The 133906-nt window shown below is 47.1% G+C and overlaps 4 protein-coding genes across 4 annotated transcripts; 2 read left to right on the plus strand and 2 right to left on the minus strand.

The window, feature by feature from the left end:
* The first annotated feature begins 33146 nt into the window (after positions 1-33146).
* LOC136631600 (gonadotropin-releasing hormone II receptor-like) lies at positions 33147-57662 on the plus strand. The gene is made up of 4 exons (XM_066605885.1): positions 33147-33271; positions 49823-50763; positions 50884-51088; positions 56812-57662. Exons 2-4 carry the CDS (start codon positions 50188-50190, stop codon positions 57294-57296), a joined length of 1266 nt encoding a protein of 421 aa, XP_066461982.1. The 5' UTR covers positions 33147-33271; positions 49823-50187; the 3' UTR covers positions 57297-57662.
* Positions 57663-64120: 6458 nt separating this feature from the next.
* RBM8A (RNA binding motif protein 8A) lies at positions 64121-70977 on the minus strand. The gene is made up of 6 exons (XM_066608757.1): positions 70822-70977; positions 70651-70710; positions 68719-68796; positions 67246-67382; positions 66610-66746; positions 64121-64527 (listed from the first exon to the last, which is right to left on the minus strand). The coding sequence occupies exons 1-6, from the start codon at positions 70886-70888 to the stop codon at positions 64482-64484; spliced, it is 525 nt and encodes a 174-aa protein (XP_066464854.1). The 5' UTR covers positions 70889-70977; the 3' UTR covers positions 64121-64481.
* An 827-nt stretch (positions 70978-71804) lies between these two features.
* On the minus strand, positions 71805-82397 carry LIX1L (limb and CNS expressed 1 like). The gene is made up of 6 exons (XM_066608758.1): positions 82093-82397; positions 79497-79660; positions 76711-76851; positions 75916-76011; positions 74276-74353; positions 71805-74195 (listed from the first exon to the last, which is right to left on the minus strand). Exons 1-6 carry the CDS (start codon positions 82331-82333, stop codon positions 73953-73955), a joined length of 963 nt encoding a protein of 320 aa, XP_066464855.1. The 5' UTR covers positions 82334-82397; the 3' UTR covers positions 71805-73952.
* Positions 82398-83069: 672 nt separating this feature from the next.
* PEX11B (peroxisomal biogenesis factor 11 beta) lies at positions 83070-92375 on the plus strand. Its single transcript, XM_066608759.1, has 4 exons — positions 83070-83220; positions 85904-86019; positions 86090-86291; positions 91748-92375. The coding sequence occupies exons 1-4, from the start codon at positions 83165-83167 to the stop codon at positions 92097-92099; spliced, it is 726 nt and encodes a 241-aa protein (XP_066464856.1). The 5' UTR covers positions 83070-83164; the 3' UTR covers positions 92100-92375.
* The last annotated feature ends 41531 nt before the right edge of the window (positions 92376-133906 follow it).

Below are 133906 nucleotides of genomic sequence, written 5' to 3' on the forward strand. Positions count from 1 at the left end.
GCAGCGTGGCTTTAGATTTGTGTGACCGTTCATGAGCTTCTATGCCCAGGATGATAGCATATATCAACAGGCCGTGAAAACGCCGGACGATGTACCCTCGTGGGAATAAAGCCTTACTTTGTATTTTATTAACTGACAAAAATACAAAGTAACGGCTCCCACACACTTGCGATTGCGTTTTTTTGTTAACGCAATTGTCAATCGGACTTTCTAATGTTAAAAATGCAACGCAATGCACCAAAAACGCAGTTGCGTTTTTTTTACAATAGAAAGTCCCATTGACAATCGCATTAACAAAAAACGCAATCGCAAGTGTGAAAAATTCTTACTGCGCAGCATTTTATCTTCACCTGTCTAAAACTTTTGCACAGTACTAGAGAGAGAGAGAGAGAGAACACAGAGAGAGAGAGAACACACAGAGAGAGAGAGAACACAGAGAGAGAGAGAACACAGAGAGAGAGAGAGAACACAGAGAGAGAGAGAGAACACAGAGAGAGAGAGAGAACACAGAGAGAGAATGAACACAGAGAGAGAATGAACACAGAGAGAGAATGAACACAGAGAGAGAGAACACAGAAGTGGTACTGTCTGGTGTGCGTATGTGTATATAGTAGTTTGCGGCCGCTTTCTCTCTCTCTCTCTTGGGGGTTATAGAGTAATTTTCCGGTAATTTCATCCCGCTGCAGTCTGCTCTTTCCTTTCTTCAAGGACATGAGAATTTCTAGATCCATTTACAGTTTCTTGAAGGAAATATTCTCAGGGGGAGATATAAATAGTTACTTTGTATCACAGCGGGGAGAAGGCTTATCAGGTAACACAGACACCAGCGTTACCACGTCATGGTACTGCGAGGAATTCACACACGCGATAGTCAGTGAGACTCACTTAGGATGTTAGGATTCTTCACGATTACTTTCCATTTTGATTCAGCTGTTACACGTCTATACCGTGTTCACCTGAAAATAAGACCCTATCTTATATTAATTCTTGCCCCAAAAGAGGCACAGAGTTTTGTTTTTGGGGGGATGTCTTATTATAATTACCTAGCAGGCATGGTCCGGGTTTCTCCTGCTGGTCTGCAGTGTTCTGGCTGCATTGATTGGTTCTCGAGCTCCGTGGCTCAGCCAATCACAGCCATCGCATTGGTTCATCAAGCGCTGCATTGGCTCTGCCAAAGCGCTCGAGAACCAAACGGAGCCATTGCTTCCTGGAGGCGAGGTTTACGAACCCCATTACCAGGAAGCGATCTTCTGTCGGCGGCAGAGAACTGCAAGCAAGTATGCCGGAACTCCAGAAACCAGTGGGAAGGACCTGGACGAGCCTGCTTGGTAGTGTATTGCTTTATTTCTTTTTTTATGTAGTGTAGCTAGGGCTTATCTTCAGGGTAAGGCTTATATTTCAAGCACCCCCAAAAATCAGCATAGGTCTTATTTTCAGGGGAAAGGGGTATCTGTTCTAGGAAAAGCTGGGTGATAACCAATATGGCTGCAATTCCAGCTCATTCTGTATCTCTGCATAATACCGCTGCTGGGAAGTACATGGCTGACCATAGAAGTTATCAGCTGGCAAAGCAAATACAGATGAGGAACAGCACTTTTTGGAGCAATGCTCTTTAACCCCTTCCTAATCCAGGGTTGAAATGTACATCCAGGGGGGAAACAGTTCCCGCAAATTGATGGCATGGGCTTAGAAGCTGAGCCCACGCCATCTGCAGCAGGAACCAGCTGCGACTAATGGCTGGCCTCACACTGCAACAGCAGGTATCAGTGAAAACACCGATCCCTGCTATTAACCCCTTACATAACACAATCAATGTTGATTCCACCATTCAAAGGGTTCACAGAGAGAGTGTACTCCATCTGTGATATGATCAGCCCTCCACCATGTAATCGCAGAGGACTGATGGGTTGCCATGGCAACCGGATGCCAGATAAATTTTGCAATTCTTATTGTGTGCTGTTCATGGGGTTGGGCAGGGTAAGATGGTGATACCCCAGTAGGGTGCTACCCGCGAAGTCAGGTAGCAGAAGATGTTGCTTTGTCTTGACTCCAGTCCGTATATGGGTAGGGACCCATTATGTACAAAAATAATAATTACCAAAAGTGGTGAAATAAATATAATGGGGGGTAGAAACTTTATTTCCTTGAACTATGTAGTGTGGTACCTCAGTGCATGTGTTAAGTTAGTGGAAAGGGACTCCAAGAGTCAGGTTGCAAAGTAAACCAAAAACAGCCTTATACCTCTAGAGCAGATGAGAGTTCAGGCTTAAGTACTTTCAACAGTTCACATAAGATGACTTGGTGGTAAACAGTTACATTTGCAGGCAATAATCACTTCTGCATTTTCCTCGGAGACATGGTACAAGAAAACACATTTGTACCCTCTGCTGTTCCTTCCAGCTTTTCTCCCTGACTGTGCCTATGACTGGCTGACTTAATTTCCTTTCCTTTCCTTAGTTTCTCCTTTCTCCCTCTGATTCTCTCTTAACAGTCTTTGCTCTAAAGTCCTCACACTTTTGATGTTATTTCCTTCCCACCACACTGGCTGCTGGCAATGACTTGCAGATGTTACATGTGCTGCTGGGATCTGTAGTACTAAGTTTCCTAGCAGCGCAGCTCCTCAAGAGGTGAGGGTTAATCGAGCTGCTAGGTGTGGTATTCTCTAGCAGCTAATCCCCTTTAGTCTGCAGCACATATAAATCCAGCTCCTGTCAGTCTGAAGCTGGTCTTCTACTGTTTGGATGTATCTGTTTTGTTCCCACTCAGACCTGTGTTTGCAAGTAGGTCTGTTGTGTCTCTCTGCTTCCCCAAAGATGGTTTGGACACCTGTAGTCCTAGTCTGCAGCACATGCAGCTCCCCTTTTCTCTTCCCCTGACAGGTTCAGCCTCCAAATATCTTATGTCTCGCTCTGTGTGTCAGTTGGCGGATCCCTGACACAGTTTCCTATGTCAGCACGGTGCTGACTGTCTATCCCCCCTGGTATGAGGACACATAGACTTGCTGTGAGTTTCATCTGTGTGCATGGGAGTTCTGGGTGGAGTCTGTGTGGTTTGCACTATATGTTGTAGTGTGCTATGAGTCCGTGCCGGTAGAGTCCGTGCTGGTAGTTCTGTCCTGTCCTGTTGCATCTTGCTGTGTGCCCTGTGTTCTGGTCCAGTCCTGTTACAGCTTGCAGTGTGACCTGTGTTCTGGTCCTGTCCTGTTGCAGCTTGCTGTGTGACCTGTGTCCGGTGCCGCTGGACTCTTGGTTAGTGTAGGGACTAGTGGTATAGCCAGGAGCTGTGAAGTGGCCTGCTAGCTTCCACGTTTTGATCAAAATGTCAACTAATACCTGGTATTTATATATAGCTTATCATCTGTTACTAGTGGTTGCATTTTGCCTGCTGTGTGCTGTATTTTCTGGCTCTATGTGTCCTGTTCTGTCCCTGTCATGTGGCATGTGTATGTGTCCTGTTCTGGTGCATGGTTCGCAGGACCTAGTTCCGAAGACCGCTGGGCCGCCCTTTATCAGGGCGATGTCCCCGCTCAGGTAGAGCCATGTCATCCTCCCTTGTAGCACAGGGTAAGTCGTCTGAAACCTGTGTCAGTCTCCCTCCTTGGTCACGATTGTGTGGGCCCCGTGCTTAGTTTGCCCACACGATTATAACAGCAGAAGCTTTCTCCTTTTCCCCGGTCTCAGGATGTGCTGGTCTACACTCCTGGACTAGACTGATTTAGCTCTGCCCACTACTCTCTTTTATACTGTCACTCTAACCCAGCCTATAAAGGGAATCTACCTATCACAGGCTCCCTTTCCTTCTGAGCCTGGCTAACCACTCCCCTGGCTGTTGCTAGGTGACCTGTACTAATCATGGTCTGGAGAACATTGCCAGTAAATAACACTCAGGCATGGGACACATCATTATAACAGCAAAACACCAACTTCATAATGCATGACAATAAACATGAATAAAACCTTTGTATAACCACAAAAGTGCAATAATACCCAAATCTGGGGTACTACACATGTACGGCCTTTGTTACCCACCGTCACCTCTGTTTGTAGTGGTGTCATGAATGTAGTGTCAGCGATGAATCCAGGTTTAGTTTGGGCGCTGACATCGGCCGTGTTCATGTCTGGAGACCTCTGGGTGAGCGCCTAAATCCTGGCTTTGCTGTGGAGCAGCACACTGCCCCCTGCTGGTGTAATGGTCTGGGGGGGTTATCGCATATGACAGTCAGTCACCCCTGCAGCCACATGTGTTCCTCTCATGGCGTCTTCCAAGAAACAGCAGGATAATGCTTGGCCGCACATACAAAGGAGGTCATAGGAGCCCCAACAACATTGTCACACTCCCATGGCTGCCCGGTCACCAGATTTATCACCAATAGAACATATATGGGATCATCTAGAACACCAACTTCCACAGCCTACAAGTGTGCACGATCTAGAGTCTCAGTTACAGCAAATGTGGAGCGATATGCCGTAGGTTACCATACAGAACCCATATGCCTCCATGCCCCCCGTACCACATCTTGTATCCAAGCTAGAGGCGGTACAACAGGGTACTAGAGCCTCCATGCTCCCCATATCACATCTTGTATCCAAGCTAGAGGTGGTCTAATAGGGTACTAGAGCCTCTATACCCACCCGTATTACATTGTCAGGAATCAAACCAGGGATCTACTGCTTTCCAGTTAGTGGCTTTCACTACTGGACAGTATCCTTGCATTACTATCAGCCTTTCTCCATGATCCCGGTTATTTAGTTCCTGCTCCTGGTCCTGACCCCGATTCTGTCCCTGGTTAGGCTCATTATAAAAGCCTGACCCTGTCACTGCACCATTACTCTGCTTCACATCACTGTTTGATCAAGCTCCATGTTGCCTGCTCCTCCGCTTTTTCTGCAAGACCTCCTGATACTTACTTCTGGCTTTCTCTGACTACGCTACCTGCCTCATCCATTTGTGCTGCAAACCGAGACCTCCCATTTCTGACTTCTGGCTCATCCTTGACTACTCTCCAGACCTGCGAACATTATACTTGAGGCTGCAGCCTCGTGCCCGAAACCGCTACACACATCTTATATCCAAACTAGAGGCAGTCCAACAAGGTACTAGAGACTCCATGCCCACCCATATCACATCTTGTATCCAAGCTAGAGGCGGTACAACAGGGTACTAGAGCCTCCATGCTCCCCATATCACATCTTGTATCCAAGCTAGAGGTGGTCTAATAGGGTACTAGAGCCTCTATACCCACCCGTATTACATTGTCAGGAATCAAACCAGGGATCTACTGCTTTCCAGTTAGTGGCTTTCACTACTGGACAGTATCCTTGCATTACTATCAGCCTTTCTCCATGATCCCGGTTATTTAGTTCCTGCTCCTGGTCCTGACCCCGATTCTGTCCCTGGTTAGGCTCATTATAAAAGCCTGACCCTGTCACTGCACCATTACTCTGCTTCACATCACTGTTTGATCAAGCTCCATGTTGCCTGCTCCTCCGCTTTTTCTGCAAGACCTCCTGATACTTACTTCTGGCTTTCTCTGACTACGCTACCTGCCTCATCCATTTGTGCTGCAAACCGAGACCTCCCATTTCTGACTTCTGGCTCATCCTTGACTACTCTCCAGACCTGCGAACATTATACTTGAGGCTGCAGCCTCGTGCCCGAAACCGCTACACACATCTTATATCCAAACTAGAGGCAGTCCAACAAGGTACTAGAGACTCCATGCCCACCCATATCACATCTTGTATCTAAGCTAGAGGCGGTACAACAGGATACTAGAGTCTCTATATATTCGCCTATATCATATCATGTAGTCAAGCTAGAGGTAGCACAACAGGGTACTAGAACCTCCATGGCTACCTATATCACATCTCGTCTCCAAGCTAAAGGCGGCCCTTCAGGGTACTAGTGCCTCCATGCCTGCCTGTATCACATCTTGTATCCAAGATAGAGGCAGCCCAACAGGGTACTAAAGCCTAGATGCCTGCTCATATCACAATTTGTATCTAAGCTAGAAGTGGCCCAACAGGGTACTAGAGTCTCCATGCCCACCTGTATCACATCTAGTATCCAAGCTGGAGGTGGTACAACAGGGTACTAGAGCCTCCATGCATGCCCATATTGCATCTTGTATCTAAGCTAGAGGTGGCCCAACAGGGTAATAAAGCTTCCATGGCCACCCGTATCACTGCTTAGATATAAAATGCGATATGGGTGGATTGGCTCATTTCAAGAAATTTGAAGGAAGTACAGTGCCTGATCGGTTTTACGAACTTCTACAGAAGATTTATCAATGACTCCCTCACAAAGAAAACACATGCGTTTTCCTGGTCCCCGGAGGCACAAGTTGCTTTGGAGAAACTTAGACCCTGTTTATTTCAGCACCAGTACTGATCAACCGAAGACCAGAATTGCCTTTTGTTGTTGAGGTGGACGCCTCCGACTCCACAGTGGGAGCTATTGTGTCACAATGAGTTGGAGATAAGATGCAACTACATCTGTGTGCATTTTTGTCCTACACCTTATCTTCCACAGAAAAAAACTATGATGTCGGGACCAAGGAATTTCTGGCCATCAAGGTAGCTTTCACCGAATAGAGTCACCTCTTGGAAGGAGCCCATCATCCAGTAATGGTTCTTACTGACCATAAAAGGTTAGAATTTCTCTGTACTGCCAAGAGGTTATCTGTGAGGCAAGGACGATGGGCCCTGTTCTTCTCCAGGTTTAATTTCATTGTGTCTTACCGTGCCGGTTCCAGGAACAGCAAGGCATATGCATTGTCCAGGATATTTTCAGAGCCTGAAGAGAGGTCAAATACAGACTACACCCATTCTGTCCCCCCTAAAATATTTTGGGTATCTTGTACTCTGAAGACCTTCTAACAAAGCTTAAGGGAGGATACAAAAATAACTCCTTCCCGAGTTGTCCTTCTGAGGATATGAAGCTTTCTTTCAAAGATGGACTTTGGAGGCAAGAACACCAACTATATGTCCCGAGGCTGTCGACATGGAAGTCCTTAAACAGGTCCACGATTCCAAGCCTGCCGACCACCTTGGGGTCACAAAGACTTTAGAACTCTTGCTTCATTCCTTCTGGTGGCCCAATTGCAGCACTGATTCAAAGAGATATTTCACCTCTGCAAAGTATGCGCCCAGAACAAGACACCACAAGCTAGCCCTCTTGGTCTCCTACAACCTCTTCCAGTCCCATCCAGGCCATGGGGATCTATATTGATGGACTTTATAGTGGACCTGCTTCCCTCAAAAGGAATGATTGGAAGGAATGAAAGGAAGATGATAGATAAGATTCTCACTGCCAAGCACTGCTGCATAGTTGGTGATCTAGGAAATTTCCTGACTACATGGACTTTCTGATGATATCTTCTCAGACAGAGGAGTTCAGTTCACCTCGAAATTCTGGAGACACTTCTGCATGGCCCTGGGAACTACTATGAGTCTATCCTCTGCCTTTCATCCTCAGTCCAACTGCCAGACCAAACGAACTAACCAGACTCTGGAGACGTATCTCCACTGCTTCATTTCCCATCTTCAGGACGACTGGGTGGATTATTTACCAACAGCAGAGTTCACGTATAACAATGTCCAACATAGTACTACTGCCCAGAGCCCTTTCTATACCAACTATAGGACACACTCATTTTCATTCCTGGACTTCCTGCCAACACTCTTGTCCCAACGATCAACCACAGATTGGCAGCATTGGCAGATAGTCAAAAGGAGTTTAAGGAGGCCTTGCGTGAACCTCAGGAGGCCTACAAAGAACTGTCAGACCGACATCGTCAAGAGGCTCCTCCTTTCCAGAGTGGAGAGAAGGCATGAGTATCCACCAAAAATTTGGAGACCCTTGTATCTCCTTCCAAACTCGGGAAAAGGTTTATTGAACCTTTTCCAATTTCAGCGAGGGTCAGCCAGGCGGCTTTTTGCTTGAAGCTTCTGGGCAGCCTAAAGATCCACTCAATTTTCCATGTGACCCTACTGATGCCATTCCAGGAGAATACCTTCCCGGGGAGACATCAACCACCTCCCGCTCCTCTGAAAATTCAGGCATATGAGGAGTATGTTGTTAAAAAGATCTTGGACTCCCAAAGATACCGGGGAAACTGCAGTACCTGATGCAGTGGCAGGGATATAGAAGAAAACATACATGCTCCAAGGCTCTCAAGGGAATTTCACAAAAGGTATCCTAGTAAACCAGGCTTTGGGATGTCCAGAGGCCATCCTCAAAGGAGGGACCCACTGTCAGGAATCAAGCTGGAGACCTCCTGCTCTCCAGTCAGTGGCCCTCACTACTGAGCCATCCAGTTTGTGGACAATACCCTTGCTGGATTCAAATATGGCGTCACTAATGTGTTGTAAGCCTGCATGGTGCACTACACGTACCATGTGGTCTGACACCTGGTATCTATTTTTTTGTGTAGGAATAAGCACTAAACAGCCACCCCTCAGTATAAGGAGGGCTTGTGAGTGGCTGTCACATCAGTGTCATCACATTTGTTATCTGCTCCTCTATTTTGCATTCTGGCTGTCTGCATAGTTATTAAAGCGCCACCTTGTTACAGTCCTGGGTATAAATAGATGATGGGAGAAATCTCTGTACTGATACCTGATATATTTATACTCTAGCTAATATACGCGACTTTGTCAAAGTTAATGTACAGGTGTTTACGTGTACATTAACTTGTTTGCATGGAACATTTTATGAAGTTGTGGTTACTTCAAAGGATGTATACACAAAGAGGAGCGAGAGATCTCTGTACTGACCCCTGATATATCTATACATAGTTATTATAGCGACCCTTTGTTACAGTCCTGGATATAATAGATGATGGGAGAGATATCTGTAGTGACCACTGAAATAGTTATTAGAGTGCCACCTTGTTACAGGCCTGGGTATAAATAGATGATGGGAGAGATCTCTGTACTGACACCTGATATATTTATACACAGGCTAATATGCCCAGCTTTGCCCAAGGTAATTTGGTACAGGTGTTTACTAGAGATGAGCGAACACCAAAATGTTCGGGTGTTCGTTATTCGGAACGAACTTCCCGCGATGCTCGAGGGTTCGTTTCGAACAACGAACCCCATTGAAGTCAATGGGCGACCAGAGCATTTTTGTATTTCGCCGATGCTCGCTAAGGTTTTCATGTGTGAAAATCTGCGCAATTCAAGAAAGTGATGGGAACGACACAGCAACGGATAGGGCAGGCGAGGGGCTACATGTTGGGCTGCATCCTAAGTTCACAGGTCCCACTATTAAGCCACAATACCGGCAAGAGTGGCCCCCCCCCCCTCCCAACAACTTTTACTTCTGAAAAGCCCTCATTAGCATGGCATACCTTTGCTAAGCACCACACTACCTCCAACAAAGCACAATCACTGCCTGCATGACACTCCACTGACACTTCTCCTGGGTTACATGCTGCCCAACCGCACCCCCTCCCCCCCACAGCGCACACCACACCAAAGTGTCCCTGGGCAGCCTTCAGCTGCCCTCATGCCACACCACGCTCATGTCTATTTAGAATTGCGTCTGCCATGACGAGGGACCGCAGGCACACACTGCAGAGGTTGGCACGGCTAGGCAGCGACCCTCTTTAAAAGTGGCGGAGCGATAGCCCACAATGCTGTACAGAAGCAATGAGAAATAGAATCCTGTGCCACCGCCATCAGGAGCTGCACACGTGGGCATAGCAATGGGGAACCTATGTGCCACACACTATTCATTCTGTCAAGGTCTCTGCATGCCCCAGTCAGACCGGGCTTTTTAATTCATAGACACAGGCAGGTACAACTCCCTATTGTGAAGTCCCTGTCGACCCACAGCATGGGTGGCTCCCTGGAACCCACCGGCGGTACACAGAAATATCCCATTGCATTGCCCAACACAGCTGAGGTAGTAATGTCGTGCTTAATGCAGGTGGGCTTCGGCCCACACTGCATGCCCCAGTCTGACTGGGGTTCTTTATAAGTGTACAGATGTAGTAAAAACTCCGTGTGCACCTACAGCATGGGTGGGTGCCAGGAAGCCACCGGCGGTACATAGAAATATCCCATTGCATTGCCCAACACAGCTGAGGTAGTAATGTTGTGCTTAACCCTTTCCAATCCAATTTGTATATGGTTTTCCTAGGGGGCTTACTCTTTTTCTGCCGTTATACAACGGCGCTATATGCTGGCTAAAGCCAGTACTGCATGAGCTGACACGTAGGATAGGCTCCGACAGCAGAGAGGCTGGCAATATACAGTAAGAGAACCCCGACGGACGTCTACCAACAACGGAGCTGTACAGCCTTAAACCCTAATGTCTTCACAGGTCACACAGTGGACTGGAAAGGGTTAATGCAGGTGGGTTTAGGCCCACACTGCATGCCCCAGTCAGACTGGGGTTCTTTAGAAGTGGAAACAGATGCATTTATAATTCCCTGTGGACCCACAGCATGGGTGGGTGCCAGGAAGCCACCGGCGGTACATAGAAATATCCCATTGCATTGCCCAACACAGCTGAGGTAGTAATGTCGTGCATAATGCAGGTGGGCTTCGGCCCACACTGCATGCCCCAGTCAGACTGGGGTTCTTTACAAGTGGACACATGTAGGTTAAACTCCCTGTGGACCCACTGCCTGGGTGGGTGCCAGGAAGCCACCGGCGGTACATAGAAATATCCCATTGCATTGCCCAACACAGCTGAGGTAGTAATGTCGTGCGTAATACAGGTGGGCTTCGGCCCACACTGCATGCCCCAGTCAGACTGGGGTTCTTTAGAAGTGGACACATGTATTAAAAACTCAGTGTGCACCTACAGCATGGGTGGCTCCCTGGAACCCACCGGCGGTACATAAAAATATCCCATTGCATTGCCCAACACAGCTGAGGTAACGTCAGCTGTAATGCAGGTGGGCTAAAAATTAATTTGATTACACTGTAGGCGAGGGCCCACAAAAATTGCTGTATCAACAGTACTAATGTACATCCCAAAAATTGGCCATGGCCAGCCAAGAGGGCAGGTGAAACCCATTAACCGCTTTGGTTAATGTGGCTTAAGTGGTAACTAGGCCTGGAGGCAGCCCAGTGTAACGAAAAATTGGTTCAAGTTAAAGTTCCAACGCTTTTAAGCGCATTGAAACTTATAAAAATTGTTCAGAAAAATTATTTGAGTGAGCCTTGTGGCCCTAAGAAAAATTGCCCGTTCAGCGTGATTACGTGAGGTTTCAGGAGGAGGAGCAGGAGGAGGAGGAGGAGGAATATTAGACACAGATTGATGAAGCAGAAATGTCCCCGTTTTGGATGGTGAGAGAGAACGTAGCTTCCATCCGCGGGTGCAGCCTACGTATTGCTTACGTATCGCTGCTGTCCGCTGGTGGAGAACAGAAGTCTGGGGAAATCCAGCCTTTGTTCATCTTGATGAGTGTTAGCCTGTCGGCACTGTCGGTTGACAAGCGGCTACGCTTATCTGTGATGATTCCCCCAGCCGCACTAAACACCCTCTCCGACAAGACGCTAGCCGCAGGACAAGCAAGCACCTCCAGGGCATACAGCGCTAGTTTAGGCCACGTGTCCAGCTTCGACACCCAGTAGTTGTAGGGGGCAGAGGCGTCACCAAGGATGGTCGTGCGATCCGCTACGTACTCCCTCACCATCCTTTTACAGTGCTCCCGCCGACTCAGCCGTGACTGGGGAGCGGTGACACAGTCTTGGTGGGGAGCCATAAAGCTGGCCAGGCCCTTAAAGACTGTTGCACTGCCTGGGATGTACATGCTGCTCGATCTACGCACATCCCCTGCTACCTTGCCCTCGGTACTGCGCCTTCTGCCACTAGCGCTGTCGGCTGGGAATTTTACCATCAGCTTGTCCGCAAGGGTCCTGTGGTATAGCAACACTCTCGAACCCCTTTCCTCTTCGGGAATCAGAGTGGGCAGGTTCTCCTTATACCGTGGATCGAGCAGTGTGTACACCCAGTAATCCGTCGTGGCCAGAATGCGTGCAACGCGAGGGTCACGAGAAAGGCATCCTAACATGAAGTCAGCCATGTGTGCCAGGGTACCTGTACGCAACACATGGCTGTCTTCACTAGGAAGATCACTTTCAGGATCCTCCTCCTCCTCCTCCTCCTCCTCAGGCCATACACGCTGAAAGGATGACAGGCAATCAGCCGGTGTACCGTCAGCAGCGGCCCAAGCTGTCTCTTCCCCCTCCTCCTCATCCTCCTCATGCTCCTCCTCCTCCTCCTGTACGCGCTGAGAAATAGACAGGAGGGTGCCCTGACTATCCAGCGGCATACTGTCTTCCCCCGCCCCCGTTTCCGAGCGCAAAGCAGCTGCCTTTATGGTTTGCAGGGAATTTCTCAAGATGCATAGCAGAGGAATGGTGACGCTAATGATTGTAGCATCGCCGCTCACCACCTGGGTAGACTCCTCAAAATTACCAAGGACATGGCAGATGTCTGCCAACCAGGCCCACTCTTCTGAAAGGAATTGAGGAGGCTGACTCCCACTGCGTCGCCCATGTTGGAGTTGGTATTTGACTATAGCTCTACGTTGTTCATAGAGCCTGGCCAACATGTGGAGCGTAGAGTTCCACCGTGTGGGCACGTCGCACAGCAGTCGGTGCACTGGCAGCTTAAAGTGATGTTGCAGGGTGGCAGCGTCCGTGTGGGACTTGCGAAAATGTGCGCAGAGCCGGCGCGCCTTTACGAGCAGGTCTGACAAGCGTGGGTAGCTTTTCAGAAAGCGCTGAACCACCAAATTAAAGACGTGGGCCAGGCATGGCACGTGCGTGAGGCTGCCGAGCTGCAGAGCCGCCACCAGGTTACGGCCGTTGTCACACACGACCATGCCCGGTTGGAGGCTCAGCGGCGCAAGCCAGCGGTCGGTCTGCTGTGTCAGACCCTGCAGCAGTTCGTGGGCCGTGTGCCTCTTATCGCCTAAGCTGAGTAGTTTCAGCACGGCCTGCTGACGCTTGCCCACCGCTGTGCTGCCACACTGCGCGACACCGACTGCTGGCGACATGCTGCTGCTAACACATCTTGATTGCGAGACAGAGGAGGAGGAGGAGGAGGAGGAGGAGGGTGCTTTAGTGGAGGAAGCATACACCTCCGCAGATACCACCACAGAGCTGGGGCCCGCAATTCTGGGGGTGGGTAGGACGTGAGCGGTCCCGGGCTCTGACTCTGTCCCAGCCTCCACTAAATTCACCCAATGTGCCGTCAGGGAGATGTAGTGGCCCTGCCCGCCTGTGCTTGTCCACGTGTCCGTAGTTAAGTGGACCGTGGCAGTAACCGCATTGGTGAGGGCGCGTACAATGTTGCGGGAGACGTGGTCGTGCAGGGCTGGGACGGCACATCGGGAAAAGTAGTGGCGACTGGGAACTGAGTAGCGCGGGGCCGCCGCCTCCATGATACTTTTGAAGGACTCCGTTTCCACAACCCTATACGGCAGCATCTCAAGGCTGATGAATTTTGCTATGCGGACGGTTAACGTTTGAGCGTGCGGGTGCGTGGCGGCGTACTTGCGCTTGCGCTCCAACAGTTGCGCAAGCGACGGCTGGACGGTGCGCTGAGCTACACTGCTGGATGGGGCCGAAGACAGCGGAGGTGAGGGTGTGGGTGCAGGCCAGGAGACGGTAGTGCCTGTGTCCTGAGAGGGGGGTTGCATCTCAGTGGCAGGTTGGGGCACAGGGGGAGAGGCAGGGGTGCAAACCGGAGGCGCTGAACGGCCTTCGTCCCACCTTGCGGGGTGCTTGGCCATCATATGTCTGCGCATGGTGGTGGTGGTGAGGCTGTTGGTGTTGGCTCCCCGGCTGAGCTTTGCGCGACAAAGGTTGCACACCACTGTTCGTCGGTCGTCAGGCGTCTCTGTGAAAAACTGCCAGACCTTAGAGCACCTCGGCCTCTGCAGGGTGGCATGGCGCGAGGGGGCCCTTTGGGAAACAGTTGGTGGATTATTCGGTCTGGCCCTGCCTCTACCCCTGGCCACCGCACTGCCTCTTGCAACCTGCCCTGCTGATGCCCTTGACTCCCCCTCTGAAGACCTGTCCTCCTGAGTAAGCGTTGCACACCAGGTGGGGTCAGTCACCTCATCGTCCTGCTGCTCTTCCTCCGAATCCTCTGTGCGCTGCTCTCTCGGACTTACTGCCCTTACTACTACCTCACTGCAAGACAACTGTGTCTGATCGTCATCGTCCTCCTCACCCACAGAAAGTTGTTGAGACAGTTGGCGGAAGTCCCCAGCCTCTTCCCCCGGACCCCGGGAACTTTCGAATGGTTGGGCATCAGTGACGATAAACTCCTCTGGTGGGAGAGGAACCGCTGCTGCCCAATCTAAGCAGGGGCCCGAGAACAGTTCCTGGGAGTGCTCCCGCTCCTGAGCAGGTGTTATTGTAGTGGAGTGAGGAGGCTGGGAGGAAGGAGGAGCAGCAGACAGAGGATTCGGATTGGCAGCAGTGGACGGCGCAGAACTGCGGGTAGACGATAGGTTGCTCGAAGCACTTTCTGCCATCCAGGACAGGACCTGCTCACACTGCTCATTTTCTAATAACCGTCTCCCACGTGGACCCATTAATTGGGCGATGAATGTGGGGACGCCAGAAACGTGCCTCTCTCCTAATCGCGCAGCAGTCGGCTGCGACACACCTGGATCAGGAGCTTGGCCTGTGCCCACACCCTGACTTGGCCCTCCGCGTCCTCGGCCGCGTCCACGTCCTCTAGGCCTACCCCTACCCCTCAGCATGCTGTATTACCAGTGATTTGATTTCACAGGCAGGAAATAAATTGGCGCAAGACTGCAGGCCAAATATAATTTTTTCCCTTTTTTGAAAACGAAAGGCCCCACTGCCTCTAGTGAATGAATAATCTAAGTTTAATAACTGTGCTGTGTCCCTGCTAATGTGTCACAGAACGTGAGGGTAGCAGAGTTATTAACTGTGGCAGAGCAGGTATTTTTTTTCCCAATTAAGGAAAGCAAATGGCGAAGCCAGGAGTAAAACGTAGCTGGGTGCGTATGATTTTTAAAGGTGTCACACGCAGCCGACACGTGTCCACCGCCCTTAGGACGGACAGAGGCCGGACAAATAGAATTATTTTCACTTGTTTTACAAGCAAAAGGCAGCACTGCGTATATTCAATGAATAATAACTGTGTTGTGGCCCTGCCTATACAATTCTTTCCCTGCAGTATCAATGGAGGGTGCAATGCTCTGCAGAAGCGATTTTGAGAAGCAAAAAAAAATGCAGCACAGCTAACAGCAGCCTGGACAGTACTGCACACGGATAAATATGGCCCTAGAAAGGACCGTTGAGGTTCTTGAAGGCTACACTCACTCCTAACACTCTCCCTGCCTATGCAGCACTTCTGTCCCTAATGCCAGGTGCAACGGTCTGCAGAGGCGATTTTGAGAAAAAAAAAATTGCCACTGCTAACAGCAGCCAACACACAGCTATCAGTGGCCCTAATAAGGACCTTTGGGGGGTCTTGAAGCCTACACTAACTACCAATTCTTTCCCTACAGCAGCTCCGGTACAAACAGCACTGTCCCTCATCTAACTCACACGGCATCTGAGGCGAACCGCGGGAGGGGCCGACTTTTATGTTCGGGTGACACCTGATCTTCCCAGCCACTCACAGCAGGGGGGTGGTATAGGGCTTGAACGTCACAGGGGGAAGTTGTAATGCCTTCCCTGTCTTTCAATTGGCCAGAAAAGCGCGCTAACGTCTCAGGGAAGGAAGTGAAAATAACCAGAACACCGCATGGTGTTCGTTACGAATAACGAACATCCCGAACACCCTAATATTCGCACGAATATCAAGCTCGGAAGAACACGTTCGCTCATCTCTAGTGTTTACGTGTTGTTTGCATGGAAACTTTTATGAAGTTGTGGTTACTTCAGAGGAACTGAGGAATAAAATATGTATACACATAGAGGAGCATTAGATTCTCCTCAGACTGCATGTACTGATGTCCCTCTGCAGAATGTGCCACCCCTCCCACTCTCCTCACTTTTTACCTTTAAATGTAACACCCCATTTAATTCAGATTTAACCACAGACTGGAGGTTGCAGCCCCTTCTTAGCCTTAAAGGCATGCTCCATCCCTGCAGTCCATGGCCGCTTCCTTATGTACTTTACAGCCTATCAGTACATTCTCCTCAGTATATACACATGGAGGTGAGGTAGATTCTCCTCAGCATATGCACACAAAGGTCAGCTATATTCTCCTCAGTATATACACATAGAGGTGAGGTAGATTCTCCTCCGTAAAAACACACAGACGTCAGTTAGATTCTCTTCAATATATACACATAGAAGAGCATTAGAGTCTCCTCAGTATAAACACATAGAGGTGAGGTATATTCTCCTCAGTATACAAATAATTTCCCTAGGCTATATGGTTTCTGAGAAAATAACTATGTCATGTATCGTGGTTTTTCAGTTTTTTCTTGCTTAGAATTGAATATTGAAGTTGCAACCCCTTTACTTTTCCTATTAGGATGTAAAGAATTTTAAGTTTGTATGACACCAGGAAGTTATATAACATAGGGGTGCACTTACTTTTGCACTTAGCATTGAATAATCAAGTTGTGACCCTTTTACTTTTCCTATTTAGGATCTAAAAAATGGTCTTGCCAAATTTCACGTTTATTTGACATCGGGAAGTTAGAGCATTAGATTAGGTATATTACATAGGGGTGCACTTACTTTTGCATTTAGCATTTAATAATCAAGTTGTGAGCCCTTTATTTTTCCTACTTAGGACCTAAAGAATGGCTGTGCCAAATTTCACGTTTGTACGACAGCAGGAAGGTTAGAGAATTAGTGCAGAGTCAGTGAGTGAGTGAGTGAATGAGTCAGTCAGCGAGGGCTTTCACCTTTATATATAGATAGATAGTCGCCTGCCCTCTTGTATCAGTATATCAGTAAGCATATGGCTGCGCTCTGTGATATATATATATGTATATATATATATACACACACACACACACACATACTACTTCTAGGAGAGGGGTTGGTTCTTACAATATAGTATATATACACGAAAATGGCAACAATAAAACTAAAGCTGTCTATGCACAAACCAAGCCCTCATACAGCCATGTCGATGGAAAACTAAAGGTTATGGCTTTTGAAAAGCAGAGATGAAACTCCTCCAAAAATCGTAACAACCTTATGGCTAAAATAGCCCAGTCACTAAGGGGCTAACTCTATGAAGCAGCTGATTTCACAGAATAATAGCACTCTGGATAGTAATTTACGTGATAGTTTTCAGATTGTGTATTGGGCTGTACGTGCGCCGCTGTGCACCGTCACCCTGCGGCTGATCATCAATGATATGATCTTTAAGATAACAATAGACCTGATTCACCATTACCGGGCACTGCAGCACTTTAATCGCTAGATTTGTACCTCCTGAATGCGATAATTTAGCTTTCACAGAGAAACGCGGTGCCCACAATACACTGAATCATAGTCTACAGGAAGGCTATGGGGTGTTATTCCAGGACAACACTGAGCAGAGGCGGCTGATGGGACTGAGAAACAGATTGTAAATGGTTCTAATGTGACTGCTGGAGAATCAATAGAGACGAGTGGTGGACAATTAATGTCACTTGTCAGAACGTAACATGGATTTACTGATGTGTAATGTATAGAGATGAGCGAACGTACTCGGATAAGCACTACTCGTCCGAGTAATGTGCCTTATCCGAGTACCGCTGTACTCGTCTTGAAAGATTTGGGACGCGCTGCGGAGCGGGGAGCTGCAGGGGAGAGCGGGGAGGAATGGAGGGGAGATCTTTCTCTCCTTCTCTCCCGCCCGCTCTGCCCCGCTCCCCGCTGCGACTCACCTGTCAGCAGCGGAGCGCCCCGAATCTTTAAAGACGAGTACAGCGGTACTCGGATAAGGCACATTACTCGGACGAGTAGTGCTTATCCGAGTACGTTCGCTCATCTCTAGTAATGTAACATACATAGTAACATAGTATGTAATGCCAAAAAAAGACCCATGTCCAAATTCCTTCCTGACTCCAATCTGGCAATCTTCTTGTACTCTTAGAGAGCTCCCCATCACCAATAGCAGCTTGTTATCCCCATTGGCAGTTTGTTATCTTCATTTGCATTTAAATAAGCCTCTAGGAGTTGTATGCAGAGAACAGCAGGTGGTCTGTTATCTGCATACAGCCCCTTTGTTCTACCAGGGGACTGCAAGCTGAATACAATGTCATCAGCGCTCTCGTGGAGAACACAGTATGCGGTCCCTGCTATGAGCTCTCTGGCTAAATGATGAATTTTAGGCTCACCTAAAAATCATCATTTGGTTGAAAAGTAAACAATGATAGCACTTACACGCAGTCATTATTGCTGAAAAGACATAGTTTGAGCGAATTTTGAGAGATAATAATTGCGTAGGACGCTTGAGTGGCGATTTGTCTATTTTAATCTTTTTAAGATGGCTTTGCACTTCTTCCTGGGTTAGACTGGTGACATTTAGTAAAGAGTAGAGATGAGCGAGCACCAAAATGCTCGGGTGCTCGTTACTCGGGACGAACTTTTCGCGATGCTCGAGGGTTCGTTTCGAGTAACGAACCCCATTGAAGTCAATGGGCGACCAGAACATTTTTGTATTTCGCCGATGCTCGCTAAGGTTTCCTTGTGTGAAAATCTGGGCAATTCAAGAAAGTGATGGGAACGACACAGCAACGGATAGGGCAGGCGAGGGGCTACATGTTGGGCTGCATCTCAAGTTCACAGGTCCCACTATTAAGCCACAATAGCGGCAAGAGTGGGGCCCCCCCCTCCCAAAAACTTTTACTTCTGAAAAGGCCTCATTAGCAATGGATACCTTAGCTAAGCACCACACTACCTCCAACAAAGCACAATCAATGCCTGCATGACACTCCGCTGCCACTTCTCCTGGGTTACATGCTGCCCAACCGCCCCCCCTCCCCCCCACAGCGCACACCAAACTGTCCCTGCGCAGCCTTCAGCTGCCGTAATGCCTCACCACCCTCATGTCTATTTAGAAGTGCGTCTGCCATGAGGAGGAACCGCAGGCACACACTGCAGAGGTTGGCACGGCTAGGCAGCGACCCTGTTTAAAAGTGGCGGGGCGATAGCCCACAATGCTGTACAGAAGCAATGAGAAATAGAATCCTGTGCCACCGCCATCAGGAGCTGCACACGTGGGCATAGCAATGGGGAACCTATGTGTCACACACTATTCATTCTGTCAAGGTGTCTCTGCATGCCCCAGTCAGACTGGTAATATGTACCTTAACAGTAACCGCGTTGGTGGTAATGTGGTGGTGACTGCGGACCTAGTAGCGCGGTTTTATTTTGTTGGTTTTCGGAATGTGGCCAGGATTAAGTGGGCCGTGGCGGGGGGATGGTGGGGGGTCTCTCTTGTAGTGTCGGTAAAGGTGAAATTCTTGGACTGCCACCAGACGAACCAATGCAAAGGCATTTGCCAAGAATGTTTGTTTTCCCTGTTGGAGGAGGAGGGGGATGTTTTTGAGGCACTACGTGTCCTCTACACGTGTCCGTGGTTATATGCACCTTTACAGTAACCGCGTTGGTGGGAAATGGCCTCGCCGCCATCATGTCTTTGGGAAGCCTCTGTTTCCACACCCCAGAGACATACCATTAGCAGCGGTATAGGCAGAGCCCAGAATTCGTAACATTTCAGCCGTAGCATTAGGACAGGCCCCACTAACATATCACTAGCAGCATTATAGCGGGAGCGCAGTCTTCGTTCCATGTCAGCAATAGTAGCACTCAAGACAGGCCCCACTAACATATCGCTAGCAGCATTATAGCGGGAGCGCAGTCTTCGTTCCATGTCAGCAATAGTAGCACTCAAGACAGGCCCCACTAACATATCACTAGCAGCATTATAGCGGGACCGCAGTCTTCGTTCCATGTCAGCAATAGTAGCACTCAAGACAGGCCCCACTAACATATCACTAGCAGCATTATAGCGGGAGCGCAGTCTTCGTTCCATGTCAGCAATAGTAGCACTCAAGACAGGCCCCAGTAACAATTCCGAAGCAGCAGTATAGTGGGAGCGCAGTCTTCGTTCCATTTCAGTAGCTGCAGTATAGCCAAGGCCCAAGTTACATTTATGTAGCTAAAGTGTAGGCCAACCCCACACACCTTTCTGTACCATGAGTGCAGGTGAAGAACATACAAATTGCTATGATTACACTGTAGGCGAGGGCCCCAAAAAATTGGTGTACCAACAGTACTAATGTACCTCAGTAAAAATTGGCCATGCCCAACCAAGATGGCAGGTGAAACCCATTAATCGCTTTGGTTAATGTGGCTTAAGTGGTAACTAGGCCTGGAGACAGCCCAGTTTAACGAAAAATTGGTTCAAGTTAAAGTTTCAACGCTTTTAAGAGCATTGAAACATATAAAAATTGTTTCGAAAAATTAGATGAGTGAGCCTTGTGGCCCTAAGAAAAATTGCCCGTTCAGCGTGATTACCTGAGGTTTCAGGAGGAGGAGCAGGAGGAGGAGGAGGAATATTAGACACAGATTGATGAAGCAGAAATGTCCCCGTTTTGGATGGTGAGAGAGAACGATGCTTCCATCCGCGGGTGCAGCCTACGTATTGCTTAGGTATCGCTGCTGTCCGCTGGTGGAGAAGAGAAGTCTGGGGAAATCCAGGCTTTGTTCATCTTGATGAGTGTTAGCCTGTCGGCACTGTCGGTTGACAGGCGGGTACGCTTATCTGTGATGATTCCCCCAGCCGCACTAAACACCCTCTCCGACAAGACGCTAGCCGCAGGACAAGCAAGCACCTCCAGGGCATACAGCGCTAGTTCAGGCCACGTGTCCAGCTTCGACACCCAGTAGTTGTAGGGGGCAGAGGCGTCACCGAGGACGGTCGTGCGATCGGCTACGTACTCCCTCACCATCCTTTTACAGTGCTCCCGCCGACTCAGCCTTGACTGGGGAGCGGTGACACAGTCTTGGTGGGGAGCCATAAAGCTGTCCAGGCCCTTAAAGACTGTTGCACTGTCTGGGCTGTACATGCTGCTCGATCTACGCACCTCCCCTGCTACCTGGCCCTCGGAACTGCGCCTTCTGCCACTAGCGCTGTCGGATGGGTATTTTACCATCAGCTTGTCCGCCAGGGTCCTGTGGTATAGCAACACTCTCGAACCCCTTTCCTCTTCGGGAATGAGACTGGGAAGGTTCTCCTTATAGCGTGGGTCGAGCAGTGTGTACACCCAGTAATCCGTAGTGGCCAGAATGCGTTGAATGCGAGGGTCACGAGAAAGGCATCCTAACATGAAGTCAGCCATGTGTGCCAGGGTACCTGTACGCAACACATGGCTGTCCACATTAGGAAGATCACTTTCAGGATCCTCCTCCTCCTCCTCCTCCTCCTCCTCCTCAGGCCATACACGCTGAAATGATGACAGCCCAGCAGCATGTGTACTGTCAGCAGTGGGCCAAGCTGTCTCTTCCCCCTCCTCCTCATCCTCCTCATCCTCCTCCTCCTCCTCCTGAACGCGCTGAGATATAGACAGGAGGGTGCTCTGACTATCCAGCGACATACTGTCTTCCCCCGGCTCTGTTTCCGAGCGCAAAGCGGCTGCCTTTATGGTTTGCAGGGAAGTTCTCAAGATGCATAGCAGAGGAATGGTGACGCTAATGATTGCAGCATCGCCGCTCACCACCTGGGTAGACTGATCAAAGTTTCGAAGGACCTGGCAGATGTCTGCCAACCAGGGCCACTCTTCTGAAAAGAATTGAGGAGGCTGACTCCCACTGCGCCGCCCATGTTGGAGTTGGTATTCCACTATAGCTCTACTCTGCTCATAGAGCACGTGGGCACGTCGCACAGCAGTCGGTGCACTGGCAGATTAAAGCGATGTTGCAGGGTGCGCAGGGTGGCAGCGTCCGTGTGGGACTTGCGGAAATGTTCGCAGAGCCGGCGCACCTTTACGAGCAGGTCTGACAAGCGTGGGTAGCTTTTCAGAAAGCGCTGAACCACCAAATTAAAGACGTGGGCCAGGCATGGCACGTGCGTGAGGCTGCCGAGCTGCAGAGCCGCCACCAGGTTACGGCCGTTGTCACACACGACCATGCCCGGTTGGAGGCTCAGCGGCGCAAGCCAACGGTCCGTCTGCTCTGTCAGGGGCCGTGGGCCGTGTGCCTCCTATCTCCTAAGCTGAGTAGTTTCAGCACGGCCTGCTGACGCTTGCCCACCGCTGTGCTGCCACGCCACGTGACACCGACTGCTGGCAACGTCCTGCTGCTGCTGACACATCTAGATTGCGAGACAGAGGTTGAGGAGGAGGAGGAGGAGGAGGGTACTTTAGTGGAAGAAGCATACACCGCCGCAGATACCACCACCGAGCTGTGGCCCGCAATTCTGGGGGTGGGTAGGACGTGAGCGGTCCCAGGCTCTGACTCTGTCCCAGCCTCCACTAAATTCACCCAATGTGCCGTCAGGGAGATGTAGTGGCCCTGCCCGCCTGTGCTTGTCCACGTGTCCGTAGTTAAGTGGACCTTGCCACTAACCGCATTGGTGAGGGCGCGTACAATGTTGCGGGAGACGTGGTCGTGCAGGGCTGGGACGGCACATCGGGAAAAGTAGTGGCGACTGGGAACTGAGTAGCGCGGGGCCGCCGCCGCCATCATAGCTTTGAAGGACTCCGTTTCCACAACCCTATACGGCAGCATCTCAAGGCTGATAAATTTGGCTATGTGGACGGTTAACGATTGAGCGTGCGGGTGCGTGGTGGCGTACTTGCGCTTGCGCTCCAACACTTGCGCTAGCGACGGCTGGACTGTGCGGTGCGAGACATTGCTGGATGGGGCCGAGGACAGCGGAGGTGAGGGTGTGGGTGCAGGCCATGAGACGGTTGTGCCTGTGTCCTGAGAGGGAGGTTGGATCTCAGTGGCAGGTTGGGGCACAGGGGGAGAGGCAGCGGTGCAAACCGGAGGCGGTGAACGACCTTCGTCCCACCTTGTGGGGTGCTTGGCCATCATATGTCTTCGCATGCTGGTGGTGGTGAGGCTGTTGGTGGTGGCTCCCCGGCTGATCTTGGCGCGACAAAGGTTGCACACCACTGTTCGTCGGTCGTCAGGCGTCTCTGTGAAAAACTGCCAGACCTTAGAGCACCTCGGCCTCTGCAGGGTGGCATGGCGCGAGGGTGTGCTTTGGGAAACACTTGGTGGATTATTCGGTCTGGCCCTGCCTCTACCCCTGGCCACCGCACTGCCTCTTGCAACCTGCCCTGCTGATGCCCTTGCCTCCCCCTCTGAAGACCTGTCCTGAGTAGGCGTTGCACACCAGGTGGGGTCAGTCACCTCATCGTCCTGCTGCTCTTCCTCCGAATCCTCTGTGCGCTGCTCCCTTGGACTTACTGCCCTTACTACTACCTCACTGCAAGACAACTGTGTCTCATCGTCATCGTCCTCCTCACCCACAGAAAGTTCTTGAGACAGTTGGCGGAAGTCCCCAGCCTCTTCCCCCGGACCCCGGGAACTTTCGAATGGTTGGGCATCAGTGACGATAAACTCCTCTGGTGGGAGAGGAACCACTGCTGCCCAATCTGAGCAGGGGCCCGAGAACAGTTCCTGGGAGTGTTCCCGCTCCTGAGCAGGTGTCATTGTAGTGGAGTGAGGAGGCTGGGAGGAAGGAGGAGCAGCAGACAGAGGATTCGGATTTGCAGCAGTGGACGGCGCAGAACTGTGGCTGGACGATAGGTTGCTCGAAGCACTTTCTGCCATCCAGGACAGGACCTGCTCACACTGCTCATTTTCTAATAAAGGTCTCCCGCGTGGACCCATTAATTGGGCGATGAATGTGGGGACGCCAGAAACGTGCCTCTCTCCTAATCGCGCAGCAGTCGGCTGCGACACACCTGGATCAGGAGCTCGGCCTGTGCCCACACCCTCACTTGGGCCTACGCGTCCTCGGCCACGTCCACGTCCACGTCCTCTAGGCTTACCCCTACCCCTCAGCATGCTGTATTACCAGTGATTTGATTTCCCAGGCAGGAAATAAATTGGCGCAAGCCTGCAGGCCAAATATAATTTATTTTCCTTTTTCGCAAAGGGAAGACCCCACTGCGTATATTCAATGAACAAGAAGTTTAATATCTGTGGTGTGGCCCTCAAAAAGTGACACACAACTTTAGTGTAGCAGAGTTATTAACTCTAGCAGAGCAGGTATTTGCCAGTCAGGAAAGACAATGGCGCAAGCCTGCAGTAAACCGTAGCTGGTTGCGTCTGATTTTTGTACGTTGTCCACGCAGCACACACGTACACGGAGACCTTAGGACTGACACAGGCAGGCCAAATATAATTTCTTTTCCTTTTTTGCAAAGGGAAGCACCCACTGCGTATATTCAATGAACAAGAAGTTTAATATCTGTGGTGTGGCCCTCAAAAAGTGTCACACAACTATAGTGTAGCAGAGTTATTAACTCTAGCAGAGCAGGTATTTGCCAGTCAGGAAAGACAATGGCGCAAGGCTGCACTCAACCGTAGCTGGTTGCGTCTGATTTTTGTACGTTCTCCACGCAGCACACACGTACACGGAGACCTTAGGACTGACACAGGCTGGCCAAATATAATTTTTTGTCCTTTTTAGCAAAGGGAAGGACCCACTGCGTATATTCAATTAACAATAACTTTTAGAACTGTAGTGTGGCCCTGAAAAAGTGACACACAACTTTAGTGTAGCAGAGTTATTAACTCTAGCAGAGCAGGTATTTGCCAGTCAGGAAAGACAATGGCGCAAGCCTGCAGTAAACCGTAGCTGGTTGCGTCTGATTTTTGTACGTTCTCCACGCAGCACACACGTACACGGAGACCTTAGGACTGACACAGGCTGGCCAAATATAATTTTTTGTCCTTTTTAGCAAAGGGAAGGACCCACTGCGTATATTCAATTAACAATAACTTTTAGAACTGTAGTGTGGCCCTGAAAAAGTGACACACAACTTTAGTGTAGCAGAGTTATTAACTCTAGCAGAGCAGGTATTTGCCAGTCAGGAAAGACAATGGCGCAAGCCTGCAGTAAACCGTAGCTGGTTGCGTCTGATTTTTGTACGTTGTCCACGCAGCACACACGTACACGGAGACCTTAGGACTGACACAGGCTGGCCAAATATAATTTTTTGTCCTTTTTTGCAAAGGGAAGGACCCACTGCGTATATTCAATGAACAATAACTGTGTTGTGGCCCTGCCTACACAATTCTGTCCCTGTAGTATCAATGGAGGGTGCAATGCTCTGCACAGACGATTTTTAGAAAAAAAAAAAATGCAACACTGCTAACAGCAGCCAGCACAGTACTGCACACGGTTGAATTTGGCCCTAGAAAGGACCGTTGAGGTTCTTGAAGGCTACACTCACTCCTAACACTCTCCCTGCCTATACACCACTCCTGTCCCTAATGCCGGGTGCAATGCTCTGCACTGCCGATTTTGAGAAAACAAAAAAAAAAAACACTGCTAGCAGCAGCCTGCACACAGGTAGATGTGGCCCTGAGAAGGACCGTTGGGGTTCTTGAAGCCTACACTGACTCCTAACGCTCTCCCTACAGCAGCACCAGCACGATAGTACTTTCCCTCAGCTAACTCACAAGGCATGTGTGGCGAGCTGCGGGAGGGGCCGACTTTTATACTCGGGTGACATCTGATCGCCCCAGCCACTCACAGCAGGGGGGGTGGTATAGGGCTTGAACGTCACAGGGGGAAGTTGTAATGCCTTCCCTGTCTTTCAATTGGCCAGAAAAGCGCGCTAACGTCTCAGAGAGGAAACTGAAAGTAACCGGAACACCGCGTGGTACTCGTTACGAGTAACGAGCATCCCGAACACCCTAATATTCGCACGAATATCAAGCTCGGACGAGTACGTTCGCTCATCTCTAGTAAAGAGTTTACTTTATCACTTTGCGTCTCATCTAACATTTCATTTTCCTCAGTGAGTACAGTGAAGAAAAAGCTATTTAATATATTTGTTTTCTCCCTATCACCTTCCACAATTTCTCCTACATTAATTTTTAAAGGGCCAACACTTTCAGTATTATTTTTTTTTTTACTATTTAAACTTATAATAGTTTAGGATTAGTTTTAAGCCCCATTTACATGCAACAATTATTGCTCAAAATTTGTTCAGACTATGGCTTTTGAGCGATAATCGATGCATGTAAATGCTTCCATCTTTCACTCTTTGGCTGAACGATAATTTTTAGGTGAGCATAAAATCCATCATTCAGATGGAGAGAAGATAACACAGACCTCATGCTGTGTTCTGCACTGAGCAGCTGATTACATTGCATTTTGGCCTCCTGTCCGTGGGCGATTTTTCACTGTGATAACCTAGCTGCGGGAAACGCAGTGAACGCTTTCCATAGACTACTATGGAAAGCGTAGCTCCGCTGTCCATGAGCGGAGAATCTGTCAGATAGGCTCAGCGCGGAGAGCTGTCAGCTCTCCCCTGCTCCCCAGCGGCGACTCCCGTGGCGGAGATCTGCTGCGGGATATAGCTATGCCTGTGAACAGGAGGCCTAAGCTGACAGCCTCTGTGAGGAAAAAAAGAGCTAATTGCAGAGCTCAGACCACCTGCTGTATTCTGCAAGCAGCTCTTAGAGGTTCTGTTACGGTATACTACTCATGATACGCCAGCCCGTTTGCCCTAGATCTCACCCACAACCCCTGTACCTGCCTGCTTGCCTCGACTCCTGGCTAACCCCAGGCGGGCAACTGGGCGGCGGTCCCTACTCTTGCTAGGGACCGAAAAGGGACGCTGCCGTACCTGGATGCAAAGGGTAGAATACCGACAGAAAAGGCAGATGTAAATAACCAACACGAACAATACTAAGCAGAACTGAGGCAGATGGAAAAACCTGGCGTACAATAGCAAAGTATAGCAGGCAAGACACCAACAGAGGCAGGAGACCAACAGAGGCAGACTAGCTAGCACACTGAGGGAAACCAATAACTGACAGTGATTGCAAGTCTCTGCGAGACCTTTAAACAAAAGCCTCTGCCCAGAAGCGGAGAGAGGGAGACAGCCAACTCCCGACAGAACATAATAAAAGGGAGCTCGTGCACGGCAGCTGCACTCACAGGTGCGCGCGTGCACAGCGCCGCACGCCACCAGCACCACGCCGCCCATGATGGCCAGGCACCCACGCCCCCCGCAGCCGGACAACAAGCCGAGGGGACGGGACCCCGCACACCGCCGCCCCGGAAGGACCAGCAACCGCCACATGGTAACATTACCCCCCCCCCCCCTCTGACGAGGGACCTCCGGGACCCCGCCACCATGTCCAGGCTTATCCGGAAACAGACGGCGGAAACGCTGCACCAACACTGGGGCATGAACTTCACATGCAGCCACCCAGGAATGATCTTCAGAACCAAAGCCTTTCCAGTCCACTAAATATTGCAAGGTTCCCCGGCGTAGATCTGAATCCAGGATTTCCTGGATCTCATATTCGACTTCACCCCGAAGGGACAAACGGTTTCAATAATGACTTATGAAAAACCTTATGAACCTTCCATATAGCTGGCAAATAAAGTTTAAGCAAGCGGATTTACTACCCGCGTGATGACAGAGGGACCCACGTAACGCTGCGCCAGTTTCAAAGACGAAACCTTCAATTTGAGATTTCTAGAAGACAAATATACCTTCTGTCCCATCCTGTAAGGTTCAGATACTGACAGACTCCTCCCACTACGCAACTGCATACAAGCTCCCGTTGCTTCCAGGTTCCTCTGTACTTCTTTCCATACCCCCTGCAGCGCATCTGTGGCGACATCAGCTGCAGGACCGGCAGACGGAGTAGAGATAGCTGTAAGGAAGCGAGGATGCTGACCATATACACAAAAGAATGGAGATACCCCAGTGGAAGAACAAGTGCAGTTGTTTAGTGGAAACTCTGCCAACGGCAGGAACTCTGCCCACTGATGAGCCTTTTCGCTAGCAAACAACCGCAAATATTGCACTAAATCCTGGTTCTTCCGCTCCGTCTGACCATTAGTTTGCGGGTGGAATGCTGACGAGAAGGAAAGCGACGTTCCCAGGTTTCTACAGAAGGCTCGCCAAAATTGTGCAACAAACTGAACACCGATCAGATACGATGTTCTCGGGAACCCCATGTAGACAAATGATTTCTTTTACAAAAATCTTGGAAAATTCTATCACAGAAGGCAGCTTCTTTAACGCCACGAATTGTGCCATCTCTGAGAAACGGTCTACAACAACTAGGATAGTGGTGAACTTCTGAGACTCAGGTAGATCGGTGATAAAAGCTACCGATAAATGTCACCACGGACAAAAAGGACCGGAAAACGGTCTTAGAGGCCCCTCCGGATGCCGACGACGACTTTTACCGCATGCGCAGACAGAGCATCCCTTAACAAAGTCGCGGATCTCCCAAGACATGCCGTGGCCACCAGTAGTGTCTAGTACAAAGATCCAGAGTCCCCCTATCTTTGGCATTCTCTCTCTATCTCCCTCTCATTGGCATTCTTTCTCTCTATTTCCCTCTCTTTGGCATTCTCTCTATCTCCCTCTCTTTGGCATTCTTTCTCTCTCTCTCCCTTTTTTTGGTATTCTTTCTCTCTCCCCCTCTCTTTGGTATTCTATCTCTGGGTCCCCCCCTAGTATTTGGCATTCTCTCTCTCTCTCTCCCCCCCCCCTATCTTTGGCATTCTCTTTCTCTATCTACCTCTCTTTGTCATTCTCTCACTCTCACCCCTCTCTCTTTGGCATTCTCTCGCTCTACTCCCTCCCCATATTCGGCATTCTCTCTCTCTCTACCCCTCTCTTTGGCATTCTCCTTCCCCCCCTCTCTCTTTGGCATTCTCTCTCTGTCTCCCCCCTCTCTTTTGTATTCTCTTTCTCTCTCCCCCTCTCTTTGGCATTCTCACTCTACCCCCTCTCTTTGGCATTATCTCTCTCCCCCCCTTTCTTTCGCATTCTCTCTCTCACCCCTCTCTTTGGCATTCCCTCTCTCTCTCTATGCCTTTCTTTGGCATTCTCTCTCTCTCTCTTCCCCCTCCCTACTTGGCATTCTCTCTCTCCCCCTCTCTTTGGCATTTTATCTCTTTCTCCCTCTCTTTGGCATTCTCTTTCTCCCTCCCGCCCTCTTTGGCATTCGCTCTCTCTGCCCCCTCTCTTTGGCATTCTCTCGCTTTCTCCCTCCCCTTGGCACTCTCTCTCTCTCCCTCTCTTTGGCATTCTCTTTCTCTCTCCCTCCCGCTCTCTTTGGCATTCTCTCTCTCTCTTTTCTTCCCTCTCTTTGGCATGCTCTCTTTATCCCCCTTTTTTGGCATTCTCTCTCTCCCCCTCTCTTTGGCATTCTCTCTCACTATTTTCCGCTCTTTGGCATCCTCTCTCTCTTCCCCTCTCTTTGGCATTCTCTCTCTCCCCGCCCCCTTTTTGGCATCCCCCCCCCCTCTTTGGCATTCTCTCTCTCTCCCACTCTCTTTGGCATTCTTTCTTTCTCTTTCCAGCTCTCTTTGGCATTTTCTCTCTCCCTCTCTTTGGTATTTTCTCTCCCTCCCCTCTCTTTAGCATTCTCTCTTTTTTCTATCTTCCCCCTCTCTTTGGCATTGTCTCTCTCTCTTCACCCCCCTCTCTTTGGCATTCTCTCTTTTCCCCTCTCTTTAGCATTCTCTCTCTGCCGCCCACACCCCACATCTCTTTTTCTATCTTCCCCTCTCTTTGGCATTCTCCCTCTCCCCCTCTCTCTTTGGCATTATCTCTCTTTTCCCCTCTCTTTGGCATTCTCTCTCTCGCCCTTTCTTTGGCATTCTCTCTCTCTTTTCTTCCCTCTCTTTGGCATTCTCTCTCCCCATTTTTTGGCATTCTGTCTCTCTTTCCCTCCCTTTGGCATTCCCCCCCCTCTCTTTGGCATTCTCTCTCTCTTCGGCATTCTCTCCCTCTCTCCCCCCCCCCCCCGTCTCTTTGGCATTCTTTCTTTCTCTCTCCCGCTCTCTTCGGCATTTTCTATCTCCCCCCCCCCCCCTTTCTATGGCATTTTCTCTCGCTCCTCTCTCTTTAGCATTCCCTCTCTTTTTCTTTCTCCCCCCCTCTCTTTGGCATTCTCTCTCTCTTCACCCCCTCTCTTTGGCATTCTCTCTCTCCCCCCTTCTCTTTGGCATTCTCTCCTCCCCCCTCTCTTTGGAATTCTCTCTCTGCCCCCCCCCCCCCCACAACCACACTCTTTGGCATTCTCTCTCTCCCCCTCTTTTTGGCATTTTCTCTCTCTCCCCCTCTTTTTGGCATTATCTCTCTCTCCCCCTCTGTTTGGAATTCTCCCTCTCTCTCCCACTCTCTTTGGCATTCTCTCTCTCTCCCTCCTCTCTTTGGCATTCTCTCCCTGTCTCTCTCTCTCCTACCCCCCTCTCTTTGGCATCCCCCCCCCCCCCATTTTTTCTTTGGCATTCTCTCTCTCTCTTCCCCCTATCTTTGGCATTCTCTCTCTCTCTTCCCCTCTCTTTGGTATTCTCTCTCTCCCCCCTCTCTTTGACATTTTCTTTTTCTCTCTCCCCCTCTTTTTGGCATTCTCTCTCCCCCCTCTATTTGGCATTCTCTCTCTCCCCCCTCTATTTAGCATTCTCTCTCTCCCCCCTCTCTTTGGCATTCTCTCTCACCCTCTTTTTGGCATTCTCTCTCTCTCTTTCCCTCTCTTTGGCATTCTCGCTCTCCCTCTCCTTCCCTCCTTTCTTTGGCATTCTCTCTTCCCCCTCTCTTTGGCATTCTCCCCCCCCCCCCTCTCTCTTTGGCATTCTCTCTCTCTCTCCCGTTTCTTTGGCATTTTCTCTTTTCCCCCCCTCTCTTTCACATTCTCTCTCTCCCCCTCCCTCTCTTTGGCATTCTCTCTCCTCCTCCCCTCTCGTTTTTGCATTCTCACTCTCTCCTGATCTCTTTGGCATTCTTTCTCTCTCTCTCTCTCTCTCTACCCCCTCTCTTTGGCATTCTCTTTCTCTCTCTCTCTACCCCCTCTCTTTGGTATTATCCCTCTCTCTTCCCCTCTTTTTGTCACTCTCTCCCTCTCTTTGGCATTTTCTCCCCCCCCCCCCTTTGGCATTTTCTCTCTCTCTCTCTGCCCCTCTATTTAGCATTCGCTCTCTCCCCCCTCTCTCAGTGCCATTCTCACCCCCCTTTGGCATTCTGTCAGTCTACCCCCCCTCTCTTTGGCATTCTGTCTCTCTACCCCCCCCATCTTTTTGGTATTCTCTCTCTCACACGCTCTGTGACATTCTCTCTCTTTCTCCTCCGCTCTTTGGCATTCTCTCTCTCCCCCCCTCTTGCTGGCATTCTCTTACTCTCTCCCCCTCTCGCTGGCATTCTCTCACTCTCTCCCTCTCTCTTTGGCATTCTCTCTCTCTCACCCTCTCTTTAGCATTCTCTCTCTCTTCCCCCCTCTTTGGCATTCTCTCTCTCTCTCCCTCTCTTTGGCATTCTATCTTCCTCTCTCTTTGGCATTCTCTCTCTCTCCCTCTCTTTGGCATTCTCTCCCCCCTCTCTTTGGCATACTCTCTCTCTTCCTCTCCCTCTCTTTGGCATTCTCTCTCTTCCTCCCCTCTCTTTGGCATTCTCTCTTTCTCACCCTCTCTTTTTTGCATTCTCTCTCTTTCCCTCTCTTTGGCATTCTCTCCTCACCCCTCTCTTTGGCATTCTCTCCTCACCCCTCTCTTTGGCACTCTCTCTCTCTCCCCCTCTCTTTAGCATTCTCTCTCTCCTTTCGCCATCTCTTTGGCATTCTCTCTCTCTCCCCCTCTCTTTGGCATTCTCTCTCTCCCCCTCTCCTTGGCATTCTCTCTCTCTCCCCCTCTCCTTGGCATTCTTTCTCCCCCCCCCCCCCCTTGGCATTTTCTCTCTTTCTGCCCCTCTATTTAGCATTCTCTCTCTCCCCTCTCTCAGTGGCATTCCCCCCCTCTCTTTGGCACTCTCTATCTCTCTTTCCCTCTCTTTGGCATTCTCTCTCTGTCTCCCCCATCTCTTTGGCATTCTCTTCCCCCCCCCCTCTCTTTGGCATTCTGTCCCTCTCATCCCCTCTTTTTGGCATTCTCTATCTCTCTTTGGCATTCTCTCTCTGTCTCCCCCTCTTTTTGGCATATTCTCTCTCTCCCCCTCTCTTTGGCATTTTCTCTCTCCCCCCCCCCCCCCTCCCTTTGGCATTCTTTCTCTCTATCTCTCTTCCCCTCTCTTTGGCTCTTGTGAAGCCTGGAACAAGTGCTCCAATGATAACTTTGAATCCCCAGCGTGTGGTGAGACGAGTCCCCAGTGAGTGGGGGGGAATACCCAGTGTGTGGTGAAGGTAGTACTCCATGTGTGGTGAAGAATACCCAGTGTGTCGTGAAAGGAGAACTCCATATGTGGTGAGGGCAATACCCAGTGTGTAGTGAGGGCAGTACCCAGTGTGTGGTGAGACGAGTACCCAGTGACTTGTTACCAGAGTAATCAGGGATTGGTGAGGGCAGTACCCAGTGTGTGGTGAGGGCAGTACCCAGTGACTTGTGAGCAGAGTACTCAGTGATTGAAGGCAGTACCCAGTGTGTGGTGAGACCAGTATCCAGTGACTTGTGAGCAGAGTACTCAGTGCTTGGTGAGGGCAGTACCCAGTGTGTGGTGAGACCAGTATCCAGTGACTTGTGAGCAGAGTACTCAGTGCTTGGTGAGGGCAATACCCAGTGTGTGGTGAGATGAGTACCCAGTGATTGGTGAGGGCAGTATCCAGTGTGTGATGAGACCATTACTCAGTGACTTGTGAGTAGAGTACTCAGTGATTGGTGAGGGCAATACCCAGTGATTGGTGGGACGAGTACCCTGTGTGTGGTGAGGGTAGTACCCAGTGTGTGGCTAGTGTCTGTTATCCCACGGCAAGTAGTCCACAGTCACCCAACCAGGGGGCACCAGGCTACTCATCCTCTTTGGAGCAGTTATGATCTGTGTCTCCTGCTGGAGAATTCCTCCTCATTCGCCTTCAGCTGCAGCGTTCGGTGCCACCCTCCATCCCATCAGCTCACGTAGGATGTCAATGATGTATGAGCAGCCTGGCCAAGGATGTATGCGGAGATCTGAGGAGCAGGTGGTGAGAGGGTAAGGAGGGAGGCACGGATACCCCACACCTGCAGCAGCAGAGGGAGGGAGTGGCAACACAGATCTGCAATGAATGACCTCGAGCAGGGGTAGGAGGCTGCAGACCCTGGAGGTACCATCACCTCATGCCTCACAACTGCAGCACTGGAGCTCCTGGCAGCATCTTACTGCAGAGACTGGTAAGTTCTGTCCCTTCTGCAGGCTGGTTGTGTAGGGAAGAGCCCGGCTGCCAGGAGACTTTTGCCATCTGTCTTTCTAGTGCATGAGAAGGGTACTGGGTGCAAGTGTCCAGCTAGGGAGCTGCATACATCGGGCACTCATCCCTGGCAACTGCAGGGTTAACTAGCCTTCTAGGAAGGTTTAATGGCTGCAGTGGGGCTGGAAAGCAGGACCGCTCCTCAATTATATCTGTTTCTGGGAAGGCTAAACTACAGTAATCATTGCCATTTCTTATCCCTCCCACCGGTATCCTCACCCAACTTTCCCAGATGTCTGACTGGCAAATGTGCCCAGTAAAGCAGGGCGATCGCACCACCAGGGGTGCCCCAAGTCCTTGTGCTACTGGAGGTGAAGTGTGAAATGGCGCCCCCTCCTTACCCGCAAAAAAAACTCATTTTACAGGAATTGGAAAAACCGATACACAAGATGCCAAACACATATTACACACACTGAGACTGGTCTGAAGTGACAATCATAGTGACCCCAGTAGTGGCACCAACAGTAAGTGGCCCCCTTAGTGGCCCCAATGGTATCCCTTTTAATGGCCCACATAGTGGCCCTCAGTAGTAATAGTAACCCCTATAGTAGTCCCAGTAGTAACAGTGTCCCCCCTATTAGCCTCCAGCTCGACAGTCCTCACTTAGTCCACTGCTCCAGGCCGCTGACCTCACCCCACCCCCTGGTGTAAGAGTTCAGAGGTCACATACTCAGCAGCATTGGCCGCTGAAGGACAGGAGATACAAGCTGGGTGGGTGAAATGCATTTTGGTTTGCTTTTCACACCTGGCAATTATGTTTTACTGGCCATTTTACCAGTTGGTTGGCAACACATCGCGATACCCCTGCTCACCACCGTCTGGGACTGTCTGAAAGCTGGGGATATCTGCGGGGGCAGTCTTCTGGATATCAGTCTCATGAATGCGTGCATTACCACTTGTGGCCAGCAGATGGTGGAGCAGAAGTTGCTGATTGTCATTATTTGTTAATTCTTTTAAGGTGGAAAGCATATACCCACTGTATAAAGTTATTGCATCAAGTTATATTACAGATGACATTTCTAGACAAACTTAGATGTTACCTGCACACAAATCTGCCACCTCTTTAAATCTACGTGCAATGTTTATAGCCCAACCCCCACCAACAAACAATTAAATTGCCATACATTACACATCTCTAGAAGGTGAGGGCCCAGCTGCCACGATACATAATACACTAATGAGGCACCATAGAGCGATATTATATATTATCCTCCCAGAGCTGAACCCCTCCCCCACACATTCACACTCTATTACACTATAAATAAATAATCAGATCCCAACTCACGGGCCACAATGATTTTCTTTATACTTCAGCAGTAAAATGAGCTATATCGTAATGTCATGCAACAAGATATTGTTAACCCTGTCAGTGCCACATGGCAGCAATATTATAGTAGTTATATTCTTGTACATAGGAGGCAGTATTATAGTAGTTATATTCTTGTACGTAGGGGGCAGTAATATAGTAGTTATATTGTACATAGGGAGCAGTATTATATTAGTTATATTCTTGTACATAGGAGGCAGTATTATAGTAGTTATATTCTTGTACATAGGGGGCAGTATTATAGTAGTTATATTCTTGTACATAGGAGCAGTATTATAGTAGTTATATTCTTGTACATAGGAGGGCAGTATTATAGTAGTTATATTCTTGTACATAGGAGCAGTATTATAGTAGTTATATTCTTGTACATAGGAGGCAGTATTATAGTAGTTATATTCTTGTACATAGGGGGTAGTATTATAGTAGTTATATTCTTGTACATAGGGGGTAGTATTATAGTAGTTATATTCTTGTACATAGGGAGGAGTATTATAGTAGTTATATTCTTGTACATAGGGAGCAGTATTATAGTAGTTATATTCTTGTACATAGGGGGTAGTATTATAGTAGTTATATTCTTGTACATAGGGGGTAGTATTATAGTAGTTATATTCTTGTACATAGGGAGGAGTATTATAGTAGTTATATTCTTGTACATAGGGAGCAGTATTATAGTAGTTATATTCTTGTACGTAGGGGCAGTATTATAATAGTTATATTCTTGTACATAGGAGGCAGTATTATAGTAGTTATATTCTTGTACATAGGGGGCAGTATTATAGTAGTTATATTCTTGTACATAGGGGGCAGTATTATAGTAGTTATATTCTTGTACATAGGGGGCAGTATTATAGTAGTTATATTATTGTACATAGGAGCAGTATTATAGTAGTTATATTCTTGTACATAGGAGGCAGTATTATAGTAGTTATATTCTTGTACATAGGGGGTAGTATTATAGTAGTTATATTCTTGTACATAGGGGGTAGTATTATAGTAGTTATATTCTTGTACATAGGGAGGAGTATTATAGTAGTTATATTCTTGTACATAGGGGCAGTATTATAGTAGTTATATTCTTGTACATAGAGGCAGTATTATAGTAGTTATATTCTTGTACATAGGAGCAGTATTATAGTAGTTATATTCTTGTACATAGGAGGGCAGTATTATAGTAGTTATATTCTTGTACATAGGAGCAGTATTATAGTAGTTATATTCTTGTACATAGGAGGCAGTATTATAGTAGTTATATTCTTGTACATAGGGGGTAGTATTATAGTAGTTATATTCTTGTACATAGGGAGCAGTATTATAGTAGTTATATTCTTGTACATAGGGAGGAGTATTATAGTAGTTATATTCTTGTACATAGGGGCAGTATTATAATAGTTATATTCTTGTACATAGGAGGCAGTATTATAGTAGTTATATTCTTGTACATAGGGGGGCAGTATTATAGTAGTTATATTCTTGTACATAGGAGCAGTATTATAGTAGTTATATTCTTGTACGTAGGGGCAGTATTATAATAGTTATATTCTTGTACATAGGAGGCAGTATTATAGTAGTTATATTCTTGTACATAGGGGGCAGTATTATAGTAGTTATATTCTTGTACATAGGGGGCAGTATTATAGTAGTTATATTCTTGTACATAGGGGGCAGTATTATAGTAGTTATATTATTGTACATGGGGGCAGTATTATAGTTGTTATATTCTTGTACATAGGAGGCAGTTTTATAGTAGTTATATTCTTGTACATAGCGGGCAGTATTATAATAGTTATATTCTTGTACATAGGGGGCAGTATTATAGTAGTTATATTCTTGTACATAGGGACCAGTATTATAGTAGTTATATTCTTGTACATAGGGGGGCAGTATTATAGTAGTTATATTGTTGTACATAGGAGGTAGTATTATAGTAGTTATATTCTTGTACATAGGAGGCAGTATTATAGTAGTTATATTCTTGTACATAGGGGGCAGTATTATAGTAGTTATATTCTTGTACATAGAGGGCAGTATTATAGTAGTTATATTCTTGTACATAGGGGGCAGTATTATAGTAGTTATATTCTTTTACATAGCGGGCAGTATTATAGTAGTTATTTTCTTGTACATAGGGGGCAGTATTATAGTAGTTTTATTCTTGTACGTAACATAGTAACATAGTTTGTAGGGCCGAATGAAGACAATGTCCATCTAGTCCAGCCTGTCTATCCTCCTGTGTTGTTGATCCAGTGGAATGCAAAAAACCCCAAGAGCAGAAGCCAATTAGCCCTTTTGGGGGAAAAATTCCTTCCCGACTCCCTAATGGCAATGAGACTAATCCCTGGATCAACCTCTAATAGTTCCTACCTGCCTGTATACCCAGATTAACAATAAACCTAAGATTTATATCCTGTAATATCCTTCCGCTCTAGAAAGATATCAAGTCCCCTTTTAAACTCCTCTATGGATTTTGCCATCACCACATCCTCAGGCAGAGAGTTCCACAGTTTAACTGCTCTTACAGTAAAGAACCCCCTTCTGTGTTGGTGATGAAACCTGCTTTTCTCTAGACATAGCGGATGCCCTCTTGTTACCGTCGCAGTCCTTGGTATAAACAGATCATGGTAGAGATCCTTGTATCGTCCCCTTATGTATTTATACATAGTTATTTGATCACCCCTTAGCCGTCTTTTTTCTAGAGTAAATAATCCCAATTTTGATATTCCAGTCCTTTCATTCCATGTATTAGTTTAGTTGCCCTTCTTCAAACCCCCTCCAGTACTGTAACATCTTTCCTGAGCACCGGTGTCCAGAACTCTACACAGTATTCTATGTGAGGCGTGACAAGTGCCTTGTATAGTGGGAGGATAATGTTCTCGTCCTTCGCCCCTATACCTCTTTTAATGCACCCCAAGACTTTATTACTTTTGCAGCAGCTGACTGGCATTGGTTACTCCAGTTTAGTCTACAATCCCTAGTACCCCCAGGCCTTTTTCCATATCACTGTTCCCTAGCAGTACCCCATTTAGTGTATATTGGTGACATTCGTTTCTCCTACCCATGTGCATAACCTTACATTTATCCACATTGAACTTCATTTGACATTCTTCTACCCAAGCCCCAGTTTATCTAGGTCCATTTGTAGCCGCACATTGTCCTCTGTTGTATTAATTATATTGTATAATTTTGTGTCATCTGCAAATATTGATATTTTACTGTGCAGTCCCTCTATCAGGTTGTTGATAAATATATTGAACAGAATGAGGCCTAATACTGAACCCTGTGGCACCCCACTAGCAACGGTGGCCCAATCAGAGTACAAACCATTTATTACCACCCTCTGCTTTCTATCTCTGAGCCAGTTCTTTACCCAGATACACATGTTTTCACCCAATCCGAGCTGTCTCATTTTATATATTAGCCTATTATGTGGCACGGTGTCAAATGCTTTAGAGAAGTCCAGATATACGAGATCAATAGACTCTCCCAGGTCCAGCCTAGAGCTTACTTCATCATAGAAGCTGATCAGATTGGTCTGACATGATCGACCCCTCATGAACCCATGCTGGTGAGGAGTTATTCCGTTGTTCTCCTTGAGGTATTCTTTGATGGCGTCTCTCAGAAACCCCTCAAATATTTTTCCAGTTACGGAAGTGAGACTTACCGGCCTGTAGTTACCAGGCTCACTTTTGGTCCCCTTTTTGTAAATTGGAACCACTTTGGCAATGTGCCAATCCAATGGTGCAATCCCGGTCTTGACAGTATCCACAAATATTAGATATAGCGGCCTAACTATCACATCACTTAGTTCCTTTAGTACCCTTGGGTGTATTCCAACTGTGCCTGGCGATTTATCGATTTTAATCTTCTTTAACTGGTTCCGCACTTCTTCCTGCGTTAGGTATGGGATATTTTGCGAGGGGTTTATTTTATTCCCCTGCATCTCATGTGGCATTTCCTTTTCATTAGTGAATACACTTGAAAAGAAACTATTTAATAGGTTTGCCTTCCCTCCATCATCTTCAATGATTTCTCCTGCATCATTTGTTAAAGGGCCAGTGCTCTCCCTGCAAATCCTTTTGCTGTTAATATAGTTGAAAAATAGTTTCGGGTTGTTTTTGCTCTCTTTGGCGATCAGTTTTTCTGCCTCCTCCTTAGCAATTTTGATCTTATCTTTGCATATTTTGGTTTTTTCCCTGTACGATTTTAGTGCTTCTTCGCTGCCTTCCTGTTTTAGTAGTTTGAACGCTTTCTTTTTTTCAGTTATTACCCTCTTACAGTCTTGTCGAGCCACATTGCTTTCCTTTTACTTAAAGTTCTTTTATTTACTCCTCCAGCCTTCTAGCCATCTTCTCCCCCAACACAGCTGCCCCCTCCCCATTAAGATGCAGCCCGTCCCTACGGTAGAGCCTGTAGCCGACAGCAAAGTCAGCCCAGTTCTCCAGGAACCCAAATCCCTCCTTCTTACACCAACTCTGCTAGGGGCAGTATTATAATAGTTATATTCTTGTACATAGGGGGCAGTATTATAGTAGTTATATTCTTGTACATAGGGGGCAGTATTATAGTAGTTATATTATTGTACATGGGGGCAGTATTATAGTTGTTATATTCTTGTACATAGGAGGCAGTTTTATAGTAGTTATATTCTTGTACATAGCGGGCAGTATTATAATAGTTATATTCTTGTACATAGGGGGCAGTATTATAGTAGTTATATTCTTGTACATAGGGACCAGTATTATAGTAGTTATATTCTTGTACATAGGGGGGCAGTATTATAGTAGTTATATTGTTGTACATAGGAGGTAGTATTATAGTAGTTATATTCTTGTACATAGGAGGCAGTATTATAGTAGTTATATTCTTGTACATAGGGGGCAGTATTATAGTAGTTATATTCTTGTACATAGAGGGCAGTATTATAGTAGTTATATTCTTGTACATAGGGGGCAGTATTATAGTAGTTATATTCTTTTACATAGCGGGCAGTATTATAGTAGTTATTTTCTTGTACATAGGGGGCAGTATTATAGTAGTTTTATTCTTGTACGTAACATAGTAACATAGTTTGTAGGGCCGAATGAAGACAATGTCCATCTAGTCCAGCCTGTCTATCCTCCTGTGTTGTTGATCCAGTGGAATGCAAAAAACCCCAAGAGCAGAAGCCAATTAGCCCTTTTGGGGGAAAAATTCCTTCCCGACTCCCTAATGGCAATGAGACTAATCCCTGGATCAACCTCTAATAGTTCCTACCTGCCTGTATACCCAGATTAACAATAAACCTAAGATTTATATCCTGTAATATCCTTCCGCTCTAGAAAGATATCAAGTCCCCTTTTAAACTCCTCTATGGATTTTGCCATCACCACATCCTCAGGCAGAGAGTTCCACAGTTTAACTGCTCTTACAGTAAAGAACCCCCTTCTGTGTTGGTGATGAAACCTGCTTTTCTCTAGACATAGCGGATGCCCTCTTGTTACCGTCGCAGTCCTTGGTATAAACAGATCATGGTAGAGATCCTTGTATCGTCCCCTTATGTATTTATACATAGTTATTTGATCACCCCTTAGCCGTCTTTTTTCTAGAGTAAATAATCCCAATTTTGATATTCCAGTCCTTTCATTCCATGTATTAGTTTAGTTGCCCTTCTTCAAACCCCCTCCAGTACTGTAACATCTTTCCTGAGCACCGGTGTCCAGAACTCTACACAGTATTCTATGTGAGGCGTGACAAGTGCCTTGTATAGTGGGAGGATAATGTTCTCGTCCTTCGCCCCTATACCTCTTTTAATGCACCCCAAGACTTTATTACTTTTGCAGCAGCTGACTGGCATTGGTTACTCCAGTTTAGTCTACAATCCCTAGTACCCCCAGGCCTTTTTCCATATCACTGTTCCCTAGCAGTACCCCATTTAGTGTATATTGGTGACATTCGTTTCTCCTGCCCATGTGCAGAACCTTACATTTATCCACATTGAACTTCATTTGACATTCTTCTACCCAAGCCCCCAGTTTATCTAGGTCCATTTGTAGCCGCACGTTGTCCTCTGTTGTATTAATTATATTGTATAATTTTGTGTCATCTGCAAATATTGATATTTTACAGTGCAGTCCCTCTATCAGGTTGTTGATAAATATATTGAACAGAATGAGGCCTAATACTGAACCCTGTGGCACCCCACTAGCAACGGTGGCCCAATCAGAGTACAAACCATTTATTACCACCCTCTGCTTTCTATCTCTGAGCCAGTTCTTTACCCAGATACACATGTTTTCACCCAATCCGAGCTGTCTCATTTTATATATTAGCCTATTATGTGGCACGGTGTCAAATGCTTTAGAGAAGTCCAGATATACGAGATCAATAGACTCTCCCAGGTCCAGCCTAGAGCTTACTTCATCATAGAAGCTGATCAGATTGGTCTGACATGATCGACCCTTCATGAACCCATGCTGGTGAGGAGTTATTCCGTTGTTCTCCTTGAGGTATTCTTTGATGGCGTCTCTCAGAAACCCCTCAAATATTTTTCCAGTTACGGAAGTGAGACTTACCGGCCTGTAGTTACCAGGCTCACTTTTGGTCCCCTTTTTGTAAATTGGAACCACTTTGGCAATGTGCCAATCCAATGGTGCAATCCCGGTCTTGACAGTATCCACAAATATTAGATATAGCGGCCTAACTATCACATCACTTAGTTCCTTTAGTACCCTTGGGTGTATTCCAACTGTGCCTGGCGATTTATCGATTTTAATCTTCTTTAACTGGTTCCGCACTTCTTCCTGCGTTAGGTATGGGATATTTTGCGAGGGGTTTATTTTATTCCCCTGCATCTCATGTGGCATTTCCTTTTCATTAGTGAATACACTTGAAAAGAAACTATTTAATAGGTTTGCCTTCCCTCCATCATCTTCAATGATTTCTCCTGCATCATTTGTTAAAGGGCCAGTGCTCTCCCTGCAAATCCTTTTGCTGTTAATATAGTTGAAAAATAGTTTCGGGTTGTTTTTGCTCTCTTTGGCGATCAGTTTTTCTGCCTCCTCCTTAGCAATTTTGATCTTATCTTTGCATATTTTGGTTTTTTCCCTGTACGATTTTAGTGCTTCTTCGCTGCCTTCCTGTTTTAGTAGTTTGAACGCTTTCTTTTTTTCAGTTATTACCCTCTTACAGTCTTGTCGAGCCACATTGCTTTCCTTTTACTTAAAGTTCTTTTATTTACTCCTCCAGCCTTCTAGCCATCTTCTCCCCCAACACAGCTGCCCCCTCCCCATTAAGATGCAGCCCGTCCCTACGGTAGAGCCTGTAGCCGACAGCAAAGTCAGCCCAGTTCTCCAGGAACCCAAATCCCTCCTTCTTACACCAACTCTGCTAGGGGGCAGTATTATAATAGTTATAGTCTTGTACATAGGAGGCAGTATTATAGTAGCTGTATTCTTGTACATAGGGGGCAGTATTATAGTAGTTATATTATTGTACATGGGGGCAGTATTATAGTTGTTATATTCTTGTACATAGGAGGCAGTTTTATAGTAGTTATATTCTTGTACATAGCGGGCAGTATTATAATAGTTATATTCTTGTACATAGGGGGCAGTATTATAGTAGTTATATTCTTGTACATAGGGACCAGTATTATAGTAGTTATATTCTTGTACATAGGGGGGCAGTATTATAGTAGTTATATTGTTGTACATAGGAGGTAGTATTATAGTAGTTATATTCTTGTACATAGGAGGCAGTATTATAGTAGTTATATTCTTGTACATAGGGGGCAGTATTATAGTAGTTATATTCTTGTACATAGAGGGCAGTATTATAGTAGTTATATTCTTGTACATAGGGGGCAGTATTATAGTAGTTATATTCTTTTACATAGCGGGCAGTATTATAGTAGTTATTTTCTTGTACATAGGGGGCAGTATTATAGTAGTTTTATTCTTGTACGTAACATAGTAACATAGTTTGTAGGGCCGAATGAAGACAATGTCCATCTAGTCCAGCCTGTCTATCCTCCTGTGTTGTTGATCCAGTGGAATGCAAAAAACCCCAAGAGCAGAAGCCAATTAGCCCTTTTGGGGGAAAAATTCCTTCCCGACTCCCTAATGGCAATGAGACTAATCCCTGGATCAACCTCTAATAGTTCCTACCTGCCTGTATACCCAGATTAACAATAAACCTAAGATTTATATCCTGTAATATCCTTCCGCTCTAGAAAGATATCAAGTCCCCTTTTAAACTCCTCTATGGATTTTGCCATCACCACATCCTCAGGCAGAGAGTTCCACAGTTTAACTGCTCTTACAGTAAAGAACCCCCTTCTGTGTTGGTGATGAAACCTGCTTTTCTCTAGACATAGCGGATGCCCTCTTGTTACCGTCGCAGTCCTTGGTATAAACAGATCATGGTAGAGATCCTTGTATCGTCCCCTTATGTATTTATACATAGTTATTTGATCACCCCTTAGCCGTCTTTTTTCTAGAGTAAATAATCCCAATTTTGATATTCCAGTCCTTTCATTCCATGTATTAGTTTAGTTGCCCTTCTTCAAACCCCCTCCAGTACTGTAACATCTTTCCTGAGCACCGGTGTCCAGAACTCTACACAGTATTCTATGTGAGGCGTGACAAGTGCCTTGTATAGTGGGAGGATAATGTTCTCGTCCTTCGCCCCTATACCTCTTTTAATGCACCCCAAGACTTTATTACTTTTGCAGCAGCTGACTGGCATTGGTTACTCCAGTTTAGTCTACAATCCCTAGTACCCCCAGGCCTTTTTCCATATCACTGTTCCCTAGCAGTACCCCATTTAGTGTATATTGGTGACATTCGTTTCTCCTACCCATGTGCATAACCTTACATTTATCCACATTGAACTTCATTTGACATTCTTCTACCCAAGCCCCCAGTTTATCTAGGTCCATTTGTAGCCGCACATTGTCCTCTGTTGTATTAATTATATTGTATAATTTTGTGTCATCTGCAAATATTGATATTTTACTGTGCAGTCCCTCTATCAGGTTGTTGATAAATATATTGAACAGAATGAGGCCTAATACTGAACCCTGTGGCACCCCACTAGCAACGGTGGCCCAATCAGAGTACAAACCATTTATTACCACCCTCTGCTTTCTATCTCTGAGCCAGTTCTTTACCCAGATACACATGTTTTCACCCAATCCGAGCTGTCTCATTTTATATATTAGCCTATTATGTGGCACGGTGTCAAATGCTTTAGAGAAGTCCAGATATACGAGATCAATAGACTCTCCCAGGTCCAGCCTAGAGCTTACTTCATCATAGAAGCTGATCAGATTGGTCTGACATGATCGACCCCTCATGAACCCATGCTGGTGAGGAGTTATTCCGTTGTTCTCCTTGAGGTATTCTTTGATGGCGTCTCTCAGAAACCCCTCAAATATTTTTCCAGTTACGGAAGTGAGACTTACCGGCCTGTAGTTACCAGGCTCACTTTTGGTCCCCTTTTTGTAAATTGGAACCACTTTGGCAATGTGCCAATCCAATGGTGCAATCCCGGTCTTGACAGTATCCACAAATATTAGATATAGCGGCCTAACTATCACATCACTTAGTTCCTTTAGTACCCTTGGGTGTATTCCAACTGTGCCTGGCGATTTATCGATTTTAATCTTCTTTAACTGGTTCCGCACTTCTTCCTGCGTTAGGTATGGGATATTTTGCGAGGGGTTTATTTTATTCCCCTGCATCTCATGTGGCATTTCCTTTTCATTAGTGAATACACTTGAAAAGAAACTATTTAATAGGTTTGCCTTCCCTCCATCATCTTCAATGATTTCTCCTGCATCATTTGTTAAAGGGCCAGTGCTCTCCCTGCAAATCCTTTTGCTGTTAATATAGTTGAAAAATAGTTTCGGGTTGTTTTTGCTCTCTTTGGCGATCAGTTTTTCTGCCTCCTCCTTAGCAATTTTGATCTTATCTTTGCATATTTTGGTTTTTTCCCTGTACGATTTTAGTGCTTCTTCGCTGCCTTCCTGTTTTAGTAGTTTGAACGCTTTCTTTTTTTCAGTTATTACCCTCTTACAGTCTTGTCGAGCCACATTGCTTTCCTTTTACTTAAAGTTCTTTTATTTACTCCTCCAGCCTTCTAGCCATCTTCTCCCCCAACACAGCTGCCCCCTCCCCATTAAGATGCAGCCCGTCCCTACGGTAGAGCCTGTAGCCGACAGCAAAGTCAGCCCAGTTCTCCAGGAACCCAAATCCCTCCTTCTTACACCAACTCTGCTAGGGGGCAGTATTATAATAGTTATAGTCTTGTACATAGGAGGCAGTATTATAGTAGCTGTATTCTTGTACATAGGGAGCAGTATTATAATAGTTATATTCTTGTACATAGGAGGCAGTGTTATAATAGCTATATTCTTGTACATAGGGGGCAGTATTATAGTAGTTATATTCTTGTACATAGGGGGCAGTATTATAGTAGCTATATTCTTGTACAGAGGGGGCAGTATTATAGTAAATATATTCTTGTAAATTGGAGCAGTATTACAGTAGTTATATTCTTTTCCAAAGGACGATTATTACAGTAGTTATATTCTTGTACATAGGAAGTCAGTATTATAGTAGTTGTTACCATGCAGCGCGGCACGGGGTCCCGCGGTCGGCGCGCGTCGCTCCGGCGTTGGCTCCGGCGGCCTGGAGCCCTGTGTCAGGGTTATTCCAGCGGCTTGGGGCGGCCGGTGGGCGGCGGCGTGGGCGTGTCCGCCCGTAGGGTGCCGCCCGCACTCCTCCGTTCTTCTTATACAGCAGTGGGTGGTTGCCTCCTCCCACTCTCCGCCCCTGGGCGGAACCTTGTGGTTAAAAGACTGGCAGTGAATTGAGCTCACTGCCAGTTATTGGTTCTGCTTGCACCTAGCCAGTCTGTCTGCGGTTTCCTCAGCCAGTCCCTAGTTGCCGGTCAGCTCCCTCTGGTTCCCTTGTTCTGTCTTCATTGTTCATTGTTCTGTCTTCTCTTGTCGGTTCTGTTAGCCTCTAGTTTAGTCTGGCCGAGTCAGCACTAGTTGCTATCCAGTATCCTTCCTGTTTGCCTGTGAGTTCCATCTCCAGCTTTGTAAGTTTTGTTGGTCGGTTCCATCTGCCTCCCCCCTCGGCACTCTGTTCCCCCCCATTAGGTAGCTTGCTTCTTGTCAGTCGCCAGGTCCCTAGCCAGGGCAGGGACCGCCGTCCAGTTGTCCGCCTGGGGTTAGCCAGGGCCGAGGCAAGTAGGCAGGGACAGTGGGGTGCGGGAAGATCAGGGCACCCCATCTGGCGCTCGGGGGGCAGAGTGCCGTAACATAATAACTGGCCCTTAAAATACTGTTTTTCTTTTCATGGCGGCGATCAGCGCCCTTGCAAACCAGCTGCAAGACCTGGTGCCGGTGATCCGGGATTTGTCAGCTTGCATGGTGGCCCAGGAGCAGTGGGCGTTGTTGCAGGGGCAGGACGCCTTTACCAGTCCCGAACCCAAGTGCCGTCTTCCCGAGGTGTTCTCTGGGGAGAGGAACAAGTTTTTCGTTTTTCAACAGGCGTGTCGGTTGTTTTTTCGGATGCGTCCCCGTTCTTCCGGCTCGGAGGCCCAGAGGGTCGGGCTTATAATATCCCTGCTGCGGGGCTCGGCCCAGACCTGGGCCTTTTCCGTTCCCGAGGGTTCCCCCTCCCTGCAATCAGTGGACTCCCAGTCCTGGGCGATTGCAGGGAGGGTTGCCTAGGACCACAGGTACGTCCTAGACTTCTGGTACCCTGCCAGGTTAGATTCCGGAACTTCTCCCGCCCAGGGCAGGCGTTTATTGATTCCGGTGCAGCCGCTAACCTGATAAGCATGCGTCTCGTTGAGCCCCTGAGGGCTGAATTTGTGGCGCTGAAGACGCCAATTCGTTTTGCTAGCATTGATGCTACCCCTCTTGCTTCGGGCTTGGTACAATGGAGGACCCCAGTGTTACAACTCACGGTGGGGGGTCGCCACTCGGAAAGTCTATCATTCCTGGTGATGGAGAAAATGTCGGTAGACATGGTACTAGGGATGCCGTGGCTTGCGTGGCACAACCCCCAATTCGATTGGGCCACTGGGGAGCTAACCCAGTGGGGGCCGTCCTGCCATAGCCATCGCGCTCCCCTTCCTCCCTGCTCAGTCGATACCGCACTCAGTCCCCGAGGTCTCACTTCCCTTCACACCCCGTCCGCCTGTCCTGCTGCTGATGTCGCCACCGATGCTCTGCAGGGGGGATGGAAGATAGGGGTGGGGTCTCGTATGCAGTTGCGTTGTGAGGAAAGTCTGTCGGTATCTGAGCCGTACAGGGTGGGACAGAAGGGGTACCGGCCCCAAGGAAATCGCAAAAGGAGGGGTCGCAGGGGGTTCCATAAGTCTTTGTCGAAACCTGTTGCCCCCTCGGTGATGCCCACCTCCGGTCCCCCGCCGCCCACCCTGGTCCGTGATGAAGTTGAATACAAGGCCCAGGAGATCCTGGATTCTCGCCGAGGTCCAGGAACCCTACAATATTTGGGGGCCCGGAAGGGTTTTTTGGAGTATGATAGCTCAGATGACAGTGATTTCAAAGTTGGAGAGGCCTCAGACGCTGAAGGCAGCGTCATTGGTAGCGAGGATGGGTTTAAAGACAGTGGTGAATGTTCGGGCGTTGACTCGGAAGATGACCTGAAATACGACGATATGTCAACGGTTGGTCCTGAAGAAGAAGTAGATAGGAGAGCCCCTGAAGGAAAGGGGGCAGCCACAGGCTACCAAAGACATGGACCTGAGGATCAGTCCTGGGTGGCCGCTCGGGAGGGCCACACTCTAGGGGTTGGTACAGCGTGTTCACAGCCGCTTTCTGGATAAGCCTGGTCGAGTTTCTGGGGGCCCCGAGGTCCCCCGTCAGAGGGGGGTAATGTTACCATGCAGCACGGCACGGGGTCCTGCGGTCGGCGCGCGTCGCTCCGGCGTTGGCTCCGGCGGCCTGGAGCCCTGTGTCGGGGTTATTCCAGCGGCTTGGGGCGGCCGGCGGCATGGGCGTGTCCGCCCGTAGGGTGCCGCGCGCACTCCTCCGTTCTTCTTATACAGCAGTGGGTGGTTGCCTCCTCCCACTCTCCGCCCCTGGGCGGAACCTTGTGGTTAAAAGACTGGCAGTGAATTGAGCTCACTGCCAGTTATTGGTTCTGCTTGCACCTAGCCAGTCTGTCTGGTTCCCTATTGTTCTGTCTTCTCTTGTCGGTTCTGTTAGCCTCTAGTTTAGTCTGGCCCAGTCAGCACTAGTTGCTATCCAGTATCCTTCCTGTTTGCCTGTGAGTTCCATCTCCAGCTTTGTAAGTTTTGTTGGTCGGTTCCATCTGCCTCCCCTGTCGGCACTCTGTTCCCCCCCCCCCATTAGGTAGCTTGCTTCTTGTCAGTCGCCAGGTCCCTAGCCAGGGCAGGGACCGCCGTCCAGTTGTCCGCCTGGGGTTGGCCAGGGCCGAGGCAAGTAGGCAGGGACAGTGGGGTGCGGGAAGATCAGGGCAGAGTGTCGTAACAGTAGTTATATTCTTGTACATAGGGGGTGGTATTATAGTAGTTATATTCTTGTACATAGGGGGCAGTATTATAGCAGTTATATTCTTGTACATAGGAGGCAGTATTATAGTAGTTATATTCCTGTACATAGGGGGCAGTATTATAGTAGTTATATTCTTGTATATAGGAGGCAGTATTATAGTAGTTATATTCTTCTACATAGGGAGCAGTATTATAGTAGTTATATTCTTGTACATAGGGAGCAGTATTATAGTAGTTATATTCTTGTACATAGGAGGCAGTATTATAGTAGTTATATTCTTGTACATAGGGGGCAGTATTATAGTAGTTATATTCTAGTACATAGGGACGGTATTATAGTAGTTATATTCTTGTACATAGGGGGCAGTATTATAGTAGTTATATTCTTGTACATAGGAGCAGTATTATAGTAGTTATATTCTTGTACATAGGGGGCAGTATTATAGTAGTTATATTCTTGTACATAGGGGGCAGTATTATAGTAGTTATATTCTTGTACATAGGGGGCAGTATTATAGTAGTTATATTCTTGTACATAGGGGGCAGTATTATAGTAGTTATATTCTTGTACATAGGGGGCAGTATTATAGTAGTTATATTCTTGTACATAGGGGGCAGTATTATAGCAGTTATATTCTTGTACATAGGGGGCAGTATTATAGTAGTTATATTCTTGTACATAGGGGGCAGTATTATAGTAGTTATATAATTGTACATAGGGGGCAGTATTATAGTAGTTATATTCTTGTACATAGGGGGCAGTATTATAGTAGTTATATTCTTGTACATAGGGGGCAGTATTATAGTAGTTATATTCTTGTACATAGGGGGCAGTATTATAGTAGTTATATTCTTGTACATAGGAGGCAGTATTATAGTAGTTATATTCTTGTACATAGAGGTCAGTATTATAGTAGTTATATTCTTGTGCATAGGAGCAGTATTATAGTAGTTATATTCTTGTACATAGGGGGCAGTATTATAGTAGTTATATTCTTGTACATAGGGGGCGGTATTATAGTAGTTATATTCTTGTACATAGGGGCAGTATTATAGTAGGTATATTCTTGTACATAGGAGCAGTATTATAGTAGTTCTATTCTTGTACATAGGGAGCAGTATTATAGTAGTTATATTCTTGTACATAGGGGGCGGTATTATAGTAGTTATATTCTTGTACATAGGAGCAGTATTATAGTAGCTATATTCTTGTACATAGGGGCAGTATTATAGTAGGTATATTCTTGTACATAGGGGGCAGTATTATAGTAGTTATATTCTTGTACATAGGGGGCAGTATTATAGTAGTTATATTCTTGTACATAGGGGGCGGTATTATAGTAGTTATATTCTTGTACATAGGAGGCAGTATTATAGTAGTTATATTCTTGTACATAGGGGGCAGTATTATAGTAGTTATATTCTTGTATATAGGAGGCAGTATTATAGTAGTTATATTCTTGTACATAGGGAGCAGTATTATAGTAGTTATAGTCTTGTGCATAGGAGCAGTATTATAGTAGTTATATTCTTGTACATAGGGGGGGGGCAGTGTTATAGCATTGTATGTAAATTTATCTTGAAAACATCTTTTTTTTTCTTGTTTTGCAGGGTTTGTTGCACTATTCTTGTCATGTCCTTGTAGACAAGGACCATAATGATGTTGTTTTAAATATTGGAACTGATATTAATGCCGAACAGAAGAGATCTTTTGAAACTAGAAACAGTGACCTTCTGCCAGAGATATCATATAAGAAGAATTTGACCATCGAGAAGGAAATTCGTATGATATAAAGCTATAAAAGTATGGGCAAAGATGTCAGACAAGGTCACTTATAGATATGAGGATCTAATCCTTCTGCTCAGAGCAGATAAGTATCACTTACTGTGGATGAAGACATATAACAATGGGGGTCACCTTCATCTGAGTTGTATCTTTGCGTTCTCTTCCTGGCAAGTTTTCCTCAGAATCCAAGATGAACGTGAGCGTTGAAGCCGTAGTTGATGGGACCGTGGACCTCCCAGGTCTTTGTGCTTTTCGAGGTTTCAACCTCAGCTGCATACATTTTAATGGGCTTGAAACACCCGATGGTCCCAATATAACGTTCCTCAATGAAGAACACTTCATGTTGCCTACATTCTCCATGGCGGCCAAAGTCCGTGTAGCCATCACCTGTGTCCTCTTTGTTTCTTCCGCTTGCTTTAATGTGGCCACTCTGTGGACTATAACCCATAAGTACAGAAAGAAATCCCACATTCGTATTCTCATCATGAACTTGGTGGCCGCTGACCTACTCATTACTTTTGTGGTTATGCCCTTGGATGCAGTATGGAACGTTACCATCCAATGGTACGCTGGCGATGTGGCTTGCCGGATCTTGATGTTCCTGAAGCTGGTGGCCATGTACTCATCTGCCTTTGTCACTGTTGTCATCAGCCTCGATCGCCGTGCTGCCATTATAAACCCACTAGGGATAGGAGATGCCAAGAGGAAGAACAAAGCAATGTTATCTGTGGCCTGGACGCTGAGTCTTCTACTCGCTACTCCGCAGGTAAGTAGCCAAGATCTCATATTCTTCATGGTTCATAGGGTGATTTCAGGGCTAGGGCGGCATATTCATCATTTTTAAAGTGTTTTTAATGATGTTGCACCAATTTCTTTCTGTCCTCAGCTCTTAGTGTTTCATACAGTCAGCAGGACACACCCAGTCCACTTTGTCCAGTGTGCCACGCTGGGCAGCTTCCAGGAGCACTGGCAGGAGACGCTCTACAATATGTTCACCTTTGGCTGTCTCTTTCTACTCCCGCTGCTCATCATGCTCTTCTGCTACACCCAAATCCTTATAGAAATTTCTCGAAAGATGAAAAAAGCCTGTGGTGAGTGCTGGAAAAGGGCGTCTATGCAGTTTATATGTATCACCAGGCCTTATTTACTCTGCAGTTTGTGCTGTTCCTACAAAAATACCTTTAAATATATAAAAATAGTCAAAATTATTTTCAGTCAGTGCTTAAGGACTAAACAATAGACTTCATGGTCATCTGTGTTGGAACAAGCCTTGTGATTTGATTCCACAACTCGAAGCAACAGTTTATTTTCTTCTTCATCATTAGTAAAAAGTCTGAAAATTCATGGTCTTGGAGTACAACCTTGTCGTAGACATAAGAACCTGAAACTGCCCCAAATAAAGGTTTATTAAAGGGAAAAAAATTAGAGGGGTGTCTTGCTTTGTTGAAAGTTGAGTATTTTGGGGCCACCCTACCCTACTATTAGCGCAAAAATGCATCAATCTGCACTATGTGCGTCTGGCCTAACAGTATATTGTCCCTATGTACAAGGCTATAACTACCATAATACTGCTCCCTATGTATAAGAATATAATTACAATACTGCTGCTCCCTGTATACAAAAATATAACTACTATAATACTGTCTCCTATGTACAAGAATATAACTACTATAATACTGCCCCCCGTGTACAGGAATATAACTACTATAATACTGCCTCCTACGTACAAGAATATGCCTACTATAATAGTGCCTCCCATATACGTGAATATACCTACTATAATACTGCCTCCCATATACATGAATATTCCTACTATAATACTGCCCCTTATGTACAAGAATATAACTACTATAATACTGCTCCCTATGTACGAAAATATAACTACTATAATACTGCTCCCATGTACAGGAACATAACTAGTATAATACTGCCCACTATGTACAATAATATAACTAGTATAATACTGCCCGCTATGTAGAATATAACTACTATGATGCTTCCCCCTATGTACAAGAATATAACTATTATAATACTGCCCTCTATCTACAAGAATATAACTATTATAATACTGCTCCCCCTGTACAAGAATATAACTAGTACAATATTGCCCATTGTACAAGAATATAACTAGTATAATACTGCCCCCTATGTACGAAAATATAAGTAGTATAATACTGCCCCCTATGTACAAGAATATAACCACTATAATACTGCTTCCCATGTACAAGAATAGAACTACTATAATACTGCCCCTTATGTACAAGAATAAAACTACTATAATACTGCCTCCCTATGTACAGGAATATAACCAGTATAATAATGCCCCCTATGTACAAGAATATAACCAGTATAATAATGCCCCCTATGTACAAGAATATAACTATTATAATACTGCCTCCTATGTACAAGAATATAACTACTATAATACTGCCCCTATGTACAAGAATACAACTATTATAATACTGCCTCCTATGTACAAGAATATAACCAGTATAATAATGCCCCCTATGTACAAGAATATAACTATTATAATACTGCCTCCTATGTACAAGTATATAACCACTATAATACTGCTCCCTATGTACAAGAATATAGCCAGTATAATACTGCCTCCTATGTACAAGAATATAACTAGTATAATAATACCCCCTATGTACAAGAATATAACTACCAGAATACTGCCCCTTATGTACAAGAATATAACTATTATAATACTGCCCCCTATGTACAGGAATATAACTACTATAACACTGCCCCCTATGTACAAGAATATAACTATTATAATACTGCCTCCTATGTACAAGAATATAACTACTATAATACTGCTTCTATGTACAAGAATATAACTATTATAATACTGCCTCCTATGTACAAGAATATAACTATTATAATACTGCCTCCTATGTACAAGAATATAACCAGTATAATAATGCCCCCTATGTACAAGAATATAACTATTATAATACTGCCTCCTATGTACAAGAATATAACCAGTATAATAATTCCCCTATGTACAAGAATATAACTACTATAATACTGCCTCCTATGTACAAGAATATAACTAGTATAATAATATTCCCTATGTACAAGAATATAACTAGTATAGTACTGCCCCCTATGTACAAGAATATAACTAGTATAGTACTGCCCCCTATGTACAAGAATATAACCACTATAATACCGCTTCCTATGTACAAGAATATAACCACTATAATACTGCCTCCTGTGTACAAGAATATAACTACTATAATACTACCCCTATGTACAAGAATATAACTACTATAATACTGCCCCCTATGTACAAGAGTATTACTACTATAATACTGAACCTATGTACAAGAATATAACTAATATAATACTGCTCCCTATGTACAAGAATATAATTACTATAATACTGCTCCTATGTACAAGAATATAACTACTATAATACTGCTCCCTATGTACAAGAATATAATTACTATAATACTGCTCCTATGTACAATATAACTACTATAATACTGCTCCCTATGTACAAGAATATAACTACTATAATACTGCTCCCTATGTACAAGAATATAATTACTATAATACTGCCCACTATGTACAAAAATATAACTACTAGAATACTGCCCCCATGTACAATAATATAACTACTAGAATACTGCCCCCTATGTACAAGAATATAATTACTATAATACTCTCCCTATGTACAAGAATATAACTACTATAATACTGCTCCTATGTACAAGAATATAATTACTATAATACTCTCCCCTATGTACAAGAATATAACTACTATAATACTGTCCCCTATCTACCAGAATATAACTACAATGATACTTCTCCTCTGTACAAGAATATAATTAATATAATACTGTCCCCTATGTACAAGAATATAACTACTATAATACTGCCCCCTATCTACCAGAATATAACTACAATGATACTTCTCCTCTGTACAAGAATATAATTAATATAATACTGTCCCCTATGTACAAGAATATAACTACTATAATACTGCCCCCTATGTACAAGAATATAACTACTATAATACTGCTCCCTATGTACGAAAATATAACTACTATAATACTGCTCCCATGTACAGGAACATAACTAGTATAATACTGCCCACTATGTACAATAATATAACTAGTATAATACTGCCCGCTATGTAGAATATAACTACTATGATGCTTCCCCCTATGTACAAGAATATAACTATTATAATACTGCCCTCTATCTACAAGAATATAACTATTATAATACTGCTCCCCCTGTACAAGAATATAACTAGTACAATATTGCCCATTGTACAAGAATATAACTAGTATAATACTGCCCCCTATGTACGAAAATATAAGTAGTATAATACTGCCCCCTATGTACAAGAATATAACCACTATAATACTGCTTCCCATGTACAAGAATAGAACTACTATAATACTGCCCCTTATGTACAAGAATAAAACTACTATAATACTGCCTCCCTATGTACAGGAATATAACCAGTATAATAATGCCCCCTATGTACAAGAATATAACCAGTATAATAATGCACCCTATGTACAAGAATATAACTATTATAATACTGCCTCCTATGTACAAGAATATAACTACTATAATACTGCCCCTATGTACAAGAATACAACTATTATAATACTGCCTCCTATGTACAAGAATATAACCAGTATAATAATGCCCCCTATGTACAAGAATATAACTATTATAATACTGCCTCCTATGTACAAGTATATAACCACTATAATACTGCTCCCTATGTACAAGAATATAGCCAGTATAATACTGCCTCCTATGTACAAGAATATAACTAGTATAATAATACCCCCTATGTACAAGAATATAACTACCAGAATACTGCCCCTTATGTACAAGAATATAACTATTATAATACTGCCCCCTATGTACAGGAATATAACTACTATAACACTGCCCCCTATGTACAAGAATATAACTATTATAATACTGCCTCCTATGTACAAGAATATAACTACTATAATACTGCTTCTATGTACAAGAATATAACTATTATAATACTGCCTCCTATGTACAAGAATATAACTATTATAATACTGCCTCCTATGTACAAGAATATAACCAGTATAATAATGCCCCCTATGTACAAGAATATAACTATTATAATACTGCCTCCTATGTACAAGAATATAACCAGTATAATAATTCCCCTATGTACAAGAATATAACTACTATAATACTGCCTCCTATGTACAAGAATATAACTAGTATAATAATATTCCCTATGTACAAGAATATAACTAGTATAGTACTGCCCCCTATGTACAAGAATATAACTAGTATAGTACTGCCCCCTATGTACAAGAATATAACCACTATAATACCGCTTCCTATGTACAAGAATATAACCACTATAATACTGCCTCCTGTGTACAAGAATATAACTACTATAATACTACCCCTATGTACAAGAATATAACTAGTATAATAATGCCCCCTATGTACAAGAATATAACTACTATAATACTTCCCCCTACGTACAAGAATATAACTACTATAATACTGCCCCCTATGTACAAGAGTATTACTACTATAATACTGAACCTATGTACAAGAATATAACTAATATAATACTGCTCCCTATGTACAAGAATATAATTACTATAATACTGCTCCTATGTACAAGAATATAACTACTATAATACTGCTCCCTATGTACAAGAATATAATTACTATAATACTGCTCCTATGTACAATATAACTACTATAATACTGCTCCCTATGTACAAGAATATAACTACTATAATACTGCTCCCTATGTACAAGAATATAATTACTATAATACTGCCCACTATGTACAAAAATATAACTACTAGAATACTGCCCCCATGTACAATAATATAACTACTAGAATACTGCCCCCTATGTACAAGAATATAATTACTATAATACTCTCCCTATGTACAAGAATATAACTACTATAATACTGCTCCTATGTACAAGAATATAATTACTATAATACTCTCCCCTATGTACAAGAATATAACTACTATAATACTGTCCCCTATCTACCAGAATATAACTACAATGATACTTCTCCTCTGTACAAGAATATAATTAATATAATACTGTCCCCTATGTACAAGAATATAACTACTATAATACTGCCCCCTATCTACCAGAATATAACTACAATGATACTTCTCCTCTGTACAAGAATATAATTAATATAATACTGTCCCCTATGTACAAGAATATAACTACTATAATACTGCCCCCTATGTACAAGAATATAACTACTATAATACTGTTCCTATGTGCAAGAATATAACTACTATAATACTGCCCGCTATGTACAAGAATATAACTACTATAATACTGCCCCCTATGTACAAGAATATAACTACTATAAGGGCGCCCACCCACTGCCGATCTTTTTCCCTGCGAAATTCGCAGCATTTTTTTTTTCTGCAGGGGTCTATGGGACTTGTAATGTTAAAATCGCGATCGCGCAAAATCGCGATTTCGCGGTAAATTGCGATTTTGCGCGATCGCGATTTTAACATTACAAGTCCCATAGACCCCTGCAGAAAAAAAAATGCTGCGAATTTCGCAGGGAAAAAAATCGCCAGTGGGTGGGCGCCCTAATACTGCCCCTAAGTACAAGAATATAACTAGTATAATACTGCCCCCTATGTACAAGAATATAACTACTATAATAATGCCCCTATGTACAAGAATATAACTACTATAATACTGCTCCTATGTACAAGAATATAACTACTATAATACTGCCCCCTATGTACAAGAATATAATTATTTTGTGGTCTTTCTCTTTCAGCTTCGTCCAGAGAATTCCACCTCCGTCGCTCCTATAATAACATCCCTCGAGCTCGGATGAAAACTTTTAAGATGTCTTTAGTGATTGTGTTGACTTTCATCGTGTGCTGGACACCTTACTACCTCCTTGGGATCTGGTACTGGTTCTCTCCGGAGATGCTGACCCAAAAAACAGTTCCTCCATCCCTCAGCCACATCCTCTTCCTCTTTGGCCTCTTTAATGCGTGCCTAGACCCCATAATCTACGGCCTCTTCACTATCCACTTCCGCCGGGAGATGAGAAGAGTTTGCCGATGCTCCACTCAGGGAACGGACAACGACACGGCTTCTTTGGGTACGGGGTCGTTCCGCATCTCCACAGCCGCCGTGCCATTGAAGAGATCTGCTGGGGGATCCTGTAAATTTGATCTGGAGGTCACAGGAATAGGTCTCCATCCAGGGAAATGTGAACACTGTAAGGGGACGGTGGCCGAGAGCTTCATGTGACCAGATTTAATTGAATGGGTTCTTGGTGAGCACAGATGTAACTCATTTAAGCACTGCCAGTAGATCTTTCACACACACAAAGGGGTGGGCTGCGGTGTAAATCCCCAGTGATATCGCAATAGGGGGTTTAGAACTAGCAATCACACCTCAGATACATAGAAGATCATACAAGAGCATCAAGGCTGAATGTGGGCGGGGCCATGACTACTGCACAATGATGTCATCACTAGAGGTGGAGCTATTTTACATAGTGATAGCAGCAGGGAGGGAAAGGAACTCAGGTAGATCTTTTGAACCAAGGTTTCTATAACCAGGTCACAGATGTCCTTCACTGTGAAAGTATTATAGGACGTACCATTCCATTAAAATGAGCTTTAATTCAATTTTTTGTTGTGTTATGATTATTTAATTAGTTTAAAGGGGTTGTCCATTTTGACCAACCCGCCTGTTGGACAGGTAACCGAATAATGGTAAGGTTTATTTAATTAGGACAATTCCTTTAAGACAGTATGGCTCAGAGTAAGGTCAGTTATAACCCCTTCAACCAAAGGGACTTACAGTTATATCTTCTCTGTGCGGGGTTTGTATGGCATGGGATTAGGGGTCGGTCTTGCTTCAATCAAGATTGATCCTAGCTCTCTATGACTAGAGATGAGCGAACCTACTCGTTTCGAGTAATTACTCGATCGAGCACCGCGATTTTCGAGTACTTCAGTACTCGGGTGAAAAGATTCAGGGGGGCGCCGGGAGGCGTGACGGAGCGGGGGGTAGCAGCGGGGAACAGGGGGGAGCCCTCTCTCTCCTTCTCCCCCCCACTCCCCGCTGCAACCCCCCACTCACCCACGGCGCCCCCCGAATCTTTTCGCCCGAGTACGTAAGTACTCGAAAATCGCGGTATTCGGGTGAAAAAGGGGCGTGGCCGAGTAGGCTCGCTCATCTCTATCTATGACAGCTGACAACCACTGAAAGGAGCTACAAACAGCGTTCACATTGACCACAGCTATTAAAGGGGTTGTCCCGCGAAACAAAGTGGGGGTATACACTTCTGTATGGCCATATTAATGCACTTTGTAATGTACATTGTGCATTAATTATGAGCCATACAGAAGTTATTCACTTACCTGTTCCGTTGCTAGCGTCCCCGTCTCCATGGTGCCGTCTAATTTTCAGCGTCTAATCGCCCGATTAGACGCGCTTGCGCAGTCCGGTCTTCTCCGTGTTGAATGGGGCTGCTCGTGCTGGAGAGCTGCTCCTCGTAGCTCCGCCCCGTCACGTGTGCCGATTCCAGCCAATCAGGAAGGCTGGAATCGGCAATGGACCGCACAGAAGACCTGCGGTCCACCGAGGGTGAAGATCCCGGCGGCCATCTTCGCAAGGTAAGTAAGAAGTCACCGGAGTGCGGGGATTCGGGTAAGTACTATCCGTTTTTTTTTTTCAACACATGCATCGGGTTTGTCTCGCGCCGAACGGGGGGGCTATTGAAAAAAAAACAAACCCGTTTTGGCGCGGGACAACCCCTTTAACACTTTAAATACTGACAGCAGCATTTACATTCCATGATCAGTATTCGGTGGTCCTGAATGGCCCCCTTATAATAAGATCACAAGATGCCATTCGGTTGCGATGATAGCCCAGGGCCTTCTGAAGGCCCCCAGGGCTCCAATGAATGAATGTCTATTAAGGTGTTCCTGTGGCATGGCTTAATAGACTGCCTGTCAGAACGCAGTAAAATGTAATGCCATGGTATTGCTTTATACTTTTATGATTGATTAAACGATCACAAGTTCAAGTCCTCTATGGGGACTAAAAACTAAAATCAAGTAAAAAAAAAAAGGATTATAAAAACATTAAGGATATTAAAAATTTTAAAAGAAAAATCTTTTAGCATATTCAAAATAGAAATAAAAAAAAAACCGTCTATAAATGTACAATCGAAATAACATTCTTTATAGCACAGAGTGAACATCTTCAGAAAAAAAAAATACACAGCGCCTGAATTGTGCATTTTTGGTGGTTCCCTCTCTAAAAATAAAAATGTAATTGACAGCGATCAAAAAGTCTTTTATACTCCAAAGTGGGTTAAACTTTGGTGACATCACAAACCCAGGTTATTTATTGCTGCTGAGGAATATAGTGATCACACTATAAATACGGTATATAATGCACCGCAATCTTCTCATCTGTAATATGAGCCGGGATCCTGCAGGACAACCTTGACTTCTAGCGCAACCCCTCCCCCGCTCGCTGTATTCCAGGAATCAGAGCCGCTGGCTCATATCCATCTCTTCATATTACAAACCAGCTGGAGTGGAAAGACTACAAGTCTCAGCAGGCCTTTGTGTACTACCGGTCACCTATAGCTGCTGTGGCTGTAGAAGCTCCCGGACACCCTGAAGGTCAAGTACGCTGCTGGTCTTCTACAGATGGTGTGAGGTCTTTTGCAACGCCTTACGCGGTTTCACACGTTATATTTTTATGCGTTTCTGAACTGCAATAAAAAAAAAAACAAAAAAAAAAACTCTTGCAATTTTTTGGTTTAAGCACTCACATGCATTCTTGATGCGTTTTTTATTTGCTGCGGTCCGAAGCGTACCACGAATGACAAATGTGGCCGCAGTTCTACAGTTATGACCACAGGTGTGGTGGAACAGAAATAACACAGTGCCTCCAATAAGCCATTGCCTATTTCATGGCGCCCCCCGCTGGGAGAACTCCACATCCAGCTCAAGCCGTAAGAATTTGCATATAAAGCGACGCCGGACGCAGTGCGGTAAAACCCTGAACTCCGACTGTTACATCTTCCATGGTCGCCAAAGACATTGCTCAGGCCCCGCATTATCCTAGTCGCGTGGACCTATAACACTGGCGCCATCTACTGGTGCAATGCGAAATAGCATCACTAATTATGGAGCCACAACTAGTTGTCTAAATTGGGAGCTTTCAGCTCTCACACAGGCGCAGCGCCGTCCCGTAAGTACGCTGTGTATTTACGCTACAGAAATGTGTGCATTGCCAGCGGAGATCAGGCTTTTTGCACGTGTAATACGTGGTGATCACTTCCTTTCTGTGGAAGTATGCAATGAATACTCCAGCTGCTTCTCAGACCCCTCTGCATTATGCCAGTCGCTGCTCTGGCTGCCCATCCACTACAGAACTCAATTCAAACTCCTCACCCACAACGATCTCCATGGCACTGCGCCACCATACATCGCCTCCCTCCTGTCCGTACACCACCCAGCCCGCACACTCCGATCCGCTAACACACTCAGACTAAACACCCCTGTAATACGAACCTCACATGCTCGCCTACAGGACTTCACCAGAGCTGCACCGATCCTCTGGAACGCTCTACCCCAAGGCATCCGGACAATTACCGATGTACGAAACTTCAGACGCACCCTAAAAATGCACCTCTTCAAAGAAGCATTACGAACCTCCTGGTCTAGCCCCCCACCCCCACAATATGCCTCCTGCTCCCTATGGCTTTCCACATTTGCCTAACATGTAGCCTTCCTGCCCCCACCCCGTTTGTGTCCCAAAAACTGCATATCACATTGCTGTGTTCCCCCTCGCTCCGCCGCCTGCCCTGGTACCTTCGGTATCACCTCCACCCCCTTCGTTTCCCAATGATTGAATACCACATGTAGCTCTTGCAATTTCTGTAATTTTCATATTGTGTTCCCCCTGCGCTGCGGAATAAGTTGGCGCTATACAAATAGATTATGACTCGTGTATCAGGCACATTCACCGCGTATTAACGCTCCCATAGACTTACACCGGTGATTTTGGTCCAGACAATGGACACGCTGTGAGGTTTTTTTCACGTGTGAGAAACGTACTTTGTCTCCCTCCTACAGACATATTACACCCGGTTCACTGGTGTCAGGGTTTCATGCATGCCTATTTTACATGCGTGTAAACAAAAACATTGCAGCACGTCCTATATTTGCCTTATTACGGCCACACGAGTAATCATTGTGTATTCATACAGGAAGGAAGACCAAATTTCTGGCACCTTCTTGCTTTTGGGCTTGTAAACAGGTGATGATCTGCGTGTATTACATGTGCAGATAACTCGGAACACGCTGCCTATTTATGCGACTGAGTCCGTGGAACTACATTGGTTACCCTTCAACCATCCTAAGTGCCCTCCGACCGGACCCGTAGAACTTCCCCCCACGCTCTGTGCACCCATCTCTCCGGCACGCCGTTTCAGCAGCGATCAGTATATCATACAAGTTAGGTCATCGCCCATTATATACAGCTCCTCACCTCTTCCTTTCTCTCCAGCTGCTTGGGCTCATCATCACATTAAAAACTGCAACCAGGAAAGCACCAACGACTTACAGATTGGGTGGCCGACTGCTGGGACACCGCTGACGCCAGATGAGGAGATGCTCCTCTACACGCACCGCCACACCATTCATTTCAATGGGGCGGTCGGCGACAGTTGAAGTCCAGCGCTCCGCCCTCTCCGGTAAAATGGAGGGACTGCACATAGGTGACCACCACTCTATGACCCCTGTTGTCACGATTGTTGGGGGTGTAGTCTACGGCTGCCCTCTAATCAGGTTCTTCTCCCACATTTGGCGGGACAACCAGCAGTGCCTTCATACGTCACACAAAATGTCACCATTTCAGAGGCAATTTTCTCCCTTTGTCTCTTTTACACGGAATGTTTATCATTCCAAAAAAAAAATTGTTGCATTGTGCAAATTTGAACGTTAATCTCTCAGTGTAAACGCGGCCAGCGATTGGACGAAAGTCCCTGGTGCAATTATTGAATGAGGGAATATAAACCATTTAAAATTTGCACCTGATGCAGTTTTAAACCAATGATTTCAATGCGTTCGTTTGCATCGCCTTTTTTGGACATGCAGAAAAAAACACGATATGCTCCATTATTATGCACATTTGTATTCTAATGTGCAGAAAAACGGAATACGCTGTGCAACTCTGTGACACACCTGGACCTCGTTAGGATAAAGAGCCATTTAAGTCAGGCATGGTGGCACCCGATGTGCAAAAAGTACACCAGAATGTGCCGATACGCTCGCAAATTTACCTAGCTCATAGCGCAAATCTCTAAGTAGGCCAACACGGGAAGGGGCAGGGGGAATTAGGGATTGTTGTCACTCACGTTTGTGCACTTTTTCTGTAGAATAGAAAAATCGCAGGACTCCTTGGTGTCTGTCCCACAAAAACAAGAAAAAGGTTCCTCACTGCGGGTTTTTCCCTCAGTCGCTCCTACCCCTTAGGCTAGGTTGACACGGGTCGGATTCCCGTCGGAAATCTCGTGGTTTGGCCGCAGCAAAAACCGCGAGATTCCCGCCGGGAGAACCACAGCGGTTTAAGCCGCGGCGGCTTTGAAGCGGCCCGGCCGATCGCTCTTTCGCTGCGGCCTGCGCTCCCATAGAGCGCGCGGCAATGAAAAAAAAAAGGACATGCTGCATGCTCTGAAACCGCGGCTGCCGCAGCTGCGGTTACAGCTGGATTTACCGCAGCAGATTGGCCATCCCGTGTGGATAAGGTTTCTGAGAAATCTCGTCCACATGGCTGGCTAATCCCGAGATTAGCGGCCGCGGGCGGATTTGCCGTGGCTGAATTCCGCATGGCAAATCCGCCCTGTGTGAGCCCAGCCTTAAGGTGGGGTTCAGAAAGGGGGGACAGACCACACCCTCCGCACGGAAATTCTGCTGCATTTCTATTAGCAGCAAAGTGGATGAGATTTTGAAAACCTCGTCCACAAACTGCAGAAATAATCCATACAAAACCCGTGCGGAAAGTCACTTGCAGTGAGGAATTCAATTCCACAGCATTAGCCATTTTCACAGTTTGCGATACGGAATACACTTCTTCTCAATGAGGGGGTGCGTCCCACAGAGGAAGCCAAGATAAAACCCGCACCAAATGGTAGGGATGTGGAGGCAGGCATTCTGCGACTGATCGGACGGATACTTTGCAGCAAAACTTCTATAACCCCTTAATGACGCCCCCCCCCTCCCCTCCCCAAATCCATTTTCATTTTTCCTCCCCACTTTTAAAAAAACGGTTACCCCTTTATTTATTCGACGTCGCTGCATGAGGGCTTGTTTATTGTAGGGCAGGTTGTATTTTTCAATGATGCTATTTAATGTACTAAAAAAAACTTCTAAAAAATTCTAAGGGAAGTAAAATGAAGAAAAAAATAATATTCCGCCATCTTTCGGTGCATCTCTAGGGCGTACAAACTGCAACAAAACTGACATGATAACGTTATTCCATGGGTCAGTACAATTACTACAATACCAAACCTTTTTTTTTTGCTGTGCTATTATTTAGATGAACGCGTACATCCATGTATATTTTTCTCATGTACATTTACCGCATACTCTGAACAGCAGGGGGACGTTATCTACGTGTCCCCTGCTGTCCCCACATACAGGTCACTGATAGTAAAGGCCCGTTAGACAACTGCTAGCTGCGATCTGTACGACTCCTATCTCCATCTATCAGGGACGTCATGTGACATTATGGGCTCCCCAGCAATCGCCCAAATGTGAAAGCAGTGCTTTTCCGTATGGAAACAAAGCAATCAATCCGAGGGGGTTCTGATTATTTCACTTGACAGCCCGATCCTGCCGATCGCACGATGTGCAGGAGCAAACGCACGGAGATCACTGGGCTTGAAGGACAGGGACCATCCCGTCAGCCCCATACTGCACTTGTGGTCAGGAGGGGGGGGGTTCATGTTCCTTTTCAATGACAGCAAGCAGAGATACTGAAGTGGTGGGGAACATTGTCCATGAGGCTCTATGAGGCGTTTACAGCACACAAATAAGATGTAACATAAAAGGGCTTTATTCAGAACACACGGCTCATGAGAACGTACAATATTTTCCGCCACTTACACCAACCAAGAGGGGGCGACATTAAAATCAAAAACTTCCTGATGGACTGCAAACACTTTCACAATGCCGTCCATGGACCCCCACACGAAGGCATCAGGCCGTGGTTTTACCCGACAGAGGACCGGTCTGATCTCCATGGTATGAAGCTGTGAGGTCCCGGTATATTTGGGGGCAGCTGATCGCTGGGTAACAGGACTGATGCAAAAACAAATCACCTCAATGGTTAAAAACTGAAACTGAGCTAAGAAACGTTATAATAGAGGAAGAAGTAATGTGAGGGGTGACGGCGAGAGCTCTAACGCCTCCTCCTATCCGGGCTCCTGCTCCTCCGGCGCCCACTCCTGGAAAACATGGAAACACAGAACATCAACAGCAGAGCTGGAGTAAATGCTACAGGGGGTCTGGTTAAGTCCTCACCCCCCCCCCCACCCTCTTACAAGTTATGCTCTGGCCTGGTGCCCCCCATTATTCTGCAGTCAGTACCCCCCATTATTCTACAGTCAGTACCCCATAGTAATAACAGAACGGGAGAAATCTTTGTAAAATCTTTTAAAATGAAATACTCCCATTCTGCAGTGACATAAGTATTCACACCCCTGTACTCAGCACTTAGGTGAAGCCCCGCTGGCAGTAATTCCAGCCTCCAGTCTTGGGGATGATGCCACAAGGTTTGCACCCCTGGATTTGGGGATTTTCTGCCATCAGTCAGGTTGGATGGGGGCCGTCTGCGGAGTTGTCACAGAGTTGTCCCTCCGGTGCTGTCTTGGCTGGGGTCTTAGGGTTATTGTCTTCTGGGTAGGTGGCTCTTCTGCCCAGTCTGAGGTCCCTTGTGCTCTGGATCAGGTTGTCATTATCTCTGTACTTCGCTCCATTTAGCTGTCACTCCACCCTGACCGGTCTCCCCTCCCCCAGCATGATGCTTCACTGTAGGGATGGTATTGGGCAGGTGATGAGCGGCACCTGGTTTCCATCCACCCTGACCAGTCTCCCCTCCCCCAGCATGATGCTCCACCAGACAGAACACTTCAGTTCTCCAGACGGAACACTTAGGGGCCATAAAGTTCCATCTTGGTGTCATCAGAGCAGAGAATCTTATTTCCTGCAGTCTGAGAGCCTTTAGGGTCTTTTTGGTAACTCCAGGGGGCTTCCATGTGTCTTACTGAGGAGGCTTCTTTCTGGCCCCTCCGCCATAAAGCCCAGATTGTTGGAGGCTGCAGGGATGTTCGACCTTCTGGAAGTTTCTCCCATCTGTACACAGGGTCTTTGGAGCTCAGCCAGAATGACCGTTGGGTTCTTAGTTTGGGGATCGGTGGCTCCAGGAAGAGTCCTGGTTGTTCTTCCATGTAAGTATTGTGGGGGCCGCTGGGCTCTTGGGAACTTTCAGGGCAGCAGAGATGTGTTTATAGCTTCTCCAGATCTGCACCTCAGCTGTATATACTGCAGGTGACTCTAATCAGGGGGATAAAAAAAAATAGAAGCCCCAGAACTAAATGTCACGTGTCGTACCAAAGGATGTGAATACTTTGTCACTGCAGAATGGATGCTCTTTATGTTTAAAAACTTACAATATTTCTCCCGTTCTGTTGTCATTATGGGGTACTGAGTGCAGAATGATGGGGAACACAAGGCCAAAACATAACATGTAAGAAGGTGAGGGGGATGAGGACTTTCCAGACCACCTACCTGTACATCCCCTGCAATACAGTGCATCACATACATCTACAAAAACAAACTGCCTTGTGCAGCAGCTTTGGATGTGAGTAGAGTAGAGTAGACAAATTGCAAACACAGCTGTGAATATAAATAGCGTGCAGGAGGCTTCAGGTGTAGTCGGAGCACGAGAGGTGGAAAAGCAGCTTGGGAGGCCAGTGGAGAACAGGAAATGAAGCAACGTGATAAAGCACACCACCAGTTGGATCCGTAGTGGGTTAGGGCCCCTTTAGACGATTATCGCTCGAAAGCCATCTTTTGAGTGATAACCGTTGTGTCTAAACACGCTGCCATTGTGCACTATTCGTTTATCGCTGATTTTCAGCAGGCTAAAAGTCAGCGATTACTTTTATCAGCCCCGCATGCTGTGTTCTCAGCAGGACACTGCAGATAGCATTCTTTCAGCTGGTATCCTGCTTGGAGCTTTCAGCGACATACCAGCTGAAAGCTCCGAGAACAAAGCAGCTGTTTGCATATACAAAGTAGCTGCTGTTCTCGGAGCTGTCAGCGATGTCCCACTCCACCTTCATTAACTCTTAAGTAGCCAATTAGCTACTTAAAAGTTTATCCAAATAAGATCGCTCAAAACTGCCACTCAAACTGTCGATTGAGCGATCATCGCTCCGTGTAAAGGGGGCTTTAATCAGGTTACATGGAGATGTGACCCTCGTGGAGTTGGCAGACTTCCCATATTCTGGGGACAAGCTTCTTACCGTCTTTTTCCCTTTGGAGGTCCCCGAACAAAACACCAATCCACGCTGATCGGCTGTCCCATCATGTCCTGACCGTTTAACCCTTCCATAGCTGCCAGGGCTTCTTTGTAAGTCTCATACTCCACCAGAGCGTAACCCTGCAGAGGAGAAATAACAATTCTGTCAGAGGATTAATGCTGGGGGTCCGGCAGACCCCTGAACCCCCTCATATGTCATGAACAAGCCCCTAATGCATAACAGTACCTGGAAGCCGATAGGGATAAGTGTCTGATTAGTGGGACCCCTAAGGTTCACAAGTAGCGGGTCTGGAGTCCCCTGTATGACACATTACTACTACACTCACCTCGACGGTTGGTCGAGGACACAGAGCTTTGTTGTCCTACGTAGATGAACGGTGCGGCAGTGTGCATATAAGACCACAGCCACATTACACTCCTTCTCAAGAGCTATGGGGGTCCCAGTAGCCACCCCCCAAACCAATCACACACTTATCCCCTATTTGATGACAACCCTTTTATAAGGTGCCGTACAACAGGAGGTTTATCCTGTAAGTGACGTAATGCATCAGACGCACTCCCGTGTGCCCGCCTCGGGGTGGTGGGGGGTTGTATGGGCATTCCTAGGCTTCTTGCTTACCTTCAAGTAGCCCGTCCTCCGGTCCAAATTTAAGTGGACGTTCTTGATTTCACCAAATTCAGCAAATTTATCGTGAATGTCCTCTTCTGTGGCTTCTTCATGGACTCCGGTGATAAACAGGATCCAGCCCTCCACCGCTGTGTGGAGAAAGGAACACAACGCCATCACAAACCGCCATTACTAACTACTCTACACGATTACAGGAACCGTACCGTCACATGGTGCCGATTCCTGACAGCAGAAAATCCGCACCAATTATGTGAAATTTGACAGGTAAATAATGCAGATTTTGCACTGTGGAAAATCTGCACCATTTCCATTATGTGTGAACGAACCTTTGGAGTCCTGATAATCTGGAATCCTCAAGATCACCGAGGTGCTGCGTTACCATTTAGGATCATTTGTGTCTGCGCCAGAGCTGCAGCCCTGTAATAGCAGGAGCTTAAAGCGCGCGACCGCTAACCTATTCTGTATTGTTAATATTTCCAGACCATCAGGGGCCGGACGGACAAACACACACAATACACTGAATCGCCCCTTTATTAACCACTTTGTACCCCATGGCGTACATATACATCATGATTGGGGGGGGGGGGGGTATTTTTGCACCCAGCCTCCCAACAACTAAAAGTCATTAAATACATTATACGTACCCCAAAATACCACCAATAAAAACTACAAGTTGGCACACCAAGATCAGGCCCTCACGGAGCTCCATCCACAGGAAGATAAGAAAGCTGCAGGCCCTTGGATAGAGCGGTGCAAAAACAATAATATATCCGTATACATAGAAATATATAGATTGTTTTTTAAAGTTCTCTTAAACACAACGGTGCTGGAACTGTTAGTCTGCTGTTATAGCCCGTCCGTGCTAACGAACGGTGAGCTGTGCTTTTGGACACGTTAGGGTAAATGCACATGGGCAAAAATTCCGCGTCGGGATTACCCGTAGAATGTCCGCCGCCATAGGATTGCATTGGATAATGAAATCCTATGCAGACAGCCGCGATTTTGACAACGTGAAAACAGTAAACAAATCGCGGCATGTCCTATTTCTGTGTGAGCCTCACAGAGGCCCGCACAGAAACGTCATGGCAGACGCCCCGGCTCTGCACTGCGCATGTGCGGCTGTGCGCTAGCCGGCCCATCGCTGTGCAGAGAAAGACGCCAGACGGGTGAGTAAGGCAAATGCTGGGGCACGGGTCATATCCTGCTGCAAGAATTCTCGCAGCGGGATCCGACCTGGCCGTCTGCATGAGGCCTTAGTTGGAGCTCTAGCATTGTATTCAGCTGATTGTGCAGCTCCTGTTGGTCAGAACAGTTCCTGACACCCTCCTCTGACTGTATGTAGTCGCTGCCCCCCATGTAATCGGAGTCCCCGTCCTTCAGGGAGTACATTGAGCGCCTCCTATAGCGGTTATGTCTACCTTACACTGCAGGCTGTAAATTATATACAGACAGGGAATTACTTACATCTCTGGGGTCCGGGCTCGTCCCCATCCTGCTCCACGCTGTCATAGTCCTCTCGGATGCGGGCGCGGGACCCCTCCTCTACACAGGGAAGACAACATGGGGTCAGTAATATAACCTAGAAAACACGGCCCGGAGGCCGACTACAGCGAAGCCATCAGCATACAACCAGCAAAAATGAACAACAATCATTTATTGTAAACAGCCAGAAAACAACAAACAATAAATTGTTCACTTTTCATCCATTTTCTGCAGGCCTAAAGCCCACCATCAGCTCGTTCACTAATCGCTCTGCCTCACACAGCGGATGTGAAGGGCTGTGTATGAGCGAGTGGTGATATACCTGTATATAAACCGGCAACATCATGCAAGGGAGAAATCGTTTGGTGCAAATGGACCCCTAACCCCGCAGGGCGTAACCTTATGCAGGATCAGAAGTTACCGATAGCCAGCCCTTCCCTGCAACAGTGTGTGAGGACAGCAACCCCCGCCGATAACCCCCTGCATGCTGCCATCTACATAAAGGGTTCACAGATGGAGCGCACTTCGTCAGCGACGTCAGTGAACCCCAGTGATGTTATTGCGGAGGGCCGACGGGTTGCCACGGCAACAGGACACCAGATACAGGCGCCCTTGTGTTTCCAGTGCCTATGATTGCTGTTACAAGTAATAAGGCATTGTGGGACAGAAGTGCTGCACTACTTTATCACAGCCGCTTTGGTCCAGGTCCGCTACAGGGACAGAAACAGTGTAAGGCCGGCTGCACACGGCTGTGACGGGCTCTGCTGCGAAATTCCGCGGCGGAGCCCGTCACGGCGCCCCCGAGGAGACCCCATACTTACCTGCGGATCCGGCGTCCTCGCTCTTGCACGACGCTTCCTCGCCCACCTCCGCCGCGTCATATGACACGCCCAGCCGCGTCATATGACACGGCGGCGGTGGGCGGGGAAGTGTTTTCACGCTATCTTCCGCTGTGCTACAGCAGAATATAACGTGAACGGACGGCTTCCATTGACTGCAATGGAAGCCGTCCGCGCGTACACCCGCGGCAAATAGAGCATGCTGCGGGTGAGGACGGGTGAGTTAACGGTGTGGAATTCCGCACCGTGAGCACTGAGCTATTAGGTTCAATAGAACCTAATAGCTGCGGGCAACGCAACGGATTTCCGCCGCGAACTACGCGGCGGAAATCCGTTCGTGGGAAGGAGGCCTAAGGGAGAAAAAAAATAAAAAAAACACCTAAAAACAAACAAAAAAGAACACTTGAAAACCTTTTTTGCTCATTTTCCCGTATTTGTATAATAATAAAAAAAAAAATTAGGAAAAACCTCCTCTATTTGGAATCATCGTGTCCGTAACGACCGGTGGTATAATTTGAGCGCGCTATTTATCCTGCGTAGCAAAAAAAATTATATAAAACATATATACAAAGAGGCAGAATGCTTATTTCATTTGTTTTACCTCACAAAAATGCTACAAAAGTGATCAAAACAGCCGTATGTACCCCAAAACGGTACAAATAAAAACTACAGCTTGCAACGCAAAAAAACACAACCTCTCAGAGCGCCGACCGCGGGAAACTAAACGATTTCTGGGACTTTGAGGGCAGCAATGCAAAAATAATTATAATTTCTCCCCTAAAAGTTCAAAAAGTTTTAAAAATATATATATTTTGTTCTGGTAATCGCACCGACCACAGAAAAAAAAAATATATCGCCATTTATGCTGCATAATGGGCGCTCTGAAGAATAAAACAATCGCAGAATTGAGGAGTTTTCGCTTTCTGTTCTCAAAAAAATAAATAAATAAAAAGCTTCTACAAAACATTACAGGCACCCAACAACGGGGGCAATGAAAACTACAGCACACCACGGGGACTGGAGGGGCGGCTGATAACAGGGAACAAGAGCGCCCATCACACGATCATATACTCACCGGCACCGAATCCGCGCCCCTTCCGCTTCTTCGCCTTCTCCTTCAGCTTGTGGATGCTCTCTGCGGGAAGGAAGAACAGGAGAATCAGCGGCGGCTCCATCCGGTCGGGTCTGCGGAGAGCCATGGTAACTGGCCGACCTCCGGACACACCACATGTGTAGAGCTGCTTACCATCCCCGTCCTCGTCCATGGCGAAGTCCTCGCCTCCCGCCTCGTGTAAGTCCAGGACATCGGCCATGACTGCAGAGCTCAGCAACAGCAACACCGACCAGAAACACAGCGAGGACGAAGAAACACACAACTTCCGGCGCACGGTGGTGACGTAACCATCAGCGTCGGGGGGTGAGCGGAAGTAGTGTCATGGGGGAACTGCGGCGCCATATTGGGAAGGTCAGAAAGCGCCAATGCAAGACATCATTTCTACATTAAATATAAGTTATATGCGCCAGAGGTGTTCAGGATGACGTACTGGAGAATACCCACCATCCTCTTGCTGCTAACTGAGATACTGGAGGCTGATAGCAGTGATGTCATCAGCAGGGGCGGGGCTGTGACTACCTCTGAGACATGATATAGAAGCTAGTTGTCAGCAGTAATAGATGATGTCACTGTAGTATAAGGTGGGCGGATCTCATGTCTGATCAAATGTTATTATATCAGCGATGTCACAGCAGGGGGCGGGGCTGTGACTACCTCTGAGACATGATATACAGGCTGGTTGTCAGCAGTAATAGATGATGTCACTATAGTATAAGGTATGCGGATCCAATGTCTGATCAAATGTTATTATATCAGTGATGTCACAGCAGGGGGCGGGATTGTGACTACCCCTCAGACATGATATACAGGCCGGTTGTCAGCAGTAATAGATGATGTCCCTGTAGTATGTGTGTGGATCTCATGTCTGATTACGTCATTGTATCAGTGATGTCATCATCAAGGGGCGTGGCTGTGACTACTCAGACATTATATACAGGCTGGTTGTCAGCAGTAATAGGTGATGTCACTGTAGTATATGGTGTGCGGCTCTCATGTCATCACCTGGGGGCGGGGTTGTGACATACGGGCAGGTTGTGCTCAGTTACACGCTAGCGCAGCAGTTGGAGAATTGTCGTTACTTCCACACTATAACCAGAAAAATGGAAACAGTCGCGTTTCTTGGAAATACATTTTTATTTGCGTATACCGTCGTACAAACCACTGCGGAGTATTGATATAAAACACAGGCTATTGGTCCGGTACCAGTCGTGGAGACCTAGTTAGGTAGTAATAAAAGTATAGATAGATATAAAACGTCATTTATACATTATAATACTGTAGTGTTCATTCTCACGTCACATGATGTGCGGTGGGCGGAGTTATTGCTTCGTTTACCTGTATAACTATATTGTGAGTGACCTATAGACTTTCGTAGGACCTGCCTGCCCCCTACCTATAGAAATATCACATCTGACCTAGAGGGCAAATACTGACCAGTCACGAGACTAGCAGTAAGTCCCGCCCCTCTCCATAGTTCAGAGGAGTCAGGGCTGTTGGGAAATCTTATGTAGCCTCTCAGATCTGTTGATTGGCTGGGAGGTTTGAAAGAGAGGCGGGTCATCTGTAACATGGTAGTCCTGTGACTGGCACTGTAGCAGGCCATAGACTGGCACCTCTAGATCAGGGTGTGTTGGGCATCAGTAAGGGGAAATTAATGTAAAAGAAGCGTGAGGTGGACGGGATGTAAATCTGGCTATTATAACACGATTTCAGTACGTGGTGGAACTCCCCTTTAAGACTAGGGTACCACAGCCGCATTGCAGGTCAGGGCATGGAGACTTACTATGGGCGAGAATTAAGGAGGTGGTGTAGAGAGGGAAAATACTTTTCCGTACCAGCGGTGATGGAACTTCCACTTTTGGTCACATGGTGTGGATCGGCATCATCATCATCCCAAGGCCCTGGCTATCTTCCTAACCAAAGCCAGCCCCCTCCTCTGTTACAGCCAATGCTGAGACAGAAAGGGCCGGCTTACCTATTAAGATGAGCCCAGCAGCCAGCCACCTGCAATGCCAGGGCAGGTAAAGAGCGGGTGCAGGCCACGCCCCCAGGTGTTGGAAAAGAGTTATGACACCACAAGTAAGTATTTCCTGTCCCTGCACAACCCCGGCAAAGCAGCTACTAAAAATGAAGGTGATAGTGTTACAGGCGGGACCACCTCACGGTACCCACCCCCGAGGCGGCCATGTTTTTGTCTACAGCTAGCTGACATAGGTTTTACTAGCTTACATTCTAGCATCGTCTGTGGAGAAATCCGCCATTTTCCTCTGCTGTTTTCGTGCCGTCAATAATCCGGACTTGTGCTTAAACATCTGCAGCTATGTTCCCTGTGTCACGCAGCCACAAGAGGGCGCCGCTAACCGCACTAGTGGTAGTAGAAGACTAAGTAATTTCCCTTTATCTGGGAGGAGCTTTCAGTGCTCAGCACCGCCCCCGCTTAATGATGTTCTTTAGTTTCTGTGTTCCTACGTTTATTTTTTGCTACGTGCCCCTCCCCCACTATATAAAGACTTCTCCGCCCGCGCCCTGTACTCACCCCCCCGCTTATAAAAGCTACAGACGTAAAAATCCTAGAAAAACTACGTGTGTAAAAAATAAAACAACCTGGCAGTCACCATCAAAGTAGGGCAGCAGGGGCGGAGCCTAGAACTGCAGGCTATCGAAATATAGAAAATATATATATAAAAGACAAGTACAAGACACGCAGCGCGCAGAGGATGACCCCCAGGCGCTTGTACAAAGAACATGTGCAAGATGGCGCGGCGGCGGCAGGAGACAAGACATTCAGCAGACCGGGCACGGACTTCATTACGCTGGTTATGCCATTAGTGTATTGGGTGCTGCGTACATAGGTGGCGGCAGAATCAGCGTAACGGCCGGCGCAGTCTATAATAATTTTGCATGTCTCGGCTTCTGCGGCTGGGTAATAACGTAGGAGGGAGAAGTTACAGTGTGCAGTCCCAATACCTCACCGGTCTGTTAGGGGCGACTGACACCAGGACGGGCCCCGTCACATGACCGCGCTCTCATCAACAGGATGAAAGGCGCTACACATGCTTCTTACTATTGGTAATAGACCTATTTCATTCCACCCATGGGCACTGGGGGAGTCTAGTCTGGAGTCACTTTGGGGGTCAGTGTCAGTAGCACTAAGCGTTGCAAGAGAGGTTTCAAGGACGTTGAACACTGTAAGTTCTGTAGCTGCCCACTGTCTCCTTCATAACAATGCCAATCACAGGGGGCAGAGCCTGCAGCGCCCGGGCCTAGCAGTTGGAGGTATGGATGTTCCCCAACTGCCCAGCAGCCAGCATCAGGATATCCTTCTTCTCCTTGTGGTAGCGAAGCTCCTTCCCAGCGAGCCGAGCCTCATCCAGCTGCCTTTCCGTGGCCGCGAGCTCCCTGGTGAGGATGCTGGGACAGTCCTGTTCACGGTTCACCCAGTCCATGGCCATCTGGTTCCTCATATCATCATCCAGCGCCCGATGAGAGTAGTGAGCCAACACCTCCTGCACAGAGCAAACATCCACAGGTAAGTGGCATCAGTGATGCAGCGCCATAACAGCAGATGGGAGGAAGGTGACAATACCTGACGGGAGCACTGACGTTCCCTCATAGCCTTCAGGCTGCCGTTCCAGTGCAGAAGCTGGAAGACTGTCATCAGCTCCTAGGAGAGATGACTGAAAAGTATTACCTGTGACAACCTAAGGGGGCAGTATTATAGTAGTTATATTCTTGTACATAGGGGGCAGTATTATAGTAGTTATATTCTTGTACATAGGAGGCAGTATTATAGTAGTTATATTCTTGTACATAGGGGGCAGTATTATAGTAGTTATATTCTTGTACATAGGAGGCAGTATTATAGCAATTATATTCTTGTACATAGGAGGCGGTATTATAGTAGTTATATTCTTGTACATAGGAGCAGTATTATAGTAGTTCTATTCTTGTACATAGGAGGCAGTATTATAGCAATTATATTCTTGTACATAGAAGGCAGTATTATAGTAGTTATATTCTTGTACATAGGAGGCAGTATTATAGTAGTTATATTCTTGTACATAGGAGGCGGTATTATAGTAGTTATAGTCTTGTACATAGGGGCAGTATTATAGTAGTTATATTCTTGTACATAGGGGGCAGTATTATAGTAGTTATATTCTTGTACATAGGGGGCAGTATTATAGTAGTAATATTCTTGTACATAGGGGGCAGTATTATAGTAGTTATATTCTTGTACATAGGGGGCAGTATTATAGTAGTTATATTCTTGTACATAGGGGGCAGTATTATAGTAGTTATATTCTTGTACATAGGGGGCAGTATTATAGTAGTTATATTCTTGTACATAGGGGGCAGTATTATAGTAGTTATATTCTTGTACATAGGGGGCAGTATTATAGTAGTTATATTCTTGTACATAGGGGGCAGTATTATAGTAGTTATATTCTTGTACATAGGGGGCAGTATTATAGTAGTTATATTCTTGTACATAGGAGGCGGTATTATAGTAGTTATATTCTTGTACATAGGAGGCGGTATTATAGTAGTTATAGTCTTGTACATAGGGGCAGTATTATAGTAGTTATATTCTTGTACATAGGGGGCAGTATTATAGTAGTAATATTCTTGTACATAGGGGGCAGTATTATAGTAGTTATATTCTTGTACATAGGGGGCAGTATTATAGTAGTTATATTCTTGTACATAGGGGGCAGTATTATAGTAGTTATATTCTTGTACATAGGGGGCAGTATTATAGTAGTTATATTCTTGTACATAGGGGGCAGTATTATAGTAGTTATATTCTTGTACATAGGGGGCAGTATTATAGTAGTTATATTCTTGTACATAGGGGGCAGTATTATAGTAATTATATTCTTGTACATAGGGGGCAGTATTATACTAGTTATATTCTGGTACATAGGGAACAGTATTATAGTAGTTATATTCTTGTACATAGGAGCAGTATTATAGTAGTTATATTCTTGTACATAGGGGGCGGTATTATAGTAGTTATATTCTTGTACATAGGGGGCAGTATTATAGTAGTTATATTCTTGTACATAGGGGGCAGTATTATAGTAGTTATATTCTTGTATATATAGGGCAGCATTATAGTAGTTATATTCTTGTACATAGGAGCAGCATTATAGTAGTTATATTCTTGTACATAGGGGGCAGTATTATAGTAGTTATATTCTGAAACATCAGGTTTTTCGATACCTGGAATTCTAGCATGGATTTGCCCTTGTTTGACTCCAGCATGAAGCGGAAGGCTCCGATTCCTGTATTGGGGTTATCAGCTTCCTCGCGGTTCCCCTGAAAAAGCAAACAGAGCAGTGGATTCTTCATGGTCCAGGAACATCTGCAGATCATTACACTGTTGCTGTTAGAATCATCTGCTTTCAATTGGTGACAACACAAATGTGAAGCAGTTGGTTCTGGGAGGGGAGCAGAGCCGCACATGCGCTAATTGTTCTCAGAGGTCTGGTGGGTGTCATTGTAATGAGACTAAAATTAAACCAACAGCTCCATTTTTTTAGCCCTCCTAATAGGAGCGTGATGGCTCGCCCCGGGGGGACGCCTTCTCGGAATCTGTGACGGATAAATACCAGCATGTAAAAGTAATTTATAGGGGAATCTGGGACAGTTTCCTTACGATGATCACATGGAGGAAATTAAGTAAAATCTGTTTAGCAATTCTGGAACTTTTTAGCAGAGGTTTGCTTGCTGTCAGTGAATGGGATCATTAAATGTTTACATCCAGAAGCTAAAAATTCACAAACGTAATATGTGTCAAGGTCCATTTGCTACACTGTATCCCGTCTCCACAATCCTCTGGAGCGGTACATGTAACAAACCATCAGGGCGGGAGAGTGAGCTGCACTGATGCGTTTAGGATTGTCTAGTGGTCCCCAACCTGGGGGCTGCATTTTGGCAACTGCTGGAGATACACTGTAACAACTCCTCAGCTACGAGAAGTGTTACGTCCGTGCAGAGTTATCAGCCATGCCTTACATTGAACGTGGCCAGGGCCTCGCAGACGCTCTTCTCGATGAACTCATCTGTGATCCTGCGGGACGGATGCTCGTTGAACACGGAGTTCATCAGGGCGATCTTCGCCGCACTTCTCCTCGCTTCGGCTTTAGTTGGGCAGAACTAGAAAAAAAGAAAAGCCAGAAAGTGAAACGAAGGTCCAGAACTGCAGCTCAGGCCAGGATTTAATGGCCCTTTTACACAGGCTGAGGGTCTCGCGATGCTCGCTTGCCTGAGCGAACGACCGGTGATGTCATCACAGCCCATCGGTGCTCCGGCCACCTGTTTAGACTTCGCGGTTCTTGGGGGGGATTGCGCAGTCCTCGCTCACTAGGCGTTCAGTGTTTCACATTGCTGTGAGCGATCATCATTTAGACTGCCCAAGAAGCCACCGAGCCGGCTGCAACAGAACAGGTGAGAACCTCACGATTTTTCGTTCGCCCGCGTTTAAAATGAATGATTAGCGTTCAGTCTTGCTCGTTGGAAGAGGGCGTATATATATACCCTGGCTGACAAGCGAAGCAGAATCCTCCCCAGGTCATACATTTACATCTTATGGATGGCGTGAGGTCAGAAACTGAGCCCGCGCCATCTACAGGGGATCGTTGAAAACACCGATTCCCGCTATTAACCCCTTACACGCCACGATTAGTGTTTGTGGCATGTAAAAGGGTCATCGGGACTCTGCCATGTAATCGCGGAGGGCTAATGTGTTGCCATGGCCTATGATTGCTCTTATTAGTGATGGTGCAGAGTGTTAAGGCAGCAGAAATGCAGTTCTAAGCTCTCGCTCATGACCTGAATGTTGCAGTTTCAATCCCCGCATGGTTCAGGTAGCTATGTTGACTCAGTCTTCCATCCTTCCGAGGTTGGTAAAATGAGTGCCCAGCTGCTGAAGTTGCACACTTCAACTTTTGTTTAAAAACAACTTAAAAAAACAAAAAAAAAATGGTATCATCTCATTCATAGCGGCCCTTACAATAAATTAAACACCCTTCTTATCCTGTAGGTCAAACTCTGTAAGGCCGCCTGCAGACAAGCGGGTCGGATCCGGCAGTGAGAATTCTCGCCACGCGATCCGACCCGAGCGCCTGCAGGGACGAGCGCGTACTCACCCGCGCCTGGCGGCCCCGGCTCTTTCATGTGCCGGCTGCCACGCAGCCGGCGCATGCGCAGACCGGAGCCGGCGGCTGGGTGAATGCGTGTCCCGCAGAAAATTAGGACATGCCGCAGTTTGTTTGCCGTGGGAGATTTCGCGCGGCCAAACCGCGGCCGTCTGCATAGGAATGCGTATTTTAATGCACTCCTATGCAAACTTTCAACGGCGGAAATCCCACGGGAAATCCCGCGGCGGGATTTCCGCTCGTGTGCAGGCGGCCTAAGGGTGAATGGCAACAGTCAGATCGGATTCCACTGTGAGAATTCTCGCAGCGGGATGTGACCCATGCCCCTGCAGTGCCCCATGGCTCACCTCCTCTGGCATTCTCTCCCTGCTCTACGATGTGTCGGCTGGTGCACAGCCGCACATTCGCAGGGCAGAGACTGTGCATCCGCAGTGACGTTTCAGTGCGGGCCTCTGCGAGGCTCGCACAGAATTAGGACATGCTGAGGTTGACAGCGCAAGTTTCCACGCGGTCAAATCGCGGCTGTCTGCATAGGATTGCACAAACCAATGCAATCCTATGGCAGCGTGCACGGGCGGAAACTCTGCGGGAAATCTCGTAGCGGAATTTCCGCCCATGTGCGTTCACCCTAAGACAAAGCTAAAAAAGTGAGCCAAAATGCTGTTTTCATTCATTTTGCCTCCCAAAAAGACGCATTAGAACTTATAAACAAAGCCATATGTACCCCAAAATAACACTAATAAAAACTACACAAAACAACCCCCACAGAGCGCCGGCCGTGCGAAACACCAACGTTATGGGACTTTGAATGCAGCGATGCAAAAAAAAAAAAAACATTTCCCAAAGACAAGGGTTTTTATTGTGAAACAGTGGAAAAAAACTAAAAACATACATCCACGGCACGTACACAGTGACAGCTGCGGGCGGTCTGCGGATCGGACGGCTTCCATAGAAGCCATCCGCGCCGGATCCACAGGAAAATGGAGCATGCTGCGATTTTGACCCGCAAGCCGGGGGGAAAAAAAATCATCGTCACACCCACATGCTATTGACTACTTTGCGGGCGCCTATGCTATGGGTGGCTTGATTTCAGGATGTCCCGCATATCAAATCTGCCCGTGGACACTGTGCCTGAGGCCGGGCTCACACAGCGAGTATGTAATGACAGCGGGCCGCCTATGGGAGATTGGTACAGTGTATTCCACTCACAAATACGCTACACCAACGCGCTCGTGCGAGCCGGCCGAACGCTGTAAAAAACCCCACAATGTCAGAATTGATGGGTTTCTCGACGTCCCCCCCCCCCCAAAAAAAAACATTATATGAACCCCAAAAATGGTACCAATAGAAACAATGACTTGGTGAAAACATCCGTCACACGGCCGACGGATGAATAATAAAGTTATGGCTTTTGAAAAGCAGAGAAGAAAAAAAAAAAAAAAAAAATCGTAGCGTCCTTAAGACCAAAACAGTCCGTGTCACTAAGGGGTTAAGCAGCTTCTGGACCAGACGATTCTCATTTGAACAGGTGATGTCATCGTCAGACCGGCAGTGACATCATCAGTCGTCACACTCGCTGGATAGGCGAGAGCCAGATTTTGTGAAGGATACGTTCCGCCCACGAGCGGCGTCAGAGCGCCTTACCTGGAAGCTCCCGAAGCAGCTGCCTCCGGGGAGGGTGACGTAGCAGACGTACGGCGGACTGTTGGACGGCACCATCTCGTACACCACCAGCGCTCCGTTTTTTAGCTCCGCCCCTCGCGTCTGCTTCATTTGCCAGAATTCCTGCAGCGCTTCCACCACGTTCACTGAGGAGGGAGAAGAGGAGGGGATTAGAGCCTGTATACGTGATGAGCTCCGCACACCCCTATAAGACCCCAGAACGAGCGCTGAGCGGTTACAGTTCCCCCCGCACGGTCGTCCTCGGCGCGTCAGTGCAGCCTGTCCTGCGCACAGCAGTGTTAGTTCACGGCTCCTCAGCCAGATGTTAGGAGATAGTGATTCTTAATGGCGTGGCGCAGAGTCCCGAGCCCCCCCAAGCATACTGCTCTCTACTTACCCCCAGCAGGGGGCGTCCTTCCCAGGAAATACCAATACACTACCATAAGTTGACGAAACCCCCAAACCTCACAATCATAACCCTACATTGTTACCAAAGATTATAGGGGCAACCAGTGCCGAAAAGCTCCTCCCTGTACCTTCACCCGGGGGACCGACGAGCTCCCCGCCGTACCTTCACCCGGGGGACCGACGAGCTCCCCGCCGTACCTTCATCCGGGGGACATACGAGCTCCCCCCCCCCCATACCTTCACCTCACATTTAACCCTTTCCAATCCACTGTCTGACTTCTGAAGACATTATGATTTAAAGGGGTTGTCCCGAGGCAGCAAGTGGGTCTATACACTTCTGCATGGCCATATTAATGCACTTTGTAATGTACATTGTGCATTAATTATGAGCCATGCAGAAGTTATAAAAAGTTTTATACTTACCTGCTCCGTTGCTGGCGTCCTCGTCTCCATGGTGCCGACTAATTTTCGCCCTCCGATGGCCAAATTAGCCGCGCTTGCGCAGTCCGGGTCTTCTCCTCTTCTCTATGGGGCTCCGTGTAGCTCCGCCCCGTCACGTGCCGATTCCAGCCAATCAGGAGGCTGGAATCGGCAATGGACCGCACAGAAGCCCTGCGGTCCATGGAGACAGAGGATCCCGGCGGCCATCTTCAGCAGGTGAGTATGAAGACGCCGGACCGCCGGGATTCAGGTAAGCGCTGTGGGGGTTGTTTTTTTAACCCCTGCATCGGAGTTGTCTCGCGCCGAACGGGGGGGGGGGGTTTAAAAAAAAAAAAAACCCGTTTCGGCGCGGGACAACCCCTTTAAGGCTGTACAGCTCCGATGTTGGAAGACGTCCGTTGGGGTTCTCTTACTGTATATTGCCAGCCTCTCTGCTGTCGGAGCCTATCCAACGTGTCACCTCATGCAGTACTGGCTTTAGCCAGCATATAGTGCCATTGTATAACGGCAGAAAAAGAGTAAGCCCCCTAGGAAAACCAGGATACAAATTGGATTGGAAAGGGTTAATAACAATATAACATAATTACCGGGGAAAAAAGGCCCCCCCAGTGGTCACATCATCCCCCCTCCCAAATAGTCCGATGTCCCCGAGTAGTCACATCATCCCCCCTCCCAAATAGTCCGATGTCTCCGAGTAGTCACATCATTCCCCCTCCCAAATAGTCCGATGTCCCCGAGTAGTCACATCATTCCCCCTCCCAAATAGTCCGATGTCCCCGAGTAGTCACATCATTCCCCCTCCCAAATAGTCCGATGTCCCCGAGTAGTCACATCATTCCCCCCCAGATAGTCCGATGTCCCCGAGTAGTCACATCATTCCCCCCCAGATAGTCCGATGTCCCCGAGTAGTCACATCATTCCCCCCCAGATAGTCCGATGTCCCCGAGTAGTCACATCATTCCCCCCCAGATAGTCCGATGTCCCCGAGTAGTCACATCATTCCCCCCCAGATAGTCCGATGTCCCCGAGTAGTCACATCATTCCCCCCCAGATAGTCCGATGTCCCCGAGTAGTCACATCATTCCCCCCCAGATAGTCCGATGTCCCCCAGTAGTCACATCCTTCCCCCCAAGATAGTCCGATGTCCCCCAGTAGTCACATCCTTCCCCCCAAGATAGTCCGATGTCCCCCAGTAGTCACATCCTTCTCCCCAAGATAGTCCGATGTCCCCCAGTAGTCACATCCTTCCCCCCAAGATAGTCCGGTGTCCCCCAGTAGTCACATCATTCCCCCCAAGATAGTCCGGTGTCCCCCAGTAGTCACATCATTCCCCCCAAGATAGTCCAGTGTCCCCGAGTAGTCACATCATTCCCCCCAAGATAGTCCGATGTCCCCGAGTAGTCACATCATTCCCCCCAAGATAGTCCAGTGTCCCCGAGTAGTCACATCATTCCCCCCAAGATAGTCCAGTGTCCCCGAGTAGTCACATCATTCCCCCCAAGATAGTCCAGTGTCCCCGAGTAGTCACATCATTCCCCCCAAGATAGTCCGATGTCCCCCAGTAGTCGCATAATTCCCAGCCAGATAATCCGATGTTCCCCAGTGCTCACATCATCCCCCCAGATAGTCCAATGCCCCCCAGTGGTCAGATCACAGCCCCCAGATAGTCCGATGCCCCCCAGTAACCCCGCTCTTGTCCACCCCCGGCGAACCTGCCGCCCCTCCTCACCTCTACCGTAGCCCTGGGTGTGTTTTGCGAAGCTCCGCACCACCGCCTCCACGGCCTCCCGCAGCACCGCCGGGCTCCCTGCACTCCCCGGGATGCCCAGGCCGAGCGTAGGCGGAGGAGCCGAGGCCTGCGCGCTGGGGAAGGAGCCGCCGGTCACTCCGGGCCGCAATGAGCGCAGTGTGCCGGCCGACACCCCGGGCCCGACCCCCGGCTGTAGCCGCTGAGAACGGACCGACTCCATGAGCGGATAACGGGACCGAAGATACGGAGCTGTCACTCACAGGACAGAAGGCAGGGACAGACGCATCTGACCAATCAGGGGCCTGCTTCTCCAGTGGGCGGTGCTCTCCAGTTGAGTAACGGAACTGAAAAGACTACATTGTCGCTCAATAAGCTAGGGGGAGGGGCCAGGCGTCGTTCTCCAATCATCTTCCGCCTTGCATATATTGATATTCCACAGCACTTCTGCTCGATTTAACCCAAACAACCAATCACTGTGAATCAGCCAACCTAAACAACCAATCACTGTGAATCAGCCAACACAAACAACCAATCACTGTGAATCAGCCAACACAAACAACTAATCAGGTTGTGAATCGAGCAGAAGTGTTGTGGAATATAGATATATGCTTCCGCCTTAGACTGAAGTGGGTGTGGTCTGTACTTAAACTAACGGGACTGGAACGTAATGCCAAATAGCTTTTACCACCTTCAGCCAATCAAAGACTCGATAAACCTAAAGGGGCGGAGTTAGAAGATAAACTAATAGACTTATGGATAGATTCTGTCATCCATCTATCGAAAGGGCGGAGCTAGGTAGTAATAGCCAATCAGAAGATTTTCTCCACAGAACTAGACCGATTACAAAGGGGCGTTAACGCGGGGGCAGAAGAGGCGGAGCGTCACGTGCCAATCACGGGGTGTGTACTGGTTGTCATAGTGACACACCAGCCTGCGCACTGCAGTGTAAGCTCCGCGCTTGCAGGAGGTTTGGCTTTATCCGTGACCCGTCCTCCACCCGGAAGTGTCCTGTTCTGTGATCTTTCCTCTCTCCGTGGAGCTGCGCGCACACATGGACTCCTGGGTCCGCTTCAGCAGCCAGAGCCAAGCCAAGGAGCGGCTCATCAGGTAATGTCCGCCGCCAGCTAACGGACTGGGGGGGACTCTAGAGGACAGGATAAGACCGAACTACAATGCCCAGCATGCCATGCGAGGCTCTAGGTACTGATTAGTCTCCTAGACACTGTAGGACTATAAATACCAGCATGCCACGGGGCACTATAATGTCCAGCTAGTCTGTATCACACAGGATAGGATTAGATACACGGCTCAGCAGACGGTATCACACAGGATAGGATTAGATACATCGCTCAGCAGACAGTATCACACAGGATAGGATTAGATACACGGCTCAGCAGACGGCATCACACAGGATAGGATTAGATACACAGCTCAGCAGACAGTATCACACAGGACAGGATTAGATACACAGCTCAGCAGACCGTATCACACAGGAGCAGATTAGATACACGGCTCAGCAGGCAGTATCACACAGGATAGGATTAGATACACGGCTCAGCAGACAGTATCACACAGGATAGGATTAGATACACGGCTCAGCAGACAGTATCACACAGGATAGGATTAGATACACGACTCAGCAGACAATATCATACAGGATAGGATTAGATACACAGCTCAGCAGACAGTATCACACAGGATAGGATTAGATACACGGCTCAGCAGACAGTATCACACAGGATAGGATTAGATACACGGCTCAGCAGTCAGTATCACACAGGATAGGATTAGATACACGGCTCAGCAGTCAGTATCACACAGGGTAGGATTAGATACACGGCTCAGCAGACAGTATCACACAGGGTAGGATTAGATACACAGTTTAGCAGACAGTATCACACAGGATAGGATTAGATACACAGCTCAGCAGACAGTATCACACAGGATAGGATTAGATACACAGCTCAGTAGACAGTATCACACAGGATAGGATTAGATACACGGCTCAGCAGACAGTATCACACAGGATAGGATTAGATACACGGCTCAGCAGACAGTATCACACAGGATAGGATGAGATACACAGCTCAGCAGACAGTATCACACAGAATAGGATTAGATACACAGCTCAGTAGACAGTATCACACAGGATAGGATTAGATACACGGCTCAGCAGACAGTATCACACAGGATAGGATTAGATACACGGCTCAGCAGACAGTATCACACAGGATTGGATTAGATACAGCAGACAGTATCACACAGGATAGGATTAGATACACGGCTCAGCAGACAGTATCACACAGGATAGGATTAGATACACGGCTCAGCAGACAGTATCACACAGGATAGGATTAGATACACGGCTCAGCAGACAGTATCACACAGGATAGGATTAGATACACGGCTCAGCAGACAGTATCACACAGGATAGGATTAGATACACGGCTCAGCAGACAGTATCACACAGGATAGGATTAGATACACGGCTCAGCAGACAGTATCACACAGGATAGGATTAGATACACGGCTCAGCAGACAGTATCACACATGACAGGATTAGATACACGGCTCAGCAGACAGTATCACACATGACAGGATTAGATACACGGCTCAGCAGACAGTATCACACAGGAGAGGATTAGATACACGGCTCAGCAGACAGTATCACACAGGAGAGGATTAGATACACGGCTCAGCAGACAGTATCACACAGGAGAGGATTAGATACACGGCTCAGCAGACAGTATCACACATGACAGGATTAGATACACGGCTCAGCAGACAGTGTCACACAGGATAGGATTAGATACACGGCTCAGCAGACAGTGTCACACAGGATAGGATTAGATACACGGCTCAGCAGACAGTGTCACACAGGATAGGATTAGATACACGGCTCAGCAGACAGTATCACACAGGATAGGATTAGATACACGGCTCAGCAGACAGTATCACACAGGATAGGATTAGATACACGGCTCAGCAGACAGTATCACACAGGATAGGATTAGATACACGGCTCAGCAGACAGTATCACACAGGATAGGATTAGATACACGGCTCAGCAGACAGTATCACACAGGATAGGATTAGATACACGGCTCAGCAGACAGTATCACACAGGATAGGATTAGATACACGGCTCAGCAGACAGTATCACACAGGATAGGATTAGATACACGGCTCAGCAGACAGTATCACACAGGATAGGATTAGATACACGGCTCAGCAGACAGTATCACACAGGATAGGATTAGATACACGGCTCTGCAGACGGTATCACAAGGGGACGTTCTGTGTGCGGTGTAGTGGTGATCTCCTCGCCCTTTGCTCTCCTCCCTGATAAGGACAGGGTTCACCTTTAGACCTCGGAGCGGAGTCCATGATGTGCAGCCGTGTCCTCCGTGACTTATGTTCTTGGCAACAGCAGCGGGTGTCACCCAGCTTCCCTAGAGCCCTGCACATCTGGTGGCCTTATTGGTTGTCACCCAGCTTTCCTAGAGCCCTGCACATCTGGTGGCCATATTGGGTGTCACCCAGCTTTTCTAGAGCTCTGCACATCTGGTGGCCATATTGGGTGTCACCCAGCTTTTCTAGAGCCCTGCACATCTGGTGGCCATATTGGGTGTCACCCAGCTTTCCTAGAGCCCTGCACATCTGGTGGCCATATTGGGTGTCACCCAGCTTTCCATGGTTGTGTTGTGACAATTGGTGCCATTCAGGGGTCTTGGAGAGCTGGGAGACGGCTGGTGATTGTTCATGTTGCCCCTCTCCTCTTGTCTTGCAGGGCGGCTCAGTACGCCTGCACGTTATTGGGGTACACACTACAGAAGAAGGGGGTCAGTAATGACATCATTGCAAGCATCAAGCAGCTGGAGGCGCACCTGAGCCTGGGCCGGAAGTGTGAGTATTAACCCCCTTACCCCTCCTCCTCCCGCCGGACCCCATCACACAACTTCTCCTCTCTCCACAGTGTTCCGATTGGGTAACTCGGTGGATGCCTTGGAGTCAGCGAAGCGCGCCATCCACCTGTCGGATGTGGTACTGCGGCTCTGCATCACCGTCAGCCACCTGAACAGGGCCATGTACTTCGCTTGTGACAACATCCTGTGGCTGGGGAAGAGCGGCCTGTCCAAAGGCATGGACCAGGAGAAGTGGAGCCAGCGCTCCTTCAGGTGGGTCCCGAGCTGCAGTCACCCCCAGAGCTGCAGCCGCTAGTCTTATGCCGCGGTGGCCCCCGGAGCTGCGGCCGCTAGTCTTATGCCGCGGTGGCCCCCGGAGCTGCGGCCGCTAGTCTTATGCCGCGGTGGCCCCCGGAGCTGCGGCCGCTAGTCTTATGCCGCGGTGGCCCCCGGAGCTGCGGCCGCTAGTCTTATGCCGCGGTGGCCCCCGGAGCTGCGGCCGCTAGTCTTATGCCGCGGTGGCCCCCGGAGCTGCGGCCGCTAGTCTTATGCCGCGGTGGCCCCCGGAGCTGCGGCCGCCGGTCTTGTGCCGCGGTGGCCCCCCGGAGCTGCGGCCGCCGGTCTTGTGCCGCGGTGGCCCCCCGGAGCTGCGGCCGCCAGTCTTGTGCCGCGGTGGCCCCCCGGAGCTGCGGCCGCCGGTCTTGTGCCGCGGTGGCCCCCCGGAGCTGCGGCCGCCAGTCTTGTGCCGCGGTGGCCCCCCGGAGCTGCGGCCGCCAGTCTTGTGCCGCGGTGGCCCCCCGGAGCTGCGGCCGCCAGTCTTGTGCCGCGGTGGCCCCCCGGAGCTGCGGCCGCCAGTCTTGTGCCGCGGTGGCCCCCCGGAGCTGCGGCCGCCAGTCTTGTGCCGCGGTGGCCCCCCGGAGCTGCGGCCGCCAGTCTTGTGCCGCGGTGGCCCCCCGGAGCTGCGGCCGCCAGTCTTGTGCCGCGGTGGCCCCCCGGAGCTGCGGCCGCCAGTCTTGTGCCGCGGTGGCCCCCCGGAGCTGCGGCCGCCAGTCTTGTGCCGCGGTGGCCCCCCGGAGCTGCGGCCGCCAGTCTTGTGCCGCGGTGGCCCCCCGGAGCTGCGGCCGCCAGTCTTGTGCCGCGGTGGCCCCCCCCCACCCCACCCCGAGCTGCGGCCGCCAGTCTTGTGCCGCGGTGGCCCCCCCCACCCCCCACCCCGAGCTGCGGCCGCCAGTCTTGTGCCGCGGTGGCCCCCCCCACCCCCCCCCCGAGCTGCGGCCGCCAGTCTTGTGCCGCGGTGGCCCCCCCCCCCCCCGCCGAGCTGCGGCCGCCAGTCTTGTGCCGCGGTGGCCCCCCCCCCCCCGCCGAGCTGCGGCCGCCAGTCTTGTGCCGCGGTGGCCCCCCCCCCCCCGCCGAGCTGCGGCCGCCAGTCTTGTGCCGCGGTGGCCCCCCCCCCCCCGCCGAGCTGCGGCCGCCAGTCTTGTGCCGCGGTGGCCCCCCCCCCCCCCCGCCGAGCTGCGGCCGCCAGTCTTGTGCCGCGGTGGCCCCCCCCCCCCCCCGCCGAGCTGCGGCCGCCAGTCTTGTGCCGCGGTGGCCCCCCCCCCCCCCCCCCGAGCTGCGGCCGCCAGTCTTGTGCCGCGGTGCCCCCCCCCCCCCCCCCCCCCCCGAGCTGCGGCCGCCAGTCTTGTGCCGCGGTGGCCCCCCCCCCCCCGCCGAGCTGCGGCCGCCAGTCTTGTGCCGCGGTGGCCCCCCCCCCCGAGCTGCGGCCGCCAGTCTTGTGCCGCGGTGGCCCCCCCCCCCCCCCCGAGCTGCGGCCGCCAGTCTTGTGCCGCGGTGGCCCCCCCCCGAGCTGCGGCCGCCAGTCTTGTGCCGCGGTGGCCCCCCCCCGAGCTGCGGCCGCCAGTCTTGTGCCGCGGTGGCCCCCCCCCCCCCCCCGAGCTGCGGCCGCCAGTCTTGTGCCGCGGTGGCCCCCCCCCCCCCCCCGAGCTGCGGCCGCCAGTCTTGTGCCGCGGTGGCCCCCCGGAGCTGCGGCCGCTAGCAGTGTATATACCTGTCCACCTTAATGCTGGTTTTTCCACTGCAGAAAAATTTACAGCAAATTTGACATTTGGTAATTAGGGGTGAATGCAGCTCTGGAGGTAACTGGAGTATAAACATAGCTAATGCAGAACCAGATGTGACAGCTGTCCAAGAATGATAAATGTAGCTCTGTATAAGAGTGGGGAATACTATTCTGGAGCTGACTGGTGATTGGGTGGTGACTGCAGCTCTGTGTGTGACTGGAGAACCTATATTCTGCATACAGATATATAAGGTTGGTGACTGCAGCTCTGTGTGTGAGTAGAGTACATACATTCTGCATAATGGTGTAAAAGGTTGGTGGCTGCAGCTTTGCATGTGACTGGAGTACATATTCTGCATATAGGTGTAAACCGTTGGTGACTGCAGCTTTGGATGTGACTGGAGTTTATACATACTGCATACATGTGCATAAGGTTGGTGACTGCAGCTCTGGGTGTGAATGGCTTATATACATTATGCATAGAGGTGTATAAAGTTGGTGACTGCAGCTTTGGGTATGACTGGAGTAGATACATTCTGCATACAGGTGTGAAACGTTGGTGATTCCAGCTCTGGGTACGAGTGGAGTATATACATTCTGCATACAGGTGTATAAGGTTGGTGACTGCAGCTTTGGATGTGACTGTAGTACATGGGCTCTGCATAGAGGTGTATAAGGTTGGAGAATGCAGCTTTCAATGTGACTGGAGTACATGCATTCTGCACACAGGTATATAAGGTTGGTGACTGCAGCTCTGGGTGTGAATGGAGTACATACATTCTGCAGACTTGTGTATAATGTTGATGACTGCAGCTCTGGGTGTGACCGGAGTACATGCATTGAAATGTATAAGCTTGGTGACTGCTGGTTTGAATGTGACTGGAGTTTATACATTCTGCATACATGTGCGTAAGATTGGTGACTGCAGCTTTGGATGTGAATGGAGTATATACATTTTGCATACATGTGCGTACGGTTGGTGACTGCAGCTCTGGGTGTGAATGGAGTATATACATTTTGCATACATGTGCGTACGGTTGGTGACTGCAGCTCTGGGTGTGAATGGAGTATATACATTTTGCATACATGTGCGTACGGTTGGTGACTGCAGCTCTGGGTGTGAATGGCTTATATACATTATGCATAGAGGTGTATAAGGTTGGTGACTGCAGCTTTGGGTATGACTGGAGTAGATACATTCTGCATACAGGTGTGAAACGTTGGTGATTCCAGCTCTGGGTACGAGTGGAGTATATACATTCTGCATACAGGTGTATAAGGTTGGTGACTGCAGCTTTGGATGTGACTGTAGTACATGGGCTCTGCATAGAGGTGTATAAGGTTGGAGAATGCAGCTTTCAATGTGACTGGAGTACATGCATTCTGCACACAGGTATATAAGGTTGGTGACTGCAGCTCTGGGTGTGAATGGAGTACATACATTCTGCAGACTTGTGTATAATGTTGATGACTGCAGCTCTGGGTGTGACCGGAGTACATGCATTGAAATGTATAAGCTTGGTGACTGCTGGTTTGAATGTGACTGGAGTTTATACATTCTGCATACATGTGCGTAAGATTGGTGACTGCAGCTTTGGATGTGAATGGAGTATATACATTTTGCATACATGTGCGTAAGGTTGGTGACTGCAGCTCTGGGTGTGAATGGAGTGCATACATGTGCGTAAGGTTGGTGACTGCAGCTCTGGGTGTGAATGGCGTACCTACATTATGCATAATGATATGTAAGGTTGGTGACTGCAGCTCTGGGTGTGAATGGCATACCTACATTATGCATAATGATATGTAAGGTTGGTGACTGCAGCTCTGGGTGTGAATGGAGTATATACATTTTGCATACAAGTGTATAAGGTTGGTAACTGCAGCTCTGGGTGTGACTGTAGTACATGGGTTCTGCATAAGGGTGTAAAAGGTTGGAGAATGCAGCTTTCGATGTGACTGGAGTACATGCATTCTGCGCACAGGTATATATGGTTGGTGGCTGCAGCTCTGGGTGTGACTGGAGTACATACATTCTGCAGACTTGTGTATAACGTTGATGACTGCAACTCTGGGTGTGACTGGAGTACATGCATTGAAATGTATAAGCTTGGTGACTGCAGGTTTGGATGTTACTGGAGTATATACATTTTGCATACATGTGCATAAGGTTGGTGACTGCAGCCCTACGTGTGACTGGAGTACATAAAGCTGCAGTCACCAACCTGATACACAAGTCTGCAGAATGTGAGTGTGACTGGAGAACCTACATTCTGCATATAAGTGTATAAGGTTGGTGACCTGCAGCTTTGGGTGTAAGTGGAGTACATACATTCTGCATAAAGGTGTAGAAGGTTGGAGACTGCAGCTGTGGGTGTGACTGGAATATATACATTCTGCATAGAGGTGTACAATCTTGATGACTGCAGCTTTGGATGTGACTGGAGTACGTAAATTCTGCAGACTAGTGTATAAAGTTGGTGACTGCAGCTTTGGGTGTGACTGGAGTACGTACATTCTGCAGACTAGTGTATAAGGTTGGTGACTGCAGCTTTGGGTGTGACTGGAGTACGTGCTTTCTGCATTCATGTGCATAAGGTTGGTGACTGCAGCTTTGGATGTAACTAGCGTACCTACATTATGCATAATGATATATAAGGTTGGTGACTGCAGCTTTGGGTGTAACTGGAGAACCTACATTCTGCATACAAGTATATACGGTTGGTGACCGCAGTTTTGGGTGTGAATGGAGTATATACATTCTGCGTACATGTGCGTAAGGTTGGTGACTGCAGCTCTGGCTGTGAATGGGATATATACATTCTGCATACAAGTGTATAATATTGGTGACTTCAGCTTTGGGTGTGACTGGAGTGCATGCATAGAGGTGTATAAGCTTGGTGACTGCAGCTTTGGGTGTGACTGGAGTGCATGCATAGAGGTGTATAAGCTTGGTGACTGCAGCTTTGGGTGTGACTGGAGTGCATGCAAAGAGGTGTATAAGGTTGGTGACTGCAGCTTTGGGTGTGACTGGAGAACCTACATTCTGCATACAAGTATATACGGTTGGTGACCGCAGTTGTGGGTGTGAATGGAGTATATACATTCTGCGTACATGTGCGTAAGGTTGGTGACTGCAGCTCTGGCTGTGAATGGGGTATATACATTCTGCATACAAGTGTATAATATTGGTGACTTCAGCTTTGGGTGTGACTGGAGTGCATGCATAGAGGTGTATAAGCTTGGTGACTGCAGCTTTGGATGTGACTAGAGTATATACATTCTGCATTCATGTGCATAAGGTTGGTAATTTCAGCTTTGGGTGTGACTGGAGTACCTACATTCTGCATAATGATGTATAAGGTTGGTGACTGCAGCTTTGGATGTGACTAGAGTATATACATTCTGCATACATGTGCGAAAGGTTGGTCACTGCAGCTCTGGGTGTGAATGGAGTGTATATACTTTCTGCATAGAGGTGTAAAAAGTTAGTGACTGCAGCTTTGGGTGTGACTGGAGTATATACTTTCTGCATACATGTGTATAAGCTTGGTGACTGCAGCTCTCGGTGTGACTGGAGTACATACATTCTGCATAGAGCTGTGTAAGGTTGGTGACTGCAGTATACGGTAAGGGTCCGAGGGGCTCACGCTCTCTTCTGCCCCCTCAGGTATTACCTCTTCTCTCTCATCATGAACCTGAGCCGGGACCTCTACGAGATGAAACTGCTGATGGAACTGGAGACGGGCGCCAGGCGCTCCTGTAAGGCTTCAGCTGAGAACGGCACTGTGTGCCCGCCGGGTGACCACCTACCGCGCCAGCTACGCCTGGTCATCCAGGTCCTGCGTAGTAACCCCCCGCTGCTGCTGGACGTGGTGAAGAACGCCTGCGACCTCTTCATCCCGCTGGACAAGCTGGGACTGTACAAGACCAACGCGGGTGTGGTGGGGCTGTGCGGCCTGACCTCCTCAATCCTGTCCATCCTCACCATCCTCCACCCATGGCTGAAGCTGAAGCCCTAACCGCCCCCTGGTGCCACCCTCCCTGCCCACTTATCACATGCAGGGGTGTGGGTAAGCTGGGTGGCATCTCTATGTACAGGGGTTATGTCCCTGGAGTAATGTGATGATGTGGAGGGTGGCGGTGGGCATGACCCTTGGCACGGGTGGCTCCTGTATTAACCCTGTAATGCCCAGCACTCCTCCCGTGATGGACCTGTGCGCTCATGAAGACAGCGCTGTATATAATGTAATATTGTAAATACTCCTCCCCTCCCATTAAAGAGTCGCCTTTTAGAACTGTGTCCACTTGTTACCGGCGACAGCCGACCAGGGAGATGCTGCCCATGTTACGGGAGCGGCTGCCAATCACTAACAGGACAGCCCATTGGACTGGTCAGTTCACAATGTGCACAGGTTTAACCCCTTCATAGCTGCCGAATGTAAATTTATGTTGGGCAGTCCTGAGGGGGGTGTGAAGCGGGCGTGGGAGTAGAGTCCACTCCACACCCGGCAGCTAACTGCCACGATTAGAATTAGCTCTTAACCTGGCAGGTAACTCGTTGGATACCATGGTCTAAGCTGACTGTGCAACTAACCAGTTAGTAGGAGGGTGGGCATGCCAGCCAACATGATCCAGGTGCCAATAGGCTAGCATGGCTGCCCAGAGTCTACTGCAGACATTCAAAACTCCAGGACTGCCATGCGCAGATGCCTATCAAGTCCTGACCGAGGCAACAGCAAAAATCACTGTATACTGCAATACTGAGGTATTGCAGTATACAGTACAAGCAATCAAATGATCACAAGTTCCCTGTGGGACTAAATAACCGTAAAAAAAACCAAAAACTTTTAAGTAACAAAAAATATAAAAAGTTCCAAACCCCCCTCTGACACTCTAACCCCCTCTGACCCACAGATTTGGTTGCACGGTTATATGTAAAAGTCCGAACTATTAAAATATTCCGTGTTATCCCACACAGTGACAGAAGGAAGTTTTTTTGTTTTTTTTTTCTTTCCTCTTGCTGTACCGCCTTCCGAAAAAAAGTTATCAAAAACCTGAATGTACCCTAAAATGGTACTAATAAAAACGACGGCTCACCCCTCAAACTACAAGCCCCCCCACCGCCCAATCCACGAACTGCTAAAGATAACGGCGCTTGGAATCCGGCGACGAAAAGTGATTTTTTTTTTTTGTTTTAGAAGAAATGTTATTTGCTTTTTAAATAACCCCCCCCCCCCCCCCCAAAAAAAAACCCATTAAAAATAACTGTCCCTGCAAGCGCAGTGACCTGGAGAACAGAGGTCAAAGGTCATCTGCTGCACTGTGAACTCCATGAAAAGTAAACCCACCAATAAAGGCGCTAATGCATTTTTTTTTTCCCCATTTCTGCCCACTTAAAACATTTCAGTTCTTCTGTACATTAAATGGCAGCAATAACAACACAACTCGTCCCCCAGATCCCAGCGAACCCCACCGACCGCTCGGAGGAGAAGGGAAGAGTCCGACTCTTGGAAGGCGGCAGCAGAAGATAAATCTCTGGTCATGAAGGGGTTAAAATACATCCAAAATACACAGAATCTTTCCCGCTAATAAACTACATATCGGCCCACTGATCTCCTATATCATCATACAGCCTGTGCCAGCAGCCACAACGCTATACTCCAGTCACATCCAGAGCTGCAACCATCAACACAGGAGGAGGGAAGATATGTAGTGATATATCCTGCAGATTATTACACCACTGCCCTCTAGAGATCTGCAGAACATCTCTCAGTCCTCTCTACCTCCTGATACATAGTGATATATTCTGCAGATTATTACACCGCTGTCCTCGCTAGAGGTGCAGAACATCGCTCTGTCCTCTCTACCTCCTGATGCATAGTGATATATTCTGCAGATTATTACACCACTGACCTCTAGAGATCTGCAGAACATCGCTCTGTCCTCTCTACCTGCTGATACATAGTGATATAGCCGCAGATTATTACACCACTCACCTCTGGAGATCTGCAGAGCATCACTCTGTCCTCTCTACCTCCTGATACATAGTGATATATCCTGCAGATTATTACACCACTGACCTCTAGAGATCTGCAGAATATCGCTCTGTCCCCTCTACCTCCTGATACATAGTGATATATCCTGCTGATTATTACACCACTGACCTCTAGAGATCTGCAGAACATCGCTCTGTCCTCTCTACCTGCTGATACATAGTGATATATCCTGCAGATTATTACACCACTGACCTCTAGAGATCTGCAGAACATCGCCCTGTCCCCTCTACCTCCTGATACATAGTAATATGTCCTGCAGATTATTACACCACTACTGCTCTGGAGGTCTGCAGAACATCGCTCTGCCCTCTCTACCCCCTGATGCATAGTGATATATTCTGCAGATTATTACACCACTAACCTCTCTAAAGATCCTCAGAACATCGCTCTGCCTCTTTAACCACTTGATATGAGGAGAAGTGGTGTTTCTTGCTTTATTGAAGATGCTGGGCTATTGTTCCTGCACGTGGGCACTGCCCGCTCTCCACGCCGTTCCAGTCCCTCCTGTGGTAAGGTGATTGAGCTTGTCTTTATTTAGTAACATTTATTGGATGTGCCCATCATGTTAGACCGGCAGAACGATCAATTACAATCCTGTGAAGCTGATGATGAATGACAAGAGAGCAGGAATCTTGTTAAATGGTCCCTGGAGGTAGAATAAGGATGCCAAGTGTTGTTGGGCAGCGGCACGTGGCGCAATCCGTGACGGCGATCTCAAGGAGCCTCGTGTTCGTCTAGTCTGATGGCTGCTATTAATGTGCAATCAAAGTTGAAGATCTTGCTACGCCCGGCTCTTATAGTGTCTCTCCAATCTGATGCCAGGGGCCAGCTGTGCTGCAGGGCACATGGCAGTCGTGCCAGGACGAATTCTGGCATTGCCATGTGAACGCAGAGACAAGTTACTGCTGAGATCCAAAATAGCCTTCTATCCTGACACGGCAGGGAGAGCCCGGCACAGCGCGACAATCACAAACACGAAATTATCACTGCGGAATCCGAGCAAGAAATAATTACCGGCATCCATCAGGAGACTGCCCTCACTGATAATGCCTGTTATTGTGCTGCCAAATGGTGCCCGCTGCCTACCGTGCAGAACAAATGGCCATTTAACCCTGTGAACGTGTGCGTAAAATAAATCCATCCAAAATCTACTGATCAGTACTACACACCGGAGCACCAGGACATAGAGCGGTGATATCACTGTATATATATCACTGGTGAGGGGTCACTATAGTGATCAGTACTACACACCGGATCACCAGGACATATAGCAGTGATATCACTGTATATACATCACTGGTCAGAGGTCACTATAGTGATCAGTACTACACACCGGATCACCAGGACATAGAGCAGTGATATCACTGTATATACATCACTGGTGAGAGGTCACTATAGTGATCAGTACTACACACCGGATCACCAGGACATAGAGCAGTGATATCACTGTATATACATCACTGGTGAGGGGTCACTATAGTGATCAGTACTACACACCGGATCACCAGGACATAGAGCAGTGATATCCCTGTATATACATCACTGGTCAGATGTCACTATAGTGATTGGTACTACACACCGGATCACCAGGACATAGAGCAGTGATATCACTGTATATAGATCACTGGTGAGAGGTCACTATGGTGATCAGTCCTACACACCGGATCACCAGGACATAGAGCAGTGATATCACTGTATATACATCACTGGTGAGAGGTCACTATAGTGATCAGTACTACACACCGGATCACCAGGACATAGAGCAGTGATATCACTGTATATACATCACTGGTGAGGGGTCACTATAGTGATCAGTACTACACACCGGATCACCAGGACATAGAGCAGTGATATCACTGTATATACATCACTGGTGAGAGGTCACTATAGTGATCAGTACTACACACCGGATCACCAGGACATATAGCAGTGATATCACTGTATAGAGATCACTGGGGAGAGGTCACTATAGTGATCAGTACTACACACTGGATCACCAGGACATATAGCAGTGATATCACTGTATATAGATCACTGGGGAGAGGTCACTATAGTGATCAGTACTACACACCGGATCACCAGGACATAGAGCAGTGATATCACTGTATATACATCACTGGTGAGAGGTCACTATAGTGATCAGTACTACACACCGGATCACCAGGACATAGAGCAGTGATATCCCTGTATATACATCACTGGTGAGGGGTCACTATAGTGATCAGTACTACACACCGGATCACCAGGACATAGAGCCGTGATATCACTGTATATAGATCACTGGTGAGGGGTCACTATAGTGATCAGTACTACACACTGGATCACCAGGACATAGACCAGTGTTATCACTGTATATACATCACTGGTAAGAGGTCACTATAGTGATCAGTATTATACACCGGATCACCAGGACATAGAGCAGTGATATCACTGTATATACATCACTGGTGAGGGGTCACTATAGTGATCAGTACTGCACACCGGATCACCAGGACATAGAGCAGTGATATCACTGTATATAGATCACTGGTGAGGGGTCACTATAGTGATCAGTATTATACACCGGATCACCAGGACATAGAGCAGTGATATCACTGTATATACATCACTGGTGAGGGGTCACTATACTGATCAGTACTGCACACCGGATCACCAGGACATAGAGCAGTGATATCACTGTATATAGATCACTGGTGAGAGGTCAATATAGTGATCAGTACTACACACTGGATCACCAGGACATAGAGGAGTGATATCACTGTATGTACATCACTGGTGAGAGGTCACTATAGTGATCAGTACTACACACTGGATCACCAGGACATAGAGGAGTGATATCACTGTATGTACATCACTGGTGAGAGGTCACTATAGTGATCAGTACTATACACTGGATCACCAGGACATAGAGCAGTGATATCACTGTATATACATCACTGGTGAGGGGTCACTATAGTGATCAGTACTACACACCGGATCACCAGGACATAGACCAGTGTTATCACTGTGTATATACATCACTGGTTAGAGGTCACTATAGTGATCAGTACTAAACACCAGATCACCAGGATATAGAGCAGTAATATCTCTGCATATACATTACTGGTGATGGGTCACTATAGTGATCAGTACTACACACCGGATCACCAGGACATAGAGCAGTGATATCACTGTATATACATCACTGGTGAGGGGTCACTATAGTGATCAGTACTACACACCGGATCACCAGGACATAGACCAGTGTTATCACTGTATATATATCACTGGTGACAGGTCACTATAGTGATTGGTACTACACACCGGATCACCAGGACATAGAGCAGTGATATCACTGTATATACATCAATGGTGAGGGGTCGCTATAGTGATCAGTACTACACACCGGATCACCAGGACATAGAGCAGTGATATCACTGTATATACATCACTGGTGAGAGGTCACTATAGTGATCAGTACTATACACCAGATCACCAGGACATTGAGCAGTAATATCACTGTATATACATCACTGGTGAGAGGTCACTATAGTGATCAGTACTACACACCGGATCACCAGGACATAGAGCAGTGATATCACTGTATATACATCACTGGTGAGAGGTCACTATAGTGATCAGTACTACATACCGGATCACCAGGACATAGAGCAGTGATATCACTGGTGAGGGCTCACTATAGTGATCAGTACTACACACCGGATCACCAGGACATAGAGCAGTGATATCACTGTATATACATCACTGGTGAGGGGTCACTATAGTGATCAGTACTACATACCGGATCACCAGGACATAGAGCAGTGATATCACTGTATATACATCACTGGTGAGAGGTCACTATGGTGATCAGTACTACACACCGGATCACCAGGACATAGAGCAGTGATATCACTGTATATAGATCACTGGTGAGGGGTCACTATAGTGATCAGTAATACACACCGGATCACCAGGACATAGAGCAGTGATATCACTGTATATACATCACTGGTGAGAGGTCACTATAGTGATCAGTACTAAACACCGGATCACCAGGACAGAGCAGTGATATCATTGTATAGCTGTGTACCTAATTTTGTCCTGTGTGATCCTGTCTGCTGAGCCGTGTATCTAACCCTATCCTCTGTGATGCAGTCACAGTAATTTAGCACAGTACAGGGGGGTCTGGCAGGCCCCATCTCTTGGTGACATCACCAGTATTAATAGGTTGTATATTTTCCTCCCGTCTGTGTATTTGCTCCGTCTCTAGCTCTGGTGCTGAAGAGGTTACATTTTGTTTCCCTTGTAGACATCCTTTAGTACAGCCCTGGTGTCCGCTGCCAGGTGACCAGAGAGTGTGTGGGTAGCGCGGCCCCTGGAAGCATTTCTGTGGCGCTGATTCTTGGCGTTATATATTGTGTTGTGTCTCCACGGCTGCTCAGATGTGACACGGAAATAAGATGTAGTCTGTTTGTACCTCCAACATGTGCCAGTCACAGACAGAGTGCATGAGAGAGCCTTGTGTGATACTGCCTGCTGCTCTGCTGTATCTAATCCTATCCTGTGTGATACGGTCTGCTGAGCCGTGTATCTAATCCTACCCTGTGTGATACTGCCTGCTGAGCCGTGTATCTAATCCTATCCTGAGTGATACTGTCTGCTGAGCTGTGTATCTCATCCTATCCTGTGTGATACTGCCTGCTGCTCTGCTGTATCTAATCCTATCCTGTGTGATACGGTCTGCTGAGCCGTGTATCTAATCCTATCCTATGTGATACGATCTGCTGAGCTATGTATCTAATCCTATCCTGTGTGATACAGTCTGCTGAGCTGTGTATCCAATCCTATCCTGTGTGATACTGTCTGCTGAGCTGTGTATCTAATCCTATCCTGTGTGATACTGTCTGCTGAGCTGTGTATCTAATCCTATCCTGTGTGATACTGTCTGCTGAGCCGTGTATCTAATCCTACCCTGTGTGATACTGCCTGCTGAGCCGTGTATCTAATCCTATCTGTGTGATACTGTCTGCTGAGCCGTGTATCCAATCCTATCCTGTGTGATACTGTCTGCTGAGCCGTGTATCTAATCCTACCCTGTGTGATACTGCCTGCTGAGCCGTGTATCTAATCCTATCTGTGTGATACTGTCTGCTGAGCCGTGTATCCAATCCTATCCTGTGTGATATTGCCTGCTGATCTGCTGTGTCTAATCGGACCCTGAGTGATATCGTCTGCTGATATGCTGTATCGGACGGTCTGCACATATCGTCAGTGGAGTTCTATCTGGAATTTCCACTGCTGAATTCTTTTAACCCCTTCACATTTACATCATGGGGTGTGTACATTTACATACGTGGAGATTTGTAGGATCTGGAATCAGGAACCAATCCCACTCCATACATGGGGGATGCTGGCTGTCTTTGACAGCTGACCCCTGCCCACAACAGCTGGGATGGGCATGGATGCTAATCGCGTCTGTAAACCCTTTAAATGGCGCTACAAATTCTGACAGAGGCACTTACATGCCCTAATTGGTATTCAGAGTGTGCGATGAAGGCCCCCAGGGCTACCATGGCTAATGGCCTATTAAGCCATGCCACAGGTTGATAGACTGCCTGTCAGAATACAGTATAACGCAGTACTATGGTATTGTACTCTATTTTAAGGCTAACTTCACTCGGGCGAGTGTGAATCATGGCCCGATATCGCGCTCACCTATGTGTGATTTCCCCATGGATGTGGGGTGTTGTCATATCAAAGCCACCTTCGAGAAAGTAGCGATCAATTCGGGGAAGTAGGATCGTATAGTTTCTCCCATTGTTTTCATTGGGGAGACCTTGCATTGCACTGTGTGCACCTAGTATGTGGTGCGCCGCTGGCACCGGCCCCTGTGACAACGACTACAGGGGTTTCCTACAGCCCTGTAGGGAATCCCTTTGAACGAGGCAGGGAAATCCCTTCAGCCGCGTCAGGGTGAAGGGATTCACGGCATTGATGGGTGGCTCTTTTCTTATGATAACCCCTCGCCTCCACGGGGCTTTCACATGGTGGCAAGTTGGATATCGGACTGTGAGTCCCCCTCACCAGTGTGAAGGAGCCCTAAGAGTGATCAAATGATCGCAAGTTTAAGCTCCCTCTGGGTAGTAAAAAATGAGTTTAAAAAAGTTTCAAGTATTAGAAAAGATAAAAAAGGTCATAAAAGTTTTTAAAAAACCCTTCTCTCATATTTCTCACAAGAAAATCAATGCAAAAGAACCCTCAAAAATATATTTGGTATTGCTGCGTCCATAAAATTCCGATCTATCAAAGTAACGCATTATTTACCCCACACGGTGAATATCATGAGAAACGAAATTACACAAAGTCAGAATTGCACTTTTTGGTCACCCCGTCTCCAGTGCCGGTACGGTTCACCTATGAGGTGCAGGGCAGCCCACTGGATTTAAATCTCCCTAATAGGTTGTATAGTGGCCCAGAGTTAATGGAGTCCCCTCCAGAATGTTCTACCGTATGTCTTGTTTGTGGAGTGCATTTGATTTATGTGTATTGGATGGTTGCAGGACCGGAAGGGTTAATGTCTGTGATTTTCTGTCCTGTCTGGAAAATGTATAATTTTTTGTGTATCGTTTGTAAGCACGTGATGATATTATATATGTATATGTATGTGTTTGCAAGAAGGCAATGCAACAGTCAGTTGTGGAGAGAGAGCGAGTTAGTCTAGGACACACAACAGAGAGGCTGCCAGATTGGTGTGTGTGCGGAGTATGGAGGAGGCCGAGAGACTGCCTGATGCTCAGCCTGGGCCCGTTCAACCCAGAGAACCTCTGTACCACTGCTGAGTACGGAGAGAAAGGACCCACTTATTAGTGAGGAGAGAAGAAAGCAAGTGTGATTGCCGGGAGTGAAAGGACCTGCAGATAACTTGGACTGTGGACTGTTCCAATACCCCGTGAGCCCCACCAAGATATAATTCTTGTATGCTATGATTTCGGCACCTGTTATTGACTTTATTGAGACGTTTAAGTATATGAACAAGAACGACCGTTCCCGGTTTTGTTCCAAAATGTACTGTTCTGGTGTCGGACTGCTTTATTCGTCTACAGGATCCATTCCAGGAGAAGGAACAGTGGCGTCACGAGTGACAATTGGACTTAAGGTAACCCCTGGTTACTATCCCTGTGATCTCCCCCAGCAGTAACAAGGCCGGGTCCTGAACTACCCTCTGGGGAGGAGATGGTAGAGCCCCATGACAAGGTTAACATCTCTACCCTGCTGTCTCCTAGGCTGAGGGCCTGCTCCTCGGACGCTGCAATTTTAAATCTACATGGTGCACTACAAGTACTATGTGTCCTGATACTCAGTATATGCTTTATCTATCTGCCAGTATAGTGCTGTGCAGCCACTCGCTCAGTACAAGGAAGGGGTGTGAGTGGTTCGTCATCAGTACCCTTACCTGTGCAATGCTCCTCCGTATAGCAGTCTGCATGCTGGGGGTTGTGGTGCCTTATACCTACCCTTTTGTATTTGTGCATTAGTAAGTATATGGCAGCTTTTTGGGATTTTTTCCATGTTTAAGAAAAGTTTAATAAAAAACAATCAAAAAGTCACACAAACTCCAAAATGGTACCAATAGAAACTACAGGACGTCCTGCAAAAAAGAGACAACTATGTCGACGGAAAATTTAAACGGTTAAAGCGGTCAGAAGATGGTGGTAGTATGTTTTTTTTCCCCCCCAAAGATATTTTATTTTTTAACAGAAGTGCAGAAGAAAAAAAAACTACATAAATTTGGTGTCATTGTTAGGCTGGATTCACACGAACGTATATCGGCTCGGTTTTCACGCCGAGCCGATATACGTCGTCCTCATGTGCAGAGGGGGGGGGGGGGGAATGGAAGAGCCAGGAGCAGGAACTGAGCTCCCACCCCCTCTCTGCCTCCTCTCCTCTCCTTGCAGCATGTTCTATCTTTCCGTGATATCACTCGTTGTGGAGGTAGCAGCATCGGCCCCAATAAAAGCAATGGGAGAACACGGCGATCATTATAATGTACAGAAAAACTTTTAAACCTTTGAAATGGAAAAAAAAAGAGATTCCGCCATCTCTGGGGGTTCTTATTGTAGCGATATCCCTGAATTTTCTAAGCCCCCTATCATGGCGTATAGAAGAAGCCCTGTTGATGTGCCGGCTTACCGGGCAGTCGGCGCATGCGCAGACCGGAGCCGGCGGCCGGGCAGTGACGTTTCTGTGCGGGGCTCGCAATAGAGCATGCCGCGGTTTGTTTGCCGTGCGAGATTTCACGCGGACAAACCGCGGCCGTCTGCCTAGGATTGCGTTTGCCAACGCAATCCTATGGCAGCTTCCAAGGGTGGAAATTTCCGCCCGTCTGCAGGCGGCCTTAGTCAGTTCAAATTTAGAATCATTGATTGGGTTGCTCCGCCATTGAGAGACCGTATGAGCCTTTTGAAGCGTAGAGAATTGAAATGGATATACGAGTTGGGTACTATAGCCCCGATGGGCCTTAATTTAGAATATCCCTGTGCGCCATTTTTATAAATACTTGAGTTTCAGCATCCTCTTTGGTGTAGGTAAATGTACACTGGGTATAGTTGGATGCTACTATATGTGATACCTAATGTGTATATTCATTTATTTTTTATATATACCGGATGTCTGCATGTTGTCTCCACCGGCTATATTGGATTCCCCCCTTACTGCACTGACATTTAGTTTGTGTACTTGATCCTGTGACGTGATTTATCAATAAAAGATATATTGTGGCAGTATGCTGTGGTGTGATGTCATGGCTTGGGATTATAGTAGCGATTTGGTTCCTCTAGTTATATATCAGACGTGTTGATACTGTTCTAGTGTATATGTGTAATCCACATTTATTATGAACAATGTTTAACCCCTTAATGACATGGCCTATTTTGGCGTTGAGGACCAAGCGATTTTTTGGTATTTTTCCATCTCCATTTTTCGAAAGCCGTAACTTTTTTATTTTTCTGTGGACGCGGCCGTATAAGGGCTTGTTTTTTGCGTGGCGAACTGTAGTTTTTATTGGTGCCACTTTTGGGTACAAAGACTATATCATAAAACTTTTATTATTTTTTTATGATCGCAGGGAGAGAAAACGCATCAATTCTGCCATAGATTTTATTTTTTTTTTACAGCGTTAATCATGCAGCATAAATGACACACTAAATGTTTTCTGCGGGTCGGTACGGTAACAACGATACCAAAATTGTTATATTTTTTTTAGGTTTTTACACTTTTTTGCAATAAAAAATGAATGCTATAGCTGCATTCAAAGTCCTGTAACTTTTTTATTTTTTTATGTACGGAGCTCTATGAGGGCTTATTTTTTGCAAGACGAGCTGTAGTTTTTATTGGTACCATTTTGGGGAATGTACAGCTTTTTTGATCACTTTTATTGCATTTTTTGGGAGGCAAAATGCTAAAAAGTAGCATTTTGCCTCTGTTTTTTAGCGGTTTTTTTAACGGTTTTTGCCGTACAAAATATAAAAGCGTGTTTAACTTTTTGTACACATCGCTACGGACGCGTCAATACCAAATATGTGGGGGTTTAATTTTTTTTTTACCTTTTTTTATGCTAATATTAAAGCACGAAAAAGGGGTTTTTTACATTTTTTTTACATTTTTCTTTTTTTTTTTACATTTTTTTACACTATTTGAGTCCCTCTGAGGGACTTGCAGCACTGTACCTATGATCGCTGTGATAAGGCATGGCAGAGCTACTGCTCTGCCATGCCTTATCACTTATACAGCGATCATAGGCATTGGCAATACAGGATGCCAGTGTCTGGCATGGCAACAGGCCGGGCTCTCGAGAGCCGGATGGAGACACAGCGGGAGCGCGCTCCCTCTGGGAACTCTTTGCCTGCCGCAATCTACTTAGATCGCGGCAGGGAAGGGGTTAACAGCAGGGGGCGCATCTCTGATGCCTCCCCGCTGCGGGATAGCGCAAGGTCAGTCATGATCTCGCGCTATCCCGATGACGTACCAGTACGTCCTGGGGTGGGAAGGGGTTAACACCTTCGCTGTACTTTCGTATACAATGAGAGTACCTACCGAAACATGTATCCTTATATCTATACGATCCTCTTTATATATATATGGTATACATAAAGCACTCATTACTATCTATTATTACTACACAACAGTGCTGATGAGCATATATGGATATTGCTTGAGAGCTATATTTGTTCCGCATATATAACTGCACATATATGGCATCCCCACAGGTTTCTGTGTATCTGTTTACCTGGATAAGCTTTGACAATGGGGATATTTCATTGAAATTTTGATATGTCACTATCGTGCGATTTCGGACATTGGCACATGCACGGTTATGTTATAGACCTGCGGGCCTGTTCTACCTTTGGTGTTGCTCGGCAACTTTGATGCTGTGTCAATAGTCACGCATCTATTTAGCGCGCATGCTCTGGATTATCGCGTATGCCCAGTTGAGCTGAGTGCGCCTTGGCGATGACATCACCAACCAATATCGCGAGATTTGCTCGCGTCTGTGCAATGCGATCGGGGTTAACTCTGTCTATCTGGAGGAGACGCACATGTAGGACTTCGGCTTTTAACCCTTTTCAATCCAATTTGTATCCTGGTTTTCCTAGGGGGCTTACTCTTTTTCTGCTGTTATACAATGGCGCTATCTGCTGGATAAAGCCAGTACTGCATGAGGTGATACATTGGATAGGCTCCGACAGCAGAGAGGCTGGCAATATACAGTAAGAGAACCCTGACGGACGTCTTCCAACATCGGCGCTGTACAGCCTTAATTCATAATGTCTTCAGAGGTCAGACAGTGGATTGGAGAGGGTTAATCAACATGTCTTATTGTGTTAACATGCTTGATGGATTTCAGCTGTGTTATTGTAATGTGATTGGTGGAGGGAGTGTTCTATGTCTGCTATTTATACTCTGTGCATTGTCGCCCCTATGTTTTATTGGTACCATTTTGGAGTTTTTGACTTTTTAATCAATTTTTATTGTATTTTTTTTCTTGGAGACGTGTATTTTTTTTCTCATGATGTTCACCGTGTGGAGAAATAATATGTCACTTTGATAGATTGGACTTTCATATACACGAGGACCCGTTAGAGAAATTTTTTTTGTCCACCGTGGCCAGAAATAAGTGCGCATTTTATCCAGAGGACGTGACCAGAGTAAATGATGACCCTCTAACTTGCATCGGTTGGGTTCCGCTAGTAAAGTTTTGGAATGTGCACCTATGTCTTCATCCTGAATGTATAAACGGGGCACAGAACCCCACAATGAAATCACATAATAAATGTGTCACCAGTGCAGTACCTGGATATGGCCAGGAGATGGCAACAAGAACTTGCTCTTCTGGTAGTCCCAGACATTTATAAACCACTATATTGATGTACAAACTGGATTAGGAGAGTGTGAAATGTGCTTCTACCTCTAAGGCTGGCTGTCCATGGACGATTTATCACAGCGTGATCCACGACGATAAATCGCATGCGGAGCACGCATAACAAGCTTTCCATTGGATAACTATAAAAAAGCGCAGCACAATGTACATGAGCCGCTTGCATCTAAAAATCACGACATGGGCTGCGACTACCTCTCAGACATGATATACAGGCTGGTTGTCAGCAGTAATAGATGATGTCACTGTAGTATAAGGTGTGCGGCTCTCATGTCTGATTACTTGTCATTATATCAGTGATGTCATCAGCAAGGGGCGGGGCTGTGACTACCTCTCAGACACGATATGCAGGCTGGTTGTCAGCAGTAATAGATGATATCACTGTAGTATGTGTGCGGATCTCATGTCTGATTACTTGTCATTATATCAGTGATGTCATCACCAGGGCGCGTGGCTGTGACTACCTCTCAGACATGATATACAGGTTGGTTGTCAGCAGTAATAGATGATGTCACTGTAGTATAAGGTGTGCGGATCTCATGTCTGATTACATCATTATATCACTGATGTCATTTCTAGGGGGCAGGGCTGTGACTACCTCTCAGACATTCTATACAGGTTGGTTGTCAGCAGTAATAGATGATGTCACTGTAGTATAAGGTGTGCGGCTCTCATGTCTGATCGCATTTCATTATATCAGTGATGTCATCAGCAAGGGGCGGGGCTGTGACTACCTCTCAGACATGATATACAGGTTGGTTGTCAGCAGTAATAGATGATGTCACTGTAGTATAAGGTGTGCGGATCTCATGTCTGATTACATCATTATATCACTGATGTCATTTCTAGGGGGCAGGGCTGTGACTACCTCTCAGACATTCTATACAGGTTGGTTGTCAGCAGTAATAGATGATGTCACTGTAGTATAAGGTGTGCGGCTCTCATGTCTGATCGCATTTCATTATATCAGTGATGTCATCAGCAAGGGGCGGGGCTGTGACTACCTCTCAGACATGATATACAGGCTGGTTGTCAGTAGTAATAGATGATATCACTGTAGTATAAGGTGTGCGGCTCTCATGTCTGATCGCATGTCATTATATCAGTGATGTCATCAGCAGGGGGCGGGGCTGTGACTACCTCTCAGACACGATATGCAGGCTGGTTGTCAGCAGTAATAGATGGTTCTGGTTAGTAATATTACCTGCAGGACTGGAGGTGACGGATCTTTGTCTGCGCTGTCATCTCTGGACGTTGGTCCGTGTAATATCTACATAAAGCCTCAGCAGACTTGTTGGTTGCTCCTCCACAGTGGCCATGTTTCCAGTATCCCTACACAGGTAACATCCAGTTCTAGTCTTCGCACTTGAGCAGTGGTCTCAGCTTTGGCATGCTGGGAGTTGTAGTTGTACAATTGCTGTCCTGCCACTGGTTAGTGACTTCTACATGCAGAAGTCATTGAAACTCCTATGTGTGAATTACTAGGATAACTGTGGATGTAAGTTTCTTAAAAGACACCATTGGGGGTGATGGCGACTCACTGAGGTCACATAGTTAATACTTAGACAGGATGCAATCACTCTTCTTGGTATCCTCTACGTCTTGGATCCTGGGAAGGAAGACAGTAGGCTTAAAGAGGTTTCCGAGGAAATGCTACTGATGATGATGTATCCCCATGATAGGTCATCAATAGTTGATCGGTAGGGGTCTGCCGCTTGGGACCCTGACTGATCAGCTGATTGTGCGCCCACTAACAGCGCTGCAAATACACAGATGCTCCGACCCCTGTGTAGTGGCCGGCACTTGTAATTGCAGGCTGGGTTCTCATTGATTTCAGTAAGAGCCGTGCCTGCAGTTACAAGCACCGGCCACTACATAGTGTACGGACCCCTGTGCATTTGCAGCACTGTCAGTTAGGTATTGAAGACCTATTATCATTAGTATTCTCTCTGGAAAGCCCCTTTAATTTAGTGATTATGTATATCCTGGAAATGGCTCATGATGAGATGAGGCGGGAGGTCTGGACTTCCTCTGCTGCCGTGTCACTGACAGTCGCAGATGCACTTGCCTCTCTGGATGATATGGCTGCCTGGGGCATCCTGAGCAGAAACAACCAGATCTACTGCCTGACGCCCGCTTCTAGAAATTACTAGGGATATCATGAGCGCTGAGGAAGGTCTGGGGCCTGATTGCTAGCTCTTCAGACAAGATGACAGTCAGGACAGTCGTCTGCTCATGCGGCTCTACAGTAATGGTCAGAAGCTTTCTGCTTCAGTGTTTCCAGATCTTGCAGTCAGATATTTCTATGGTTACTGAAGTACAATTATCAGCATTTCTTATGTTTTTACACTTTTATGGACAAATACATCAAGTTTAGGTAAAAACCCAATATTTACAGTAATGACCCTGTTTTCTTTCTTTTTTTTTAAAAGACTTCTACACTTTGCCCGACCTGTTGGGTATCAGCTTCTGGGCCAAATCCTGACTGATGACGACCCGTTTTTCCTAATCAGTGCTGGGCGTTTATCACAATTTCTGTGCTTTTGTTTGTCCACCTCCTTTTTGAGGATTGACCACAGGTTCTCAGTGGGATGAGATCTGGGGAGTTTCCTGGCCACGGACCCAAAATGTCAATGCTTTGTTCACCGAGCCTCTTGCCTTGTGACATGGTGCTTCTTCATGCTGGAGGAAGCATTGTTCATCACCAGTTGCTCCTGGATGGTTGGGAGAAGTTGCTCTTGGAGGAGGTTTAGATCCCATTCTTTATACATGACGGGATTCTTAGACTGTGAGTGAGCCCAATCCCCTGGATGAAAAGTAACCCCTCACATGAATGGTCTCAGGATGCCTTACTGCTGGCGTGGTACAGAACTCATGGTAGCGCTCATCTTCTCTTCTCTGGATAATCATTCTTCCAGATATCCCAAACAGCTAGAAGGGGATGTCTTCTGAGAAAATACAGTGCAGGGATTGGACTACAGAGGACTGTGGGGAAATGATATTCTCCGATGAAGCTCCTCAGACTGTTGGGGACATCTGGAAGAATGATTGACCTAAACTTGATGGATTTGTCAATAAAAGGTTAAAACCTTCTGAAATGCTGATAATTGTGTGGTGGCCCAGAGTTAGCAGGGCCCCTCCATAACGGTGAATGTGTTTGTCTTGTGCAATCGTATTGTCAGTGTCTTCTATGTTGTATGCATTTGATGTGGATTGCACCTCTGGAGCACTGAATGGATTAATGTCTGGGTTATGTTTGAGAAATGTATCATGTTGTATGTAATGTGGCTTTGTGATATATATGTGATTGCAAGGGGGATGAGATTAAGTTAGCCTTAGGTTGAATGCAAATGGTCGGAAATTCCACGGCGAGATTTCACGAAGAATTTCCGCCGTTGTATGCTGCCATTGGATTGCATTAGTTTAAGCAATCCTTTGCAGACAGATGCAATTTTGATCACAGAACGCACGCAATAACAAAATTGCAGCATGTCCTATTTCAGTGGGAGCCTCGCAGAGGCTTGCACTGCCGCCTCATCGCTGATGCACCTCCTCTGCACTGCGCATGTGCGGCAGCCAGCACATCCGCAAAGCAGCAGAGCAAAGATGCCGGATAGGCGGGACACTGCAGGGGCACAGGGTCGCATCCCGCTGCGAGAATCTTACAGTCAGAATCTGACCCGGCCGTCTGCATTCACCTTTAGGAGTTAGCAAAAGTGAGCCTGCTGCTACGGTAGTCCTTCTAACAAGTCAGTGAGTGAGCCACACAGACACCAATCGGTCTGTGTGTGAAGAATGGAGGAAGGGGAGCGATTCCCTACTGCTTGGCCTGAGCCTACCCTACCAAGGATGTGCCAGTGCTACCACTAGGCACTGAGTTAGGAAGGATTCGTTGCTTGGCGGATGAAGGCACAGGAAGTAGGTATTGTTGTATTATGTCGCCACCGGATGTAAGAGGTGGCGACATAATACAGCTGTCTGAAAAGGTAGTAACGCCCCCAGCTTCTGACTGGCTGGGGGCATGTGATTGTCACTTGTAAGGCTGGGAGCGGCAGCCTTGCCTGTTATATTGCGGCACTCAGGGCTGTGGAACAGCCCGTCACGCTCTGTCCCCAGCTTCAGCAGAGACGCCCACTGATGGCAACTCCGTTCTCCAGCCTCCACTGCTTTCAGCAGCTGTCACGGACGCTGCTACCTAGTGGACCATGGGGAGCGGAGTAGCCATCAGCGGCTGCATCCCCCCAAGCTCCAGGGGCGCCAATGCCGACAGGCGCACTCCCTTGGCCGATGGAGTGCAGGATATGGATGATCGTATTTGCAGCCAGGAGTGCAGAGGGGAGGCTGCCAGTGGGGTTGGGGGGAAACTGTGCGCTTGGCCATGTGCGCGGAGATCCCCAACCCCCAACCGGGGACTGTGACAGCAGTGCCGCCGCTAGCGGAGATGTGAGGCCACCAGGGGACTTTTGAGAGTGGACCTGCGAGATTGGGAGCTCTGAGACGCAGCAGGACACCAGCCTCCGAACGCTAAGAGCACCGGCGGGGACAGGGTGCTGTCAGTGTAATGTGCAGCCAGCCGCGCTCCATCATGCTCTTCCCTGCGCTCTGTGGTCCCCGCTGTTGGCGAGTATCGCCCTCGCCTTCCCCACTCTTCCATAGTGTGCCATGCAGCCAATCGGCAGCTAGGGCCATGACAGGGGCGTTCCTCCATCCAAGCGGGTCGAAACGTTGTGTTTCTTTTACTGGATATGTATTAAATAAAGAGGCATCTTATAAGAACTTACTCCTGGCGCTGCTCATTTATGTGATTTTTGCCGGATACGTATGGAGGAGCTAAGGGAGTCTGGCTCTCTAAGGTGAGGTTTGCGCATCACTATTTTTTGCCTACCTCCCACTGCGGTGGTTGTTGAACTGAGAAGTGCTGCTGTGACATATTTACTTGTTGGATATCCATCCAAGCCCTTTAAACCCCTAGCTTCCAGTGGCGTCAAGATACAATAATACCCAGAAAGCGTGAGTGTAGACTGGTAGAGTTGGAGAGAAAGAGAGTCACCGGGAGCAGGATCACACAAATAACTGGGACTGTGGATCGTCTAGATTACCCCTAGAAGTCCTCCCTGTGACACCACCTTCTCTTGCTGTATCTGTGCCAATCTACTGTTGAACCGTTATTAAGTTACAGTAAATGGACATTACCGATCGTTCCTGGTTTGTTCAGAAAGTATCCCTGTGTATGGACAAGTTATTTCCTTCAACAAGTTTTACTGCAGAGGACGGAACGGTGGCGTCACGAGTGACAAAAAGATTGCAGGTAACCACTAGTTGCCCTTTCCCTGTAACCTTCCCCAGCAATAACTTGGTCGGGTCCCGAGCTACCCCAGGGGAGGAGATGGTAGAGCCACCATGACAAGGCCTTTATCTACCCTGCCATCTCTTCGACTGTGGGCCCGCTCCTCAGACGCTGCAATTGTGTCTTAGTAACCATAGAAAAATCTGACTACAAGATCTGGAACCACTGAACCAGAAAACTTTGTGAAAATGTAATTTCTGACCACTAGGAGGCGGTGTCTTCATATTTTTCCATTGGTTATATACACTATAAACCTATATACCCCATCATAAAGTGTTACTGAAGTTCATTACTGAGAACAGTATCTAATCCTATCCTGTGTGATACTGTCTGGTGAGCCATGTATCTAATCCTATCCTGTGTGATACTGTCTGCTGAGCCGTGTATTTAATCCTATCCTGTGTGATACTGTCTGCTGAGCTGTGTATCTAATCCTATCCTGTGTGATACTGTCTGCTGAGCTGTGTATCTAATCCTATCCTGTGTGATACTGTCTGCTGAGCTGTGTATCTAATCCTATCCTGTGTGATACTGTCTGCTGAGCTGTGTATCTAATCCTATCCTGTGTGATACTGTCCATAGAGCCGTGTATCTAATCCTATCCTGTGTGATACTGTCTGCTGAGCCGTGTATCTAATCCTATCCTGTATGATACTGCCTGCTGAGCTGTGTATCTAATCCTATCCTGTGTGATACCGTCTGCTGAGCCGTGTATCTAATCCTATCCTGTGTGATACTGTCTGCTGAGCCGTGTATCTAATCCTATCCTGTGTGATACTGTCTGCTGAGCCGTGTATCTAATCCTATCCTGTGTGATACTGTCTGCTGAGCCGTGTATCTAATCCTATCCTGTGTGATACTGACTGCTGAGCCATGTATCTAATCCTATCCTGTGTGATACTGTCTGCTGAGCCGTGTATCTAATCCTATCCTGTGTGATACTGTCTGCTGAGCTGTGTATCTAATCCTATCCTGTGTGATACTGTCTGCTGCGCCATGTATGTAATCCTATGCTGTGTGATACCGTCTGCTGAGCTGTGTATCTAATCCTATCCTGTGTGATACTGTCTGCTGAGCCGTGTATCTAATCCTATCCTGTGTGATACTGTCTGCTGAGCCGTGTATCTAATCCTATCCTGTGTGATACTGTCTGCTGAGCCGTGTATCTAATCCTATCCTGTGTGATATTGTCTGCTCAGCTGTGTATCTAATCCTATCCTGTGTGATACTGTGTGCTGGGCTTTGTATCTAATCCTATCCTGTGTGATACTGTCTGCTGAGCTGTGTATCTAATCCTATCCTGTGTGATACTGTCTGCTGAGCCATGTATCTAATCCTAGCCTGTGTGATACTGTCTGCTGAGCTGTGTATCTAATCCTATCCTGTGTGATATTGTCTGCTGAGCCGTGTATCTAATCTGACCCTGTGTGATACTGTCTGCTGAGCCATGTATCTAATCCTATCCTGTGTGATATTGTCTGCTGAGCCGTGTATCTAATCCTACCCTGTGTGATACTGTTTGCGGAAGCGCTTTCTACAGCTTTATACTGCCTCAGCAGGACACTTTCTTAGTATGTTTGGTCATACATGTGACATGTAAATAGGCTCCAGCTTGCAGCTCTGGCTCCCCTCAGCCCTCTTCTGTTAGATGACGGCTCAGATATGGTGGCTTCTCTGCCGTCCCTTGAGTGCTATGATTTTAATTTGCTGGTATAAACTGGTTCTGGTCTTTGATGCTGCGGACGTGCAGCCTGGGCCTGGGGGGTCTGTGTACTAGCAGCGGCCCCCAGTGTGTACAGGCCAGACTCTGCTCCCATTCCCAGGCCATCCTCCCCTTCTCAGCAGAACACCGTGTAATACGTGCCATCTTGTCGCTCCGCTTACAGGACACTAAAGAGCATTCTTAGAAAGTAATTACATGCTTCACATTCTATTAATTATATGGAAACAATTACTGTTCAATTCCTAAAGGGTATTTCCACCATTTATATATATATATGTGTACATACATTACTTATCCTGTACTGATCCTGAGTTACATCTTATATTCTATTCCAGAGCTGCACTCACTATTCTGCTGGTGGAGTCACTGTGTACATACATTACTTATCCTGTACTGATCCTGAGTTATATCCTGTATTATACTCCAGAGCTGCACTCCCTATTCTGCTGGTGGAGTCACTGTGTACATACATTACTTAAGGCCTATTTACACAGGATGAGTGTCGGGCAAACAATGCCGACACTTGTTCCCGCACATACTGACTCCCCTGCACCTGCATGGGAGCTAGTATTGCTGCCTTACAGGCAGGAGGCTGCAGGAGATTTCTCTCCTTGCTCCCCCACCCCTCTCCATGGACATAATATAGCGGCCGTTCAGTACTGAACAGCTACTATTCACACTGAGCGATCAGCTGATCATCCATCGTTTATGCTGCATCACTCAGTGTAAATAGCAGTTGTTCAGTACTGAACATCCGCTATGTTAGGTCAATGGAGAAGGGGGGAGCGCGAGGAGAGAAATCTTGTGCAGCCTCTCCACTGTGAGACAACGATACTAGCTCCCGTGCAGGTACATGAGAGTGAGTATGTGCGGGAAAGAGTGTTGGGCATCGTTTGCCTAAGACTCGTCCTGAATAAATGGGCCTTTATCCTGTACTGATCCTGTATTATACTCCAGAGCTGAATTCACTATTCTGCTGGTGGAGTCACTGTATACATACATTACTTGCCCTATATTATACTCTAGTAGAAGCGTGGTGAGCATCCTGCTGCTGAGGGAATATGGCGACATTCTGAGGGTCATGGACCATTGTGTCTCCTTACACCGTGTCCTGTGGTTGAGGTAGAAGCCCCATGTGAGGCTGCCTGCAGTAATAAAGAGCGTTACTCCCAGGCCTGAGGTGAATAGACATCCCACTTTCTGCTGGGACCCCAGCGAGACAGCCATTTGTCGCACTTTTGTCCAGCTTTCAGGACATCGGGTCACCATTATAGTGATTACCATCTGGGTTACCGCAGCTCCCCAGTCGGTAATCACTCTGCAGCGTCACGGCCGTATGCACACGCTGATGGCAGTGTGTGCATCTGGGATCTTCTTCCCTCCTCCCCTCACCTCTCCTCTTTGGTTCCACAAGAGAGTAGAGGAGAGGGGAGGAGACGCTGCTGCGGGTGCACACACTGACGCAGGCAGCAGTGCTGAGAGGAGCAGCAGCGCTGTGAAGACCAGGAAGAGGTAAGTAAGTATGTGGGTCTTGGGGGGAGCGCTAATACTATGGGGATTCTGTGGGGAGTCAGTATTATTGCTGGGGCTACTGTGAGGGGGGTATCACTGTTATTACTGGGGCTACAGTGGGGGGTCATTATTATTGCTGGGGCTTGTACAGGGAAGCGATAATACTATTGGAGCTACTTTGGGGTTTACTATTGATTCTGGGGCTGGTATAGGGGGTGCTAATACTACTGGGGCTACTGTGGGGGTCACTATTATTGCTGGGGCTAGTATAGGGTAGCACTAATACTACTGGGATCACTATTATTGCTGGGACTAGTATAGGGTAGTGCTAATACTATTGGGGTACTGTGGGGGTCACTATTATAACCACTCTGCATGTAGCTGCGTACCTTAAGCTAACTTAGCGTATGTTTACACGTGGCGAAAATGTTGCAGAACTTTCTGCAGCAAATTCTGCATCTAAAAAAACAGTCAATATCCATACCATTGGTGCAGATTTTGACTGGAAATAAGACTCGTATCCATAGCTGATTCCAACTATGTGGCGCTCCCCTCACCGCCTCCGTAGGCCTTCTGCTGTCAGCGCTCCCCACCTTCCGGTTCCCAGCGGCTCGTCTATGTAGTCTTGTGCTATTGTGTATTGTCAATGTGTTCCATGTGAGTGAATATGATGTGTATTGCAAACCTGCAGCACTGAATGGGTTACACTAGGCTATGTCTGGAAATGTATCTCTTTGTATGTCATGTGACCTTGTAGGTATGGGGATGCTTGTCTGATGGTCGTTTGGTCTGTCCTGAGAGGAGTCGGACTGCACACAGACACCTTCAGTCTGTGTGTGGTGAATATGCAAGAGGCTGAAAGGATAGCGAACAAGTGGTTTGGACCCCTTAGGCGGCGTGCACACAGCCGGGTCGGACCCCTGCGAAAAATCTTGCAGCGGGACCCGACCTGCACCACTGCAGGGACCAGTGCGGGACTCGCCTTCGCCCATGGCTCCGGCTCTCTGATGTGCCGGCCAGCGGAGTCGGCGGCCGGGGAGTGACATTTCTGTGCGGGCTTCTGCGAGACCCGCACAGAAATAGAGCATGCCGCAATTTGTTTTCCGCGTGTGATTTCACACGGACAAATGGCGGCCGTCTGCATAGGATTGCGTTTTTTAATGCTATCCTATGGCAGCTTCCAAGGGTGGAAATTCTGTGGGAAATCCCACCACAGAATTTCCGCCCGTGTACAGGGGGCCTTATGCTTCCCCTCCTGGAAGATTTAGTGAGAACAAGAAGTGTCAGTTCCTACTGTGCAGTGCTGGGTGCGTTCCTCAATTCCGTGAGTGTGTACCGGTGGAGATACAGTGAGTGTTTGTGACTGTGTCCGGGAACAGAGATCCACAGATAACTTGGCCTGTGTAAGTCCCTCTGTCCTCCCGTGTTTCCTCCCGGTCACATCACGTGTTCTCCTGCACTGAATACCGTCAGTGGATGTCAAGTGTGGACTGTGTTGGATTGTGTTTCAAGTTGTGTTCAAGTCAAAGGCTTTACCGACCGTCGCTGTTTCTGCCTTTAACCCTTTCCAATCCACTGTCTGACGTCTGAAGACATTATGATTGAAGCCTGTACAGCTTCAATGTCAGAAGACGTCCGGCAGGGTATTTTTACTGTATATTACTGGCCACTCTGTTGTCGGGGGCCTCTCCGGTATGTCACATACTGCAGTACTGGCTCTAGCCAGCAGATGGTGCCACTGTAAAATGGCAGAAAGAGAGAGCCCCCTAGAAACCCCTGAATTCAAAATTGGATTGCAAAGGGTTAAACTTCAACCCTGCTTGTGGACTTTTTATTCCGACATCAAGAAGTAACCGCGGAGGACGGAACGGTGGCGTCACCCGTGACAAACAGCCAGGTAAAACATACAAGGTTAACTCTTTTAATAGCTTGCTCTTGGCCCCTTGGACGTGTATTTGGTTAGCCTCTGGGTGGGAGATGATAGAGCAACTATGACCAAGGCCTACATCTATACCCCGCTGTCGCCTAGGCTGGGGCCCGCCCCTCGGACGCTGCAGTGCTGCTGGTCAGGTGAGGCCAGTACAGCCGCTGGGAACCAGAAACCAGGGAATGCCGACAGCAGGGAGCCTTCGGAGGAGGCGAGGGGGGGCGCCGCATAGTATGAGATCAGCTGCAGGTACACGCCTGATTTCCAGATAAAATCCGCACCAATGGTATTCTGACAGTTTTTTTGAATGCGGAATTTGCTCCCTGCCTTTTTTTGAACCATCCCTGTACTTTTTATAACGACAGAGGTAAAACCGTATGTTGTGATAAGCCCCGCCCCTGACCACACCCCTCTGTCTCTGGGAAAATCTGGTCACCTTACCTAGGCCGGACTGGCCTGATTAAATACACGGCTCAGCAGACAGCATCACACAGGATAGGATTAGATACACGGCTCATCAGACAGTATCACACAGGATAGGATTAGATACACCGCTCAGAAGACTATATCATTACATACATACAATGGCTCAGCAGACAGTATCGCACATGATAGGATTAGATACACGATTCAGCAGACAGTATCACACAGGATAGGATTAGATACACCGCTCAGCAGACAGTATCACAGAGGATAGGATTAGATACATCGCTCAGAAGACCATACCATTAGATACATACAGTTGCTCAGCAGACAGTATCACACATGCCTGGCTTAGATACGGTCACATGCTGGGGGTTGTAGTGCTAAGCCTCTATGTGTCAGATATTTGTAGATGATGGGAACTTTATTGCGGTTATGGGGACAATGTGACCGTTCCTTGGCTTGCGGACGTGATGAAGACACTGCAGACTCTTTCTTGTCGCTCGCTGGCAGCAATTAGATTTAATCTCTTTCAGAGAACTGGCTGGAGAAGAAAGCAGTAGACATTAGCCGAGGGTCCTGACACTGAGCATTAACCCATCCGTGGCTTTCCGGGAGAGCTGCTGCTTCTCTCCCCCCACACCCAATAGATTACACCCCAGAACCACGGGGGCCTCCATACTGCTCCATCCTGAGCTTATAGGATCCCGAATAGAATTCCACAGCTACAGTGAAGACTGACACACAGGCAGAGCAGGGGTGAATGTCACACCTTTACAGATTTATACCTACTTAGGGTCCCTGTGGGACGCCAACCTTTAATATCTACATTTTGCCATTTCTCTGTTATTCCTTCATGGAAGTGCGTGAATAAATTGACAATGGTTTGTGTCTGTGCACACTATGACACTCTAGGATCTGAGCGGACTGTGTAGCTACCCGCCCTATTAACCCCTTAGTGACCGCCAATACGCCTTTTAACTGACTTCACGAATGGGTTTTAAACCTGCACAAACATTTTGTTAATGGTGCCTACCCACTACCATTCTTTTTTTACTGCAAAATTCGCTGTTTTTTCCCCCTGGTGTCTATGGGACTTGTTAATGTTAAAATCACAATGCGGCAAAATCACGATTTTGCGGTAAATGGCGATTTTGCCGCTTTGCGATTTTAACATTAACAAGTCCATAGACACCAGTAAAAAAAAAAAGGTGAGAATTTCGCAGTGAAAAAAGAATGGTAGTGGGTAGGCACCCTTAGGCGGTGACTTGGTGGACTACTGACAGCCTGGTTCCTGCTCTAACAGCCAAGAGAAACCTCAGATCCTGGCAGTTTAGTAGGCTCCTAGATAAAGAAAGTATGATGGCAGCATAAATGGTGCTATTTCAAAAAGGGTATTCCCTTTATTTCTTCCAGAATGGTGACCCCCACACCCCACAGCGGCCCCCAGTGCATTAGGGGCACCCCACAGCGGCCCCAGCGGTAATAGTGTCCCCCACCCCACAGCGGCCCCAGCGGTAATAGTGACCCCTCCCACCCCACAGCGGCCCCCAGTGCATTAGGGACACCCCCCAGCGCCCCCCCAGTGCAGTAGTGACACCCCCCAGCGGCCCCCCAGTGCAGTAGTGACACCCCCCAGCGGCCCCCCAGTGCAGTAGTGACACCCCCCAGCGGCCCCCCATGCAGTAGTGACACCCCCCAGCGGCCCCCCAGTGCAGTAGTGACACCCCCCAGCGGCCACCCAGTGCATTAGGGACACCCCCCAGCGGCCCCCCAGTGCAGTAGTGACACCCCACAGCAGCCCTCCAGTGCAGTAGTGACAGCCCCCATGCTGCCATCATACTTTCTTTATCTTGGAACCTATGGATCTGGCCGGATCAGGATATGCATTTATGGTCCATCCCTTATGGGCATATGAAAGTGTGCTGCTGACATACCTTTATATATTGAACAGTTTAGTAGGCTCCTGTCATAAGGTTAGTAGAGATCACTACACATGTAATGCAGTGTACTATCCTATTGATCAGACTATCATATCTGTAACCCTTCACAGAGCTCCACTGCCGGAAAAATACCAATATTCTGGATCTCAGACTGTGGCGATGCAGTCACCTGTTTTTCTATAAAAACATTTATATATTGCACAAAAGTTGTAAAAATAAAAACTTGGTGTCGTAGTATTGTGCCGATCAGAAAAGAAAGTCAACAGGTTATTCTTACTGAATGGTAAACCTCTAGTGAATTTCTGTACATTTTCCATCCCCCACCCCCCAAAATGTGATATGAGTTCTAGAACACATTATATGGACCCCGGAGTGCGGCCGGTAACATATACAACTTGTCCCACAAAAACAACCTTCACCCGTCTGTCAGCGAGTAATGGCTGTTGTAGTGTGACAATGAAAATCGCTTGGTCCTTTAGACACTAAATAAGCTGGTCAGTAAGGGGTTAACATCCAGTTGTCAGTTGAGTCATGTATTTCCAAGAGGAATGACAGGAACAAAATAATGCAAAAGTTCTAAGAAAGGACGCTCCAGGACTATTATTTCCCAGGATGTCACTAGTGGTGATGGAATCCTCGTACATTACACATGGCAGTGGTTCGGGGTACCCGCGTGACTGTATTGAGTTGTAGGAAGTGGAATGTAATTTGCCTTATAACATGAGAAGCGGTGATTGTGTTTCCCTCTCCTTGTACGTCATCAGCAATTAAGGATGTATTGCCTTAAAGGGACGGCGGTTACTATTACTACTTAGGCCATTGTTGGGGGTCACTATTACTACTGGGCCGATATAGTAATATTATTCCCCACAGTAGCTTCAGTATTACTACTGAGGCTACTGTGGGGGTTAATATTACTACTGAGACCACTGTGGTGGTTACTGTTACTACTGGGCCGATATAGGGGGCACTATTACTACTGAGGACACTCTGGGGGTAACTAATACTACTGGGCTGATATAGCGGACACTATTACTACTGAAGCCACTGCAGTGGTCACTATTACTACTGAGGCCACTGTGGGGGACACTATTACTAATGAAGCCACTGTGGGGGTTACTATTACTACTGGGCCGATATAGGGGACACTATTACTACTGGGGCTACTGTGGGGTGGGTCACTATTAGTAATGAGGCCACTGTTGTGGTTATTATTACTACTGGGACGATATAGGGGACAGTATTACTACGGAGGCCATGGTGGAGGGTTACTATTACTACTGGGCCAATATAGGGGACACTATTACTACTGAGGCCATTGTAGGGGTCACTATGACTAGTGGGCCAATATAGGGGATACTGTACCTACTGAAGCTACTGTGGGGGCTACTGTTACTACTGGGCCGATATAGGGGACACTATTACTACTGAGGCCACTGTTGGGGTCACTATTTCTACTAAGGCCATGGTGGGGGTCACCATGATTACTGGGCTGATATAGGAGATACTATAATTACTGAGGCCACTGTGGGAGTTACTATTACTACTGGGCCGATATAGAGAACACTATTACTATTGAGGCCACTGTGGGGGACACTATTACTATAGAGGCAACTTCAGGGGTCCCTATCACTACTGGGCCGATATAGGGGATACTATAACTACTGAGGCCACTGTGGGTGTACTATTAGTACTGGGGCCACTATAGGGGCCACTATTACTACTGAGGCCCCTGTGGGGCTCATTATTATTACTTAGGCAATTGTGTGGGTCACTATGACTACTGGACCGATATAGGGGATACTATCATTACTGAGGCCACTGTGGGAGTTACTATTACTACTGGGCTGATATAGGGGACACTATTACTACTGAGGCCACTCTGAGGGTCACTATTACTACTTAGGCCATTGTGGGGGTCACTATGATTACTGGGCCGATATAGGGGATACTATAATTACTGAGGCCACTGTGGGAGTTACTATTACTACTGGGCCGATATAGGGGAAACTATTTCTACTGAGGCCACTGTAGTGGTCACTATTTGTACTGAGACCAATATAGGGGACAGTATTACTACTGGCGCCACTGTGGTGGTCACTATCACTACTGGGGCCGAATATAGGGGATTCTATTACTACTGAGGCCACTGTAGGGGACACTATTACTACTGAGGCCAATATAGGGGACACTATTACTACTGAGGTCACTTTGGGGGTCATTATTACTACTTTGGCCATTGTGGGGGTCACTATGATTACTGGGCTGATATAGAGGATACTATAATTACTGAGGCTACTGTGGGAGTTACTATTACTACTGGGCCAATATAAGGGACACTATTACTACTGAGGCCACTGTAGGGGTCACTATTAGTAGTGAGACTGATATAGGGGACAGTATTACTACTGGTGCCACTGTGGGGGTCACTATTACTACTGGGGCCTATTATAGGCGATGATATTACTACTGAGGCCATTGTAGGGGTCACTATTGCTACTGGGTCTAATATAGGGGACACTATTACTACTGAGGCCACTTTGGGGGTCACTATTACTACTTAGGCCAATGTGGGGGTCACTATGATTACTAGGCCAATATAGGCGAAACTATAATTACCGAGGCCACTGTGGGAGTTACTATTACTACTGGGCCGATATAGGGGACACTTACTACCGAGGCCACTGTAAGGGATACTATTACTACTTAGACAATTGTAGGGGTCACTTTTAGTACTGGGGCCCATATAGGGAATAGTATTACTACTGGCGCCACTGCGGGGTTCACTATCACTACTGGGGCTGATTATAGGGGATGCTATTACTATTGAGTCTACTCTGGGGGCTACTATTACTACTGGGGCTGATATAGGGGACACTATTACTACTAAGGCCACTGTTGTGGGTCACTATTTCTACTCTGGCTAATATAGGGGATACTATTACTACTGAGGCCACTGTGGGGGTCATTTTCAAAGCTGGGGCCACTATAACTACTGAGGCCACTTTGGGGGGGGGGGTCACAATTACTACCGGGCTGATATAGAGCACATTACTTTTACTGGGCCACTGTGGGGGTCAATATTACTAGTTGGACTAATATAGGGGTCACTATTACTATTGGGGCTAATATAGTGAAGTCACTACTACTGAGGTCACTGTGAAGGGCACTATTACAGTACTACCGGAGCTGATTTATGGGACACTATAACTACTGCGGCCGATATAGGGCACACTATTACTACTGAGGGCCACTGTAGCGGTCACTATTACTACTGGGGCCGATATATGGGACACTATTACCGCATTTCCCCCAAAATAAGACCCTGTCTTATATTCATTTTTGCCCCAACAGAGACACTTGGTCTTATTTTAGGGAAATGTCTTATTATACTTACCTAGCAGGCTTGCAGTCCTCAGCCGTGGACAGAACATCACTTCCTGGTAACTGGGTTTGTAAACTTTGTGTCCAGGAAGCAGTGGCTGTGGTTGTTTCTCAAGTGCCGCGACTCAGCCAATCAATGCAGCGCTCGATGAACCAATCACAGCCATCGCATTGACTGGCTCAGTTGCATTGCTTAAGAATCAAAAAGGTGGGGTTTACGAACCCCATTACCAGGAAGTGATCTTCTGTCGGCAGATGAGGCCTGCAAGCAAGTGTGCCTGAACTGTGAAGAGCAGCGGGAGGGAAGACCCGGACGGCGCCTGCTAGGTAATGTATTGCTCTTTTTTTATGTAGTGTAGCTAGGGCTTATTTTTGGGGTAGTGCTAATTTTTCTAGTACCCCTGAAAATCACGGTAGGGCTTATTTTCAGGGGGAACATACCCTGCTGACTTGGGGTATGTTTACACATGGCAGAAATGCTGCGGAATGGCTTCCGTTTCCCAGTGGCCTGTAGTGGCCGCACCTGACCAGCATCACTTGAGCAGCATCACCTGACCGGCGCCCCCACACCTGACCAGCTGATTTCCAGTCAAAATCTGTACCTATGGTAAATATTTTGACAGGTTTTTTTGGATGCAGAAATGATGCAGATTTGCTCCCTGCCCTTTTTTGAAACAGCCCTGTACTTTTTATAACAACAGAGGTAAAATACAGTACTATGCCGTGATAAGCCCCACCCCTGACCACACCCCTCTTTCCTGCTTTAATCCTGAGAAAATCTGGTCACCTGACCTTTAGGGAAGCGAACACCTGCACTGTCTAATATCTGCACGGTAGCGCCATTACACCGCGCATGCTGACTAGTTATATCCTGGAGGTAATTGTGTGTGCGGCAGCCGCAGGTGATGCGATGTCCTGGAGCCTCCTCGTGTGCAGCAGCAGAACAACATACAGCGGCGTGTCAGCCGTGCGTGATCCGAAAATAGCCCGGACAACAATGGCAGCCATCACTGAGATTCCCACTTATCTCTGGCGATTCATTGTCCTACCGCTGAGACACACAATGCCGAGCGAGGCTCCCAATGTGACAGCGCAAAAAGGGCCATTGTCTGTTTACAACTCACAAGCTCAGCAGCACAGGAAGGGTTAACCATTGTTGCATAACTAAAGCATCTAACGGGACTATATTCTACGTACACGATCATACTTAAGGGACAGGATAATGACACGCTTACACTTGGGGGGCAGGATAATGACACCCTGATACTTGGAGGACGGGATAATGACACGCTGATACTTGGGGGGCAGTATGAGGGTTAAAATTCTAAGTACAGCACCAATCAGGCCCACCCCACTTGCCCCGTTGCCGGCCGTAAGAAGAGACACCACACAGAGGTCTGGTATAGTTTCTCACACGGGACATGGCTCTCAGCTGTGCCCACGTCGACGTGCTTTTATTACAGATTACATGAGATCTTATACATTCTGCCCCCTCACCACCAAGGGGTGATGGGCTTATAACCATATATGGGCAGTCCGGATTTGCGGACTGAGACAGTGAAAGTCATACAACAGTCATTATCTTGATACTGGCGCCTCTGGCTTACGTACAGAAAATCACGTATTCAATTAACTCCAGTGCAAAGAATCACCCACTCAATTCTAAGAAGTCCGGATTTCGGGCCTAACACAGTGAAAATTATGTACATTTGAACATCTTGATATCTTGCTCCAGCGCTTCTGGGAAATCGGCCAAGTACATGCGTCCTTCATGTCTGGTTCGGTGGTTTTCTCTGAACTTCTAGAACATCTCTCTTGAAATATCTGATGTAAGGCGACATATAAATTTTTTTCATTTGGAATTGAATAAAACTTGCATATAGGTATAAAAGCATAAAAAACACATATGGCAATATATATATATATACCCTCACAAACCCCCCTAAAAAACTTAATATGGAGATCAAGCATCAGACTTTGCACTCTTCCTCGGTCGTCTCTCCCTTGCGTCAGGGTTTCTCCACTGCCCGTAAGTCCCTACTCCTAAAAGGGAGGGATCCCTACCTCACCTCAGAAGGAGGCCATGGATTCCCTGGGCTTATTTCCGGGCATCCATACCCTCTATCTGTACAAGTTAACACCCCACAGGGTGTGCCCTCGCCGGAACCTAAGGTCTTCTGCACTTTCCCTAGGCAAATGGGAAGTCCACTGACAGTCCATCTTATGAGACTGAGGCAGACACAGTACTAATCCATCTCTCCATTCTTCTGGTAACGTACGTGGTTGGCATTATCGGAACTGGCTCTTCATCTTTTTTTTTTTCAAACAAGGGAAACGTTGGTGTCATATTATCCAGTCCCTTACTCATACTCTTTGATCAAAGGGATAATACATATACAGGAAATTACATACCCCACCTCTTTCTGCTAAAATCATATCCACGGCTACTCTATTTTGGAACGCCATGGATGCAGTGGGCCCTAACTGGTCAGCTAACCCTTGTAAAGCATCTCTGGTGTAGTTTACAAACCTCTGCTGATTGTAATAGATATAATTCATCCAATCTACATTATTATTAACAGTGATAAAAGCAAATAAGGACTCAAAACTTGCTTTAACCTGATCTCTAGAAGTAAATTCATCTGGCACCCCCCTTGGCACTCCTATTGCATCTATATATACATGTGGATCAAAGTTACCACCTGGAGCGTCAACTTCTTTCTTAGCACGATGCGGTGTTGGATTCTTACCCTCAGTGTAGGATTATTGATTGCACATTTGATTGTATTAATTTGTTCTGTAACAGGGGGCTAGTGTACAGTAGTTAAAGGTATGTGTTAGAGGAATTGTACCACATTATAGCATGTAAAGGATATGCAGGATCATTAGTTTTTTCAGTGCGAAGTGTGGATCCAAGTGGGCTTTCCTTCAAGCTTGACTGCAGTTGGGATGGTGAACAACATCTGGTAAGGACATTCAAACCGGGTTTCTCGCTCAAACTTTTTTACATAGACCCTGTCACCTGGTTTAAGATTGTGACACTCATCTGTAGGACCTGGGAGAAAAGCAGAGACTACAGAATACATTATTGACAATTCCTTGGAGAGACCTATGACAAAATTAACAAGAAAATCATTCCCCAAACTCTGCTACTGTGGCATGTATCCTCCGGAGAAAAAAGAAAAACTAATGAAAGACACTCAATTCAAGATTTGCCCATTTCCTCTATTGGCTTTTGTATCTACTTTCCCCTACTCCGCGGATGGTAGGGTGTGTGAAAAGCCTGGAATATACCCAAAACAGACATGATGTGCTGCATTATTTCACCTGTGAAGTGTGTACCTTTGTTTGACTCAATCACTTCCGGTACCCCATATCTGCGGATTACCTCATTCATGAGCTTCTGTGCGGTTACCTGCTTATTTACTTTGGTAACAGAGTAGATCTCCAACCTGAAAAGAAATCAACAACAAGCACATATTCATGCTTCCCAACAAGTGGGAGCTGAGTGTAGCCAATTTGCAATCCCTGAAATGGGTAGAGTGGTCTAGGCAAGTGTGATGTGGCAAATTTACTTCTGCCCTGTTGCTTACGGCAAAGATCATGCAAAATTGGACAAATGATGCAGCAGCTACAGAAAACCAAGGAGCCACCCGTCCTCGTTCAAGCGTAGACATCATTGCTGCTTTGAGAGGTGCGTCTTTTCGTGCGTCAGCTGGGCCATCATGGGGCACAGGGACTATGGTGGGCAAGTGCTGTTGACTGTTCACCATACGCCGTCCCTTTTTAGTCCATTTGTCTTTTTCTTAACTGTAAAGTCTTTAGCATATCAAAGTTCAATGTTTTTATCAAAGTCCAAAATTATTATCAAAGTCCAAGTTGTTTTCAAAGTCCAAGATTTTTATCAAAGTCCAAAGTTATTATCAAATTCTTCTTTTCTTCTGTTCTTCCACGGCTTGAGGGCCGCTGCTTTTGCTGTGTGGTCTGTGATGGCGTTGCCTCTTGCTTCTTTGGTGTAGAAATTGGTGTGAGCTTTCCACCTTGTCAGGTAGAAATAGGGTCTCCATGAGACTGCACCACTGCATCATTCTTAATTGGCTGTCCTGCTGTGGTAAAAAAACTATCTGGCCTTCCATGTTGGGCCTTAATCATGAGCTATGCCAAATGCATATCGGGAGTCAGTGTAAATGTTTGCCGTCTTACCTGTGGCCACTCCACACGCCTCCGTGAGTGCTTTTAGATCCGCTTCTTGTACTGCGACATGCGGAGACATTCTGCTTTTTAGGACATCTTGTTGTGTAACCACCGTATATCCAGTGTGGAGTCGTTAATCACCCTGGTACCATCTATAAAAAACAACTCAAAATATGCATTATTAACAAGGGCTTTCAGTAACTTTTTTAAACTTAAATTTTCTTGTTGCATCAATGCTGGACAATCAGGCTGGTATTATATTTCAAATAGATCAGAACCTTGTTGCAAAAAATTTTAAAAATTTAAAAATGGCTTGCAAAAAATTTTAAAATGGCTGATTTGCAATACCTAAAATGGGTGACTTGCAATACCTAAAATGGCTGACTTGCAATACCTAGATCACCTATGCCTTCTCCTCCCCCTCTTTAAACCAGGGTACTCAATTGGAACAATAGTAGCCGGGTTTAAGTTAGTACAACATTGTAAAAAGATTTGATGGATGCAGATAAGGCCTGTAAAATGTTAACACCAATAACAGAAACATGAGTTACACCGGGGAAGAATAACCTACAAAACATCTCCTAATATTTGAAATGTGATATCCCTTTAAGTGAATTCATTATTAGTCTGATCCTGCCTGCAATTTCTTATCAAATCTCAGACAGGAGAAAAAAAACAAAAAACAAAACAAACTTTTACTAGCTGCTCAAAATCCTCACCCCCTCCCTCGTGCAAGAGGAGGGATGAAACATTATTACGTACTATTACATCATATAGCTCCACCCCTTCGATATTGGCACATTGCGTCCGTCTTCTCAACTCCATTTCAGCTTAACCGTCCACACGTCCACATCTCAACCAAGCAAAGTCCCATGCATGGGGAGGACTTTTATCCCCAGTCAATTATCCACATCACACATTCCACCACAGCCCGAACACGGGTCACTAACTCTCATCCATCCATGTTCTCAAGTCTGCTCCGTCGCCCCCCTTGGAGGTGTACCAGTACACACAGATGCACGGACGAAAAAAAAAAGTTTGACAAACATACATACATCAGCTGAAAAACACCGAGGTGAGTGCTATTATCTTATAAAGTACATGATTCTATTGAGATGAGATTGTGAATGAGCGCTATCTTTGACAAATTATGTGAAAAAGTTTGCTGAGTGACTGAAATATTCTATATTTCTTATCTACTGAAGCTATTATATGCTGTATTAAACGCTGAAGTATTTAGTTTCTGTGACCCTGAATTTGGAGTGAATTCTGAAAGCCCCCACCCTTTTTTAAAACAAACCGTTATCTCTCCGCGAATATGAAACACATACTGAATAAGTTTTAGCTTAAACTATTGAAAAAACATTTGAACTCATAATTAACACATATGCTGGGACCTTGCAACATTCATTTTCAACCCCTGTATAAGTAAGAATATACATTAGAAATTACTATATTTCCCTGCCTACTAAGACAGTATAACTAATTAAATTCATTTCAATTCATTGTAAGCAAGCCAAGATATTAACCAAGGATGTTATTGCATTTTCTCTCTCGCTGTTATCTTCCTGACCTTGGAGACTAAACACAAGCTCACAGCTACATGTCAACAGACTCTTCTCCCCTAAAAGCAAGCTGTTAACTATTTGCACTTACAGTATATATATATATATATATACACACATATATCCACCTAGTATGGATTATACATATTATCTATTATCTATCTTGTATTATACACATTTCCATCTCTCTTTACCAACAAATCACGTGCATTGTAACTTACTTATCGACTTTGCCTGCTCCCCTTATTTCTCTCCCCTACCTAACTGCCAATATAACTTTCAATAGACACTCTCCTGACGCCCTCTTGATCACTTACTGTACTTTTCAACATTTCACTTACGGATACTTTCTTAAACAAATAATGTGTACATACTTTCTCTGACTGTCTCTCTCTCTCTCTAGCAAACCTTGATCTTTCATGGCACCTCTCGGTCCTAAAGACCTCCTTCCCAGACACCATTTTGTAATCTGCCGTGCGGGTCGGTGTCACACATTTTCATTAGAGTTTTCTTACATTTTACAGATTCATCCACACGGCGGCAGCCCTTGAGGGGCTCTATCTTCTTTAATAAGATCTTACGCATATTAGAACATCAACAATAATAATAATAACACGCTCCATAGAATGCATCCCTCTTAATTTTCAAATTGTCAGCCCCTTATATACCGGCAGACAACCGAGGGTCCCTTCTCCTTATGGAACCAGTCCCATAAAAATGCATCTCTCTGAAATCAAATCGTTAGCCCCTTATATAAGGCAAAACAACCGAGAGTCCCTTTTTCTATGAGGCCTTATCTCACAAAATGCATCCCTCTCTGCTAAACCATTAACAACTAACTAAACTAAACTGAGGGCCCCTTCTCTTGTGAGATCAAATGAAAAGAAAGAGAAAAAAAACTTCTGCAGATACACCAAACAATCAAACAATCTCCACTATCGCTAAAACGCTACGGACTTCAACAACAAATAGACTACAGACTAGTTTCTGGGTGAGCCATTGGTGCGCATATCACGGTCAGTGGTCCATGACGGCAAACCTGGAGCCCACACGAGTTACCGTGTAGAACTCTTAACCCAACCCGTCCGGTCACAAACCACAGATAGTCAGTCCTGCTGCAAGACTCGCAGTGTAAAACACAACATAAATATATGCTTGTCTTACCTGGAGTTCTAAGTGAGTTGATCAGGCTCGGTTTGCAGCAGGACGGTTTCTCAGTAGCGTGGATCCGGGTGAATTGCGCTGTAAGCTCCGATTTTACCACCGCACGTTTCTAAGTACAGCACCAATCAGGCCCACCCCACTTGCCCCGTTGCCGGCCGTAAGAAGAGACACCACACAGAGGTCTGGTATAGTTTCTCACACGGGACATGGCTCTCAGCTGTGCCCACGTCGACGTGCTTTTATTACAGATTACATGAGATCTTATACATTCTGCCCCCTCACCACCAAGGGGTGATGGGCTTATAACCATATATGGGCAGTCCGGATTTGCGGACTGAGACAGTGAAAGTCATACAACAGTCATTATCTTGATACTGGCGCCTCTGGCTTACGTACAGAAAATCACGTATTCAATTAACTCCAGTGCAAAGAATCACCCACTCAATTCTAAGAAGTCCGGATTTCGGGCCTAAGACAGTGAAAATTATGTACATTTGAACATCTTGATATCTTGCTCCAGCGCTTCTGGGAAATCGGCCAAGTACATGCGTCCTTCATGTCTGGTTCGGTGGTTTTCTCTGAACTTCTAGAACATCTCTCTTGAAATATCTGATGTAAGGCGACATATAAATTTTTTTCATTTGGAATTGAATAAAACTTGCATATAGGTATAAAAGCATAAAAAACACATATGGCAATATATATATATACCCTCACAGCAGGATAATGACACGCTGATACTTGGGGGACAGGATAATGACAGACTGATACTTGGGGGACAGGATAATGACAGGCTGATACTTGGGGGACAGGATAATGACACGCTGATACTTGGGGGGGCAGGATAATGACACGCTGATACTTGGGGGACAGGATAATGACAGACTGATACTTGGGGGACAGGATAATGACACGCTGATACTTGGGGGGGGGCAGGATAATGACACGCTGATACTTGGGGGACAGGATAATGACACACTGATACTTGGGGGACAGGATAATGACACGCTGATACTTGGGGACAGGATAATGACACGCTGATACTTGGGGGGGGCAGGATAATGACACGCTGATACTTGGGGGACAGGATAATGACACGCTGATACTTGGGGACAGGATAATGACACGCTGATACTTGGGGGGGGGGCAGGATAATGACACGCTGATACTTGGGGACAGGATAATGACACGCTGATACTCGGGGGATAGGATAATGACACGCTTACACTTGGGGGGGCAGGATAATGACACGCTGATACTTGGGGACAGGATAATGACACGCTGATACTCGGGGGATAGGATAATGACACGCTTACACTTGGGGGGGCAGGATAATGACACGCTGATACTTGAGGGACAGGATAATGACACGCTGATACTCGGGGACAGGATAATGACACGCTGATACTTGGGGACAGGATAATGACACGCTGATACTTGGGGGGCAGGATAATGACACTGATACTTGGGGGGCAGGATAATGACACGCTGATACTTTGGGACAGGATAATGACACGCTGATACTTGGGGGACAGGATAATGACACTCTGATACTTTGGGACAGGATAATGACACGCTGATACTCGGGGGACAGGATAATGACACGCTGATACTTGGGGGGCAGGATAATGACACTGATACTTGGGGGGCAGGATAATGACACTCTGATACTTGGGGACAGGATAATAACGCGCTGATACTTGGGGGACAGGATAATGACACGCTGATACTTGGGGGGCAGGATAATGACACTCTGATACTTGGGGACAGGATAATGACGCGCTGATACTTGGGGGACAGGATAATGACACGCTGATACTTGGGGGGCAGGATAATGACACATTGATACTTGGGGGACAGGATAATGACACGCTGATACTTGGGGGACAGGATAATGACACGCTGATACTTGGGGGGGGCAGGATAATGACACTCTGATACTTGGGGGACAGGATAATGACACGCTGACACTTGAGGGACAGGATAATGACACACTGATACTTGGGGGACAGGATAATGATAGGCTGACACTTGGGGGACAGGATAATGACACACTGATACTAGTGGGACAGGATAATGACACGCTGATACTTGGGGGACAGGATAATGACACACTGATACTTGGGGGGGGCAGGATAATGACACGCTGATACTTGGGGGACAGGATAATGACTGGCTGATACTTGGGGACAGGAAAATGACACACTGATACTGGGGGGGACAGGATAATGACACGCTGATACTTGGGGGACGGGATAATGACACACTGATACTTGAGGGACAGAATAATGACACGCTGACACTTGGGGGACAGAATAATGACACACTGATACTTGGGAACAGGATAATGACACGCTGATACTTGGGGAATCGGATAATGACACGCTGATACTTGGGGGACAGGATAATAACACAATGATACTTGGGGGACAAGATAATGACACGCTGATACTTGGGGGACGGGATAATGACACGCTGATACTTGGGGGACAGGATAATGATACGCTGATACTTGGGGGACAGGATAATGACACGCTGATATTTGGGGGACGGGATAATGACACGCTGATACTTGGGGGACAGGATAATGACACGCTGATACTTGGGGGACAGGATAATGACACGTTGATACTTGGGGGACAGGATAATGACAGGCTGATACTTGGGGGATAGGATAATGACACATTGATACTTGGGGGACAGGATAATGACACACTGATACATGGGGGACAGGATAATGACACACTGATACTTGGGGGACAGTATAATGACACACTGATACTTGAGGGACTGGATAATGACAGGCTGATACTTGGGGGACAGGATAATGACACATTGATACTTGGGGGACAGGATAATGACACGCTGATACTTGGGGGACAGGATAATGACACGCTGATACGTGGGGGACAGGATAATGACACACTGATACTTGAGGGACAGGATAATAACGCACTGATATTTGGGGGACAGGATAATGACACGCTGATACTTGGGGGACGGTATAATGACAGGTTGATGCTTGGGGGGTGGTATAATGACACGCTGACACTTGGGGGACAGGATAATGACACGCTGACACTTAGGGGACTGGATAATGACATGCTGACACTTGGGGGACAGGATAATGAGACGCTGATACTTGGGGGACTGGATAATGACACGGTGACACTTGGGGACGGCATAATGAGACGCTGACACAGAGGGAAGAGGATAATGACAGGCTGATACTTGGGGGAAAGGATAATGAGAGTCTGATACTTGGGGGAAAGGATAATGACACACTGATACTTGGGGGACGGGATAATGACACACTGACACTTGGGGGACAGGATAATGACACGCTGATACTTGGGGGACGGGATAATGGCACACTGATACTTAAGGGAACAGGATAATGACAGGTTGATACTTGGGGGGTGGTATAATGACACGTTGACACTTGGGGGACAGGATAATGACACACTGACACTTGGGGGACAGGAAAATGACACGCTGATATTTGGGGTACAGGATAATGACACGCTGATACTTGGGGGACAGGATAATGACACGCTGATATTTGGGGTACAGGATAATGACACACTGATACTTGGGGGGACAGGATAATGACACAATGACACTTGGGGGACAGGATAATGACACGCTGATACTTGAGGGAAAGGATAATGAGAGTCTGATACTTGGGGGACAGGATAATGACACACTGATACTTGGGGGACACGATAATGACACACTGATACTTGGGGGACACGATAATGACACGCTGATACTTGGGGGACGGGATAATGACAGGCTGATACTTGGGGGACAGGATAATGACACGCTGATACTTGGGGGACAGAATAATGACACACTGATACTTGGGGAACAGGATAATGACAGGCGGACACTTGAGGGACAGGATAATGACACACTGATACTTGGGGGACAGGATAATGACACGCTGATACTTGGGGGACGGAATAATGACAGGCTGATACTTGGGGGACAGGATAATGACACGCTGATACTCGGGGGACGGAATAATGACACACTGATACTTGGGGACAGGATAATGACACGCTGATACTTGGGGGACAGGATAATGACACCCTGATACTTGGGGACAGGATAATGACATGCTGATACTTGGGGGACAGGATAACGACACTCTGATACTTGGGGGGCATATTATTATGCGCCTCCTGCACTGTGCTGAGCTGTTAGGACAGTTATTCCAGTTGGTGACGTCTCCCTTCCTGCAAACACCATCAAGTGACATTCCTGAAATACCAAACATTGTAAGACAGGAAAACATTTCCAGGTGAGGTTTATAGGATGGGTTATAATAAGTTGGTAGTGGTGGTCTGGGGTTATTACTCGGTGCGGGCAGTGGAGCATACCATTATCATTGTCCCCCTCTGCGGGCAGCGTCATTTACCAGCAGGGTAAATTTAGTACGTTGATTATGACTTGGGAACATTCAAATGAGATGTTTCTGCGGGTAGATGGGTACATGGTGACATTCAGTGAGGGGCTGCGATGTGTTCAGCATGAGACCCCCAAAATACTTATTTTATATTATACAGAAGGTAATACTATGGTGGTTTGGTAGTCTTGTATTCTCTTGCAGACACTGGCCTGATCCCTGATGGGCCTACATCCTAATGACCCATGAAAATGAAGCAGCTTGATGGTCCCTGGTGGTCCAGTAGTCTGATGACTGTAGTTTCCTGATGCCCTGATGATCTAGTAGTCTGATGACTGTAGTTTCCTGATGCCCTGATGGTCCCTGGTGGTCCAGTAGTCTGATGACTGTGGTTTCCTGATGCCCTGATGATCCAGTAGTCTGATGACTATAGTTTCTTGATGCTCTGATGATCTCTGGTGGTCCAGTAGTCTGATGGCTGTGGTTTCCTAATGTCCTGATGATCCCTGGTGATCCAGTAGTCTGATGACTGTAGTTTCCTGATGATCCCTGGTGGTCCAGTAGTCTGATGACTGTAGTTTCATGATGCCCTGATGATCCCTGGTGGTCCAGTAGTCTGATGACTGTAGTTTCCTGATGTCCTGATGATCCCTGGTCGTCCAGTAGTCTGATGACTGTAATTTCATAATACCCTGATGATCCCTGGTGGTCCAGTAGTCTGATGACTGTAGTTTCCTGATGTCCTGATTATGCCTGGTGGT

This window comes from Eleutherodactylus coqui, chromosome 6, assembly GCF_035609145.1.
Source record: "Eleutherodactylus coqui strain aEleCoq1 chromosome 6, aEleCoq1.hap1, whole genome shotgun sequence".
In the NCBI taxonomy this organism is placed as follows: Eukaryota; Metazoa; Chordata; class Amphibia; order Anura; family Eleutherodactylidae; genus Eleutherodactylus; species Eleutherodactylus coqui.

What these genes read in the sequence shown, in the direction of transcription:
- LOC136631600 (XM_066605885.1), top strand. Translation starts at nt 50,188, where the DNA reads ATGAACGTGAGCGTTGAAGCCGTAGTTGATGGGACCGTGGACCTCCCA. An exon ending in TTCTACTCGCTACTCCGCAG is followed by an intron (nt 50,764 to 50,883) that starts GTAAGTAGCCAA and finishes TTCTGTCCTCAG; the next exon opens with CTCTTAGTGTTTCATACAGT. An exon ending in AAAGATGAAAAAAGCCTGTG is followed by an intron (nt 51,089 to 56,811) that starts GTGAGTGCTGGA and finishes TTTCTCTTTCAG; the next exon opens with CTTCGTCCAGAGAATTCCAC.
- RBM8A (XM_066608757.1), bottom strand. Translation starts at nt 70,888, where the DNA reads ATGGCCGATGTCCTGGACTTACACGAGGCGGGAGGCGAGGACTTCGCC. An exon ending in CATGGACGAGGACGGGGATG is followed by an intron (nt 70,711 to 70,821) that starts GTAAGCAGCTCT and finishes TCCTTCCCGCAG; the next exon opens with AGAGCATCCACAAGCTGAAG. An exon ending in GGAGGACGGGCTACTTGAAG is followed by an intron (nt 66,747 to 67,245) that starts GTAAGCAAGAAG and finishes TCTCCTCTGCAG; the next exon opens with GGTTACGCTCTGGTGGAGTA.
- LIX1L (XM_066608758.1), bottom strand. Translation starts at nt 82,333, where the DNA reads ATGGAGTCGGTCCGTTCTCAGCGGCTACAGCCGGGGGTCGGGCCCGGG. An exon ending in CACCCAGGGCTACGGTAGAG is followed by an intron (nt 79,661 to 82,092) that starts GTGAGGAGGGGC and finishes CTCCCTCCTCAG; the next exon opens with TGAACGTGGTGGAAGCGCTG. An exon ending in GCTGCTTCGGGAGCTTCCAG is followed by an intron (nt 76,852 to 79,496) that starts GTAAGGCGCTCT and finishes CTTTTTTTCTAG; the next exon opens with TTCTGCCCAACTAAAGCCGA.
- PEX11B (XM_066608759.1), top strand. Translation starts at nt 83,165, where the DNA reads ATGGACTCCTGGGTCCGCTTCAGCAGCCAGAGCCAAGCCAAGGAGCGG. An exon ending in CCTGAGCCTGGGCCGGAAGT is followed by an intron (nt 86,020 to 86,089) that starts GTGAGTATTAAC and finishes CTCTCTCCACAG; the next exon opens with TGTTCCGATTGGGTAACTCG. An exon ending in TGGAGCCAGCGCTCCTTCAG is followed by an intron (nt 86,292 to 91,747) that starts GTGGGTCCCGAG and finishes CTGCCCCCTCAG; the next exon opens with GTATTACCTCTTCTCTCTCA.